This window comes from Meriones unguiculatus, chromosome 6, assembly GCF_030254825.1.
Source record: "Meriones unguiculatus strain TT.TT164.6M chromosome 6, Bangor_MerUng_6.1, whole genome shotgun sequence".
Lineage (NCBI taxonomy): Eukaryota > Metazoa > Chordata > Mammalia > Rodentia > Muridae > Meriones > Meriones unguiculatus.
Window position 1 is genome coordinate 96,164,475 of NC_083354.1, and position 114,356 is coordinate 96,278,830.

Here is a 114,356-nt window from a genome sequence, read left to right on the forward strand (position 1 = left end):
ACATACCTTTAAAGATGTTGATTTTTATAACAATCAGATCCTGAAGACTGGGGGAGGGTCTTAATCTGCAGGAGACTTACATGATACACAGAGTCCTGAAATACTAACAAACATCAGAATGGATAACAGTTGAAGAACTATTTTATGTTATTTACAATGCATCTTCATGTTAGGTAAACCTAGGAGGAAGACGTAACTGCCCAAAGACAGAGACAGCAACTTAACAAAAAAATGATTCCTCCACCTCGGGAAGAATGCAAGCAAAGGCAGTGAGTTACTGTGTGGATGTGCTGTGGATATTTAAGCTTTCTTGTAATTCTTATACCCGTGATAACTGATATCTGTGGCTCTTTGCAGTTTTGCTCACAGTGTTTTCAATGCAGGCATTTGCAATCGGGAGCTCTAATCTTAGCCTAACAACAATATATTCTGTATAACTAAGCTCAAGAATTATTTTCACAAGATTCTGTGTTGAACACTCCCAAGAAGAGAAGAGTTAAGGTCTTGTACCAATGAAATATGCTTTTCAAGGGGAATGTTACTCTGCAGAACTGCAAGGAGAGCTGTCTTAGGATATAATATGGCACAGATATATGTACCTTTCTAGATGGCTTTAATATATTACTGAGTTATAAGTTGCAAAAGACTTGTTTTTAGCATATTATAAAAGGACATCTATGTCTATATGAGTGAGCATATACCGTGGAGATAACCAAGGACCCCTGCACAGATGTAGTTCAGGGTCCAAGTGGGTTCCATAGTAATAGGAACAGGGACTGTCTCTGACATGAACTGATTGGCCTGCTCTTTACCCCTGAGTGGGGAGCAGCATTACCAGGCCACAGAAGAAGACAATGCAGCTACTCCTGATGAGACCTAACTAACTAGGATCCAAAGGAAGGAAAAGAAGACCTCCCCTATCAGTGGACTTGGGGAAGGGTATCGTGCAGAGTGGGGAGGAAGGGAGGGATTGGGATGGGAGGAGAGAGGGAACAAGAGGGGGAATACGAAGTGAATAAAGTGTAATTAATAAATATTTTTTTAAAAAATGTATATTTAGAGTGTAGTTAGAGCTTATGCTGGTTTAGTAAACTAGTTTACTAAATATAATCTAGGTTCTTTATCCAAGAGCCATGATTTCACTTGTTCTAAATAAGTTGACTACGTTTCCAGTGTCAGGAATAATTTATTTCTTGCTGAGATGGTCTTATGTCCAATTTAAGAGCTGTTGGTTACCATCACATTATGTGTACCACCACTGCTCCATCAAGGATTTTACCCTTGCTGGTCATTGTTGTGCTTCATAGGCATCATATCAGGGTAGGATTATTAATGGCTTCCCAATCCCAATGATACATCTATTGTATCTTATTGTAGCCTTAGTGCATCTAAGGCTCAAGGATCATTGACAAAGCATGGGAAGGGAATGTAAGAGCCAGAGGATAAGGGAATTTTCTGTGAGATTATGTCTCCTAGTAATGTTAAAAGCTACATCTATAAAGTCCCACGAATATTATTGCCTAAACATGAGATGAACAAGGACAACAATAATAGACCTTCCAAACTAGACAGGGAAAGACCATAAGGTTCAACCCTACACAAGGAACTTCAGGCAACAAAAGAATACTAAGAGTGAGATTAGTCTTCATGAAAGAGCACCAATTGGTTATACAATACCAAATGTTCAGCCATGAAAATAGACACACAAGCAATATTTTCTAGAATGAACTGGTTGGATTTAAGAATATGTATGTATATATGTATTTATGTATTTCTGTAACAACAGTGAATGAAAAAAGAAGCTATGAATTAGAGAAAAAGCTATGTGGGGTTCAAGAAATTGTGTGGAGGGAGCAAAGGGGAGGGGAAATGGAGTAATTATGTTATAATCTCAAATATTAAACAAACAATTAAAAATAAGTAAATAGAAACCTTTGAAAAATAAAGGAAAAGAAAAGGAAATCTAATTTAACTGGAAAAGCCATGTACATTATGCATTGCAACCAGAGAAACAGAAACGGTAGTTTATAATGTCAAATTTTTTTTTTCTTAATCAAGAGAACTTAGCTTGGGAAGGAGCCATACTGGCTCAACCCTCTGCTCCCCCTTTGTCTGTGCAATCAGTCAAGTGATTTAGATTTTAAAGGAGAGCTCCTACCAATCAGATGAGATGCAGTCACCGTCTACATGAGAACTAAAAGACAACAGCCATCTTCACCTCTGTGTGTTACAGCCCAGTTTGAGTTCTGGTGCAGCATTTTTGCAAAATAACTGCCTTGTTGAGATACATTTGCTTTCTTTATGTTTGTTTTGTTCCTTACAGAAATTACTTACTGTTATTTTCCTAACATTTATGCAAAGGAAAGGAAAGATTTCTTTTTTTAATTTTTGATTTAATTAATTTATTTTTATTCATTTATTACAATTTATTCACTTTGAGATTTTTTTTTTAAAAGGACTCACTGGATTTTGGAGACTGGACATGCCAGGTAGTTGGACCTGGCAATAGATTCAGGAAAAATTCCTTACTCAGAAAAATCTGATAGGAAACCTTTCTTTGTTCAATTGTGGAAAAGTAATTCACTATTACAACAAGGAGAACCATATCAGAGAGATTAATTCGTTTACTCAGAGCCCACCAATTTAAGAGAATCTTATCCACATATACAAAAAAATTCTTTAGAAACATATTTAGCTTATTTTCAAGGATATCTAAAACACTGTGACCTAACAAAATGGACTTGTAAAATTAACCAGCAGAAGCCAAGTATGGTGGTACTCACCTGTGATACCATCTCTTGGAATATGATCCATGAGAATCACCTGCGTCCAGAAGCTCAAGGCATCCTGACCCTCATAGTGAGATCAAGCCTCCAAAAGAAGGAAGGAAAAAAAGAGAAGTAGAAAGAGGAGGATGGAGAGAAAACAAAAAAGAGAAAGAGAAAAGAGGAAGGGGAGGAAAATGTTGAAAGACAAACCATGGACAAATTTGACAGCTACTGCCTGTGAGAAAAACAATAACAGAAACAAAACAAAGCTGCCTGCCTATTTTATGAATAATTGCTTTCTGAGTATGCTAGCAAGATGCTGTCCACTCAGTTATTAGACATCTTTTATATATGTTGTTATATGTAGATTGCAAATATATCTCATTTTAGTCATTTGAGGACATAGTAGTGTGGAATATTTTCAAGCTACATTGGGAGTTTAAGAAAGATCCTCAAAGAAAAATCGAATATGGATTTATAGCAGGGAATAAGGTTGGCTAACTCCAGATTTTCACCTCTCCTTCTGCTCCTCCAACCAAACACTCCATCTCATCTCCAGCCCTGCAGCAGAACACCTCCAGCCTCTCTCCCTGCCCCCATCTCCAATGGATCCCACAGATCTAAACTCCCTCTCAACTACTTGCTTTATGCCAACCCCCACCTCCACCAGGCACTCCCTGATAACCCACAGGCCACTCCTGCCAGGGAAGCAGTTAGGCTAAGTACAGAGCTTCAGCTCTCCCTCCAAGCCCAATATCCCTGTCGCATCCCCAGTTCTTTAGTAAACCTGCTGTGGCCTCTCCCCTTTCTCTGTCTCAATGCTCAGGACACTAACTAAGCAAACCCTGGAGGAACACCTTGTTTTTCTCCCTCTCCTAAAGCACCTAAACTGCCCCAAGCCTCTTTCCTATTCCTAAGTTCCAGGTCTCAATGCCCAGACACACATTTGACCTGAAACTCCCAGTGCCCACACCCATGAGGATACCAGAAGATTGTTCTACAGGTTGCACACAGACAGAACACTCTCCTAACAATCAGAGAGAAAATTAAATTCAAGGCACAAAGCACCCACCCAGCAAAGACAAGATCAGATACAAGCCTCCAGAGTTACAATCTTCGAAAACCCAGATGCCTAGAGGCCAGCATAAAAACACAATCAGTAACAGCCAGGGCAATATTTATCCACTAGAGCCTGGCATCATTATTTTTTGCAGGAGTGAATATTCAATAATAGCTTAATTGCAAATAAAAGTCCTTTTCAAAGCTTATAAAATGAGATGGACTGGTCCATAAAGAGGAAATGAATAGATCTCATAAAGTAATATATGAAAACAGAAAGAGTGGAAGGAAATGAATAAAACTCTTCAACACTGGAGTGCGGATATACAATCAATAAAGAATTCGTAACTGAATGAAATATGAAAAGGAAAAATTTAGAAACTGTAACAAGAACCACAGAGGCAAGCTTCTTCAACAGAATAGATGATGTGAAAGACAGAATCTCAGTCAGTAATGATACAATAGAAAAAAATAATACATGGGCCAGATAAATCTAAGAAACTTCATCCTTAAAAACCTCTATCATTTTCACAAATTTATTTTTAAGTCTTTTTCTTGTGCTTCAGCTATGTGAGGATATCCAGGACTTGCTGTAGTAGGGTAGATGGGCTGTGGTGGTGCCATATTTCCCTGGCTGTTGTTGATTCTGTGTGCCCTGGCATTTAGGCATCAGGGTCTATGGTGACTATGAGCCTACATTCCAATTTCTTGGTTTAGTCTTTATTGGGTGAGTGTTTTGTTCCTTATTTTCTGCTTCCTCTTTAGTCTTCTGGCCCTTGAGGTCTTTGGTTGAGCAAGCACTCTCCACCCAAGTTGGGGTGGGAAATCTAGTAGCCTGTGTGGCCTCCAGTCCAGCAGGTAGTTTCTGCCTGAGTTGGAGGCTGGTATATGGCTTAGAGATTGGGAGGGACTGTTGGAGACAGTGCTCAGGGAAGGAGACATTGAAAGGGTAGAGCAGATCTATCAGCAGGAGGTCTTCCTGGAGATCTGGTGACTTGTGTGGTCTCTGATTCAGCAGGGAATGTCCACCCAAGTTGGAAGTGTTGAAAAGGAGAGGGAGAACTGAGCATAGGGCTTTGGGCTACCTGTTCTGTAAGGCCTGGCCTGTGGTTGGGATACAAGGTGACTGTTTGCCCAAGGAAACCTAAGGGGTAGGGGGCTCTGCAGTTAGCTTGCCTACCTGGTCTTCTAGTTGGCATGGCCTCTACACCATTGTTTAGAAATCACTTCAGCATCCATGAGTTTTGACTTATGGAAGAAAGAGGAAACAAGTGATGTCTTTCAAGCAAACTCTGTCCAGTTTATCACAGTTCCCAATTATTGATTTTGTCCTGATTGTATCCTCCATTTCATTTAATTTTTGTCAGGATGACCATATTAACTATGTTAATCCTAATGATCCAGGAGCATGGGAGAACTTTTCATCTTCTAAAATATTCTTTGATTTCTTTTTTCAAAAAAATTAAATTTTTTTATTATAATTTATTCACTTTGTATTCCACATGTAGCTCCTCCCTCAGCCCCTCCCAATGCTGCCCTCCCTCCTTCTTCTCCTCCCATGCCCCTTCCCCAGTCCACTGATAGGAGAGGTCCTTCTCTCACTCTATTGCCTGCTTTTGGATCACTTTCCCCTGCCAGGCTGCCTTGCTTGGCCTCAGGGGATGAGGATATTCTTAGACATGATGTGACTTGATGTACTGGGTAGGGTTGAAATGGGGAAGCTCACCTTTTTTGTGGGGGACTAAAGGGAGAGGGGAAGGGGGAATTAGAGGAGGGAAACTAAGAGGAGAGGAAGGAGGGGGCATCATTGGGATGTAAAGCAAATAAACTCAAATTTAAAAACATCAATGTACATAAAATAAAATAAAAATAAATTATTAAATATATATAAGGCAGAGCTCTAGGTCTGTCATGTCACATATCAATACTTCTGTTTACAAAACTGACATTCCAGTAGTATTCAACAATAAGAGTGCATCACTTAGTCATGTGTCTGCAAATTAGCTATACTTCAACAGATCAGGGTGAGACTGTTTACACTTGAACTAAGCTTATGGTGGACCCTGGATTCTCATTCTTTCTGTCTCACTGTCTTTTGTTATATTAACTACCTCCCACTCAGGCAATATCTACTGACAATTCTTTTGACAGAGCATGGCACAAGATGAGCCTGAGAAGATTTAGGAAGCAAAAATACCTTTTTAAAAGCAATGTTAATAAAATTGATGAGTATTTACAAATAGGAAAGATGGCTTTACAACCCACTTTTAAAAAATAATTCTGTATTATTTTATGGAAAACAAATATTTAAGTTGGCAATCTCTCTGGATAAAGTTCTGCCTATTGGAGTACCCCAGAGGACAACATTGCCACTTAATTCACATCTTATTGACCTTCAAATTTTCTATGTCAGTTAATTTACTAACTAGAATCTGGCCCCACAATTACTACTATAGATTTTAAATTTCAGTTAAAAGTAACCCAGTGGTGATTAGCATTCTATTGCTACACAGCAAGCAATACAAATAAGGATAGACACCAACTTTTCTCTCACGGAATGTAAGTTGATTAGCCTTTGGCTGACTTACTCTGAGCTATGATTGTCAGGGTTATGTTCCTTATGGCCACACATGTAATCCTCTTACCATAAGAATATATTTTCTTCACTGTATAAATACAAAGGACACAAAAGATCAAATTCAACCATGCAAATAAATTTCAATTCTGATTTTGTAGACTGTATAATATTATGACATGGAACAAAAACTCATGGCCAGTTACTAATGTGATTGAAACAAATTTTCTAAATTCTGCATTTCTACATATCTGAGCCTTTCATTGACTTCTAGCACAACAGCATCATCTTCAGCTAGAAGAATTTCACTGTAGCCTCTTCAGTCTTTTCTAGGCGTCTGTGCCCTATAAATTGATGAGTATTTACAAATAGGAAAGATGGCTTTACAACCCACTTTTAAAAATAATTCTGTATTATTTTATGGAAAACAAATATTTAAGTTGGCAATTTCCCTGGGTAAAGTTCTCCCTTATACACATACATAGCCTTCCAACCAATAAGTGTAAAGTGATACCTGAAAGTTCTCATTGGCTTCATATTTCCATGAACACTGTTGGCATGACTTATTGAATGACATGGAAATTCAAATATCCAGGGGCTAAGTTGACAAGTGATGAAAATAAGAATATTCAAATCAATTGAAAGTAAGTAGAACTTTCATTATCTCTGAGACAGGGTCTTGGTATATAGTCCTGGCTGGCCTGGCACTCAGAGAGATCCACTGGTCTCTGTTTCTGAGAGCTGAAATTGAGGGTGTGTACCACCATCCCTGGCTTGTGTTCCTTTCTTATTCAGCCCTGATTCACCTGCCCAGGGCAGCATTGTTCACAGGGAACTAGATCCTCCTTAGTTAGCAATGGAAAAAACATGCCCCACAGGTGTGCTCGTGGGCCAGTATGAAACAGCAAATTGTTCAACTGGTGGTTCTTGTTTTTGATGTTCAGTTCATAGCCAAGATTACCTCTCACAGCAACAGAATCACCATAGTAAAGACTCTTCAGCCTAGATAGCAGAAGATAAAATTGGGTCTTGAAGGATTAGCTCTCTTGCTCTTTTTCCTAGCCATACATCTGGGATTGGTGAGGTCATTTATCCTGTCTTCCTAATTCCTAGATGCACGCAGCAAGAAATGAAATATCTTCTCTCAATCCAGAATAGACTCCGCCATCATTATGTCTGTGATCTCCCTGTCTCAAGAGGCAGTCTTTCCTATTTACTTCTCAGTATAGTGATAAACACCTTCAAGTTCCATAAAGCATATACTTAACTAAAGTGTCCACACTTGCTCTCTGGAAGCAATCAAGATAATATTATTGAATGCCCTGGGAAAGGCATTATAAAAATCAAAGGCGTATTGGGTTCACAACTCCAAATTAAAGTTTGTTGCAGCAACTTCAAGATTGTAAGATCTTGAAGCAGGGAGTCATATTACATCTATAGACAACATCTGAGAGTAATGAAGTAGTGCATGCATGCTAGTACTCTGATGACCCTGTCTACTTTACAGTTCAAGAGCCTCTGCTCACATCACTGTTCTGCCCAAAAATAAGATGAGTTTTCCCAATTCAATTAACTAAAGACAGTCCCTTGCAGATAGGCTCAGAGACATTATAAACCCCAGCAATCTCTCACAGATATCCCTGGTGACGTACTTCATCTGTTCTATGTTGACTATTAATACTAATTCTAACATATTTTACTGTGTTTGTGTAAATATAAAGACTCCTAAGTGTAACTTGGTCTACATATTCAAGGATATCAGTAAAGAATATCTAAGGAATAATTTCAAGATAAACATAAGTTTTTCTTCTAAATATAAATTACAAAGAACAAATCTTTTCTTGCAGCTACATACCACACTGGGTATCGATTTCAAAATAACTGCTTTGGTTCCTGTTTCCCCACAACCATAACACTGGCATGTCCATTATGCACAGTACCTCTTTTCTCTGCAGATCAGAAGCTGAGATATCCTGAGCACACACACTGGCAGAGCAGGCTCCTTGACCCTGACCATGCTTCACATGGATTCCTGGCCACACTCTCCTCACTGTGTCCTGCTGCTGACCCTGCTGCTTGGACTTACAGGTGAGCATGTTCCAAGAATAGGATCATCTTCCTGCATCTGTGTGACCCCTGCCTTAGAAACTAAAGGACTCCAGTTGGCCACCTGAACTGTCCCAGGAAAGAAGGTCAGAATATTGTCTCAGGTCCTAGAGCCAGAGCTCTGAGTAGTGCTCTGCATGTCCATAAGTTTTAACAGTGGAATAGAAGCATCCTATGAGATGATGCTTAACAAATGTTAGTTTCTAATATTTAAGCTGGAGAAAATATTTTCAGCAGAATCCTAATTAAATCACTCTATCCCTTGAGTCTATCAGAGCCACCGAATAACTTCCAATGCAGCTGGTAGGACCACTTGGCTCTGAGCTCAGCAATCTCTGCTCACTTCTGAGACATAGAAGCTGACATGCAGGCCAGTGGCATGACTCTGGGTGAAGTGTGTCCTGCAGTGCTCAGCCACCATTTCTTCTAAGTTAGGTTCCTTATTTTATCCTCTGATTTCTATTACCTTTCTCATATGACATCAGTTTTCTCATTTCGTGCTGCTTCTTTAAGAGGCTGTTGCTAGGGTTGCCATGAAGGGTGGAGTAAAGGCATCCATTGAGCTGATTTCTTCCAAGTTTCTTGTCCTTTAAACTGCACTGTCTCATTCTCTCTTCATGCATGATGTCACCCCAGCCTATCCCTGTGGATTTTCTCCACTTCCTGAAAGAAAAAGAGTCACTTTGGACTATGATCCACCCAAATATCCCCAATTGACCTTAACTCTTTAGAGACTCTGTACCATATCCAATCACATATGGGGTTATGGCTTTGATAAATAGAATATAAACAATTCATCTATAACAGGTCTCCCCACATCCATGGTATTTTTTTTGTCTTTTGTAATTACTATTATAATTTATTACAAGTTCTTCAATTTGTAACCTGGCTGTGGCCCCCTACCTCATCACCTCCTATTACCTTCCTCCCTCCTCTTCTCCCCCTACGCCCCTCCCCTAGTCCACTGATAGGGGAGGTCCTCCTTTCTTTCCCTTTCACCCTAACCAATCATGTCTCATCAGGACTGGTTGCATTGTCTTATCTGTGGCCTGGCAAAGCTGCTCCTCTCAAGAGGATGTGATCAGAATCTGTCACTGAGTTCATGCCAGAGACAGCTCTTGCTCCCCTTACTAGGGAACACACTTGGAGACAGTCTACAAGCTACATCTGTGTTGGCATTTCAGGACCTAGGTTGGGGTATCATTATCTTCAAGATTCCCAGAGCTCAGATTTTTGGCTCTGTTGGTCTCCTTCAGGAGATCTTGTCCCCTCTAGTTCTTTCTATCCCTGCCGTCTTTCAGAAAATTCTATGCATTCTGCCCAAAGTTTGGCTAAGAGTCTCAGCCTGTGTTTCAATACCTAGACTAGTAGGGTCTTAAAATTTTGTTTCAGTAGTGAGAAGGTGTTTAGCAAAAGTATGCTTTGAGTCTCAAATATACTAAAAATGTTTGTGTTAAAATCTTTTCAACATATGATGGTGCTACTATGAAAGACTGATTATTTGGAAGATAAGGTCTATCAGATTAGAAGGTCATGAGAAATGGGGGGAGGCATGCCTTTGAGGGCAGCATGTAGCCTACATCCATTCTTGCCACTCTATGTTTCTTGTCACCATAAGACGTGCAACCCTCAGGACATGAACAATGAGTCAGAGGAAATATTCAGTCTTTTGAACTTCTGATACCAGATATTTTACAATTTAATAAAATGCTAATTTATAATGCTATAATTATGTTCAGGCCCATGTCTGTATCTAAAGCTAAATTTAGCTGCATGAATTGTTCCCAGCTCTATGAAACTGTATAGATCATCCAGGATATGCAAACAGCTTTTCTTGAAAATGTCATTCACATGGGGAACCTGGTTTCTATGATCTATAGAGAACAGAGGAAATGATAACAGAATAGATTAAATTATGATATTTTAACAAGTTATATGTGGAGATATGTCTAAATACCTAAAGAAATAAGGAGCCTCTGTTGGAGACATAGACATTGAAGATGGGATGGTCTGGATGAGCATCACTGAGACGAAGAAATTCAGTAATAAGATACAGAGATAAAAAGATAAAAAGAAAACATGAACATGGGTCATGTGGCCCAGCCTCCTAGAAGGGCTTCACTGAAGGCAGCTGCATGTGCAAAGGCCTTAAGTAGAGCTTCCTGCCATGTCATGGACAGTCCTTTCACTCCAGGTGAATGGGAGCCATTCCAGGCTTGGAGCAGAGAGGCACTATGAACTAACACGAGTTTTAAATGGTTTTAGCACAGACTCTTCCAGGGCAAATAGAAGGAGGGTGTTGAGTGTGAACAAATGAGACAGAGCTGCTTGCACAGTACAGTAGCAGGAGAGAAACAGGAAAGAGGTCAGATTATTGGATATAGGCTGAAGTGGAGCTTACAGAATTTCCTTAAATATCAGACTTGATGTGAGAGTGCAGACTCTAGGCTTTGGGCCCAGGCATCTGCGGGAAGAAAGGAACTTCATCTAAATCCATAGATCATGGCAGGATCTCCTGATTGGGCATGTTCACTCCGAGATTCTTACTTCACTCCAGAAGCCACTCAAGTGCCCTGCTAGACAGACAGCTTCCGAGTCACAGTGGGTGTGGTTGGACTCCATGTTTTGCTTCTAAGATCATTCCTATTTCTGTGCTAACATCTAAGCTTCTGCCCTCCCATCTTTCCCAGATGTCAAAACTTAAACCATCCAAGAATAGTGGCACACCAGTTTCTGCCCTGTGCTCTCTTGAGGAATGTCACTTTTACAATGTATTGTCCTTGGATCATTGACTCCTTATAACCTTTTTGTAAAATTCTTTGCCAGAAATTTAATCAATATGATGTCCTTCAGGACCTTTGGTTAGAATTACACTGTTCTTTAAAAGACATCATGCTGCCTTGTCATCTTCTGGTTTTCAGTGATCTCTTTCAAGATTCACACATCAGGTCATCTGTTATCTTTGCCACACCAATGAAAAGGCCTTTATAATAAATCCCCCTTCTCTTGAAGATTATCTGTTATGCAGTATTACTTTGTTTCCAGTCTAGCACTGTGGTAAAGAACCTCTGTACATTTCAGCTGAAATTAAAACTTTGCCACAGTTCGTTACATGGTCAAGTCAGTTAACTATGAGTTCACATAGGTGAGGATCACAGTGACTGTACACAGTAGAGGGGATGGGAAGCCCAATGTGTAGGCATCACAGCAGTGAGAATGCTGGTACTAGTAGAATGATATTTCTTTAGTATATAAAGGGTTAAGCTCAGTATCAGAAAAGTGCCTTTGGCATTGCAATCCCTGGGAGAACATGGGGCCTGAAGCTCCTGTCCATAAAACAGGGAATGGCATGAGCCCACACTCAGTACAGACAGAAGCAGCAGAAGAGCCACAGAGTACCTACTCTATTATTGATCAGACCAAGGACATTTCAGAGTACTATGATAGGTCCTAGAGACAGAGTGGAGACAGGTACACCATGTCCACCAGTTCTCAGTCTTAGCATTAATACAACCCACAAGCAGGGCAACAAAGCATTTGACAGAAGAGATACCACATACTTGACTCTTATTCTCCTGTAACATGCTCCATGTTAATATGTAGTAAAACCCTGTTGTCCTGGATTATGAGGCCTCGACAGTCTTAAATGTTGTTGTCACTGTTGTTCTTCTGGGCAAGTCATATAGTGAGGCTGCAACCCCTGTGATAGTGTCCTGGGATTTCTTTGGACTCAAGAATGAGGATGTAAAATTCTGTTTCACCTTTGACAATCAAACCAGTATGAAGTCAGAAACACTTCACCGGTTCATGTATAGCTACTGTAGCTTGGGGTCTTGGGGTGAAAGAGAGAGGGGAAATGGTGTCTCTCCAAAACCCCGCTGCTCTGAAGACTCTAGTTGGTCTCCCTAAATTACCTGAAGCCTGTAATGACTGGATATTCCCAGGACCTATGTTTGCCAACATCCAGGCAAATGCAATTAGCTTAGATTCTCAAATCCACTCTGCAAAGGAAATTTCACAATTGTCACTATACTTATTTTAGTTTTCTGTGCTCTCATCCCAGACCGGCAAGGTGCCAGTCACTCACTTGATGCATTCTTCCCCTTTCCCATGGTGACTTCCCCCAAAATACAGCTGGATAAAACTTTAGGCAGAGTACAGGAAATCTTATCAAGAGGGGAAGGGAGAATTGAAAAGAGTTAGAGAGGTCAAGGTCACCACATGAAAACATACAAAATCAACTATTCTGCACTCTTAGGGGCTCACAGAAACTGTACCACCAATAGATAAAAGAAATGGGACAGATTTAGGCCTCACATACATACCTAACAGAGGTAGAGTTTGGCCCTCATGTGGGACCTCTGAAAGTGGGAACAGGAGCTGCCTCTGACTCTGTTGTCTTCCATGAATCCCTTCCCCATAACTGGTATATCTTGCCTACCCTCAATAGAAGAAGATATACCCAATCCTCTTTGCTATGCCTTGGAGGGTTGATACTCATGGGAGATTTTCCCTTATTTGAGAAGAAAGAGAGGGGAGCAAAGAAAGAGGGGACAGGAGGGGAAAGGGAGAGATTGGGAGGAGAAGAGGCCAGTGAAATTCCTAATTAGATCAAAAGTAAATGAATACATTAATTAATGAAAAATTGAAACTACAACTGGCTAATGATTTAGTTCTTTGTGAGAGATAAAGTGGTCCCTGGCACATGCCATTTACTTTCATATCTCCCTACATTTAACATTTTGCTTTGATAGATTTCAATGTATTATTATTTTTCTTTTCTTCATTTAATTTATTTCATTTTTTCTTTTTTCTGCAGCCCTCTCCCTCATCCCCTTACAATCCTGCCCTAATACCTCCCTTTTCTCCTCCCATGCCCCTCCTCAAATCCACTGATAGGGGAGGCCCTCCTTCCTTTCCATCTGACCCTAGCCTATCAGATCTCATCAGGACTGGCTGCATTGTGTTCCTCTGTAGCCTGATAAGGCACACCTGCCACCTCCACCTCAGGGGGTGATGATCAAAGAGCCAGCCAATGATTTCATGTCAGAAACATTCCCTGTTCGTATTACTAAGGAACCCACATGGACACCAAGCTACCATGGGCTACATCTGTGCATGGGTTCTAGGTTATCTCCGTGCATGTACTTTGCCATCTTTAAGTCTCTTGTGTCAGTTTTACATAGACATAATCAACATCCCCCCCCCCCATGGAAATGTCTGACATTTAAAAGGAAAAGGTAGTTTCCAGAGCAGTGTGACATTATCTTTCTTTACATAAACCTAAAAATGATGTGAATCCAACTTTTAGACCAGTAAAGATATAACATCTATTATTAAGAAGAAAGAATTTACATGGTAACCTTAAGGAAATTTTTGACATTTTGAATCTTAGAGTATCTCTGCAAAGATCTGTCCTCCATCTCCAACTCCTAGCTTTCTTCTTGCCCTTTCTCCACCCACTAATTTCCTGCCCTCTGGCTCCTCCCTTTGCTCAACATCGTGGCTAGTTGCTTTATTTTGGCTTGTTTACACAAGGTGAAAGAGAATGCTTAGAATAAGCATCACAATGCAATATCCAGATTGAAACTAGAGAGTGTGTGTTTGGGGGGAGAAATCAACATTTGAATGAACAGGGTAAAGTGTATACATTTCAAAAGAACATTATACTAACAGTCATCCTTCTTGCTTACCTTCTTTAGGTGTACAGATTTTAGTATGATTATCCTATATTATATATCTAATATCCACTTATGAGTCAGTATATACCCTGTGTGTCTTTCTGCTTCTGGGATATTTCACTCAGGATGATCTTTTCTAGTTCCCACCATTTGCGTGCAAATTTCATGAATTCTTTGTTTTAAATTGCTGAGTAGTATTCCATTGTGTAAATGTACCAAAATTTCTGTATCAGTTCCTCAACTGAGGGGCATCTGGGTTGTTTACTGCTTCTGGCTATTACAAATAAAGCTGCTTCAAACATGGCTGAGCAAATGTCTTTGTATACTTGAGCATCTTTTGTATGTATGCTTTGGAGTGATATAGCTGGATCTTGAGTTAGCACTATTCCTAACTGTCTGAGAAAGCACCAGATTGATTTCCCAAAGTGGTTGTACAAGTTTACAATCCCACCAACAATGGAGGAGGGTTCCCAGTTCTCCACAACCTCTCCAGCATGTGTTGTCACTTGAGTTTTGATTTTAGCCATTGTGATGGATGTAAGATGAAATCTCAGGGTTATTTTGATTTGCATAATCCTGATGACTAAGGACATTGAAATTTCTTTAAGTGTTTCTCTGCCATTTGATATTCCTCTATTGAGAATTCTCTGTTTAGCTCTGTACCAGATTTTTAAAATTTTTATTAATTACACTTTATTCACTTTGTATCCCCCCATAAACCTCTCTCTCTTCCCCTCCCAATCCCACCTTCCCTCCCCCTTCTCCATACATGCCCCTCCCCAAGTTCACTGATAGGGGAGGTCTTCCTTTCCTTCCTTCTGATCCTAGTCTATCAGATCTCATCAGGAGTTGCTGCATTGTCTTCCTCTGTGGCCTGGTAAGACTGCTCCCCTTTCAGGGCAAGGTGATCAAAGAGCAGGCCTATCAGTTCATGTCAGAGGCAGTCCCTGTTCCCATGACTATGGAACCCAATTGGACACTGAACTGCCATGGGCTATATCTATGCAGGGATTCCAGGTTATCTCTATGCATGGTACTTGGTTGGAGTATGAGTCTCAGGAAAGACCCCTATGCTCAGATTTTTTATTTCTGTTGCTCTTCTTGTGGAGCTCCTGTCCTCTCCAGATCTTACTATTTCCCACTTCTTTCATAAGATTCCAGGCACTCTGCCCAACAGTTTGCCATAAGTCTCAGCATCTGCTTTGAAATTGATTTGTAGTTGTTTAAATTCTTGAGTTCTTTATATATACTGGATATTAGTCCTCTGTCGGATTTAGGTTTGGTGAAGATCTTTTCCTAATCTGTAGGCAGTAGTTTTGTTCTGATGACTGTGTCCTTTGCTGTACAGAAGCTTTTCAGTTTCATGAGCTCCCATTTATTTTTTGTTGATCTTACAGCCTGTGCTGTTGGTTCAGGAAGTTGTCTCCTGAGCCAATGAGTTCTAGGCTCTTCCCCAATTTTTCTTCCAATAGGTTTATTGTGTCTGATTTTTTATTGACATCTTTGATCCACTTGGACTTTATTTTTGTGTAGGGTGATAAGTATGCATCTATTTGCATTTTTCTACATATAGACTTCAAGATAGACCAGCACCATTTGTCAGAGATGTTATCTTTTTTTTCCTCCATTTTATGGTTTTGGCATCTTGGTAAAATATCAGGTGTCCATAAGTGTGTGGATTTATTTCAGGGTCTATGATTCAATTCCATTGATCTACCAGTCAGTTTCTATGCCAGTACAATGCAGTTTTTACTACTGTTGCTTTATAGTATAGCTTGAGATCAGAGATGGAGATACCTCTGGAAGACCTTTTATTGTAGAGGATTGTTTTAGCTATTCTGGGTTTCTTGTTATTCCATATGAAGTTGAGAATTTTTTTTCAAGGTCTGTAAAGAATTGTGTTGGTAATTTGATGGAAAGTGCATTGAATCTGTAGATTGCTTTTGGTAAGAAGCAAGTTTTACTATATTAATTCTGCCCAGCCACGAGCATGGGAGATCTTTTCATCTTCTGAGATCTTCTGTTTTCTTTCTTCAGAAACTGGAAGTTTTTTTTACACGTCTTTGACTTGCTTGGTTAGAGTCATACTAAGGTATTTCATGTCCTTTGTGGCTACAGTGAATGCTGGTGTTTCACTAATTTCTTTCTCAGCCCTTTTTTCTTTTGTATACAGGAGGGCTACCAATTCTTTTGAGTAGTTTTTTACCAGCCACTTTGCTGTAGGTGTTTATAAGCTGTAGGTGTTTGTCAGCTGTTGAGTAAATCCTTTCAGATGACCCTCAATAGTAGACTCCCATGCTGTTTCCTCTCTTCCACTCTTTCTGTTGTCTATCCTGTTTGCCATTCTTAGTGAGATTTAAGCATCCTCCTTAGGGTCTTGCTTAGTGTTTAGCTTTTTTAGGTCTGTAGATAGCTGTCTAATATTATACAGCTAATATCTTATTAGTGAATTTATACCATGCCTGCCTTTCTGTTTCTGTGTTACCTCACTCAAGTTGATATCCTCTAGTTGCAACCATTTGCCTGAAAACTTCATGATTTTCTTGTTTTTAATAGCTGAGTAGTATTCCATTCTGATCATCACCAACCCTACATATGATAAAGGACTAATATCCAAAATATGTAAAGAACTCAAGAAATTAGACAACAAATTAAATAATCCAATTAAAAATGAGATACAGAGCTAAACAGAGAATTTTCAACAGAGGAATATCAAAAGGCAGAGAAACACTTAAAGAAATGCTCAACATCCCTAATCATTAGGGAAATGCATAATAAAATGATTCTGAGGTTCCATCTTACACACATCACAATGGCTAAGATCAAAAACTCAAGAGACAACACATGCTTGAGAGAATGCGGAGAAAAGGGGAACCTTCTTCCAATACTGATGGAAGTGCAAACTTGTAAAACCACTTTGGAAAGCAATCTGGTTCTTTCTCAGAAAATTGTGAATAGTACTATCTCAAGATCCAGGTATACCACTCCTGGGCATATACCCAAAATTTGCCCCACCATTCAATAAGGACATTTGCTCAACTATGGTCTTAGAAGCTTTATTTGCAATAGCTAGAATCTGGAAACAATCTAGATATCCCTCAACAGAGGAAAGGATACCGCAACTGTGGTACATCTACACAAAGTTTTAATTTCTTAAAATTCCTTTTGCTTTTGGCTTCAGTTATCTAGGGAAGCTGGGTTTTCCCCTCATATATCCTTGTCTGATAACTAACAGTGACTGAGTGGTCCAAGGACATTCCCCATAATTCTCAGCAGGTTGAAAATTAGAGCCACCATTATCCAAAAATTAAGTAGAAGTGTTGAGCTCAGAAAGAATGCTTTATGAAAATTTAAAATCACTGTGCAGGAAGAAGTTATTTTATCTTTCACTACTCCCCATATTATCTGGCTACTTATATAACAGCCCAAAAGAGAGCATTAGCATTCCCTGCATGGAATGTATTATGGTAATGAATTGAAATATTTAACTTGAATACCATGTTTTCTCCTTTGTGTTGATTCCATACTGTTATCATGTGTAGAATTATTGGTTTTATTTAAATTCTGGATGTATTTTGTCTATCTGATAGATACATCATCTCACTACTCCCTGGATGCTGACATTTCTGAAATGAGCAATGTTCATATAATTTTTGCTCTAGGCTGCTTTCAGTCTTCACTTGCTATACTCGGCTAGCTTTTTTCAGTTGGATTACAAATGTGCTGGAAGGATTCTCTCTGAGTTTATAGCACATTTAATTAGTTCATGTTGACTGCAGTTTTCGTATTTATCAAACTTCCAGGATGTTAGACAACATTTTTTCAACAATCCTTTACCCATACTCCAAAATCTTTAATTTCTTTTCTATTTGCCCACTGCCCCTGCACTACTGACTCAGTAACATTATTGTATCCATTTCTATGTTTGTATTTTGTTATATAAAATGCTTAAGTACTCTGTAGAGCCTGTAAATTGAACTTCTAAGCCACTTTGTATCTTGACTCCTCAATACCATTTGTTTCCTTCTTACCACTTCTCTAGTGTTCTTATCTTGCTATTCAGACTGTTGACTTTCTTTCATACTTTTATTTTCCATACGTTCATAAAATTTTCCATGTTTTCATTTTGCTCCTTTCATATTGAAATGAATTTGTATAGTCTTGGCCCAGTAGTATCTTATGTGAATACAGTACAGCTCAGTCCTTCCAGATCACAAAGTCCAGGCAGAAGGGCTCAGAACTGTCAGAGATTTGGAGTCAGAATTACTGATAAAACAGTGCAGTGATGGAAAGACAGGTGACATGGAGGATACCTCAGATGACCACACCATGTGCAAAGAAAGAAACTGGACCTTCTGGAGACTGGGGATCTGTGACTCCATGTTTATTTCCTTCTCTCGACAATTTTTAACTTCTGAACTCCACAGCATAAAACAATAAATATCTGTTATGTCAAGCCACAAACTTTGTAAAATTCTATTATATCATCATTAATATCCAGCACTCACCTGGTAGAACACAATCATCTATAGCTTCAACTCCAGGGGATCTGAAACCCTCTTCTTGCTTCATTGTGTTTGGTGCACAGACTTCCCTGCAGGCAAACATCCATATCCCCTTATTAGGAATCTTGGCTTGGGTCACCCTCATACATAGAATCCTGGAAGTTTCCATTTGATAGGTTTCTATCCCACCACCATTCCCAAAATTCCCCCTAATTCCTATTGTCTCTCCCAGTACTCTCTCCCTCTATGTACCCCACACCTGATCTCTCCTAATCTCTAACCTACTCACCTAACCCCACCAGTCTGCTCACAATATCTATTCTTTTTCATTTCTCCCAGGAGATCCATGCATGTACCCTTGGGCTCTCCTTGTTACTTAGCTTATTTGGGTCTTTGAATTGCAGCATGATACTATTTTCTTTTAAAGCTAATGTGCTCTTAACAGTGAGTACCTTCTACCTTCTATGTTTGTCTTTCTAGGTCTGGGTTACCTCAGTCAGGATCTTTTTTTTTTTTTTTTTTTTTTTGTAGTTCCATCCATTTCATTTTATCTGTTCATTTCCTATTTAAGAACCACCATGCTCTTTATAAAGTTGGTTTTATGGTCATTTTCTTATGTGTGAGCTGTGTTGTAATCTAGGAGTTGCTGTTGTATATTTGGGCTCTGGTAATTCTGTATTGCCCGTGCTGTTGTTGATCATGTTCTTGCACTGGCATCTAGGCTTCTGCATTTAGGATAAGAAACACTCTAGGAGCCTATTTTTGCATTTCTTTTGTTTGGATGGGTGTTTTGTTCCTTGCTTTCTGATTCCTCTTTGATTTTTGTCTATGTGGCCTGTATTTCTGGCAGCTTGAGCTCTGGTCCAGCAGCAACTTTCAGTCAGAATTGGGAGCTAGACTTCTGGTTGTTATCCTGGCCTGTGGACCAGCAGGGATCTCTGTTTTTCTGACTGGCATGGCCTTTCCTTGAGTAGCAGGTATACACCAGTGCAGGCGTGGGGGCACAGCAGCAGGAGGCAGTTGTCAGAAGCTTGGGTCTTTGGGATCTGAAAGGAGAGAGTAGGAGGGTTCCTATGGCAGATGGAGTTCTTTTCTTTTCTGCCTTGTGTGGCCTGTACCTGAGCAGTGGATGTCTGCCTAAAAAGGGGAAGGTGCAGTGAAGGGGCAGTGGGCCAGGGAAGGTATCATTGACTTCCAAACAGAGAGGGAGTGAGAAGATTCAGACAACAAGTAGGTCACTTAGCTCTTATGGATGGCATGGTCTGCCCCTAAGCAGTCAATGTGCACCAGAGAAGCAGGAGTGTGGAGGTATGTGGAATGGGTGTGTGTGTATATAGATGTGTGTTGGGTGTGAGCAGGTTAGGTCTTTGGAACCAAGGGAAGAAGAGAGAGAGACAGAGAGAGAGAGAGAGAGAGAGAGAGAGAGAGAGAGAGAGAGTTCAAACAGTAAGTGTGGTCTTACCTGTTTTGTTTTGTCTGGGAGTGTTATTTTTTAATTAGGTTACACGATATTATTTTTTGGGATCTGTCTAAGGCATTATTGCCCCATCTGATAAAGCAAACCCCGCCATGAGAAACTTGTAATCAAATGTAGAACTCACTATACACTTATGTTCATATCTCACTGGTCTAAAAGATTCACATAATCACACTGAATATTATTGTAACAGAAGTTCCATATGCTGTGTGCACAGAAAATGAAGCAGGTACTGGATGAAGCATGAGAATTGTAAGGAAAATTAGGGCTTCAATCAGAATCGTGCCAAATTCCCCATCTTTCTATGATTCAGTTTCCTCATCTGTGTTGAGTCACAAGCTAGGGGAATTATGATCACGTGTATGCTGAGTGTTCCTGAGAATAGTATTTGATCACAAACCTGTGGATTCCCATCACGATGAGCACTAACTGATGTTTCCTGCAGGAGCAGATGAGCGGGAGCTGAAGGTGATTCAGCCTGAGAAATTAGTTTCTGTCTCTGCTGGAGACTCAGCCATTCTGAACTGCACTGTGACCTCCCTGATGCCTGTGGGGCCCATGAAGTGGTCGAGGGGTGAAGGACAAAGTCGGCTCATTATATATAGTTTCATAGGAGAGCGGTTCCCCAGAGTCACAAATGTAACCGATGTTACAAAGAGAAACAACCTGGACTTTTCCATCCGCATCAGTAACATCACCCCTGCTGATGCTGGCACCTACTACTGTGTGAAGTTCCAGCCTGACACATCAGAGCTTGGGAAAGAGATTCAGTCTGGGGGAGGCACCATGTTGTATGTGCTTGGTAAGTACTGCATTGTCCTCCTCATCCCTGATTTCTCCAACAAGTAAAAACCGTGTTCAAGATTCTGTGAACAAGTAAGAAACAAGTATGGAAGGAAGCCCTCATGTTCATAGGGTGACTTTCCCCAACTATGGTCCAAGGAAACTGAAGAAAGGAGGTGACATGCTGTTTGCTAGAGGTTCTCCTTTTGTCGAATGGGGTAAATCCATGCCCTTGTATGCCTCTCTCACAGAGCTTACCTTCCTCAATCTGTCCCAGCCTAGTGGCTGATAAAGAAAGACACTGACAGCTGATTGCTTGGACCAGTGATGGGGCCACACCTGTCCTAATGCCTCCAGAGTGTCCTTTTCAGCTGATGAAGTCATCACTTTCTGCCCTAACAACCTGGGGCCTAGTTGTGCCAGGTTCTACTCTAGAAGTCTACTCTAGCTGTCAAGCAGGAGCTCTTTACTCAAAATGTGTGTCTCCTCCTTTCCAATAGAAAGAGCACATCAATACAGAAAATGATGCTAAGGAACGTTGTGATTTCTTCATTTCCTGTCCAATTACAGCACAATGAGATCATTCTGGATATGTCTATATTCTCTGAAGCATCTCTTAGCTCTGGTTTAGCTGTTACCACCAGGTTACCCTTGGTATTGTCAGAAAACATGTTTCAGGGACCAACTCTCACAGGCACTAAAGGTTTGGGCCAGTGTTAGCTTACCTCCTAGAGGTACTTCCATGAGGATTGTCAGTCCCCAGCTGAGGTAGCCAAATGCTTACTTTGAATTTCCTGACAGAAGCCTACATTTCTCTAACTTGGTCTTGATTTCAAGAATTTTGCAACATGAGGGACAGTCACACAATCCAGCCCAAACTTCTTAGAGATGTGAGCTCTGTATGTCTGTGTTCTGTCCATGATCACATATCCAGTCAGTGCTGGGATCTGGCCTATAATCCATGTCTCATCCAGGCCTGCTTCTAATTGTCCAAGCAAGAGACACCTTGTTCACTTAGAAGCCTGATGAATAAGATATGTTGAGTCAGAATTTCTTGAACTCAGCCAACATGTTCACTCACCACCACCTCCAAAGTTTAGAGATTTTCCTCATTCTCAGATTGTATATATAGTAGTGATCAGAAATCTACAAAAATGTCAGGCATACCAATATTCTGTGTGAGAATTCTTCCCCTGAGGGAACAAAGCATAATGGTGCAACACCTAGAGATACCATATTTCAGATCTCAGGCCATGAATGTTTAATTTGTTTCAATTTTTGGCTAAGTAAACAGTGCCACAGTGGATCAACTCTTATGGGAGTTTTCCTGGCCATAAGGCACATGTTCTCTGGAGAAGGCCTGCTGCTTTTGAGGGTGAATTAGAGTATAGAGTTGTTAGTGTTTTGCCACATAGATGTGATGTATCAGGTCTTCTCCCAACCCCTCAACAGAGAGAAACATGGAGAGTGACTTCCTCCTGAATCCATCCATTTCATGTACAAGGACACTGAAGTTCAAGGTAACGCAATGTTTAGGCAATCCCAACCAGCAAGAGACTCGAGTAATATAAAACCCATTAGTTTTCAGTGATGCTAGCTTTATTTTCCATATCATTTGTCCTGAAGATACTGTTGAAGAAGGACACACTTGTAAGGAGATGCATAAAATATCAATGTGTCCTGTGTCTGTTATATAATTTTCAGCTAAGCATTTGTTATATGGGGGAAGTCACATTTCCTTTTAGAAAGGAAGATGCTGGCACTAATAGATGTCACCTGACTTATGTGTAGGTGAAGGGTTGACCAGAGCACACTGCCTCATATGTGCTATTCTTCTTACATAGTTTATTCTTTGAGCAGCAGACAGAGAGTAGAGCTTCTTCCTGCATCCATTCAGGGTCTACAGGACCCTAGAGCCCCTGGAACAAAGGCCTCCTTTTCCCTTGAGCTATCTGGAGCAGTAATCTGTCATAGAATTCCTCAGGTCAGATTCTTAGGAAAGAACTAGAGGGGCAGGGCTCCAGTGTGGGGACAATTGTTTTCTTGAGGGAAAGGAAAGTGAGGGAACAGGAAATGGCCTCTGAGATGCAGCTGAAAAGAGCAGACAGGATCTCTGTTTTCAGTATAGAGTGTCCTCATTTTTGGCATATGATGCTCATAGTTCTTCTGAGAAAAACTTGAGCTCTCTGTATATCACCTGATACAGCTGTATGCAGAAAAACCAGTGGCATATCATGGTTTTCAAACCTTGGATAGCTCATTAAACCTGACCCTTAGTTTCCTCTTCTGTAGAAGGTGGCTCCTATGCCCGATTTTCCAGAGAATTATGACTATCCAGAGAACTTATGAGAGTCTGGCATCTCTGGCATTGTGCCTTGGAGGGGCACAATCTAGCTTTTTATGGAGTCCTCAGTTTTCCATTTTGTGATGATGACAGCCGTGGTCCCTGGTAGGTGTTCCTTGATGAGGGAGAAACCATGCATATATTCTTGGCTGGTGATGTCAGGGTCATTAGGAACATCAGAATTGTTGTATTTTGCAGGAGAGAAGAAAGAATTTAAATGCCTAAACATGAATGCCAGCACAGCTACTCTCTGAGAAGTGCCCAGGACAAGATCTTCTGTAGGGGCCTCATGATACCGTCTTCTTGCTACACAGTATGTAAACTGGTTATATTGAAGGAATGAAGTCAGATAACATACTTAGAGAAACTGCTGACTTCTAGAAAGTATTTCACCAGTGTGAACTACCTTGAAAGAAAAATTCTCAACTTCATATGGAATAACAAGAAACCCAGAACTGCTAAAACAATCCTCTACAATAAAAGATCTTCTGGAGGTAACTCCATCCCTGGTCTTAACCTGTACTATAGAGCAACAGTAATAAAAACTGCATGGTAGTGGCATAGAAACAGAATGGTGGATCAACAGAACCGAACAGAAGATCCAGAAATAAATCCACACACTATGGACATCTGATCTTTGACAAAGATGCCAAAACTATACAATGGAAAAAAGATAGCATCTTCAACAAATGGTGCTGGTCTAACTGGATATCTACATGTAGAAAAATGCAAATAGATCCATACTTCTCACCGTGCACAAAACTGAAGTCTAAGTGGATCAAAGACCTCAACATAAAACCAGACACATTAAATCAGTTAGAAGAAAAATTGGGGAAGACCCTTGAACTCATTGGTATAGGAGACAACTTCCTGAACAGAACACCAACAGCACAGGCTCTAAGAGCAACAATCAATAATGGGACCCCATGAAATTGAAAAACTTCTGTAAAGCAAAGGACACCGTCATCAAAACAAAACGACTTCCTACAGATGGGAAAGAATTTTCACTAACACTGAAATTTATCTGACAGATGGCTAATATCCAGTATATATAAAGAACTAAAGAGGCATGGGGGAGCACGATGGCGGTGCCAGGAGAACACTGTGTCTGAGGAGCAGGACAACATTTTCTGTACAGCAACCAAGAGACTGAACTCTGGGCCCTAAAACAACAGCGATCGTGCTGACTTGGGCTACCTCAGCTTTGTCTGGGGAAGGTCTCGCAGACCCGCGGGTATGAGCCGCCATCACTGAACTGGACTCAAGCCACCAGTATGGAGAGTAGCTGAGCGCCCAGTTCTCAGACACAGATGGAGCTGTGCACCCTTAGCCCAACATAGACTGGTTGTCCCTGTCTGGAGAGGCCTCCACAGGGAAGGAAGGAAACAGTGCTGACTTGGACCACCCAGGCTTTCCCTGGGGAAAGTCTCTTGCAGATCTGCGGGTACGCGCTGTCATCACTGATCTGGGCCCAAGCAGGGAGCACAGAGTTTTTGGGAACTCAACTCCTGAAGACTAGTGGGCAGGCATGCCCGCCACCAGCCCAGAGACCTGCCATGTACCAACTATTCCTCACAGACATAACTGTGCACCCCAGGACACCAGAGTTTAGGAGTCACTGTCTGGAGAAACCCTCAAAGGAGATGGACTTAGGCCACCCAGTATATCCCCAGAAAAGGTCCCACAGACTGGCACAAACCAGGGACCTGCTGTGCCCCAGATAGCATGCTGCTACCAGGAGAGCAGTACGCACCCTCCATAGATTACCCCTTGGGTACTGGGGCACAGAGACCCAACATCATACCTACAAAAGCCTGGGATACCCGAGATTAACCCCCAGATACTGCTCCAAGGGGCAACCAGTTATCCCTAACAAAACTGACCAAACCACCACCGGACATACGATTACAGCACCAGATCAATAAATTTACAGCAAGAAACCCAGAAGCAGGACAGCTGTCTTCAGGACTTCTCCCAGTGAGAGGAGAGCCCTCTCGACTAACAAGGACCACAGTTACCACCCAGGTCTCTATGCCTGAGGTGAGCTGTAGCAACTCCTAAAAAACACCAGACATCCACTGACTATACCCAAAAAGCTGAGAAGGCTTCCTTCAGGAAAAACTATCTTCCTGCCAAAGGGATTCTCTCCACCACAGGATTCCAGGAACCACCAGAAACTAACTTCTAAGATAGAAACTAACACCTAAGATAGCCCAATGTGTAGAGGCCAGCATAAAAGTTCAACCAACACACAGAGGAGGGCTTTGCAGCCAGTCCTAAAGATACCTGATAAAACAGGATCAGATGAATGGGGAGGAGGTCCCCCCTATCAGTGGACTTGGAAAGGGGCACGGTGGAGATGAGGGAGGGAGGGAGGGACTGGGAGGGAATGAGGGATCAGGACACAGCTGGGATACAGAGTTAATAAAATGTAACTGATTAAATAAATAAATAAATAAATAAATAAAAGAAAAAAAAGTTCAACCAACAAAAGCCAGAGCAATATGGCATCTCCAGAACCCAGTTATCTAGGGGCAAGTAGCCCTAGATACCCCAGCATAATTGAAATTCAAGAAGATGACCTACCATCTATGATCATGAAGAAGATAATAGAGGAAACAAATAAAATACGTAAGGAAATAGACCAAGCTGCAGCCAAACAGTTTGTGGCCTGTAGAGAGGAAATGCTTAAATCACTGAATGAAATAAAAGAAACAGAGGATTGTTCAAACAAACCGCTGAAGGAATTGATGGAAAAACAGGAAAATACAGTCAGACAGATGAAGTAAATCAACAAAATGTCTCAAGATCTGAAGATAGAATTGGAAAAATTAAAAAAAAAGCACAAATTGAAGAAATAGTGGAGAGAAAGAAGTTAGGAAAGAAAACAGGAACTACAGAGGTTAGCATAACCAATAGGCTACAAGAAATGGAAGAAAGAATCTCAGGTGTGGAAGATAGAATGGAAGAAATAGATGTAATAGTCAAAGAAAATATTAAATCTAAAAACTTCCTGACACAGACCGTCCAAGAAATTCAAGACAACATAAAAAGACAAAACCTAAGAATAACAGGAATAGAGGAAAAAGAAGATTCCCTGCACCAAGGCCCAGAAAATATTTTCAACAAAATCATTGAAGAAAATTTCCCCAAAATAAAAGAGAGGCCAATAAGAATACAAGAGGCCTACAGAACAGTCAATAAATTAAACCAGAAAAGAAAATTCACCCACCACATAATAATCAAAACAGTAAGTATACAGAACAAAGAAAAGATACTAAAAGCTGCAAGGGAAAAAGGCCAAGTAACATATAATAGCAAACCCATTAAAATCATACCTGACTTTTCAACAGAGACTATGAAAGCCAGAAGGGCCTGGACGGATATCATGCAGACCCTAAGAGAACACAGATGTCAGCCTAGGCTATCATACCCAGCAAAACTTTCAGAGAATAGAAGATAGAATAGAAGATATTCAATGACATATAATAGAGAATAGAAGATATTCAATGACAAAAACAAATTTCAACAATGCCTACACACAAATCCAGTGTTACAGAACACACTAGAAGGAAAAATATAACCCAAGAAAAATAGCTACTTTCAAGAAAACACAGGAAATAACTAACCTCACTACAGTAAAACAAAAAGCAAGCAAGCACAAAACCTTATGACCACAGACATCAAAATCGAAGGATCTAACAGCCACTGGTCATTAATCTCTTTCAACATCAATGGTTCAATTCTCCAATAAAAAGATACAGACTAATAGAATGGATGCTTAAACAAAACCCAGCAATCTGTTGCATAAAAGAAACACACCTAAGTCACAAAGATAGACATTACCTGAGGGTAAAGGGATGGAAGACAGCTTTCCAAACAAATGGACCCAAGAAGCAAGCAGGAGTATCCATTCTAATATCTGATAAAATAGACTTTCAACAAAAATTAATAAAAAGAGATAGGGAAGTAAACTTCATACTCATCAAGGGAAAATTCCACCAAGAAGACATCACAATCCTGAACATCTATGCCCCAAATACAAGGGCACCCACATTTGTAAAAGAAACATTGATAAAATTTAAACCACATATAGATCCCCACATATTAATAGTGGGAGGCTTCAACACCCCATTCTCAACAAAGGACAGGTCAACAAAACAGAAATTCAACAAAGAAACAATGTCTCTAACAGAGGTCATGAATCAAATGGACCTAACAGACATTTACAGAACCTTTCACCCAAACACAAAAGAATTTACCTTCTTCTCAGCACCTCATGGAACCTTGTCCAAAATAGACCATATAGTTGGTCATAAAGCAAGCCTCAACAGATATAAGAAGATTGAAATTATCCCTTATTTCTGTCTGATCACCATGGAATAAAGCTGAATCTCAACAACAACAGAAATAGCAAAAAACCTACACACATGGAAACTGAACAACTTGCTAGTAAATGACAGCTGGGTCAGGGAAGAAATAAAGAAAGAAATTAAAGTCTTCCTAGAACTCAATGAAAATGAAGACACGACATACCCAAAATTGTGGGACACAATGAAAGCAGTGCTAAGAGGAAAGTTCATAGCACTAAGTGCCTTCAAGAAGAAATGTGAGACAGCTCTTTCAAGCAACTTAATGGCTCACTTAAGAACCCTAGACAAAGAAGAAGCAGACACACCAAAGAGGAGTAGACAGCTGGAAATAATCAAACTCAGGGCTGAATTCAATCAAATAGAAACAAATAAAACAATTCAAAGAATCAGTGAAGCTAAACGCTGGTTCTCTGAGAAAATCAACAAGATAGACAAACCCATTGCCAAGCTAACTAAAAGGCCGAGAGACACCATCCAAATCAACAAAAGCAGAAATGAAAAGGAGGACATAACTACAGACAGTGAGGAAATCCAATCATAAGGACTTACTTCAAAAGTCTATATGCCACAAAATTTGAAATGGACAATTTTCTTGATCGATTAAACTTACCAAAGCTGAATCAGGACCAGGTAAATCAATTAAATAGCCCTATATCCTCCAAGGAAATAGAAGCGGTCATCGAAAGTCAACCATCCACAAAAAGCCCAGGACCAGATAGTTTCAGTGCAGAATTCTACCAGACCTTCAAAGAAGAGCTACTTCTAGTTCTCTTCAAACTATTCCACAAAATAGAAACAGAAGGAACATTACCAAACTCATTGTATGAAGCCACAGTCACCTTGGTACCCAAACCTCACAAAGACCCAACAAAAAAAAGATAATTTCAGGCCAATTTCACTTATGAACATTGATGTAAAAATACTGAACAAAATACTCCCAAACTGAATACAAGAACACATCAAAGATAACATCCACTATGACCAAGTAGGCTTCATCCCAGGTATGCAGGGGTGGTTCAATATATGGAAATCCATCAATGTGATCCACCATATTAACAAATTGAAAGAAAAAAAACACATGATAATCTCCCTAGATGCTGAAAAAGCATTTGACAAAATCCAATACCCATTCATATTTAAAGTATTTATTTAAATATTTATTTAATATATATAATATATTTAAAGAGATCAGAGATACAAGACATATTTCTAAACATAGCAAAGGCGATATACAGCAAGCCTATAGCCAACATCAAACTGAACAGAGAGAAACTTAAAGCAATCTCACTGAAATCAGGGACAAGACAAGGCTGCCCACTCTCTCCATATCTCTTCAACATAGTCTGGAAGTCCTTACTAGAGCAATAAGACAGTCGAAGGAAATCAAGGGGATACAAATTGGAAAGGAAGAAGTCAAATTATCACTATTTAAAGATGATATGATAGTATATGTGAGTGACCCCCAAAACTCTACCAGGAAACTCCTACAGCTGATAAACACGTTCAGCAAAGTGTCCAGATACAAAATTAACTCAAAAAAAAAAATCAGTAGCCCTCCTGTATACAAAAGACCAAAGGGCTGAGAAAGAAATTAGGGAAACAACACCCTTCACAATAGCCACAAATGACACAAAGTACCTTGGAGTAACCCTAACCAAGGAAGTCAAAGACTTGTATGAAAAAAATTTCAAGTCTCTGAAGAAAGAATTAGAAGATGATATCAGAAGATGGAAAGATCTCCTATGCTCATGCCTTGGTAGGATTAACATAGTAAAAATGGCCAACTTACCAAATGCAATCTACAGATTCAACACAATTCCCAGTAAATTACCAACACAATTCTTTACAGACCGGGAAAGAAAAACTCTCAACTTCATATGGAATAACAAGAAACCCAGAATTGTTAAAACAATCCTCTACAATAAAAGATCTTCTGTAAGTATCTCCATCCCTGATCTTAAGTTGTACTATAGAGCAACAGTTTTAAAGAATGCCTGGTACTGGATTAGAAACAGAATGGTGGATCAATAGATCTGCACAGAAGACCCAGAAATAAACCCACACACTTATGGACACCTGATCTTTGACAAAGATGCCAAAACTATACAATGGAAAAAACATAGCATCTTTAACAAATGGTGCTGGTCCAACCGGATGTGTACATGTAGAAAAATGAAAATAGATCCATACTTATCACCCAACACAAAACTACAGACCAAGTGGATCAAAGATCTCAACATAAAACCAGGCACATTAAATCGGCTAGAAGAAAAAGTGGGGAATACTCTAGAACTCATTGATACAGGAGACAACTTCCTGAACAGAACACCAACAGCACAGGCGGCTCTAACAGCAAATATCAATAAATGGGACCTCATGAAACTGAAAAGCTTCTGTAAAGCAAACGGCACCATCATCAAAACAAAATGACTGCCTACAGATCAGGAAAGAGTTTTCACTAACCCTTTATTGGACAGAAGACTAATATCCAGTATACATAAAGAAATAAAGAAGCATAAATACATAAATGGTAGGAATATAAACTTGTACAACCACTCTGAAAATCAATCTGGCGCTTTCTGGGGCAACTAGGGATAGCGCTTCCTCAAGATCTAGCCATACCACTACTAGGCATATATCCAAAAGAGGCTCAGGTACACAATAAGGATATTTGCTCAACCATGCTTGTAACATTTTGTTTGTAATATCCAGAAGCTAGAAACAACCCAGATGCCCCTCAACTAAAGAATGGATGCAGAAATTTTGGTACATCTATACAATGGAATATTACTCAACTATAAAAAATAAGGAAATCATGAAATTTGCAGGTAAATGGTAGGAACTGAAAAGGATCATCTTGACTGAGCTGTCCCAGAAGCAGAAAGACATGCACAGTATATACTCACTCATATAGACATATAATACAGGATAAATATACTAAAATCAGTACATCTAAAGAAACTAATCAAGAGAGAGGACTCTGACTAAAATGCTCAATCCCCATCCTGACAGGCAAAGAGGATGGACATAAGAAGAAGAAGAAAACAAGAAACATTTTAGGAACCTGACACAGAGGGTCTCTGAAAGGCTCTGCCCCGCAGACTATCAAAGCAGACACTGAGAGTTATGGCCAACTCTTGACCAGAGTGCATGGAATCTTATGAAAGAAGAGGGAAATAGTAATATCTGGAGAGGACAGGGTCTCCACAAGGAGAGCAACAGAACTAGAAAATTTGAACACAGGGGTCTTTCCAGAGAGTCATACTCCAACCAAGTAGCATGCATGGAGATAACCTAGAACCCCTGTACAAATGTAGCCCGAGGCAGTTCAGTGTCCAAGTAGGTTCCATAGTAATGGGAAGAGGGGCTGCCTCTGACATAAACTGATTGGCCTGATCTTTAATCACATCCCCCTGAGGAGGGTGCAGCCTTACCAGGCCACAGAGATGACAATGCAGCCACTCCTGATGAGATCTGATAGACTAAGATCAGAAGGAAGGAGAGGGGACCTTCCCTATCAGTGGACTTGGGGAGGGTCATATGTGATGAAGGGGGAGAGAAAGTGTGATTAGGAGGGGGGAGGGAGGGATTTATGGGGGGATACAAAGTGAATAAACTGTAATTAATAAAAAAAATAAAGAAAAAATAAAGTTTTATCAAGGCAGACCTTTGTTCAAGTGTAATCTCAGGGCAAATCTTTCATATATTGCACAGGTCTGCATGAAAACTTTCTGGGGACAGAAATTTCTCTTCTTCACTCAGGACTCTGTGCTGATCCCTTCTCATGGTCATCTGATCTCTATAATTAGCCCCTCTGTAGGAAATGTCTGGGTGCCCATTGTCCTCTAAAAGCCACTTGTCCTGCTTAAGCTTGCTAAAGTCTCTTTGAAGGGGACATTGATATATATTAGACAAAGATTAGGATTTAAAACAATCAGCTTTGGATGGTAGATTAACTTTGAACTTTAGACTGTGTAACTTTCCTGCCCACATGCCCTCTGACCTTAATCCTACCAAAGCTTCAGTCACTGGCATCAGCACAGTGAAAGAATGCCTGTAAATTCCTAATAAAAGGCAGGAAGGGCTCTTGCTTTGTGGCACTTCTGGGATGTATTTTATTTCTCAGTTATAATAGATGTCAATCTACAAATAAATACTGTAGTTTGTTTAGGTTTCATGAGGAGGCCAAGAGGAATATACAATATAAAATATAAAATATTTGGTAATTCCCTTTCTTGGCAAGGCTTCGAACTTTAACTTTCCTAGCCCTTCCTCGTTTTCCCCTGGACATCTGTGTTAAACTGTGCAGACACAGAAGAAGGGATACCACAGGAGGATCAGGACAAAAACAGGAAAAAACATTGAGGAGGATGAGCACTTACTGTCTGTAGCTAGTATACAATTGTGACATGGGGGTAGAGCAGGTTCTTTGTGTGGATGAAGCTCTGGTGTTGATCCCAAGCACACAGCAAACCATGGTGATGGTGGTATTATCTAGGAAGGTTATAGACAATGTTATGTCCTCAGTGGAGGACATCGCAGACTCATCTTGTCTCCATTCTCCTTTACAGCAAATTCATCTCCTCCTGTGGTCTCAGGACCTGCAGCCCCAGCTTCATTGATGCAGACAGTGACCTTCACATGCTAGTTTCATGGATTCTTACCTCAGGATATCAAACTGAACTGGTTCAAAAATAGAAAAAAGCTCTATCACTTCGAAAGTACTGTGGACCCCTAAGGAGAAGGAGTCTTCTACAATGTCTGCAGCACAGCCCAGGTGGTGCTGGCACCTTGGGATGTTCATTCTCAGATCATCTGTGAGTTGGCCCATGACTCTTTGGGGGGAAGTCCTCTCCGTGGGATTGCCAGCTTGTCTGACATCATCCTAGGTAGGTGTCTCTGAACCACAGCTCAAGCTCATATCTGGTTAGAATGGTTTGTTCACAGTTCCCAGCAAGTATTCATGTGTACCACATAGGAGGGATAAAAGACTATGATCAGCACATGAAGGAAATTGTACTTTAACAAAAGAAATAAAAGCTATACTATTTATGAGCCACAGAGCTCATGCACAGCATTTTCAAGCATTTATTTCTGTCCTAGTGTACACTGGCATTTTCCTTATTAATTTTGCTTATTAGAATCCACACTCATCACTGCCTGAGATGCTGTTTTAGGAGCTATGCTTAGTGGAAGCTCTACTCTGAAACAAACACTCCTGTCCCATGATTCATTTGTAATGGGGGTGGGTCCTCAGGACTCCAGACTCTTCCCTGTGCCAAAGTTCCATCTGCCCAGAATTCTGCTTGTGCTTTTTCAGTTCCACCCACCCTGGAGGTCAGCCAGCATCCAACAGTGATACTGAATCTGACAAATGTCACCTGTCAAGTGAAGAAATTCTATCCTTCAAACCTCCAGTTGACCTGGATAAAGAATGGGAATATGTCTCAAACAGAAGTGGCTTCTACACTCACAGTAAACAAGGATGGAACCTACACAAGGACCAGCTGGCTCTTTGTGAACATATCTGCCCATGAGGAGGAGATGGTACTCACATGTCAGGTTGAGCATGATGGACAGCCAGCAGTCATGAAATCACACACTGTGGTGGTCAGTGCACATCAGAGGGAGCAAGGTACTGGCATCATGTCTGGTGAGGTCTCCACCCCACCTTCTTGGCTGTGTGAAATATGGCCAAGTAGAACAAATTTCTGATGAGAAATAGCACAAGATAATGTGCCACTATGTCCTCCCACAAATTTGTTCTTATCTCCAGCAGCTGAGATGGTGATCTTGATGGCATTTAGGACTGTGTTAGTTGCATCTGCCTAACTACACAAAACAACTTAGGTCAGGAACAACTATATTTCCCAACAATGATTTCTTTTATTTAACTTTTATTAATTACACTTTATTCATTTTGTATCCCCCCATAAGCCCCTCCCTTCTCCCCTCCCGATCCCACCCTCCCTCCCCTTTCTGCATGCATGCTCCTCCCCAAGTCCACTGATAGGGGAGGTCCTCCTCTCATTCTTTCTGATCTTAGTCTATCAGTTATCATCAGAAGTTGCTGCATTGTCATCTTCTGTGGTCTGGTAAGGCTGTTCCCCACTCAGGGGGAGGTGATCAAAGAGTAGGCCAATCAGATTATGTCAGAGGCAGTCCCTCTTCCCATTACTATGTAACCCATTTGGACACTGAACTGCCGTGGGCTACATCTGTGCAGGGATTCTAGGTTATCTCCATGAATAGTCCTTGGTTGGAGTATGAGTCTCTAGGAAGTTCACTGTGTTCAAATTTTCTCATTCTTTTACTCTCCTTGTGGGGTTCCTGTCCTCTCCAGCTCTTGTTATTTCCCAGTTCTTACATAAAATTCCATTCACTCTGCCCGACAGTTGGCCATCAGGCTCAGCATCTGCTTTGATAGTCTGCAGGGCAGAGGCTTTCAGAGGCCCTCTGTGGCAGGTTCCTAGGTTGTTTCCTGTTTTCTTCTTCTTTCGATGTCCATCCTCCCTGCCTTTCAGGATGGGGATTGAGCATTTTAGTTAGGGTCCTCTCTTTTGCTTAGTTTGTTTAGATGTACAAATTTTGGCGGGTTTATCCTACGTTGTATGTTTGTATGAGTGAGTATATACCATGTGTGTCTTTTTGCTTCTGTGACAACTCATTCAGGATGATCCTTTCCAGGTCCCATCATTTACCTGCAAATTTTATGATTTCCTTATTTTTCATTGCTGAGTAATACTCCATTGTATAGATGTACCACAGTTTCTGCATCCATTCTTCAGTTGAGGGGCATCTGGGCTGTTTCCAGCTTCTGGCTATTACAAATAAAGCTGCTACAAACAGGGTTGAGCAAATGTCTTTTTTGTGTATTTGAGCCTCTTTTAGATATATGCCTAGGAGTGGTATGGCTGGATATTGAGGAAACAGTATTCCTAGTTGTCTGAGAAAGTGCCAGATTGATTTCCAGAGTGGTTGTACAAGCTTCCATGCCCAGCAGCAGTGGAGAAGGGTTTCCCTTTCTCCACAACCTCTCCAGCATGTGTTGTCACTTGAGTTTTTGATCTTGGCCATTCTGCTGGGTGTAAGGTGAAATCTCAGGATTGTTTTGATTTGCATTTCCCTAATGGCTAATGAGGTTGAGCATTTCTTTAAATGCTTCTCTGCCATTTGATATTCCTCTACAGAGAGTTCTCTGTTTAGCTCTGTTCCCCATTTTTTAAGTGGATTACTTGGTTTCCTGCTTTTCAGCTTCATTAATTCTTTACATATACTGGATATGAGTCCTCTGTCAGATAAAGGGTTGGTGAAGATTCTTTCCCAATCTGTAGGTAGTCACTTTGTTTTGATGATGGTGTCCTTTGCTTTACAGGAGCTTTTCAGTTTCATGAGGTCCCATTTATCTTAAAAGTACTGTATTTTAAGTTTTTCAAAATCACTTTTATAGGCTTGTTTTGTGTACCCAAACTAGGTTTTATTTCATCTTTAAATCCTCATCAGCTTTTCTTGATAAAGTCTTTGGACCTGAAGAAATCCATCTCCATGTTTAAAATGAATTCAATTATCTTTAATGTTCATAAAAACACATTAGTCGTATGATATTGGGCATATTGTTGAATGTGGTATGTTTAGGAGTGTTTTTTTAATCCATTCTTATCTGCGTTTTCAAACTTCTGCTACAGGAATTCTCAAAGGATTTTATTGTTCTTCTTTATTCTACGGTCTATAGTGATACTCCTGTCTCAGTGTTGATGTGGAAAACTTGTTATTTCTCTCATATTCCATCAGTCATTAGAGAGACATTATGCACAAATGGTGGGAAACAGAATTCAGAGAAACTGTAGCACAGCCTCTGAAAACAAATAGGAAAAAAAAATAAAAAGAAAAATTGTTTTTTCATGGTCAGGCCTCAGAGATAGCTGAACTTAACTGCAGGCAGGCTAGCAGGAGTAAATTGGGGACACAATCCTGGGAAGGAAAGAGGTAGTATCTTATTAAGGGAATAATTTTTCCACGTATTTATTTGCCATGGCTGAGAGGTAAGTTGCATTCCAGGACATAAGCTAAAGATTTTAATTCTCTTGATGTGAAGTTTTAGTGCTTGGGTGTTTTTTGCTAGTCTGAAAATATCATTTTTTTATTCTGTTTGCTCCTGATTTATTTTGGTCTTTCCTTGAAATGAGAGGCAATCCATTTCAATGCTTGATGCAAAAATAATTACCTTTCTGTGTATAACTATTGTCTGCTGGTTTAAGATAAACACTTAAACCCCGAGGCCTCTGACATTTCATGCTGGGATATCCAATTCCAGGCAGTCTATTAATTAAACCTCAAATTCTTCAATTGAGAGTAGTCTTCAGACCATTCATTCATATTAGAATTAAAAGGAAGTACACTCTAACATAGATGAACAAAGGTAGGCCATTCTGTAGTCCTTCGGATATCAGCACAGGTGCTAAATACCTGGTTTAGCCCAGGAAGACATGTGGTTACAGTATAGGTCCAATAAAAGACATCATAGGTACTCAGAGAGCTGGAGGATGGGACGACCATTAATAATTTTTTTCAGACTGAAGAGATGGGAGGAGGCAATAGAATTCCTGTTTCACATCAGCTGTATAAAGTTGGGTGTCTGCTTATTCCTAAGGCTCCCTCAAGAGCATTTTATTCTTGTTTGCATGTAATTTCTGGAATGTTATAGTTTCATTTCTGTTGTTGTGATAAAATATCCTGACCAATAGAAACATTAGGGATGAAAGCTTTTGTTTAGCTTACAATTCGAACTTATAAAGAAAGTCAGGGAAGAACCCAAACATCACATCACACAGTCAAGAGCAGAGAGAAAAACTGTACCTACAATTTCTGTTTGCTGCCTGATGCTCAACTAGATTTCTTTGCTCATCTTACACATTGTGGGGCCCTGGGTTTAATGAATTAATGCCACCTACATTCAGAGTGGTGATAGCATCTCAATTAGCAATTAAGACAATCCTCCACAGACCCACCAACAGGTCAACTCAATTTAACAAATTCCTTGGCTGTGATGCTCTTCCTAGGCAATTCTAGGTTGTGACAAGTCAGAATTGACAACAACTAATTGACAACAAATCTTACACCAGGCAGTGTAAGAAATTACACTTTTGAGCCTCTCATTTCCACATACCAAGTGTTAGGATTAAAGGTTTGGGTTATCAAATTATCTGTATTGTTGGTGTGGTTGTGCTGGAGAGTGAGTCTAGGGCCTCTCATGTGTTAGCCAAACACCTCATTCAGTGAAATATACACCCAATGTGTTTCTATTCTTAAAAAAATAATGCTTGATTAATTGCAAATTAAAACTAGCTCTTCCTGAATGATGGAAATATTTCTGATGTCATCTGTACTGGAGTGGACATAGGCTACATGGTGGACGAGGAACCAGACAATGTAATCTTGTCTCATAAATTCTTATCTATACATTTATCTCCCTTTACCTGCATGTTTTCCAGCAAGTGGTTTTATTTGGCTGTTTGCCACTTTACCAGACTCCCTTCATCCCCCAGAATCTAGACTGTTTGGGTGACTTTTATCTAAACCAGGAAGAGTGTCAATTCACTTACTCATATGTTTTCTCTTTTATATGTATTTCCTGTTCACAGCTACTCCTGGGCTATTAAGAGACTTATCCTGTCTGTGCAGGGACACTGTCTCAGGGATCATCCTAAACAGCAGCAGTGAGGAACATCTCCTGACCTCACTAACCTGGAAACCCCTCTCCGCACCTGTGTACAGTTATCCCTGCAAAGTGGGAATAATATTTGCTGACAAATATGATTCTGAAAACCAAGCATTTCACAGTTGACAAAAAAAACTATTTTCTCCACAAAGAAAACACAAAATAATTAATTCAGGAACCATATATCAGTTATTGTTTCTCAGGAACACAGGTCCCAGAAACCTAAAATTGCACTGTGGAAATTTATAAAGCTTTTGTAGTAACAGAACTAAGAAAGTCATAGATCAAGACACTTGAAAGTCATTGCTGGGAACCTGAGAGAGGTGTGTTAAGAGCAGGGAAATATCGTAGATGCTTCAGATGTTATGTGGTGACATCCAGCAATAATGTTGGCTGAAACTATGTCTGCTAAGTTAACACATTCCAAAGAAAACATACTCTGTTTCTACATCTCAAATGATTCAGCTAATTGTCACAGAAATGTTAGTTAGGTAAAGAGGATGGCATACATGGATATTAAGACTGAATATGACTCAAGATAATTTGGATCTGGCCTGTAATATGCCAAACTTTCATTCACTGAAGTTTTAAACTGTTAATTGGCTTTGTAGAAGATTCCTTTTGAATGTTCATCTCCTTTTTGAGGACTTTTTCATAAAACCAAGTGCCATTTGACACTGACCACAAATTCTTATACACTTTTTCTTGGAAGAAAAAGTTGAAGACATGAGCTGTGGCCAATGGAGAAATAGAAACCTCATTACCATCTCTTTTGCTTCAAATTTATATTTTGAATTACTAGAGAAAATACATTCAAAATCCTCAAAGCTTTGATGAGCTTAGAGGTCCGTAGATGAGACAAGAGAAGACCAGGGATGATGAGCTCCATGTGACTTTTCTAATAGTTCCTTCTACTTTTTGATTTCAGAATTGAAGACTTCAGATTCTGCTAAAGTCCTTGTAGTTGTGCTCTTTGGAAACAAACTGCTGCTGGCAATTGTGGTTTTTTCTGTGTACAGGTACAAGAAGCAGAAGGCCTGAAGGTAACTTGGAAGGGATGCAGGTGCATTCATTAATTTTCTGTGATAAAACTTTGTGACTACAACAACTTATAGAATAAAAAGGTTTATTTGGCAGTTTACTGTTCCAGAGACATATGAGTCCCTCACGTTGGGGAAAAATGGCAGCCAGGAGAAATGTTATGTGCTCACATTCTTAGAAAAAAGCATGAAGCAGACTGATCAAACTGGAAATGGCAAAAAGGCTTTCATTCCCAAAGCTCACTTTTTGAGACATACTTTCTTTAGCAAGGCTATACCATATAAATCTTCCCAAACACTACCCACAACTGGGAACCAAGGCCCAAATATCCTAGCATATTCAAAGCACCAGATGGATATCAGTGTGTCGATGACCATAGAAATGGCAGGATCAGTAGGAAGGCCATGCCATTTATCTGTGGTAATCTTTCATTTCTGAGGCTCATCAAGAATCTTGTGGAAACCTTTGATACATGCCTAGCTCACAGGAAGTGTGTGCATACTGCAGAATGGTTCAGTCCAAGATGAACATAGGTGCCCAAGATACTGAGAGGATGTGAGGGAAATGGGCCCTGGGTAAGATGTGGTGTATGGGCTTCACTATTCTTCATGGAGGTTTCTACAATAAGTGGAAGACAACGAGTTCATGGGAAACATCAGTCTACATTATGAGACAGAATTTAAACTATTCAGATGGCTGTCATCACGACTGTTTCTGCTTTGGCCTCTCTGTGACCATGAAGAATACACTCAGGACAGGAATGCTAGGTAGAGAGATGTACCACGGACACTGTAGCATGAAGAAAATGTGTAAGTGATGAAGGGAATATTGAGTAAGAGGTGATTTTCCACAGCTCTTCCCTTCATCCTATACAACACTGGAACCCTATCTGCATAGAAGCTAGGTATAGAAGAAGAAGTTGTTGAGAAGCCATGGAAGACTGCTCCTAATTACTCCCTTACAAGAACAACCACAACACAGAATTTCTTATTGTCCTTCTGAATCTGCATTTTTATCCCAGAGCTCTGATGCTGTGTGCATATTGGGTTCTATTCTTGGAGTCCTTTTTGTCATTATCAAAATAATTTAAAAATGGACTTAAAGTTCAAATAATCTACCCTGGTGCAAAGAAAAATTCTCAGTACAGGCAAAGTGTAAATCTCAGCAACCTCATGGAAATGAAGGACAATGGAGGATCAAGGGGAAAAGCAGCCTTGCTGTTTCAGAAAGCATGGATGTCATACCTCAGAAAGGAAGGCTTACCAGCTGAACCTTAGCATAGCATGTAGGGACCGTGCTGCGGTGGGAGAATTCTAGGAAAGATGGGGTAATGTATCAAGTAATGTGAAAATTATTTTGATATCTTTTGTTATTGAGACAGGATCTCACTATGTAGCCTTGACTTTGCTGGAACTCTCTATTTAGAACAGAGCTGCCTTGAACTCATTAAGATTGGCTTGCCTCTGCCTTTTGCATGCTGGGATTGATTGTGGGTTGCATCATTACATCAATTTAAGAAAAATTATTCCAGTTATCCCTTTACTATAGTGTAAGTGTATCGTTTGCCTGATGCACCAATGGAGGACCATGCATGGAGAGGACCTAGACTACCTACTGGCTGATTGGGAGCTCAGTCTCCATGTGGATTTCTGAATCAGAGGATCAGGGGCTGCCTCTATCATGTATTCGTTTGACTGTTCTCTGATCATTGGCCCCTGATGATGCAGTCTTGCCAGTCACTGAGGAAGAGGATTCAGGCAATCCTGATGAGATATGGGCAGATGACAATGGCAGAGATTTCCTTGTTTCAGTGGACTAGGTGATGGAAGGTAGAGGGAGGAAGGGTGGGAGTGGGGGGAGTTGAGGGAGGGAGCTTCAATCAGGATATATAATGAATAAACTGTGAAGAAAAAATTAAAAATAAAAATTATAAAATAGGGTGTCCTTTGCCTAAAGGATTGACCCTGAGGTCTCCACCAAGATCATATTTTTTTTCTTAATCATCAACTTTTCTTTAATGAGCTTTTATTGGTAATCTAACACAACTCTGAAAAGTTAACCTTAAAAATATTTTGGAAACAAAATCATGTAGCAGAGCTTCCAAGCATTTTTGGTCTCCCTGGTCTTTAGCAGAAATAAGGCTGCAAAGAGTCCACAGGACAATTTTGGCTTCTAGATAAGAATACAAAGTGTTTGAGGTCTGTTTATACTAAATCCAGGTCAGTTTCTACCTCTTATTCTTTCGTTTTTGTTTTATCCAGACAGGTTCCACTATGCAGCATTCTTTGTCTCAGGACTCACTGTATAGTCCAGGCTGGCCTCGAATTTACAGAGCTCCCCCTGCCTCTGACTCCCCAATGCAAGGATTAAAGGAGTGCTCCAACATTACAGGTTCTACCTCTTATTCTTATCACATGATCTTTATCACTTATGTGAAAAAGGATCTGAGCCCCAATTCTTTTTTTTTTTTTTTCAATGCAGTTTATTCAGGAACATTGAACAATCCTCGGACCCCGGGGAAAGCCAGCCCACAGCTTAAATAGCCTCTGGGTAGCCAACCCAGGCGTGCCACGGGGGCAATGCAGATAGGTCCACATACATGGAAGCAAGCCAGATCCTCAGCCTTAGCCAAATGTGGAATTGACACCTAAATGAACATCTGTACAAAGACCCAATTTATTTCTAATATCAGAGATCAGACCTCTACTCTTGCCTGATGCGTCTAAAACAAAAAGGGGGAACTGTAGAGACCTGCGGAGCCCCAATTCTTGGCATGAAATTTCCCTTTTTGAATGCATCTGCCTGTTTATCATCCATTCCATTGGAATTGACCATCACTGCTCACTTTAGTTCATGTTCTCTGGTGCTCTTCTGGATCATAAACTCCCAACCTATTGATGTTCTCTGTTGAGCTGTATCATAATTTTAGGAATAAAAATTATTCTCATTTCCATTTTTCTGAAATATACTCAAACAAAATGAATAAGGAAATGCTCTTTAATTATTGAGATGAAAATAGCTTTTTCTGTCTTGTTTGTTGTCCTCATCCCTACTGCTCATGGTGTATATGTTGTGAAAGTTCAATGACTATGGCCACTTTTCTTTCTCTTCCTCTTTGATCTCTCTCTCTCTCTCTCTCTCTCTCTCTCTCTCTCTCTCTCTGTGTGTGTGTGTGTGTGTGTGTAGGCCTGTGTGTGTGTTTCTGTCTCATACCCACTTACAATGAAGACTTTAAAAATGGTGTCACTGCTCCTGAGAGGGTAAATATACAAAATTTGGTTCTGAAAAGAGGAGAAAGTATTGATCTATAGGGCTTTCAACACTCCATTATGTAAACACTATCCTCAAGGTTAGTTTCAATTAGCCAACCTTTAAAACTCTGAATGCTCAGCCATAACATTTTATCTCAGAGTGGTCCAACCTGTGCCTACACATCAATGCACTATTTCTGTGGTTTGAGCATGGCTTAATTCCTCTGCCCGTCTGTACTTGCCACAACATCTCCCAAGACCTCTCTACAGTTTCTACTAGCTCCTATTTTAGCTGCCAGAATGTGTTGAGTAACTAAATTAAATAGATTGACCTGTTTGCTTCTCCCAAATATACATTTCTTTAAAGTTATTTACTTTACATCCTGGTTGTATCTCATCGCTCTTCTTCAGAGACTTGAAGATTTTACATAGCCACAAATAATATAAAGTATCTTGGTGTAACTCTGACACAGTAAGTTATAGACCTTTATGACAAGAACTTTAAGTTTCTATAGAAATAAATTGAAGAAGATATTCAAAGATGGAAAGATGTCCCATGTTCATGGATTGGTAGAATAATCAAAGTAAAAATAGCCATCTATAGATTCACTTCATTTCCCATCAAAATGTGAACACAATTCTTTATAGAACTTGAAAAGACAATTCTCAACTTCATATGGAAAAATGAAAAACCAAGAATATCTAAAACAGTCATGTACAATAAAAGAATTTGTTGTTGAAGTACAACAAAGCAATAGTGGTTAAAATAAACACATGATATTACATGAAATTATACAGTTTAATCAATGGAATTGAATTGAAGAACAAGAAATAATCCCACACACCAATGGACACTTGTTATTTTTTTACAAAAAAACCAAAACCATCCAATGGAAAAAAATTAAGTATCCTTAACAAATGGTGCTGGTCTATCTAGATGGCTGCATGTAGAAGAATGGAAATAGACTTATATTTATATCACCTTACACAAAACTCAAGTCCAAGTAGATCAAAGATCTCAACATAAAGCTGCACACACTAAATTTAATAGAAGTGAAAGTGAGGATTAGTCTTAAATCACTGGCACATGGAAAACTTTCTGAACAGAACAGAGCTTTGAGTTGTTGTACCCCTATAACTACCCCATCTATGAACTGATGGAGCTAGATGAAGGGGCCAGTGTTGCAAAAGCAAAGGTGCAGGATCTTACATGACACAAGGCAACAAGATATCCTATAGGAGCCTTGGTGATGATCAAGTGTTGATAGGGTAGCAGAAGACAGAGGACTCAATCAGGCCAATGACTCATTGCAATTAACATTTGCAAGAAAAAAATGTTCAGCAAAAGGGTATACTGGATTTTATATCTTGACATCTTGAAGTTTCCTCAGCAAGATGCATTTTTATTAATAATTAATTACTATTATTTTTGAGGGAGTTTGCAAGGGCAAAGGGCAGTTTTGGAGGGATGGGATGATGGGGAACTGGGGTGCATGATGTAAAATTCACAAAGAATCAGTGAGAAGTTAAACAGAAAGAAAGAAAGGAGATAGTGAATACAATAGTAATTTTACAACTGCAGAAATTTTTGAAAGCAATTCACTACAGAGAAAATACAGCAAGGGGAGTGATTCAGTGTAAGGAAGTAGGGAACATGTGTTTATTATTGGAGCACTGCACAGGATATTTTATTACAACAAGAAATGAGTAGTGGAGGAGAGTATGAGAAACTTTATCAGCTATAGTGCACAGTTCCATCTATGTGCATAAAATACATGCACAACTGACTAAGACATGGCACAGTGACATATTTGCATAAAGCAGTGTAGATCTACATAAAAAGATTGAATGCTGTTAACAGGGTTCATTAATGGTAGGCTCCTACACCTCTGAACTTGCTTGTATCTGAGGAGCAACAGATACATTCCTATTGATGGAAGATTATTGAAAAAAGAGTGAACAAGGTAACATACATATGCAAAAATGTTTGAACGCAATTCAGCTCAGGTAATTTTACAGCAAGGAGAGTGGGGATTTAGTATAAGAAAGCAGGAAACATAAGTTTACTATTGGAACACTGCACAAAGACATTTTTTATTACTATACTAAACAGATGTGGAGCAGAGTACATGTTTCTTTAATATTTACAGTACACAGTGCCATGAATGTATAGAAAACACAGGCACAACTGATTAAGCATGGCATAGTGGCTTATTTGCAAATAAACAATGAACTTCAATATAGAGAAAACTAAATCCCATCTACAACAGCTAAAAGATTTCTCCATACATGGCTGGAGTTTCTTACATTGGAAGAGCAAAGCATATTTTCCCATGTAAGCTAGATTTTTAGAAATCATGGTGAGAATGTTAATTTCCTTTATAGTTGCAAAATGTATTTAAAGCAACACACAACCAGAGAAATTTCATCAAGGGAAGTGGTAATTTACACTAAGGAAGGAGGCCATACAAGTTTATTTTAGTGGCAGTTAATATGGATATTTGTGCTAGAGTTATGGTTAAAATCAGAACTATAAAGGAATGGTGGAGAAGCATATGAGTATATGAAATGTTCATAGCACACTCAACTCCATGCCACACACACACACACACACACACAAGATCACACACAATACTAAAATATTGCAAAGTGATCTGTCCAAAGAAATGTTCTTCAATCATAGCAAAAACATAATCCCCTTTTACATTTAGAAAGTTTTTCTCTCATGCATGTCTGAGGCTGGTTGAATTGGAAGACTAGATGTCACTTTTATATGTAATGTAAGTTTATCCAAAATGGAGTCAAATCAGAAGTTCTTCCAGAAGAGCACCAACCAATCTGTTATAATAGAGCTCTTATTGAGGAGCAGTTCACAGGACTTGGTAATTATTAACAAGAAAGCAGAGCACACAGAGTTAAGATTCACCACTGCTTAAAGACACTAGAATTGAGATTAGTTTAAATATCATGATTTCCTTGTTTTTGTTTGCTGAGTAGTATTCCATTGTGTAAATGTATCACAATTTCTCTATCCATTCCTCAACTGAGGGACATATGGTTTGTTTCCAGGTTCTGGCTATTACAAATAAAGCTGCTCAACAAACATGGTTGAACAAATACCCTTGCTGTGTACTTGAGCATCTTTTGTATATATGCCTAGGAGTGGTATACTGGATCTTGAGGAAGCACTATTCCTAATTGTCTGAGAAAGCACCAAATATGAAATTTGCAGGCAAATGGTGGGACCTAGAAAAGATCACTCTGAGTGAGGTATCCCAAAAGCAGAAAGACACACATGGTATATACTCACTTATATAGATCTATAAGATAGGAGAAACATACTGAAATCTATACACCTAAAGAAGATAAACAAGAAAGCAGACTCTGGGTAAGATAATCAATCCTCACTTAGAAAGACAAATGGGATGGACATTGGATGTAGGAGAAAACAAGTAACAGGACAGAAGCCTACCATAGAGGGCCTCTGAAAGACTCTACCTAGCATTTTATCAAACCAGATACTAAGACTCATAATCAAACCTTCGACAGAGTGCAGGGAATCATATGAAAGAAGGGGGAGTTAATATGACCTGGATGGACAGGAGCGCCACAAGGGCCAAATATATCTGGGCACAGGGGTCTTTTATGAGACTGTTTGTCCAGCCAAGGCCCACATATGGATATACCCTAGAACCTCTGCTCAGATGTAGCTTATGGTAGCTCATTATCCAAGCAGGTACTCAGGTAAGCGGAACAGGGACTATTTCTGACATGAACTCAATGGTGGGCTCTTTGACCTCCCACCCCCGAGGGAGGAGCAGCCCTGCTAGTCCACAGAAGAGGACTTTGCAGCCAGTCCTGGAGATACCTGATAAACCAGTGTCAGATGGAGGGAAGTAGGTCCTCCACTATGAGTAGGCTTCGAAAGGGGCAGGGAGAAGATGAGTGAGGGAAGGTGGAATTAGGAGGGAATGAGGGAGCTGGATACAGCTGGGATATAAAGTTAATAAACTATAACTTTTATTTAAAAAATCTTTTATTAATGGGAAGAGGGACTGCCTCTGACATGAACTGATTGGCCTGCTCTTTGATCACCTCCCCCTGAAAGAGGAGCAGCCTTTCCAGGCCACAGAGGAAGACAATGCAGCCACTCCTGATGAGATATGATAGACTAGGATCAGAAGGCAGGAGAGGAAGACTTTCCCTATCAGTGGACTTGTGGAGGGGCATGAGTGGAGAAGGAAGAAGGAAGGTGGCATTGGGAGGGGAAGTAGGGGTTGATGGGGGGATACAAGGTGGATAAACTGTTTCTGATAAAAATTAAAATAAAAATTGTAAAAAAATACCTAAATAAAAAAATCTTAAAAAAATTAAAAAAGATTAGTGTAATGGTTGTGGTTTGCACAAGAGAGAAGTATGCAAGAACATTATAAATATCTGAAACATTAACATCACACAGAACCTTTTGCAAAAAATCTCAGGGAAAATTACACCAAGGGAAGTAGTGATTTAGTATAAGAAAACAGGGAACAAGAGATTCTTATTGGAGCACTGCACAAGAACATTTAAGATTACAATAAGAAATAAGTAGGGGTGCAGAGTACAAGAATCTTTAATATTTATAGTCCAAAATATCATCTTTGTATAGAAAACACAAGCAAAAGTGAATAAAGCATTGCACAGTGGCTTTTGTGCAAAAACAAAACAAAAACAAAAAACAAAACCAAAAACAAAAAAAAACTAACAGACTTCTACTCTAGAGAAAACTACTCCTATTTAAAACGGTTGAAAGTTTTGTTCACATATCTCTGGAGTTGCTTCCATTAGAAGAACTGTGGATGTATACCAATGTGATGTGGGCATGCTAGATAGCATAAGTGAAACAGTCTCAGAACATAAAACATGGTCAGCAACACAGCTCAACTGGTAGAGTGGTCAGTTGGCATGCCAGAGTCCTTTGGTTAATCCTTCGAATTTTAATAAAGTGGGCAGGCATGCACCTCTGTCCTGCCAGCACTCAGGAAGCTGGTAGAGGAGCATTAGAAGTTCAAGATCACAGCTACATAAAAAGTTCAATTCCAGCCTACATTACAAAAGACCTATTATTTTTAAAGCCAAGTCAGATAAGAAAACAGCAACACAAGGAGAGATTAAGGAGGAGTGGAAGGAGAAAATTAAAGTCATTGTGTCAACACTGTTTCTCCTCTCTTATGTGTTTCCTCCGGTCAGCGGCTTTTTTGTCCTATTAGAATCTTCAAAATAAGATGAGTGCAGGAGTATTTTTAAGCCATCAGCTCTGAACCTGACAATTCATAAGAGGACACATTCACAAATGTCACCAGACTGGTGTGCTGTGAAGAAGGCTGCACCCTCATCACTGATGGTTATTATTGTACTTGAAAAGGCCCCATGGTCCATGCTACAGTGAATTAAATGATCACAGTGTTAATAACAGCCATTTTTTTTACTAAAATTATTACCATTAAAATGTCTCTGGGTTCATCATGGAAACATCAAAACTACAATATAATTATTTGATTGACTGTAAATCAAAATCAAGCACTCCTCCTCTCACTCTATGGCCTATTTTGGATCACTTCCCCCTGGCAGACTGCCTTGCCTGGCCTCAGGGGATGAGGATATTCTCAGTCTTGATGTACTGGGAGAGTTGATATGGGGAAGATCCCCTTTTTCTGGTGGGAAAGGGGGAGGGAATGGGGGAAGTAAAAAAAAGGGGGAACTGGGAGGAGAGGACAGAGGGAACACCCTTGGGATGTAAGGTAACCAAACTGAAATGTAAAAACAGCAATGTACATAAAATGAACATAAAATAAATTATTAAAAATATGTAAGGCAGAGGTCTAGGTCTGGCATGTCACAGTATCAATACTTCTGTGTGATTCTTGGTTATCAGTTTACAAAACTGACATTCCAGTACCATTCAATAGTAAGAATGCTTTACTTAGTCATGTGTCTGCAATTAGCTATACTTGAACAGATCAGAATGAGACTATTCGCACATATCTCTAAGCTTATGCTGGACCCTGGATTCTCATTCTTTCTGTCTCGTTCTCTTCTGTTATATTAACTACCTTCCACTCAGGCAACATCTGCTGACAGTCCTTTTGACAAAGCATGGCACAAGATGAGCCCGACAAGTTTTAGCAAGCAAAAGCACCTTTTTAAAAATGATGTTAATAAAATTGATGAGTATTTACAAATAGGAAAGATGGCTTTTATAACCCAATTAAAAAAATAATTCTGTATTATTTTATGGAAAACAAATATTTCAGTTGGCAATTTCTCTGGGTAAAGTTCTAGCTTCTGGAGGACCACAGGGGACAACATTTCCACTTAATTCACATCTTAATGAACTTGAAATTTTCTATGTCATTTAATTTGCTGACAAGAATCTAGCCCAGCAGTTACTACTATGGATTTTAAGTTTCAGTTAAAAGTAACCCAGTGGTGATTAGTAATCTGTTACAAGGAATCATGTTACATCCTTAGACAGCAGCTGAGAGCAATGAAGAAGTGCATGCATGCTAGTACTCAGGTGACCCTGTCTATTTTACAGTTCAAGATCCTCTGCTCAGGATCTTGTTCTGCCCCAAAATAAGATGAGTTTTCCCAATTTAACTAAAAACAGTCCCTCACAGATAGGCTCAGAGACATTCTAAACCCCAGCAATCTCTCACAGATATCCCTGGTGGGCTGCTTCATCTGTGCCAGGTTGACAATCAATTCTAATTCTAACATATTTTACTGTGTTTGTGTAAACAAAAAGACTCCTAAGTGTCACTTGCACTACATGTTCCAGGATATCAGTAAAGAATATCTAAGGGATATTTTCTTTTCTTTTTTTTTAAATTTTTTTATTTAACTTTTATTAATTATACTTTATTCCTTTTGTATCCCCCCATAAGCCCCTGCCTCCTCCCCTCTCGGTCCCACCCTCCCCCACTTTCTGCATGCATGCCTCTCCCCAAGTCCACTGATAGGGGAGGTCCTCCTCTCCTTCTTTCTGATTTTTTTTTTTGTTCTTCTCAATGCAGTTTATTCAGGAACCTTGAACAATCTTCTGACCCTGGGGAAAGCCAGCCCATAGCTTAAAATAACCTCTGGGTAGCCAACCCCAGCTTGCCTCATGGGCAATGCAGATAGGTCCACATACACGGAAGCAAGCCAGATCCTCAGTCTTAGCCAAATGTGGAGTTGTTTGTGACAGAGAGCACTCACCATCGGGAAGGTGGAAGGCAGAAACCAGCTCCATCTTTCAGGCATGGCATTACGCAGCTCTCTACAGTTCCCCCTTATTGTTTTGGACACATCAGGCAAGAGTAGAGGTCTGATCTCTGAAAATAGAAATAAATTGGGACTTTGTACCAATGTTCATTTAGGTGTCATCCACCCAAAGAGCATCAGACCTGTCTGATACCTTTTTCTCAGAGGTGTGACCTGGGGCATCAATCCGCATGCAATCAGACATGCTCTTCTCTGGGTCAAAAGCGGCTGACCCTGAGTGCAGTGCTTAGCCTCGCATCCTGAGCTTAACATTTTAGCTTTTTATGGTAGCCAACCATGCTTGGGGAGACTGTCCTGCTTCAATGGCTGTAAAGGCCTGAATGATCATGGCTGCATCACACTGTTGTGAGACTCTAATCTTGCATATATACCACAGGCAAACCAAGGAGACCAACACCAGAAGGCTTGCTAACGCTCCCATGCCCACCCATTCCTTCAGATGATTCATGGCTGCAGCAATCCATGATGATAATCCTGTGGCTAGTCCTGCATCCACTCTGGTAGAATTTGCCGTAACAATGGCCACTCTCAGCTGCTCCATCATAGTATCGAATTCTTCAGTCCAATTACCTAAAATATAGCTAGACAATTGTTTAGACAGATTTGCAGCACGGGAAAAATTCTCATATTGTATGCTAGTGACACAAAGTCCAGCACACTTCCATTGACAGCCAAGATGAGCGATTTGCCATAGGGTATCAATTTGCTCCTGCATGAGGTCAATCCTCTGATTGAACACCATCAAGTCTCCTTTTAGTTGAGCATTAATTCCTTTTTGTACATCTAAAGCATGAGCTACATTGGGTAAAAGATTATTTAGGGTCTGAGCAGTCTGCATAGTATGACTCTTGGCTAATGCCGCGGTGGTAGCTCCAACAGCCACCAATGAGATGGCAGTAACAATGGCGGCTGTAATTCCAAGATCCCTTTTCTGTCTGAAGAGAGTCATAGCGTGAGGGGCATCAATGGGCACAGGCACCCAGCGAGGCATTCGAGTAATCAGGACATACCTAAATTCACTAGCATTCCAGCTTTGGGCAAAAAAGCAAGTGTCATTACCACAATTACTTGGCTCTATCTGGCTAACAATGATTAAAAATGGGGGTTATAAACAAACAGGTGTGGACTTATAGGAAATATTATGAGAAGCCTTAACCCCCTTGTTGGAACATCCTGAATCAGTTCTAGAACTAGCAGTGGTGGTGTCCCAGGTCTGAGTAGGTTCAGGAGACCATTGCCCCCAGGGGTGAGATTTGCTCCATGTAAATTGACTAACTCCATGTTTTCCTCCACTTTTGAAAGTCATTTAAGGTTCTTAAATTATCTTTTCTTTTTTTTTTAATATTTCATCAATTACACTTTATTCATTCTGCATCCCCCCATAAGCCCCTCCCTCCTCCCCTCCCGATCCCACCCTCCCTCTCCTTTCTGCATGCATGCCACTCCCCAAGTCCACTGATATGGGAGGTTCTCCTCTCCTTTCTGATCTTAGTCCATCAGTTCACATCAAAAGTGGCTGCATTGTCCTCTACTATGGCCTGGTAAGGCTGTTCCCCCCCAGGGGGAGGTGATCAAAGAGCAGGCCAGTCAGATTATGTCAGAGGCAGTCCCTCTTCACATTACTATGTAACCTACTTGGAGACTGAGCTGCCATGGGCTACATCTGTGCAGGGGTTCTAGGTTATCTCCATGAATAGTCCTTGGTTGGAGTATGAGACTCTGGGAAGTTCCCTCTGTTCAAATTTTCTTGTTCTGTTGCTCTCTTTGTGGAGGCCCTGTCCTCTCCAGCTCTTACTATTTCCCAGTTCTTACATAAAATTCCATTCACTCTGCCCAACAGTTGCCCATCAGGCTCAGCATCTGCTTTGATAGTCTGAAGGGCAGAGGCTTTCAGAGGCCCTCTGTGGTAGGTTCCTAGGTTGTTTCCTGTTTTCTTCTTTTTCTGATGTCCATCCTCTTTGCTTTTCAGGATGGGGATTGACCGTTTTAGGCAGGGTCCTCTCTCTTGCTTAGTTTCTTTAGATGCACAGGTTTTAGTGGGTTTGTCCTATGTTGTATGTCTATATGAGTGAGTATATACCATGTGTGTCTTTTTGCTTCTGGGACAACTCACTCAGCATGATCCTTTCCAGGTCCCACCATTTTCCTGCAAATTTCATGATTTCCTTATTTTTCATTGCTGAGTAATATTCCATTGTATAGATGTACCACAATTTCTGCATCCATTCTTCAGTTGAGGGGCATCTGGGTTGTTTCCAGCTTCTGGCTAATACAAATAAAGCGGCCACAAACATGGTTGAGCAAATGTCCTTTGTGTGTACTTGAGCCTCTTTTGGATATATGCCCAGGAGTGGTATGGCTGGATCTTGAGGAAGCGCTATTCCTAGTTGTCTGAGAAAGCGCCAGATTGATTTCCAGAGTGGTTGTACAAGTTTACATTCCCACCAGCAGTGGAGAAGGGTTCCCCTTTCTCCACAACCTCTCCAGCATGTGTTGTCACTTGAGTTTTTGATCTTGGCCATTCTGATGGATGTAAGGTGAAATCTCAGGGTGGTTTTGATTTGCATTTCTCTAATGGCTAATGAGGTTGAGCATTTCTTTAAGTGCTTTTCTGCCATTCGATATTCCTCTGTTGAGAATTCTCTGTTTAGTTCTGTTCCCCAGTTTTTAAGTGGATTAATTGGTTTGCTGCTTTCCAGCTTCTTTAGTTCTTTACATATACTGGATATGAGTCCTCTGTCAGATAAAGGGTTGGTGAAGGTTCTTTCCCAATCTGTAGGCAGTGGGTTTGTTTTGATGAAGGTGTCCTTTGCTTTACAGAAGCTTTTCAGTTTCATGAGGTCCCATTTATTGATTGTTGTTCTTAGAGCCTGTGCTATTGGTGTTCTCTTCAGGAAGTTTTCTCCTGTACCAATGAGTTCTAAGGATATTTTCAAGATAAACGTTTTTCTTCTAAACATAAATTATAAAGAACTAATCTTCGCTTGCAGCTACATACCAAAATACACACTGGGTATCGATTTCAAAATAACCAGTGTGGTTCCTCTTTCCCCACAACCACAACACTGGCATACCCATTATGCACAGGACCTCTTCTCTCTGCAGATCAGAAGCTGAGATCTCCTGAGTACAGACACTGGTACAGCAGGCTCCTTGACCCTGACCATGCTTCCCATGGACTCCTGGCCACACTCTTCTCACAGTGTCCTGCTATTGACCCTGCTGCTGGGACTTACAGGTGAGCATGTCCCAGGAATAGCATCATCTTCCTGCATCTGGGCAACCCCTGCATTAGAAACTAAAGACTCCAGGTGACCACCTGAACTGTCCCAGGAAAGAAGGTCAGAATATTGTCTCAGGTTCTAGAACCAAGTCTCTGAGCATGGCTCTGCATATCCATAAGTTTTAACAGTCAAATAGAAGCATCCTATAGAATAATGCTTAACAAATGTTATTGTCTAATATTTAAGCTGAAGAAAATATTTTCAGCAGAATCCTAATTAAATCACTCTATCCCTTGAGTCCTTCAGAGCCACTGAATAACTTCCAATGCAGGTGGTAGGACCACTTGGCTCTGAGCTCAGCAATCTCTGCTCACTTCCTGAGACATAGAAGCTGACATGCAGGCCAATGGCATGGCTCTGGGTGAAGTGTGTCCTGCAGTACTCAGCCACCATTTCTTCTAAGTTAGGTTCCTTATTTTATCCTCTGACTTCTATTAGTTTTCTTATATGATCTCAGTCTTCTCATTTCGTGCTGCTTCTTTAAGAGGCTCTACTCTTGCCTGATGCATCTAAAACAAAAATGGGGAACTGTAGAGAGCTGCGGAATGCTATGCCTTAAAGATGGAGCTGGTTTCCGCCTTCCACCTTCCCGATGGTGAGTGCTCTCTGTCACGAACAACTCCACATTTGGCTAAGGCCGAGGATCTGGCTTGCTTCCATGTATGTGGACCTATCTGCATTGCCCCCGTGGCACGCCTGGGTTGGCTACCCAGAGGCTATTTAAGCTGTGGGCTGGCTTTCCCCGGGGTCCGAGGATTGTTCAATGTTCCTGAATAAACTGCATTGAAAAAAAAAAAAAAGAGGCTGTTGCTATGGTTGCCATGAAGGCTGGAGACCAGAGTCAAGGTGTCCATTGAGCAGATTTCTTCCAAGATGCTTCTCCTTTAAATTGCACTGTCTCCTTCTATCTTCACACATGATCTCACCTCAGCCTATGTCTGTGGATTTTCTCCATTACCAGAAGGAAAAAGAGTCACATTGGACTAAGATCCACCCAAATATCCCCAATTGACCTTAACTCTTTAGAGACTCTATACCATGTACAGTTACATTATGGGTTTATGCTTTGATATGTAAAATATAAACAATTCAGTCCTGTATTCATTTTTCTTTTCTATTATTATAATTTATTCCATGTATATCCTGGCTTTGGTCCAGTCCCTCCTCTCTTCCCAACCCCCTTCTCTCTCCTTTATTCTCCCTATGCCCCTCCCATAGACCACTGATGGAGAGGTCTTCTTCCATTTCCATCTGAACCTAAGCAATCAGGTCTTATCAGGATTGGTTGCATTGTCTTCCTCTGTGACCTGGAAAGACTGCAATCCTCAGGAGAAAGTGATGAGAGAGCCTCTCACTGAGTTCATGCCAAAGATATCCCTGCTCCCCTAATGGGGAATCCACTTGGAGACTGAGTTTATAGGTTACATCTGAGGTGTGGTTTGAGGTCCTTGGTTGGGGTATCATTCTCTTCAGGGACCCCAGGACTCAGATATTTTGGCTCTATTTTTCTCCTTATGGAGATCCTGCCCCCTCTATGTCTTTCCTTCTCTGCTCAAAGTTTGGCTAAGAGTCTCAGCCTCTGCTTTGATACCTCTATCAGTAGAGTTTAAAAATTTTGTTTCAGTACTAAGAAGTGTTTAGCAAAAAATATTACGCTTTGAATCTGAAATACATTAAAAATTTACATGTTAAAATCTTTTCAACAGATAATGGTGCTACTTTGAATGATTGATTATTTAGAAGATAAGGTCTAATGGGAGAAAGTCCTGGGAAATGTCAAAACTTAAACCACCCAAGGATTGTGGTACTTCAGCCCCTGCTCTGTATTCTCTTGAGGAATGTCACTTTTAAAATGTATGTGATTGGATCATCGACTCCTTATAACCTTTTTAAAATTCCTTGCCAGGAATTTAATCAGTATGATGCCCTTCAGGAACTTTTACTAAAATTACATTGTTCTTTAAAAGGGAACTTGCTACCTTGTCATGTTACGGTTTTCAGTGTTCTGCTTCAAGATTCATGCATCTGGTGATTTGTTATCTTTGCTACACTGGTGAAAAGTCCTTTAAGATAAATACCCTTTCTCTTAAAGACTGTCTGTCATGCAATGTTAGTTGTGTTTCCAGTCTGGTGCTGTGGTAAAGACCCTCTGTACATTTCAGCTGAAATTAAAACTTTGCCACAGTTCATTACATGGTCAAGTCAGTAAACCATGAGCTCACATAAGTGAGGGTCACAGTGAGTGTACAAAGCAGAGGGGATGGGAAGCCTAATGTGTAGCCATCACAACAGGGACAGTGCTGGTATTAGTAGAATGGTATTTCTTTAGTATATATAGGGTTAATCTCAGTAACAGGAAAGTGCTTTGACATTGCTATCCCTGGATGAACAGGAGGCGTGAAGCTTCTTTCCTTAAAAGGGCCAATGGCATGAGCCCACAGTCAGTACAGACAGAAGCAGCAGAAGAACCACAGTGTACCTACTGTTATTTGATCAGACCAAGGACATTTCAGCGTACTAAGATAGGGCCTAGGGACAGAGTGTAGACAGGTACTGCATGTCCACCAGTTCTCAGTCTTAGCATTAACACAACTCACAGGGAGGGCCTGTACACAGCCTTTGACAAAAGAGATACAACATACTTGATGCTTATTCTTATGCAACATGCTCCATTCTTCTCTGTGGTGAAACCATGTTCTCGAGGATTATGAGGCACTGGACAGGCTTGAATGTTGCTGTCACTTCTGTTCTGCTGGGCAAGTCGTGCAGTGAGGCCGCAACCCCTGTGCTAGTGTCTTTGGATTTCTGTTGACTCAAGGATGAGGATATCAAAGTCTCTCTCACCTTCCAATACCAAACCAGTATGAAGTCAGAAACACTTTACTGGTTCAGATAAAGTATAGCTACTGTAGCTTGGGGTCTCGGGATGAAAGAGAGAGTGTGGGTGGGGTCTCTCCCACACCCAGCTGCTGTGAAGTCTCTAGCTGGTCTCCATAAATAACCTGAAGCCAGTCAAGACTGGATGTTCCCAGGACCTGTGATAGTGCCAATTCCATCCATCCAGATAGACTTAGCTGAGATTCTCAAATCCTCCCTAAAAGGGAAATTTCACAGTTGTCTGTATACTCATTTCAGTTTTATGTGCTTTCATCCCAGACAGGCAAGGTTCTAGTCACTCCCTTGATGCATTCTTTCCCCCTCCCATGGTGACTTGCCTCAAAAATACAGCTATCTAAAACTTTAGGCAGAGAACAGGAAAGAGAGGAAGGAAGAATTGAAAGAGCTAGAGAGGTCAAGGACAGCACATGAAAATCTACAAAATGGACAGTTAGGAGCTCACAGACACTGAACCACCAACCAGAGGAAAGTCATGATACAGATCTAGACCTCACATACATACCTAATAGATGTACAGCTTGGTCCTCATGTGGGGCCACTAACAGCTTGAGCAGGGGCTGCCTCTGACTCTGTTATCTTCCCATGAATCCCTTCCCCATAACTGGGATGTCTTATCTAGCCTCGATAGAAGTAGATGCACCGAATCCTCTATGATATGCCAAGGGAGGCTGATACCCACAGGAGGTCTCCCCTTATCTGAGAAGAAAGGGAGAGGAGCAAAGGAGGAGGGGACAGGAGGGTAGAGGGAGAGAGTGGGAGTACAGGAGGAAGGTGAAGTTCCTACTTGGATTAAAAGTAAACAAATACATTAATTAATGAAAAATAAAATAATACAGCTGGCTACATTTTAGTTCTTTGTGAGAGATAAAGTGGGTCCTGGGCACACGCAATTGACCTTTACATCTCCCGATATTTTCTATTTTACTTTGATAGAATTCAAAGTATCAAACTACTCTATTATTTTTTTTCTTTTTTACTTTAAAGTATTTCTTTTGTTTTCTTTTTTTCTGAAGCCCTCTTGTTCATCCCCTTACCATCCTGTCCCTTCCCTCCCTCTTCTCTTCCCATGTCCCTCCCCAAGGCCTATGATAGGGGAGGTCCTCCTCCCCTTCCATCTGACCCTAGCCTATCAGGTCTCATCAGGACTGGCTGCATTGTCTTTGTCTGTGGCTTGATAAGGCACACCCCTCACCTCTATCTCATGTGGAGGTGATCAAAGAGCCAGCCACTGAGTTAATGTCAGAGACAGTTCCTCTTCCTCTTACTAGGGTACCCACTTATACACTACATTGCCATGGGCTACATCTGTGCAGAGGTTCTAGGTTATCTCTATGCCTGGTTCTTGGTTGGAGTATCAGTATCAGAAAAGACCTTGGTGCCCATAGTTTTTGGTTCTGTTGTTCTCCTTGTAGAGCTCCTGTCCCTTCCAAGTCTTTCTAACTCCCCCTTCTTTCATAAGATTCCCTTTACTCTGCCCAAAGTTTGGCTATGAGTCTGAGCATCTGCCTTGATACCCTGCTGAGTAGAGTCTCTCAGAGATCTTCTGAAGTAGGCTCTTGTCCTGAACCCAGTTTTCTTGCTCTTCTGGTGTCCTTTCCATTTGCCTTTCTGAATGAGGATTGATCATCTTACCCAGGGTCCTCCTTCTTGCTTAGCTTCTTTAGGTGTACAGATTTTAGTATGTTTATTCCATATTAATTATATGTTTAGTATCCACTTATAAGTGAGTATATGCCGTGTGGCTTTCTGCTTCTGGGATACTTCACTCAGGATGATATTTTCTAGTTCCCACCATTTACTTGCACATTCCATGAATTCCTTGTATTTAATTATTGAGTAGTGTTCCATTGTGTAAATGTACCACAAATTTTGTATCCATTCCTCAACTGAGGGACATCTGGGTTGTTTCCAGCTTATGGTTATTACAAATAAAGCTGCTACAAACAAGGTTGAACAAATGTCCTTATTGTGCACTTCAGCATCTTTTGCATATATGTCTAGGAGTGGTATAGCTGGATCTTGGGGTAGCACTATTCCTAATTTTCTGAGAAAGCACCAGATTGATTTCCAAAGTGGTTGTACAAGTTTACATTCCTACCAGCAATGTAGGAGGTTTCCCTTTCTCCACAACCCCTACAACATGTGTTCTTACTTGAGTTTTTTATCTTAGCCATTCTGATAGTTGTAAGGTGAAATCTCAGGGTTGTTTTGATATGCATCTCCCTAATGACTAAGGACATTGAGCATTTCTTTAAGTGTTTCTCTGCCATTCAATATTCCTGCATTGAGAATTCTCTGTTCAGTTCTGTACTCCATTTTTAATTGGATTACTTGATTTGTTGTTGTTTAATTTCTTGACTCCTTTATATATTCTGGATATTAACCCTCTGTCAGATATAGGGTTCGTAAAGATCCTTTCCCAATCTTTAGGCAGTCGTTTTGTTCTGATGACAGTATCCTTTGCTTTACAAAAACTTTTCAATTTCATGAGGTCCCATTTATTGATTGTTGCTCTTAGAGCCTGTGCTGTTGATGTTATGTTCAGGAAGTTGTCTCCTGTCTCCAATGAGTTCAAGGCTCTTCCCTAATTTTTCTTCTAACAGGTTTAGTGTGTCTGGGTTTATGTTGAGGTCTTTGATCCGCTTGGACTTTAGTTTTGTTCAGGGTGATAAGTGTGGTTATATTTACATTTTTCTACATGGAGACATCCAGTTACACCAGCACAATTTGTTGAAGATGCTATGTTTTCCCCATTGTATGGTTTTGGTATCTTTGTCAATAATCGAGTGTCCCTGTGAGTGGGTTTATTTCAGCATCCTCGATTCAATTTCATTGATCCACCAGTTGGTTTCTATGCCAGTACCATGAAGTTTTTACTAATGTTTCTCTATAGTATAGTTTGAGTTCAGGGATGGAGATACCTCCAGAAGATCTTTTATTGTAGAGTATTGTTTTAGCAATTCTGGGTTTCATGTTATTCCACATGAAATTGAGAATTTTTCTTTCCAGGTCTGTAAAGAATTGTGTTGGCAATTTGATGGGAATTGCATTGAATCTGTAGATTGCTTTTGGTAAGATGGCCATTTTTACTATGTTAATCCTGCCAAGCCATGAGCATGGGAGATCTTTCCATCTTCTCATATCTTCTTCAATTTCTTTCTTCAGAGACTAGAAATTTTTCATACAAGTCTTTGACTGGCTTGGTTAGAGTCACACCAAGGTATTTGATGTCATATGTGGTTATTGTGAAAGGTGTTGTTTCACTAATTTCTTTTTCAGTTCTTATGTCTTGTATACAGGAGGGCTACTGATTTTTTTTTTTTAGTTAATTTTGTATCCAGCCACTTCGCTGTAGGTGTTTATTCGCTGTAGAAATTCCCTGGTAGAATTTTTGAGGTCACTCATGTATACTATCATATTCTCTGCAAATAGTGATACTTTGACTTATTCCTTTCCAATTTGTTTGCCCTTGATCTCTTTTAATTGTCTTATTTCTCTAGCAAGGACATCAAGAACTATGTTGAGGAGACATGGAGAGAGTGGGCAGCCTTACCTTATCCCTGATTTCAGTGGGATTGGTTTAAGTTTCTCTCTGTTTAGTTTGATGTTGGTATAGGCTGGTTGTATATTGCCTTTACTATGTTTATGTAAGTGCATTGTATCCCTGATCTTTCCAGGACTTTAAAACATAAATGGGTGTTGGATTTTATCAAATGCTTTTTCAGCATCTAAAGAGATTATCATGTGTATTTTTTCTTTGAGTTTGTTTATATGGTGGATTACATTTATGGATTTCCATATATTGAACCATGCCTGCATACCTGGGATGAAGCCTACCTCTCCTCTATCTGACCCTTGCTTATTAAGTCTCATTAAGGGCTGGCTGCATCATCTTCCTCTGACATAGCAAGGCTGCATCCCCCACGGGAAGGTGATCAAAGAGCCAGCCACTGAGTTCATGTCAGAGACAGCTGTTATATCCTTTCCTAGGGAACCCAGTTGGAAACTGAGCAGCCAATGGGCTTGCTTAAAACAGGGGGTCTAGGTCATCTCCATGCATGTTCCTAGGTTGGAATATCAGTCTCTGCAGGACCCCGTGGGCCCAGGTATTTTGGTGTTGTTGTCTTCCTTCTGGAGTTCCTGTTCTCTCCAGGTCTTTCTATCTCCCTCTTCTTCCAAAGGATTCCAACACTCTTCCCAAAGTTTGTCTATGAGTCTCAGTAACTCCTTTGATACCTAGTGGGTACAGTCTTTCAGAGGTCCTCTGTGGAAAGCTCCTGTCCTGTTCCTTGTTTTCTCCTACTTACAATATCTATCCTATTTGTTCTTCCGAATGAGGCTTACACATCTTGCCAGGTTCCTCATTGTTTAGATTCTTTCTGGCCCTTCCTCAGAAAATTAGGAGTAGTGCTATCTCAAGATCCAGCTATACTACTCCTGTGCATATACCCAAAAAAATGCCCCACCATTTAATACACCATTTGCTTAACTATATTCATAGCAGCTTTATTTGTAATAGCCAGAATCTGGAAACAACCTAGATGTCCGTTAACAGAGGAATGGATACAGAAAATATGGTATATTTACACAATGAAATACTACTGAGTAATTAAAAACAAGGAAATCATGAAAGTTGCAGGCATATGGTGGGACTAGAAAAGATCATTCCAGAAACTGAAAAACAGGTACTATATTTACTCACTTAAAAGTGGATATTAAAGAGCAGGCCAATCAGTTCATGTCAGAGGCAGTCCCTGTTCCTATTACAATGGAACCGACTTGGAAACTGAACTGCCATGGGCTGCTCTTTAATTACCTCCCCCTGAGGGGGAAGCAGCATTAGGCCACAGAAGAAGACAATGCAGCCACTCCTGATGAGACCTAATTGACTAAGATCAGAAGGAAGGAAAAGAAGACCTCCCATCAGTGGACTTGGGGAGGGGCATGCATGCAGAGGGTGGAGGAAGGGAGGGATCATGATGGGAAGAGGGAGGGAACCACAAGGGGGATACAAAGTGAATAAAGTGTAATTAAAAAAGAATTTTAAAAAATAAGCGGATATTAGCTATCTCCACTTATTAGAGTTTTTTAAAAATTCATTTTACATCCTGATCATAGCCTCCCTCCCTCCTCTCCCACAGGTCCTACCCTTCCTTCTTCTTTCTGATACTCCCTCTATCCTAATGCTTTAAAAGGAGATTACCCTCCCAGCAACCCATATCAAGTTGAATCAGGACTGAGCCCTTCCTCTTTCCCTGTGGCCTGGTGAGGAAGCCAGCAAACAGAAATTGATCCAAAAGCAGGCAACAGAGTCCATGTTAGAGATAGCCCACAGTTACCTTACTAGGGAACTCACAATCTCTATGCTGTTTAGTTAAAAATATTTTAGTCTATAATTTTAGTATATAAATTTAATATTTTCATTTGGGGCAAATTATAGAACTTTGAGAAAATGAGTTATATAATTTGTGCACATACTTATGCCAAAATATAAATTACTATATAGCCTTACACAATGCAATTCATTAATGTTATTTTCATTATATATATTTTTTCTCAGTATCCTAGTACTATCCACACATTTGTTAAATCTGGCATTAGCCGAGTACACAAAGTTTTAAATTCTTTTTTTTTTAATTTTTAGTTTTTCTTCACAGTTTATTCATGGTATATCCCGATTGAAGCCTGCTCCCTCAATTCCCCCAGTCCCACCCTCCCTCTCTCTTCCCCTCCTCCCCTTCCCCTAGTCCACTGAAAGGGGGAGTTCTCTGCTATTGCCTTCTGCCCATAGCTTGTTAAGTCTCATCAAGACTGCTTGGATCCTCTTCTTCTGAGCTTAAGAAGGCAGCATCATCAGGGGTGAGATATCAGAGAGCAGTCAACTAGGTTCATGGTAGAGGCAGCCTCTACTCCCCTCACTCAGAGATCCACATGGAAAGTGAGCTGCAAATTGGCCATATCTCAACAGGGGATCCATGTCCTCTCCATGCATTGTCCTTCCTTGGTGCATCAGTCTCTGAAGTACCACCTGGGCTCAAATCTTTCCTTGTGGGGCTCCTGTCTCCTCTGTGTCTATCTAATTTCACCCTCTCTTCCTCCATAAGACTCACTGTGCTCTGCCCAAACTTTGACCCTGATTCTAGGAATCCACTTTGATCCCCTGTTGGGTAAATCCTTTCAGAGGACCATCTATAGTAACTCCCATCCTGTTTCCTCTAGTCCACCACTTCTGGTGACTATCCTGTTTGCCATTGTGAGTGAGATTTAAGCATCCTCCTCAGGGTCATTGTACATGTTTAGCTTGTTTAGGTCTGTAGATAGCTGTTCTGTATTATTTAGCTAATATCCACTTATTAGGGAATTTATACTATGCCTGTCTATCGGTTTCTGGGATATCTCATTCAGTTTGATCTCCTCTAGATCCATCCATTTGCCTGAAAATTTCATGATTTACTTGTTTTTAATAGCTGAGTAGTATTCTATTGTAATCTTCACCAACCCTACATCTGATAAAGCACTAACATTAAGAATATATAAAGAACTCAAGAAATTAGACAACAAACCACACAATCAAATAGAAAAATGAGGTACAGAGCTAAGCAGAGAATTCTCAACAGAGGAATATCAAATGCAGAGTAACACTTAAAGAAATGTTCAACATCCTTAATCATCAGGGAAATGCAAATCAAAATGACCCTGAGATTCAATCTTAAACCAATAAACTAAGATAAAAAACTCAAGTGAGAACACATGCTGGAGTGGATGTGGAGAAAGGGGAACACTCCTCCATTGGTGGTGGAAGTGCAAACTTGTACAAACACTTAGTACATCAATCTGATACTTTTTCAGAAAATTGGGACTAGTACTTCCTCAAGATGCATCTATACCACACCTGGGCATACATTTAAAAGTCACCTTACCATTCAATAAGGACATTTGCTCAACTATGATCATAACAGCTTTATTTGTAATAGCCAGGATCTTGAAACAATCTAGATGTCCCTCAACAGAGGAAAGGATAAAGAAATTGTGTTACTTCTACACAAAGTTTTAATTTCTTAAAATTCCTTTTGCTTTTGACTCCAGTTTTCTAGGGAAGCTGAGTTTTCCCCTCAGATATCCTTGTCTAAGACTTAACAATGACTGAATGGTCCAAGGCCATTCCTCATATTTTTCAGCAGGATGAAAATTAGAGACATCATTATCCAAAAACTAAGTGGAAGTGCTGAACTCAGAATGAATGTTTTATGAAAATTTAAAAGTCACTATACAGGAAGAAGTTATTTTATCTTTCACTACTCCCCTTATTCTCTGGCTATTTTATGTCAGCCCAAAAAGAACCCATTAGCATTCCCTACAGGGAAGGTATCATTGTAATGAGAGGAGATATTTAACTAGAATACCTTGTTTTCTCCTTTGTGCTTATTCCATAGTGTTATCATGTGTGGAATTCTTGGTTTTATTTAAATTCTGGATGTATTTTCTCTTTCTGATTGATACAACATCTAACTACTTCCTGGGTGTTGACATTTCTGAAATGAGCAATGTTCCTATCATTTTTCAGGAAGTTTAAAGGAAAGAATTATGCTCTAGGCTGCTTTCAGTCTTCTCTTGCTATACTTGGCTTTTGACAGTTGGATTACAAGTATGCTGGCAGGATTCTCTCTGAGTTTATAGTTTAATTAGTTTATGTTGGCTTTACAGTCTTGGTATTTATCAAACTTCCAAGATGTTAGACATTTCTTTCAAAAATCCTTTACCTATACTCCAAAATCTTTAATTTCTTTTCTTTATTTGCCCACTGCCCCTGCACTGCTGACTCAGTGACATAATTGTATCCATTTCTATCTTTGTATGTTTTGTACTTTTATAAAATATGTAAGTACTTTGTAGACTTGAAAATTGAACTTCTAAGCCACCTCGTATCTTGACTCCCCACCACCATGTTTTTTTTTCTTACCACTGCTCACTGCTGTTCTTATCCTGCTAATCAGACTCTTGACTTTCTTTCATACTTTTCATTTTCCATACTTTCTTAAAGTTTTCCATGCTTTCATTTCACTCTCTTTATATTTAAATGAATTTGTATAGTCTTAGCCCAGTAGTATAGCAAGTGAGTGCAGTACAGCACAGTCCTTCCAGATCACAAAGTCCAGGCAGAAGGGCTCCGAATGTCAGAGCTTTGGAGTCAGAATTACTGACAAAATGGTGCAGTGATGGAAAGACAGGTGACATGGAAGAATACCCTCAGCTGACCACATCATGTGCAAAGAAAGAACCAGCTTTGTGGAGACTGGGGATTTATGACTCCATGTTTGTTGCCTTCTCTCAACAAATTTGAACTTCTGATCTCCACAGTATAAATCAAGTATCTGTTGTGTCAAGCCACAACCTTTATAGTAATTTATTATCGCTTCATTAATATCCAGCACTCACATGGTAACTTACAACTCCAGGGGACCTCCCACCCTCTTCTTGCTTCATTAAAATCCATACATGTGTTTGGTGCACAGATTTCGCTGTAGGCCAACATCCATACACATAAAACTATTTAAATAATTAAGGTGATTTTACACATTTTATAATATACAGAATATTAATATATTTTAATTGGTATCTTAAACCAAGGTCTTATTTCTTGGTTTTGATGGCTTTATTCAATCATAAAATTTTAAGCATATTATACATATGTAGCTGGTTCAGGCTCTTTATCCCCTCTTATTAGGAATCTTGGCTAGGGTCACCCTCATAGACTTCTGGAAGTTTCCATTTGATAGGTTTCTACCTCATCCCCTAAAATTCCCCCTAATTCCAGTTGTCTCTCCCAGTACTCTCTCCCTCCATTTACCCCACACCTGATCTCTCCTGTTCCTTTACCTACCCACCCAACCCTGGCAGTCTACTCACAATATCCATTCTATTTCCTTTTCCCCAGGGAGATCCATGCATCTACCATTGAGCCCTCCTTGTTACTTATCCTATCTGGGTCTTTGAATTGCATCACAATTATGTTTTCTTTTACAGCTAATATCCACTTAAAAGTGAGTAAATCAATGTTTGTCTTCCTAGGTATGGGTTACCTCAGTCAGGATATATTTTTTGTAGTTCCATTTATTCCATTTAATCCATTCATTTCCTCTTTAAGGACCACTGTGATCTTTATATAGTTGGTTTTGTGGTCATCATCTTATGTTTCAGCTGTGTTGCAATTTAGGCATTGCTATTGCAGTTGGGCTCTGGTGATTCTGTATTGCCCTTGCTGTTCTTCATAATGTTCTTGCACTGGCATCTAGGCTGCTGCAGTTAGGATAAAGATTATTCTAAGGACCCATTTCTGAGTTTGTTTTTATTGGATGTGTGTTTTGTTCCTTTCTTTCCGATTCCTCTTTGAACTTGTCTTTGTGGTCTGTAGTTCTGGTAGCCAGCTTGACCTCTGGTCCAGAAGCAACTTTCAGTCAGAACTGGGAGCTAGACTTCTGGTTGATAGCCTGACCTGTGGACCAGTGGGGATCTCTGTTTTTCTGACTGTCATGGCCTTTACTTGAGTTGCAGGTATATAGCAGTGTAGGTGTAGGTACATTGCAGCAGGAGGCAGGTGTCAGAAGCTTGGGTCTTTCAGCTCTGAGAGGAGAGAGTAGGAGGGTTCCTATGGCAGATGGAGCCCTTCCCTGTTCTGGCTTGTGTGGCCTGTACATGAGCAGTGGATGTCTGCCTAAGAAGGGGAAGGTGCAGTGAAGGGGTGGGGGCAGTGGGCCAGGGAAGTTATAATCGGCTCCAGTCTGAGGGAGTATGAGGGTTCAGACAGCAAGTAGGTCCCTTAGCTCTTCTGGTTGGCATGGTCTGCCCTAAGCAGTGAATGTGCACCTCAGTAGCAGGAGTGTGGAGGTGTGGGGAATCGGGAATGTAGGTGAGAGTTGGGTGTGAACAGTTTGGTCTTTGATCATTGAACTGAGGGAAAAGAAGGAGAAAGAGTTCAAACAGCAAGTGGGCTCTTACCCTCTTACCTGTTTTATTTCTGAATTAGGTTACATGTTCTTATTTATTGGGATCTATCTACAGCATCATTGCCCCATCTGATAAAGAAAACCCCATCATGACAATCTTGTAACCAAATGTAGACCTCATTATAAACACTTATGTTCATATCTCATTGGTCTAAAAGAGTCAAATAATCACACCCAATACTATTGTAATGACGTTCCATATGCTGTGTGTAGAGAATATGAAAACCAAGCAGATACTGGATGCAGCAGGAGAATTCCAAACAACATTAAGGCTTTAATTTAATCCTACCAGGTTCCCTGTGTCTCTGTAATTCAGTTTCCTCGTCTGTGTTAGCTGAGCGTGCAGGAGAACAGTATTTGATCACAAACCTGTGGGTTCCCATCAGCATGAGCACTAACTGATGTTTCCTGCAGGAGCAGCTATGCGTGAACTGAAGGTGATTCAGCCTGAGAAATCACTTTCTGTCCCTGCTGGAGAGTCAGCCACTCTGAACTGCACTGTGACCTTCATGCTCCCTGTGGGGCCAATAAGGTGGTTCAGGGGTACAGGACAAGGTCGGCATCTTATATACAGTTTCACAGGAGAGTGGTTCCCCAGAGTCATAAATCTCACAGATGCAACAAAGAGAAACAACCTGGACTTTTCCATCCGTATCAGTAACGTCACCCCTGCTGATGCTGGCACCTACTACTGTGTGAAGTTCCAGAAGGACACATCAGAGCTTGGGAAAGAGATTCAGTCTGGGGGAGGCACCACATTGTATGTGCTTGGTAAGTACTGCATTGTCCTCCTCATCCCTGATTTCTCCAACAGGTAAAAACATTGTCCAAAATTCTGTGAACAAGTAAGAAACAAGTGTGGAAGTAAGCCCTCATGTTCAGAGTGACTTTCCCCAACTGTGGTCCAAGGAACCTGAAGAGAGGAGGTGACATGCTATTTGCTAGAGGTTCCCCTTCTGATAAATCCATGCCCTTGTCTGCCTGCCCCACAGAGCTTACCTTTCCCAATATGCCCTAGCCTAGTGGCTGATAAAGACCCTGACAGCTGACTGCCTGGTCTAGTGATGGGGTCACACCTGTCCTACTGCCTCCAGAGGGTCCTTCTTTGCCTGATGAAGTCTTTTCTTTTTTCCCAAACAACCTGGTGCTAGTTATGCCAGGTTCTACTCTAGATGTCAATACAGATGGCAGGAAGCTGCCAAGCAGGAGCTCTTTACTCAAAATGTGTGTTTCTTCCCTCCCAGTAGAAAAAGCACATCAATGCAGAAAATGATGCTAAAGAAGGGTGTGATTTCTTCATTTCCTGTACATCTAAGCACGCTGAGATCATTCTGGATATGTATACATTCTCTGTGGAGTCTCTTAGCCCTGGTTTAGGTGTTGGCACCAGGCTACCCATGGTACTGTCAGAAAACATTTTGTGTCAGGGACCAACTCTCCCAGGCACTAAAGTTCTTGGCCAATGTTAGCTTGCCTCCTAGAGGTCATTCCATAAGTATTGTCAGTCCCCAGCTGAGGTAGCCAGGTTCTCACTTTGAATTTCCTGAGAGAAGCATAAATTCTTATAACTTGCTCTTGATTTCAAGAATTTTGCAGCATGAAGGACACTCACACTATAAAGCCCAATCTTCTTAGTGATGTGAACCCTGTATGCCTGTGTCCTGCCCATGATCACACAGCCAGTTAGTGCTGAGATGTGTAATCTACATCTCATTCCAGGCCTGCTTCTGATTGTCCAAGCAAAAGATACCATGTTCACTTAGAAACCTGATGAATAAGAGATGTTGAGTCAGAATTTCTTGAACTCAGCCAACATGTTTATTCACCACCATCTCCAAGGTTTTGAGATTTTTCTCACTCTCAGATTCTATATACAGTAGTGATGAGAAATCTACACAAGTGTCAACCATACCCTTACCCCATATTCTAGGTGAGAAATTTTCCCCTGTGGAAATAAAGCATAATAGTCCAACAACCAGAGATACCATATTTCAGATCTCAGGCTATGAATGTTTCATTTATTTCATTTTTTGGCTAAGTAAACAGTGGATCACCTCTTATGGTTATCATCTTGGCCATAGGCACATGTTCTCTGGAGAAGGCCTGCTGCTTTTGAGGGTGAATTAGATTATACGGATTGTACTGTTTTCCCACACAGATGTGATGTAGCATGTCTCCTCACAACCCTTCAACAGACCGAAACAGGGAGAGTGGCTTCCTCCTGAATCCATCCATATCGTGAAAAAGGACACTGAAGTTCTAGGTTATGCAATGTTTAGGCAACCATCAAGTGACTCAAGTAAGATAAAACCCATAAGATTTCAGTAATACTAGCTTTATTTTCCATATCATTTGTCCTAAGGATACCATTGATGAAGGACTTGTAAGGAGGGGCATGAAATAGCAATGTGCTATGTGTCATGTCTCTGCTATGCTATTTTCTGTTAAGCACGTGTTATATGAGAGAAGTCACGTTTTTCTTTTAGAGAGGAGAACCCTGACATTCATAGAAGTCAGATGACTTGTGCACAGGTGAGGCAGAGGCAAGGGTTGAATATAGCACACTGCCTCATAGACTGACACAGCATATGTGCTATTCTTCCTTCATATTTTATTCTCTGAGCAGCAGACACTGAGTAGAGCTGCCTCCTGCATCCATACAGGGTCTACAGGAACCTGGGGCCTCTTCTGTCTGGAGATATCTGGAGCAGGCATCTGGCACAGAATTCCTCAAGTCAGATTCTTAGGGAAGAAGTAGAATGCAGGGCTCCATTGTGGGGACAATTGGTTTCTTGTGGGAAAAGAAAGTGAGGACATAAGAAATGGCCTCTGAGTTGCAGCTGGGAAGAGCAGACAGTGTCTAGGTTTTAAGCTTCAGTATCTTCATTTGTAACATGAGGTTAGTCATAGTTCCTTCAGAGAAAAGCCTGTGCCTCTGATTATCACCTGAGAGCAGTATGCAAAAAACAAACAAACAAACAAACAAGAAAAATAACAGTGGCACATCATGGTTTTAAAACCTTGGAAAACTCATTGAACCTGAACATTACTTTCCTCTTCTTTAGAAGGTGGCTCCTGTGCCCACTTTTCCAGAGTGCTATGACTATCCAGAGAACTGGTGAGAGTCTGGCATCAGGAAGCCATGGAGGGTCACAATCTAACTCTTCATGGAGTCCTCAGTTATCCATTTTGTGATGATGACAGCCATGGTCCTGGTAGGTGTTTCTTCATGAAGGAGAAACTATGCACATATTCGTGGCTGGTGATGTCAGAGTCATTAAGAACATCAGAATTGCAGTGGTTTGCAGGAGAGAGGAAAGAATTTAAATGCCTGAACATGCATCCCAGCACAGCTACTCTCTGACAAGTGAACAGGACAAGACCTTCTGCAACAGGCTCACATGACATAGCCTTCCTGCTAGCACAGTATGTAAACTGTCTATACTGAAGGAGTGAAGTCATAAAACATACTTAGAGAAACTGCTGAGTTCTAGAAAATATTTCACCAGTGTGAGCTGTGTTTCTAAGGCACCATGTGACTGGATTTTCACTTTCCTTCTAGGCTTTAGGTGTCAATCATGTCAATCAAGTTAAGGTGAGGTAGGTGGCTCTTTACCTGGCTATTTTTGGAATTCCATGAGAAACAAAAGTAAACCCTAGACCTGCATTCCTTTAACTGTTCACATATGGGGATTGGTTCTGAAATATCAAATACAAGCTTTGAGGCAACAGTACATATGTAATCATTCCCTTGATAGAGCTGTTAGGACACCAGGCTGAGACATTACAAACCCTCATACTTCAGAATAGCAGGACTCAGTCTGCTGTGCTCAACTCTCTAAAGCCAAAGTAATGTGTCAGGGATGCTTCTCAAGGAGAAAACTGAGGGTCCTTAAGGTTTAACCAAGGCAGAGCTTTCTTAAACTGTAATCCCAAGGCAAATCTTTCCTATATTGCACAGGTCTGCATTAAAACTATTTCTGGGGACAAAAATTCTTTTCTGCACTCATAACTCTGTTCCCTTCTCATGTTCATTTGCTCTCTATAATTAGCCCCTGTGGAGGAAGTGTATGGGTGCCCATTGTTCTGTAAAAGCCACTGGCCAAAATAGTGGTCACTAAGAAAACAGAGCATGTCAGAGTATCGAAGCCTCTGCTCCTTAGGGGAGGATTTCATGCTAGTGGTGGCAACAACCCAGAGACACACCATATTGTCTTTGTATACCTTTTCCTGAACCAAAAATATGAAAAAGAATAAGTGATTCTATAACATGTAACAAGGGCAGTGATAAGTAGGATTTGAGTACACATACCTAAGTGAGATTCTAGCATCATTTTCATCTTTCATGGGAGAGGCTTTAATCCAGTTTTTTTTTAATATGGAAGGTTATTATGAAAAGTATCAGCTCAAGTACCAATCCTAGACCAAGTTCTCATCACAAAGGACACAGGGAAGAGAGTAAGACATAAAGGCAGGGAATAAAGATTAAGAAGAAGGGGAATAGAACAAAGGAAAGGTGAGGATGGATATTTGTCCTAAAGAGCAAAGGACTGCCTCTGGATAGAGAGGAGAAGACATGGCTCAGAGGGAAATGGCAGTTTATAAAGGTCAAATAGGAAAGTCTGTGATAGGAAGAGGTGTTCAGTTTTAATTGGGCATGTTACTTCTGGGAGCTAAAGAGGTTTTTGAGTGATGGACTTCAATACTTGGACCTTGGTAGTCAGCTTCAGGAGGAGAGAGTGGCTAGGTTTCTGAATGGAACTTAAGTTATTTAGCAAGGCAAAGTGAGTGGGGGAGAAGGGCAAGGCCTGCCAGAGCCACACTTGTCATGCTCAAGCTGGCCACCTGCTGGTGGACATTGATGTACATTAGATAAAGAGCAGGATTTAAATTAATCAGCTGTTGCATGGTAGATAAAGTTGCACTTTAGACTGTGTAACTTCTCAGCACTCATGCATTCTGATCTTAATCCTTCCAAAGCTTCAGTCACTGGAATCTGCACAGTGAAAGAATGCCTGAAAATTCCTAATAAGTGGCTGCTTGCTCTGGCCCCCTCAAACCTATAGGGTCATCAGGTTTGCTAGAGTTTAGATAGCTTGACTTCACATAACATTTGTTTACATTCCTGGTTGGATGGCATTTGAGAAGGAATTACACATGTACAAGTACCAATAATATTTGTTATACTTTGCTCATAAGACAGGTGAATTATGGCAACCTCAAGAAGAGACATCTACAGGGCAAACTGCATTCATCTCAACAATCCACACAAGCATGTAGGACCAGAGAGTATTTCTGTCTCCTCAGGAGGCTTGCTTCTGTGTCCTTTGAGATTAGACATAATGGCATATACATACAAAGAAAGAAAGTAAAGGGAATGAGGAAGAGTACTAGCTTTGTGGCACTTCTAGAATGTATTTGATTTTCTCAGTTATAATAGATGTCAATTTAGAAATATTTACCATAGGTTGTCTAGGTTTCAAGAGGAGGCCAGCAGGAATATAAAATATAAAATAATTTGGTAATTGCATTTCTTGGCAAGGCCTTGAAATTTAATTTCCCTGGCTCTACCTCATTTTCTCCTGGGAATGTGTGCTAAATTTTACAGACACAGAACAAGGGATACCACATGAGGACTAGGAAAAAAACAAGAAAACACATTGAAGAGAATGAGCACTTACTGTCTGTAGCTAGTATACAACTGTGACATGGGAAAGAGCAGGTTCTTAGTGTGGATGAAACTCTGGTATTGATCCCAAGCACACAGGAAACCATGATGGTGGTGATATTATCTAGGATGGTTCTTCACAATGTTAGTCCTCATTGGAGGACATCACAGTCTCATCCTTGTCTACATACTACTTTACAGCAAAGCCTTCTCCTCCTGTGGTCTCAGGACCTTCACCCTGTACTCTACCTCATCTGAAAGTGAACTTCACATGCAAGTCTCATGGATTCTTCCCTCGGAATATCACACTGAAGTGGTTCAAAAATGGAAAAGAGCTCTCTCACTTCGAAACGTCTGTGGACCCCAAAGGAGAAGGAGTCTTATATAATGTCTCCAGCACAGCCCAGGTGGTGCTGGGACCTGAAGATATTCATTCTCAGATCATCTGCGAGGTGGCCCATGTCACTTTGCAAGGAAGCCCTCTCCGTGGGATTGCCAGCTTGTCTGACATCATCCTAGGTAGGTGTCTCTGAACCACAGCTCAAGCTCATATCTGTTTAGAATGTTTTGTCCACAGTTCCCATCAAGTATTCATGTGTACCACACTGGAGGGATAAAAGACTATGATCAGCACATGAAGGAAATTGTATTTATTTTAACAGAAGAAATGAAAACTGTACTAATTATGAGCCCCACAGTTCATGCACAGCATTTTTAGGCATTTATTTCTGTCCCAGTGTACACTGGAGTTTTTCTGATTAATTTCACTTATTAGGATCCGCACACATCACTGCCTGAGATTGTGTGTTAGGAGCTATGCTTAGTGGTGGCTCTAATCTAGAACAAACACTCCTGTCTCATGATGCATTTGCAATGGGGGTGGGTCCTCAGGACTCCAGACTCTTCCTTGTGCCTCAGTTTCATCTGTCTAGGCTTCTGCTTGTGCTTTTTCAGTTCCACCCACCCTGGAGGTCAGCCAACATCCAACAGTGATATTGAATCTTCTAAATGTCACCTGTCAAGTGAAGAACTTCTATCCTTTGAGCCTTCAGTTGACCTGTATAAAGAATGGAAATATGAGGTTGAGCATTTCTTTTTTTTAACTTTTTTATTTTTTATTAATTACACTTTATTCATTTTGTATCCCCCCATAAGCCCTTCCCTCCTCCTCTTGCAATCCCACCCTCCCTTCCCTTTCTGCATGCATGCCCCTCCCCTAGTCCACTGATAGGGGAGGTTCTCCTCTTTTTCCTGATCTTAGTCTATCAGTTCTCATCAAAAGTGCCCTCTTCTGTGGCCTGGTAAAGCTGCAAAGAGCAGGCATTTCTTAAATGTTTCTCTGCCATTCGATATTCCTCTATCAAGAATTCTCTGTTTAGCTCTGTTCCCCATTTTTTAAGTGGATTACTTGATTCGCTCCTTTTCAACTTCTTTAGTTCTTTATAAATATTGGATATTAGTCCTCTGTCAGATAGAGGGTTGGTGAAGATTCCTTCTCAATCTGTATGCATTCATTTTGTTTTAATGACAGTGTCCTTTGCTTTACAGAAGCTTTTCAGTTTCAAGAGGTCTCATTTATTTATTGTTGCTCTTAGAGCCTGTGTTGTTGGTGTTTTGTTCAGGAAGTTGTCTCCTGTACCAATGAGTTCAACCTCATTAGCCACCAGGGAAATGTAAATCAAAACAACCCTGAAATTTCACCTTACACCCATCAGAATGGTCAAGACCAAAAACTCAAGTGACAACACATGCTGGAGAGGTTGTGGAGAAAGGGGTGCCCTCCTCCACTGCTGGGGGAATATAAACACATTCAACCACTCTGGAAATCCATTTGGCATTTTCTCAGACAACTAGGAATAGCGCTTCCTCAAGATTCAGCTATGCCACTCCTAGGCATTTATCCAAAAGAGGCTCAAGTACACAATAAGGACATTTGCTCAACCATGTTTGTAGCAGCTTTATTTGTAATATCCAGAAGCTGGAAACAACCCAGATGCCTCTCAACTGAAGAATGAATACAGAAATTGTGGTACATCTACACAATGGAATATAAAAAAAAACAAGGAAATCATGAAATTTGCAGGTAAATGGTAGAAATTGGAAAGGATCATCCTCAGTTAGCTATGCCAGAAGCAGAAAGACACACACGGTATATACTCACTCATGTAAACATATAATATAGGATAAACCTACTAAAATCTGTACACCTAAAAAACTAATCAAGAGGGAGGACTCTGGCTAAAATGCTCAATCCCATTTGCCAAGGGCAAAGAGTATGGACATCAGAAGAAAATGAAAACAGGAAACAACTTAGAAGCCTGACACAGAGGGCCTCTGAAATGTTCTGCCCTGCAGACTATCAAAGTAGATGTTGAGACTTATGGCCAAACTTTGGACAGAATACATGGAATCTTATGAAAGAAGTGGGAAATAGTAATATCTGGAGAGGACAGGAGCTCCACAAGGAGAGCTACAAAACCAAAAAATCTGAGCACAGGGGTCCTTCCTGAGACTCATACTCCAACCAATGACCATTCATGGAGATAACCTAGAACCCCTGCACAGATGTAACCCATGGCAGTTCACTGTCCAAGTGGGTTCCATAGTAATGGGAACAGGGACTGCTTCTGACATGAACTGATTGCCCTGTTCTTTGATCACCTACCCCTGAGGGGGGAGCAGCCTTACCAGGCCACAGAGGAAGACAATGCAGCCACTCCTGATGATACCTAACAGATTAGGATCAGAAAGAAGAAAAAGAAACCCCTCCCCTACCAGTGGACTTGGGGAGGGGGATGCGTGGAGAAGGGAGATGAAAGAAGGGATAGGGTGGGGAGGAGGGAGGGAATTAGAGGGAGGGATACAAAGAAAATAAAGTGTAATTAAAAATAAAATAAAATAAAAATAAAAAAAGAATGCAAATGTCTCAGACAGAGGTGGCTTCTACACTCGCTGTAAATAAGGATGGAACCTACACACGGACCAGCTGGCTTTTGGTGAACATACATGCCAATGAGGAGGACATGGTACTCACATGCCATGTTGAGCATGATGGACAGCCAGCAGTCATCAAATCTCATACTGTGGTGGTCAGTGCACATCAGAGGGGGCAAGGTACTGGCATCATGTCTGGTGAGGTTTCCACCTCTCCTCCTGGGCTGTGTGAAATTTTGCCAAGTAGAACAAATTTCTGTTGGGAAATATCACAAGATTTTGTGTGATTGTGTCCCCTAAAAATCTGTTCTTAACTCCAGTAGCTGAGATGGTGATCTTAATAGCATTTAGGACTCTGTTAGTTGCTTTTGCATAGGTGCACACAAAACAACTTAGGTCAGGAACAACTATATTCCCCAACAAGGATCTTAAAAGGACTGTATTTTGAGTTTTTCAAAATCACTTTTATAGGCTTTTGTGTGCACCAAAAATAGGTTTTATGTCATCTTTAAATCCTCATCAACTTTTTTTGATAAAGACTTTGGACCTCAAGAAATCTACCCCAATGTAAAATGATGAATTCAATTTCCTTCAGCATTTATAAAAACACATTAGTCATGTGATACTGGGCATAGTGTTGAATGTTGTATATTTTGGAGAATTTTTATGCATTTTTTTTCCTTTTCTTTTTTTTATTTTTTATTTTATTTTTTTTATCAGTTACATTTTATTAACTCTGTATCCCAGCCGTGTCCCGATCCCTCATTCCCTCCCAGTCCCTCCCTCCCTGCCTCCCTCATCTCCACCGTGCCCCTTTCCAAGTCCACTGATGGGGGGGACCTCCTCCCCATTCATCTGATCCTGTTTTATCAGGTATCTTCAGGACTAGCTGCAAAGCCCTCCTCTGTGGCCTAACAGGACTGCTCCTCCCTTCGGGGGTGGGGAAACCAAAGAGCCAGTCATCGAGTTCCTGTTAGAAATAGTCCCTGTTCCCCTCACTTTGGGAAACCAATTGGTTACTGAGCTACCACAGGCTACATCTGAGTGGAGGTTCTAGGTTATGTCCATACATGGTCCTTGGTTGAATGTCAGTCTCAGAAAAGACCCTGTGCCCAGATATATTTGGTTTTCAAACTGCTGATATAGAAATTCTCAAAGGGTCTTATTGTCGTTTCTAGTCTGTGGTATCTGGTGATATTTCTGTCTCAGTGTTGATGTGGGAAACTTGTTATTTCACTATATTCCATCAGTGATTAGAGAGATATTGTGCACTAATGGTGGGAAAAGGAGTTCAGAGAAACCATAGCACAGCCTCGGAAAAAAAATAGGAAAAAATGAAAAAGAAAAATTGTTTTTTCCTACTCAGGTCTCACATGTAACTGAACTTAACTGCAGCTCAGGTAGTAGGAGCAAAGCTGGGGGCAAATTTCTGGGAAGGAGAGAGGTAGTATCTCATTAAGGGAATATTTATTCCACCTGACTTAGAGTTAAGTTTATTTGGCATGACTTAGACTTAAGTTGCCTTTCTAGGACTTAAGCTAGATATTTTGAGTCTCGTGATGCGAAGTTTTAGTTTTAGCCTTTATTGCCATTCTAAAGATATCATTTTAATTAAATTTTTATTTTTTTAATATTAGTTACAGATAATTAACTTTGTATCCCTGCTGTATCCTGCTCCCTCATTCCCTCCCAATCCCACCCACCCTCCCTCATCTTCTCCTTACCCCTTTCCAAATCCACTGATAGGTGAGGACATCCTCCCCTTTCATCTGCCCCTAGCATACCAGGTATCTTCAGGCCTAGCTACAAAGTCCTCCTCTGTGGCCCAGCAGGGCTGCTTGTCCCTTGGGTGTGTGTGGAGGGGATCAAAGAGCCAGACATTGAGTTCATGTCAGAAATAATCCCTGTTCACCTTACTAGGATACCCACTTGAATACTGAGATACACACATGATATAAACTCACTTTTAAGTGGGTACTACACCTATAAGATAGGATAAACGTACTGAAATCTCTACACCTAAAGAAGATAAAAAAGAAGGAGGACCCTGGGTAAGATGATCAACCCTCACTTAGAAAGACAAATGGAATGGACATTGGATGTAGGAGAAAACAAGTGACATGACAGGAGCCTACCACTCAGGGCCTCTGAAAATCTCTACCTAGCAGTGTATCAAAGCAGATGCTGACACTCATAACCAAACCTTTGGCATAGTACAGGGAATCATATGAAAGAAGGGGGAGTTAGTATGACCTGGAGAGGACAGGAGCTCCACAAGGACCAAATATATCTGGGCACAGGCGTCTTTTGTGAAACTGTATCTCCAATCAAGGACCATGTATGGATATAACCTAGAACCGCTGCTCAGATGCAGCCCAAGCTATCAGTTTTTAAGTTCTGTTTGTTCCTGGTTAATTTTGGGCTTTTTGGTTTCCTTGAAATGGGAGGCAATTGATTTCAATTGCTTGATGTAAAAATGATTACCTTTCTGTGTATAACTATTGACTGCTGGTTTAAGGTAAACAGTTATACCTCAGGGCTTCTGAACTTTCCTGCTGGAATCTTCAATTCCAGCCAGTATATTAATTATATTAAAAAATATTTAATTTGAGAGTAATCTTCAGACCATTCTTCCATATTAGACTTCAAGGAAGTACACACTAAGGTGGATGAAGAAAGGCAGGCCATTCTGTAGTCCTGTGGATACCAATACAGGTGTGATCACATTATTGGTCCAATAAAAGACATCATAGGTTCTCAGAGAGCTTGAGGATGGGATTGCCATTAATAATTCTTTCAGAATGAAGAGATGGGAGGAGGCAATAGAATTCCTGTTTCAAATCAGCTGCATAAAGTTGGGTGTCTGCTTATTCCTAAGGCTCCCTCAAGAGAATTTTATTCTTGTTTGCATGTAATTTCTGGAATGCTATAGTTCCATTTCTGTTGCTGTGATAAAATATCCTGACCAAAAGAAGCATAAGGGATGAAAGCTTTTGTTTAGCTTACAATTCAAACTTACCTAAAGAAAGCCAGGCAGGAAGTCAAACATGAAATCCACAGTCAAGAGCAGAGAGAAAAACTATACCTATAATTTCTGTTTGCAGCTTGATGCTCAACTAACTTTCTTTGCTGATCTTACACACTGTGGGGCCCTGGGTTTAATGAAGTGATGCCACCTACATTCAGAGTGGTGCTACTATCTCAATTAGCAATTAAGACAATCTTCCAGAGCCCCACCAACAGGTCAACTCAAAAGTATTTAACTGCAATGCACTTCCTAGGCAATTCTAGGTTGTGGCAAGTTTGCATTGACAACTAATCACCAAACAGTGTAAGAAATCACACTTTTGATCCTCTCATTTCCACATCTCAAGTGTTAGGATTACAGGTATCAGTTACCAAATGCTTTGTGTTTTTGTTGTGGTTGAAATGGAGAGTGAGTCTAGGGCCTCTCATGTGTTAGGCAAACACCACACTCAGTGAACTATACACCCAGCCTGTTTCTATTCTTAAAAATACTTTTAATGCTTGATTAATTGCAAATTAAAACTAGTTCTTCCTGAACAATGGAAATATTTCAGATGGCATCTGAACTGGAGTGGAAATGGGCTACATGATGGTTGAGGCACCAGACCATGTAATCTTGTCTCATAGATTCTTATCTATACAGTTTTCTCCCTTTATCTGCATGTTTTCCAGCAAGTAGTTTCATCTGGCTGTTTACCACTTTACCAGTCTCACTTCATCCCCCAGAATCTAGAATTTTTTAGGTGACTTTTATGTAAACAAAGAAGAGTGTCAATTCTCTTCATCACAATTTTTCTCTTCTATGTGTATTTCTTGTTCACAGCTATTCTTGGGCTATTGAGAGACTGAACCTGTCTGTGAAGGACACTGTCTCAGTGATCATCCTAAACAGCAGCAGTGAGGAACATCTCTTGATCTCCCTAACCTTGTGACTCCCCAGTCCTGTGTACAGTTATCTCTGCATTGTTGGAATAATAATTCCTGACACATGGGATTCTTAAAATCAGGCATTTGACAGTTGACAAAAAATTATTTTCTCCTCAAAGAAGACACAAAATAGTTCATTCTGGATCCAAATATCAGTGACCGTGTTCCAGGAACACAGGTCAAAGAAACCCAAAATTCCTCTGTGGGAGTTTATAAAGCTGTTGTAGTAACAGAAGAAAGAAGGTCATAGATCAAGACACTTGAAAGTCATTGCTGGGAACATGGGAGAGGTGTAAGAACAGAGAAATATCTTAGATGTTTCAGATGTTTTGTGGTGGCATCCAGCAATAATGTTGGCTGAAACTGTGTCTGCTATGTTAACGCATTCCAAAGAAAACGTACTCTGTACATCCCAAATGATTCAGCTAATTGTCACAGAAATGTTAGTCAGGTATAGAGGACAGCATACATGGATATTAAGACTAAATATGAATCAAGATAATTTGGCTCTGGCCTGTAATATGCCAAACTCTCATTCACTGAAGTTCTAAACAGTTAATCAGCCTTGTAGAAGGTTCATTTTGAATGTTCATCTCCTTTGTGAGAACTTTTGTTCATAAAACCAAGTGCCATGTGGCACTGAGCACAAATTCTTACACACTTTTCTTAGAAGGACAAGTTGGAGACATGAGAAATGGTCAATGAAGAAATAGAAACCTCATTACCATCTCTTTTGCTTTGAAATTATGCTTTGAGCTGGTACAGAAAACACATTCCCAATCCTCAGAGCTTTGATGTGCTTAGAGGTCCACAGATGAGCCAAGAGAAGACCAGTGATGATGAGAACCATGTGACCTTTCTAATGGTTTCTTCCACTTTTTGATTTCAGAATTGAAGACTTCAGATTCTGGTAAAGTCCTTGTAGCTGTGCTCTTTGGACCCAAACTGCTGCTGCTAATTGTGGTCTTTGCCATGTCCAGTTACAAGAAGCAAAAGGCCTGACTGTAAGTTAAAAGGGATGCAGGTGTATTTGTTAGTTTTCTGTGTCTGTGATGAAATTTTATGAGCATAACAACTTATAGAAGAGAAAGTTTTATTTGGTTGTTTACTGTTCCAGAGTCATATGAGTCCCCCATGCTGGGGAGGAATGGCAGCCAGAACAGATATTATGTGCTTATATTCTTAAAAAAAAAAAAAAAAAAGCATGAAGCAGATTGAACAAACTGGAAGTGGCAAAAGCTTTTATTCCTGAGGCTCACTTTCTGAGACATACTTCCTTAAGCAAGGCTATACCACCTAAATATTCCCAAACAGTACCCACAACTAGCAACCAAGATCCAAATATCCTAGAATATAGGGAATGATTCTTTTTTGGCATCAGATGGATATCGGTATACTTATGAAAATAGAAATGGCAGGATCAGTAGGACGGCCATGGTACTTATCTGTGATAATGACTTGTTTCTGAGGCTCATCAAGAATCTTGTGGAAACCTTTGACACATCCCTAGCTCACAAGAAGTGTGTACATACTGCAGAACAGTTCAGTAATGGATCAACAAAGATGCCCAAAGAGACTTAGAGATCTGTTGTATTGGCTTCACTGCTCTTCTTGGAGATTACGACAGTAAGTGGAAGGCAAGAAGTTCATGGGAGACATCAGTCTACATTATGGGACAGAATTAAGACATTTAAAATGGCTTTAAAAATGACTGTTTCTGCTTTGGCCTCTCTGCGACCAAAAAGAATAAACTCAGAAGACTGCATGACTCAGGAGCTAGGCTGAGATGACACTTTTATGACATGGGAATGTCATCCATTCAGGACAGGAATGCTAGGGGGAGAGATGTACCATGGACACTTTAGCACTAATATAATGTATAAGTGATGAAGGGAATATTGAGTGAGAGGTGATTCTTCTCAGCTCTTCTCTTCATTTTCTACAATACTGGAACACTGACTATCTGCCATCATCTTTCTTATAGAGGATTGGTGTAGAAGAAGAAGCTGGTGAGATGCCATGGAAGACTACTCCTAATGACTCCCTTACAAGAACAACCCTAACACAGAATTTCTTGTTGTCCCTCTGCATCTGCATTGTTAACCCAAAGCTCTGATGCTGTGTGCATATTGGGTTTTACTCTTGGAGTCCTCATTGTCATTATTAAAATAATTTAAAGATGAATTTAAAGTCCAAGGATAATCTACCCTGGTGCAAAGAAAAATTCTCAGTACAGGCATAGAGTAAATCTCAGAAACTTCATGGAAAAGGACAATGGGGGATCAAGGGGGAAAGCAGCATTGCTTTTTGAGAAGGCATGGATGCCAGACCTCAGAAAGGAAGGCTAACCCAGCTGAACCTTTGCGTAGCATGTAGGGACAGTGCTGGGGTGGGAGAATTCTAGGAAGGATGGGGTAGTGTATCAAGTAATGGGAAAAATTATTTTGATTTCTTTTGCCATTGATTAAGAATCTCACTATGTAGCCTTGACTATTTTGGAACATACAACTTAGACCAGACTTGCCTTGAACTCATTAAGGTTGGTTTGCCTCTGCCTTTTGCATTCTGGGATTAATTGTGGGTTGCACCATTACATTTATTTAGGAAGAATTATTCAATGTATCCCTTTACTGTAGTGTAAGAATGTCCTTTGCCTGATGCACCAATGGACGACCATGCATGGAGAGGACCTAGACTCCCTGCTGGCTGATTGGCAGCTCAGTCTCCATGTGGATTTCTGAATGAGAGAATCAGTGGCTGCCTCTATCATGAACTCGGTTGACTCTTCTGATTGCTGGCCTCTGATGATACAGCCTTGCCAGGCCACAGGGGCAGAGGATTCAGGCATTCCTGGTGAGATATGAGAAGATGGCAATGGTGGATAACTCCTCCTTTCAGTGGACCAAAGAAAGGTTGATGGGAGGAAGAGAGAGGAAGGGAGGGACGGGGGGATTTGAAGGAGGTGGCTTCAATCAGGATATATAAAAAATAAATTGTGAAGAAATAATTAGAATAAAAATTATAAAATAGAATGAATGTCCTTTGTCTGAGGGATTGACTCTGAGGTTTCCATCAAGGTCATAGGTTTCCTTTTCTTAATCATCAAATTTTCTTTAATGAGCTTTTATTGATAATCTAACACCACTCTGAAAAGAGAAACCTAAAATCATTTGGAAACAAAATCATGGATCACAGCCTCCAAACACTTTTTGTCCCCTTGGCCCTTAGCAAGAACAAGGCTGCAAAGATGCCAGAGGACATTTTTGGCTTTTATACAAAACTACAAGCTCTTTGAGGTCTGTTTACACTAAATCTTGTTCAGTTTCTACCTCTTATTCTTTTGTTTTTGTTTTTTTCAAGACAGCTTCTACTGTGCAGCATTGTCTGTCTCAGGACTCATTGTATAGACCAGGTTGGCTTTGAATTTACAGAGATCCACTTGCCTCTGACTTCCCAGTGGGGGGATTAAAGGTTGGTACCACCATTCCAGGCTCCACATCTTATTGTTATCACAAGATCTTTATCAACTGTGTGAAAAGGGATGTGAGACTCTCTTCTTGGTATGAAATTTCCCTTTTTGTATACATCTGCCTGTTTATAATCCATTCCCTTGGAGTTGACCATCACTGCTCACTTTAGTTCATGTTCTCTGGTGCTATTCTGGCTCATAAACTCCCAACCTATTGATGTTCTCTGTTGAGGTGTATTATGTCTTTAGGAATAAAAACTCTTCTTGTTTTTATTTTTCTGAAAGATCCTCAACCAAAATAAATTAGGAAATACTCTTTAATTATTGAGATGAGAATGTAGCTTTTTCTGTCTTTAAAGTCTTTCTTGTTCTCATCCCAACTGCTCATGATGTAAATTTTGTGAAATTTCACTGAATATGGCCATTTTGCTTTCTCTTTTTCCTGTCTCTCTCTCCCTTTCTCTTTTTCTGTGTGTGTGTTTCTCTCTTTCATACACATACAATAAAGACTATAAAATGGGTATCACTACTCTTGAGACTGTAAATATACAAAATTTGGTTCTAAAAAGAGGAGAAAGTACTGATCTGTATTGCTTTTGACATTCCATCTTGTAAACACTATTCTCAATGTCATTTTTTTTTTATTTCATGCATTTTCATGTTTCTTTTTTCAAATGGGATATTCTTTATTAGCTCTGTATTTTTCGTATTTATTTTTTTATTTTTATTAGTTATATTTTATTAACTCTGTATCCCAACTGTATCCCACTCCCTCATTCCCTCCCAAACCTTCCCTCCCTCCTACATCTCCTCCCTGCCCCTTTCCAAGTTCACTGATTGGGGAGCACCTCCTCCACTTTCATCTGACCCTGTTTTATCAGGTATCTTCAGGACTGGCTGCAAAGTCCTCCTCTATGGCCTAGCAGGACTGCTCCTCCCTTGAGGGGTGGGGAGGATAAAGAGCCTGCCATTGAGTTTCTGTCAGAAATAGTCCCTGTTCCCCTTACTATGGGAAACCAGTTGGTTACTGAGCTACCACGTGCTTCATCTGAGCAGAGGTTCTAGGTTATATACATACATGGTCCTTGGTGGAGTGTCAGTCTCAAAAAGACCCCTGTGCCCAGATATATTTGTTTCAAGGTCAGTTTCAATTAACCAACCCTGAATGCCCAGCCATGACAATTTGTCACAGAGTGATCCAACCCATGAGTACACATCACTGCACTGTGTCTAAGGTCTGGTCATGGCTTAACTCCTCTGCCTGTCTCTACTTGCCACAGTATCTCCCCAGAACTCTCTCTACAGCTCCTACTAGCTCCCATTTTAGCTACCAGAATGTGTTGAGAAACTAAGGTAAATAAATAGATTGACCTCTGGGCTTCTTCCAAATATATCTTTCTTTATAATTATTTACTTTACAGCCTGGTTGTATCTCATTCCTATTTCTTCAGAGACTTGAAGTTTTTACATAGCCACAAATCATATAAAGTATCTTGGTGTAACTCTGCCCCAGCAAGTTAAAGACCTTTATGACAAAAACTTCAAGTTTCTAAAGATGAAATTGAAGAAGATATCAGAAGTTGGAAAGATCTCCCATGTTCATGGATTGGTAAAATTATCATAGTAAAAATGGTAATTTTTACCTAAGACAATCTACAGATTCAATGCATTTCCCATCAAAATGTCAACACAATTCTTTATAGACCTTGAGAAAATAATTCTCAAATCTATATGGAAAAATGAATAACCAAGAAAAACAAAAACAGTCCTATACAATAAAAGAATTTGTTGTTCAAGTAGAACAAAGCAATAATGATTAAAATAAATACATGATATTACCATAAAATCAAACAATTCAATCAATGGAATGGAATTGAAGAACCAGAAATAATCCCACACACCAGTGGACCCTTGTTTTTTAACAAAGAAGCCAAAACGATTCAATGGAAAGAAAGAAAGCATCTTTGACAAATGATGCTGTAGAAGAATGGGAATAGACCCATAATTTTTACACTTTATTTTATTTTATTAATTACATTTTATTCATTTTGTATCCCCCCATAAGCCCCTCCCTCCTCCCCTCCCGATCCCACCCTCCCTCCCCTTTCTGCATGCATGCCCCTCCCCAAGTCCACTGATAGGGGAGGTTCTCCTCTCCTTTCTGATCTTAGTCTATCAGTTCACATCAAAAGTGGCTGCATTGCATGATCATTCAGGCCTTTACAGCCATTGAAGCAGGACATTCTCCCCAAGCATGGTTGGATACCATAAAAAGCTAAAATGATACGCTCAGGATGCGAGGCTAAGCACTGCACTCAGGGTCAGCCGCTTTGGACCCAGAGAAGAGCATGTCTGATTGCATGCGGGTTGATGCCCCAGGTCCCGCCTCTGAGAAAAAGGTATCGGACGGGTCTGATGCTCTTTGGGTGGATGACACCTAAATGAACATCTGTACAAAGTCTCAATTTATTTCTAATATCAGAGATCAGACCTCTACTCTTGCCTGATGCGTCTAAAACAAAAAGGGGGAACTGTAGAGAGCTGCGGAATGCTATGCCTTAAAGATGGAGCTGGTTTCCGCCTTCCACCTTCCCGATGGTGAGTGCTCTCTGTCACGAACAACTCCACATTTGGCTAAGGCCGAGGATCTGGCTTGCTTCCATGTATGTGGACCTATCTGCATTGCCCATGAGGCACGCCTGGGTTGGCTACCCAGAGGCTATTTAAGCTGTGGGCTGGCTTTCCCCGGGGTCCGAGGATTGTTCAATGTTCCTGAATAAACTGCATTGAAAAAAAAAAAAAGGTGGCTGCATTGTCCTCTACTGTGGCCTGGTAAGGCTGTTCCCCCCTCACGGGGAGGTGATCAAAGAGCAGGCCAATCAGATTATGTCAGAGGCAGTCCCTCTTCCCATTACTATGTAACACACTTGGACACTGAACTGCCATGGGCTACATCTGTGCAGGGGTTCTAGGTTATCTCCATGAATAGTCCTTGGTTGGAGTATGAGTCTCTGGGAAGTTCCCTGTGTTCAAATTTTCTTGTTCTGTTGCTCTCCTTGTGGAGACCCTGTTCTCTCCAGCGCTTACTATTTCCCACTTCTTACATAAAATTCCCTTCACTCTGCCCAACAGTTGACCATCAGGCTCAGCATCTGCTTTGATAGTCTGTAGGGCAGAGGCTTTCAGAGGCCCTCTGTGGTAGGTTCCTAGTTTGTTTCCTGTTTTCTTCTTCTTCAGATGTCCATCCTCCCTGCCTTTCAGGATGGGGCTTGACCATTTTAGTTAGGATCCTCTCTCTTGCTTAGTTTCTTTAGATGCACAGATTTTAGTGGGTTTGTCCTGTGTTGTATGTCTATATGAGTGAGTATATACTGTGTGTGTCTTTTTGCTTCTGGGACAACTCACTCAGGATGATCCTTTCAAGGTCCCACCATTTACCTGCAAATTTCATGATTTCCTTATTTTTCATTGCTGAGTAATACTCCATTGTATAGATGTACCACAATTTCTGCATCCATTCTTCAGTTGAGGGGCATCTGGGCTGTTTCCAGCTTCTGGATATTACAAATAAAGCTGCTACAAACATAGTTGAGCAAATGTCCTTTTTGTGTACTTTAGCCTCTTTTGGATATATGCCCAGGAGTGGTATGGCTGGATCTTGGGGAAGCGCTATTCCTAGTTGTCTGAGAAAGCGCCAGATTGATTTCCAGAGTGGTTGTACAAGTTTACATTCCCACCAGCAGTGGAGAAGGGTTCCCCTTTCTCCACAACCTCTCCAGCATGTGTTGTCACTTGAGTTTTTGATCTTGGCCATTCTCATGGGTGTAAGGTGAAATCTCAGAGTTGTTTTGATTTGCATTTCCCTAATGGCTAATGAGGTTGAGCATTTCTTTAAGTGCTTCTCTGCCATTTGATATTCCTCTACAGAGAGTGCTCTGTTTAGCTCTGTTCCCCATTTTTTAAGTGGATTACTAGGTTTGCTGCTTTTCAGCTTCTTTAGTTCTTTATATATACTGGATATGAGTCCTCTATCAGATAAAGGGTTGGTGAAGATTCTTTTCCAATCTGTAGGCAGTCACTTTGTTTTGATGACGGTGTCCTTTGCTTTGCAGAAGCTTTTCAGTTTCATGAGGTTCCATTTATTGATTGTTGCTCTTAGAGCCTGTGCTGTTGGTGTTCTGTTCAGGAAGTTTTCTCCTGTACCAATGAGTTCTAGGGTATTCCCCACTTTTTTTTCAGGGAAACTTCCTGAACAGAACAGAGCTTTGAGTTGTTTTACCCCTACAACTACCCCCTGTATGAACTGCTGGAGCCAGAAGAAGGGGCCAGTCTTGCAAAACCAAAGCTCCAGGATATTTTCTGACGTAAGGCAGCAAGTTATCATATAGGAGCCTTGGTGAGGATCAAGTGTTGATAGGGTAGCAGAAGCCAGAGGCCTCAAAGAGGCCAAAGAGTCATTGCAATTAACATTTACAAGAAAAGATGTTGAGCAAAAGGGTATACTGAGATTTACATCTTGACAACTTGAAGCTTCTTCAGCAAGATGCATTTTTATTAATAATTAATTAATATAATTTTTAATTTTGAGAGAGTTTGCAAGGGCAAAGGGCAGATATGGCAGGATGCAGGGAGGAGTGAACTTGGTGCATGATGTAAAATTCACAAAGAATCAGTGATACCTTAAAAAGTTAAAACAAAAAGGGGGAACTGTAGAGAGCTGCGGAATGCTATGCCTTAAAGATGGAGCTGGTTTCTGCCTTCCACCTTCCCGATGGTGAGTGCTCTCTGTCATGAACAATTCCACATTTGGCTAAGGCTGAGGATCTGGCTTGCTTCCATGTATGTGGACCTATCTGCATTGCACACGTGGCATGCCTGGGTTGGCTACCCAGAGGCTATTTAAGCTGTGGGCTGGCTTTCCCCAGGGTCAGATGATTGTTCAAGGTTCCTGAATAAACTGCATTGAAAAAAAAAAAAAAGAAAAAAAAAAGAAGATAGTGAATACATTAGTACTTTTAAAACTGCAGAAAATTTGAAAACAATTCACTACAGGGAAAATACTGCAAGGGGAGTTATTCAGTATAAGAAAGTAGGGAACATGAGTTAATTTTTGGAGCACTGCACCAGGACATTTTTTATTACAACAAGAAATCAGTAGTAGAGCAAAATATAACAATTATAGTACGCAGAACCATCTATGTGCATAAAACCCATGCACAATTCACTAAGACATTGCACAGTGACATATTTGCATAAACCAGTGTAGCTCTACATAGGAATACTGAATGTTGTTAACAGGGCTCATTAAGGGTGGTCTGCTACACCTCTGAACTTGCTTGCCTCAGAAGAGCAGTTGATATATTCCTATTGATAGTGGATTGTTGGAAAACAATGTGAACAGGTAATATACATCTGCAAAAAAATGTTTGAGAGCAATTCAGTTCAGGGAGTTTTAAAGCAAGGGGAGTGGGGATTTAGTAAAGAAAGCAGGAAACATAACTTTATTATTGAAGTACTGCACAAGGACATTTTTTATCACAACAAGAAACAAATGGGGGAGCAGAGTATGTGTTTAATCTTTATAGCACACAGTGTCATGAATATATAGAAAACAGGCGCAACTGATTAAGCATTCTTTACTTGCAAATAAACAATGATCTTCAACTATAGAGAAAACTAAATCCCATCTGCAACAGCTAAAAGATTTCTTCATACATCACTGGAGTTTCTTACATTGGAAGAGCAGAGCATATATTCCCATGTAGGTTGGATTTTTAGAAAACATGGTGAGAATAGTAATTTCCTTTTCAGTTGCAAAATGCCTTTAAAGCAATGCACAACAGGGGAAATTTCATCAAGGGAAGTGGTAATTTACACTAAGGAAGCAGGCCATATAAGTTTATTTTAGTAGCAGTTAATAAGGATATTTGTGCTAGAGTTATGATTAAAATTAGAGCTAGAAAGGAATGGTGGAGAAGCATGAGTATCTGAAATGTTCATAGCACACTTGACTCCGTGCCACACACACACACACACACACACACACACACACGCACACACACACTACTAAAATATTGCAAAGTGATCTATCTGTCCACAGCAAATGCATAATGCCTTTTTATATTTAGAAAGGTTTTCTCTCATACATCTCTGAGGCTGCTTGAATTGGAAGACAAGATGTCACTTTTAAATATGATGCAAGTTTATACAAAATGGGGTTAAATCAGTAGTACTTCCAGAAGAGCACCACCCACTCTGTTATAATAGAGCCCCTTACAGAGGAGCAGTTCACCAGAGGAGCCATTCACAGGACATGGTAATTAGTTACAAGAAAGCAGAGCACACCAGTTAAGATTCACCCATTGTATAAGGATATCAGATTTAAGGATAGTGTAAAGGTTGTGGTTTAACAAGAGAGAAGTATGCTATATTATTATAAATATGTGAAACGTTAGTGTAACAGAGATCCTTTTGGAAAAAATTACAGGGTAAAAATTACAGCAAGGGGAGTGGTGATTTTGTATAAGAAAGTAGAGAATATGAGTTTATTATTGGAGCACTGCACAAGAATATTTTATATTATAACAAAAAATGAGTAGGGGAGCAGCATACAAGTGTCTTTAATATTTATAGTCCACAGATTTCTCTATGTACAGAAAATACAAACACAAGTGACTAGATCATTGCACAGTGGCTTATATGCAAAAACAAAACAAAACAAAAACAGACTTCTACGACAGAGAAAAGTACTCCCATTTACAATGGTTGAAAGTTTGGTATATAGATCTCTGGAGTTGCTTCCATTAGAAGAACAGTGGATGTATACCAATGTGATGTGGGCATGCGAGATAGCCTAAGTGAAGCAGTCTCAGAACATAAAACATGGTCAGCAACACAGCTCAGCTGGTAGAGTGTTTAGTGGGCATGCCAGAGTCCTTTGGTTAATCCTTTGAATCATTATAAAGTGGGTAGGCATGCACACCTGTCCTGCCAGCACTCAGGAAGTTGATAGAGGAGCAGTGGAAGTTCAAGATCACACAGCTACATACAAAGTTCAATTCCAGCCTACATTACAAAAGATCCATTTTTTTTTTTAAAGACAAGACAGATAAGAAAACAGCAACACAAGGAGAGATTAGGGAGGAGTGGAAGGAGAAAAATACACTCATTTTGTCTCCACTGTTTCTCCTCAATTCTGTGTTTCCTTCTGTCAGCAGCTTTTTTGTTTTATTAGAATCTTCAAAGTAAGATGAGTGCAGGAGTATTTTTAAGCCATCAGCTCTGAACATGACAGTTCAAAAGAAGACACATTCACAGATGTCACCAGACTGGTATGCTGTGAAGAGGCTGCACCCTCATCACTGATGGTTATTTTGCACTTGAAAAGGCCCTGTGGTGGATGTTACAGGTGAATTAAATGATAAGTGATAAGTGAGAATAACAGCCATTTAACATTAAAATATCAGTGGGATCATCATGGAAACACCAAAACTACAACACAACTATTTGATTGACTGTAAATCAAAGAGCAAGTAATTTTAGTTAATATCTTCTTTAAAATAGACTCATATTTTGTCAACAGAGCCTCATTGTGAAGTGCAGATGTTTTTATCTGACCAACTTAAAGACTTTCAAACATTGTGTAGTCACTGCAATCAGGCCATTCCTGATACAGAATTAAAGACTAACTCATTTTCTTCTTCTTCAGTATATTCTCTGCTTGCTTTTCCCCACAGAGAATATGAAACACACATTGTTAAAGCCAGGACAACATCAACAATTAGGAACTGTGATGAACTGGACAGAGGTTGCTCAAATGACATCACTTGTTCCATCTTTGTCCCATATGTGAAAATGCCTGGATGCTGAAGTGCTTTCTAAACAATTGCATATAGGCCACCCTGCCAGAAGACCAGGTAGGCAAGCCAACTGCAGAGCCCCCTACTCTCTAGGTTTCCTTGGGCAAACAGTAATCCCCTCCCCCAACCACAGGCCAGGCCTTACAGGAAGAACAGGTAGGCCCTATTCTCAGTTCTCTCTCCTCTTCTCAACACCATATACCAGCCCTCAATTTATGAAGATATTCCCTGCTGAACCAGAGAACACACAAGTCACCAGAACTCCAGGAAGACCCCTGGCTGATAGATCTGCTCCACCCTTTTAATGTCTTCTTCCCTGAGCTCTGTCTCCAGCAGTCCCTTAACCATGTACCAGCCTCAAACTCAGGCAGAAACTTCCTGCTGCATCAGAGGCCACACAGGCCACCAGAACTCCCACCCCAACTCAGGTGGAGAGTGCTTGTTAAACAAAGGCCTCCTGGTCCAGAAGACTAAAGAGGAAGCAGAAACCAAGGAACAAAACACTCACCCAACAAAGACTAAACCAAGAAATTGGAATGTAGGCCCATAGTCACCACAAACCCAGATGCCTAAATGCCAGGGGAAGAACATGATCAACAAGAGCAAGGGTGAAATGGCACCAGCCCAGCCCAGCTACCCTAATACAGCAAGTCCTGGATATCCTCACATAGCTGAAGTGCAAGGAAAAGACCTTAAAATAACTTTGTGAAGATAACAGAGGTTTGTAAGGATGAAGTTTCTTAGACTTACATTTTCTTTGGCCAACGTATAAATATTTTTCTATTGTGTCTTTACTAACTGAGATTCTGTCTTCCATATCTACTGTTCTGTAGGAGAAGCTTGCCTCTGTGGTTCTTATTTCGGTTTCTAATTTTTCATTTTCGTATTTCATTCAGTTTGGCATTCTTTATTGATTTTATATCCACATTCATGTCTTGAGGAGTTCTATTCACTTTCTTCCACTCTATGTGTTTTGATAAATTACTTTGAGATCTATTCATTTCTTCTTTATGGTCTGGTCTCACCTTTTTAGAGGCTTGAGGGGCCTTTTATTTGCAATTGAGCTATTATTGAATATTAAGTTCCTAAGGAAATAAGGATACCTGGCTCTAGTGGATAAATATTGTCCTTGTGTTGCTGATTTTGTGTTTATGCACACAATGCCTCTTGGCATTTGGGATTGGGAAGGTTGTAACTCTGAGTGTTCATATCTGATTTTGTCTTGGCTGTGTGGGTGTATTGTGCCTTGAATTTTGTTTTCTCTCTGATTCTTAGGAGAGTGTTCTGGCTGTGTGCAGCCTGTAGAGCAATCTCCAGGTATCTTCATGGGCGTGAGCACTGGGGGCTTCAGGTCAAATGTGTTTCTGGCCACTAAGATCTGAGTCTTAGGAATGGGAAAGAGGCTTGGGGCCATTTAGGAGCTTCATGAGAGGGAGAAAAACAAGGTGTTCCTCCACAGTCTGCTTAGTCAGTCTCCTGAGTATTGAGACAGAGAAAGGGGAGAGGCCACACCAGGTTTACTAAAGACCTGGAGATGAGACTTGGATATTGGACTTGGAGGGAGTTAAGCTCTGTAGTTAGCCTAACTGCTTCCTGGCAGGGTGGCCTGTGGGTTTCCAGGGAATGTCTGGTGGAGCTGGGGTTGGCATAAAGCAAGTAGTTGAGAGGGAGTTTAGAAGAAGATCTGTGGGATCCACTAGAGTTGGGGGCAGGGAGAGAGGTGAGGCGGCTGGAGGTGTTCTGTTGCAGGGCTGGGGATGAGATGGTGTGTTTGGTTGGAGGAGCAGAAGGAGAGGTGAGAATCTGGAGTTAGCCAACATTATTCCCTGCTATAACTCCATATTCATTTTTCTTTGAGTATCTTTTTAAACTCCCAGTGTACCTTGAAAAAATACTACACTACTATGTCCATAATTGACTAAAATGAGATACATTTGAAATCTACATATAACAACATATATAATACATGTCTAATAACTGAGTGGACAGCATCCTACTAGTCAAATTCAGAAAGTAATTATTCATAAAATAGGCAGGATATTTTGTTTTCTTTTGTTTTTTTCACAGGTAATAGCTTTTAAATTTTTGTATGGTTAGTTTTTCAACCATTTTCCTCACCTTCTTCTTCCTCTTTTTTTGTCGTCTCCCTGTCCTCCTCCTCCTCTTTCGACTTCTCTTTTTTTTTTTTTTTTTCTTTTCTTCTTTTGGAGACAAGGTCTCACTATGAGGGTTAGAATGCCTTGAGCTTCTGGACTCAGGCGATTCTCCTGTATCAGCTTCCAAGAGTTGGGACCACAGGTGAGTACCACCTTGCCTGGCTTCTGATGGTTAATTTTACAAGTCCATTTGATTAGGTCAGAGTGTTCTAGATATTTTGGAAAATAACCTGAATATTTTTCTAACGATTTTGCTTGGGTATGTGGATGAGGTTATCTCAAATAGCTAGTCTTTGAGTAAACAAGTTCCACTCTCCTGTATAGTGGGCCTTGTTGGAATAGTGAATTATTTGCCAGTATTGAAGAAAGAAAGGTTGCCTACCTGATCTACCTAATTAGGGATTTTCCAAGATCTATAGCGAGGTCCTACTAGCTGGCATTTCCTTTCTCCAAAATTCATTGAGTTATTTTTGTTAAAGAAATCTCAAAGAGAATAATCTGTAATAAAAAGAAATGATTAAATTTATTAAATTTAAAATATAAAAAGTAATCTATTTCCTTTGTAGAAATTTTAAGAAAAAAATAATAATTTCTGTAAGGTAACAAAGAAACATAAAGAAAACAAATGTATCTCAACAAGGCATTTATTTTGCAAAAATGCTGCACCAGAACTCAAACTGGGCTGTAATACACAGAGCTGAAGATGGCTGTTGTCTTTTAGTTCTCATATAGATGGCTTTTCCACTTAAATTAGATTTCCTTGTATTTTATGCTATAGATAAGTCTTTTGCTACATATAACTCTAATTTGATCAGTAATACTTTAAAGTCTTTTGGAAAGGCAAATATATCTGTGCCATTTTCTTTCTGAAGACAGCTCTCCTTGAAGGTCTGCAGGGCAACATTCCCCTTATTTGAAAACCCCATTTCATTGGAACAAGACCTTAACTCTCCTCTTCTTGGGAGTATTCAACACTGAATATTGTGAAAATAATTCTTGAACTTAGTTATACAGATTTCATTGTTGTAGACTAAGGTTAGAACTCCCAATTGTAAATGCCTGCATTGAAAACGTAAGTGAAAAGAAACACAGATATCATCAGTGTAAGAATTACAAGAAAGCTTAAATATCCACAGCACATCCACACAGTAACTCACCATCTTTGCTTGCATTTTTCCTGAGGTGGAGGAATAATTTTTTGCTTAAGTTGCTGTCTCTATCTTTGGGCAGTTATATCTTCCTCCTAGATTTACTTAACATAAAGATGTAGTGTAAATAACATAATAGTTCTTCAACTGTTATCCATTCTGATGTTTGTTAGTATTTCAGGGCTCTGGGTGTCTTCTAAGTATCCTACAGATTAAAACCTAGCCCAGTTTTCAGGATCTTATTGTTGTAAAAATCAACATCTTTAAAGGTATATCTATAAATCATGACATCTTTAGAAATATGCTCTGACTCTCTGGGGGTTGAGGAAGCTACCATTTGCCTTCTTCAAAATATCATTTCAGTCATTATGTTGACACTACTGTATACCCATTCCCGAGTCTTCAAATTAGAGTGAATGCTGTGCTACTGCAGAAACATGGGATAAGGAAGTGATTCTAAAGGCAAATTATGTTTGAGAAGAGTGAGACTACAGTACATTTGTCAAGCACAGCATTCTAGAAGCTGTTCCTTAAGAACGACAGAAGCAAAAATGTCCTGGAAACTGGTTCTCATGCAGTAAACAATCAGCAATGAGCAATGTTCCTATTCTGATGAAATCATGTAAAACCCTTCTTTATCTGGGCTCTGTCTTGGTGCAAGCTTTCTAAGTACCCACTTGTGTTTGATGAAAAAAATTATGTAAAGAAACAGAAGAAAAATTTGTGAATGTTTTCAAGATTTTCAGGCACATTGATTGAGGTAACAAATTGTGTAAAAAAAAATAGTCAACATTTACAACTTTCATGGAATTGTAGAGTTTTCTTTAAAAAAAAAGTTATGCTTTAACTGACTTACCAGAAGTTACTTGAAGATCTTAACTAGAAAGCTTTAGGTGAATCTCTAGTCTTGAGGCCTGGGCTAGGAATAGGTCGAAACTTGTGAGGCATAGGCATTATCACCCTATGCCAATGTAAACCACTAGGAAAGATAGTCATGATGCCTTAAGATATAAGGAATTGAGTCTGTAGGTGGCTTTTGGCAGGATGGCCATTTTAACTGTGTTAATCCTAGTGATCCAGGAGCATGGGAGATCTTTTCATCTTCTACAATATTCTTTGTTTTCTTGTTTTTAAATTTATAAAAATTTTTAAAATTTATTATAATTTATTCACTTTGTATCCCAGGTGTAGCACCTTCCTTGGCTCCTCCCAATCCCACTCTCCCTTCTTCTTCTCCCCCCATGCTCTTTTCCCAGACAACTGATGGGGGGGTCTTCCTCTCACTCTATTGCCTGCTTTTGGATCACTTCCCCCTGCAGGATGCCTTGCATGACCTCAGGAAATGAGGATATTCTCAGTCTGGATGTGACTTGATTTACTGGGTAGGGTTGATATACGGAAGCTGTCCTATTTTTTTTTGGGGGGGGGGCAGGGATGAAGTCGAGAGGGAAAGGAGGAAGTATAGGAAGGGGGAACTAGGAGGAGAGGAGGGAGGTAGCACACTTGGGATGTAAAGTAAATAAACTGAAATTTAAAAACACCAATGTGCATAAAATAAAAATAATATAAATTAGTAAAAAATATGTAAGGCAGAGCTCAATGCCTAATATGTCACATATCAATACTTCTGTTTACAAAACTGACATTGTAATAGCATTCAATAGTAAGCATGCATCACTTAGTCATGAGTCTGCAAATTAGCTATACTTCAACAGATCAGAGTGAGACTGTTCGCACATGACTCTAAGCTTATGCTGGACCCTGGATTCTCATTCTTTCTGTCTCCTTGTTTTTTGTTATATTAACTACCTCCGACTCAGGTAATATCTACTGACAATCCTTTTGAAAAAGCATGGCACAAGATGAGTCTGCCAAGATTTAACAAGCAAAAACACCTTTAACAAAAAAACAAACAATATTAGAAAAATTGATGAGTATTTACAAATAGGAAAGATGGCTTATATAACCCACTTTTTTAATTTTTATTTTTCTTTATTAGTTACACTTTACTAATAAACCACCACCCCACCCATGGTTCCCTCCCTCCTCCTGTCCCAATCCCTCCCCTCCTCCACCCTCTGCCTGCATGCCCCTCCCCAAGTCCACTGATAGGGGAGTTCTTCTTTTCCTTCCTTCTGATCCTAGTCAATTAGGTCTCATCAGAAGTGGCTGCCTTGTCTTCTTCTGTGGCCTGGTAATGCTTCCCCTCAAGGGGAAGTAATTAAAGAGTAGGCCAACCAGTTCATGTCAGAGACAGTCCCTGTTCTTATCACAATGGAACCCACTTGGATACTGAACTGCCATGGGCTACATCTGTGCAGGGGTCTTAGGTTATCTCCATGCATAGTTCTTGGTTGGAATAGCAGTCTCAGGAAAGACTCCTGCGATATTTTTGGTTCTGTTGCTCTCGTTATGGAGTTCCTGTCCTCTCCAGATCTTACTGTTTCCCACTTCTTTCCTAAGATTCCCTGCACTCTGCCCAAAGGTTGCCCATAAGTCTCAGTATATACATTGATAGTCTGCAGGGCAGAGCTTTTCAGAGGTCCTCTGTGTCAGGCTCCTGACTTGTTCCCTCTTTTCTCCTTCTTCTGACATCCAGCCTCATTGCCTTTCTGGATAGGAATTGAGCATTTTAGAAAGAGTCCTCCTTCTTGATTAGTATCTTTAGGTGTACAGATTTTAGTAGGTTTATCCTGTATTATATGTCTATATGAGTGAGTATATACCCTATGCATCTTTCTGCTTCTGGGATAGCTTACTCAGGATGATCTTTTCCAGATCCCACCATTTACCTGCAAATTTCATGATTTCCTTGTTTTTTATTGCTGAGTAATATTCCATTGTGTATATATACCACAATTTGTGCATCTATTCCTCCATTGAGGGGCATCTGGGCTGTTTCTAGCTTCTGGCTATTACAAATCAGGCTGCTACAAACATGGTTGAGCAAATGTCCTTATTGTGTACTTGAGAATCTTTTGGATATATGTCTAGGAGTGGTATATCTGAATCTTGAGGAAGCGCTTTTCCTAGTTGTCTGAGAAAGCACCAGATTGCTTTCCAGAGTGGTTGTACAAGTTTACATTCCCACCAGCAGTGGAGGAGCATTCCCCTTTCTCCACAACCTCTCCAGCATGTGTTGTCTCTTGAGTTTTTGATCTTAGCCATTCTGATGGGTGTAAGGTGAAATCTTAAGGTTGTTTTGATTTGCATTTCCCTGATGGCTAATGAGGTTGAGCATTTCTTTAAGTGTTTCTCTGCCATTCAATATTCCTCTGCAGAGAATTCTCTGTTTAGATCTGTACCCCATTTTTTAACTGGATTACTTGATTTTTTGCTGTTTAACTTCTTTAGTTCTTTATATATACTGGATATTAGCCCTCTGTCAGATATAGGTTTGGTGTGATCTTTTCCCAATCTGTAGACTGTCGTTTTGTTCTCAGGACAGTATCCTTTGCTTTACAGAAGCTTTTCAGTTTCATGAGGTCCCATTTGTTGATTGTTGCTCTTAGAGCCTGTGCTGTTGGTGTTCTGTTCAGGAAGTTGTCTCCTGTGCCAATGAGTTCAAGGGTATTCCCCACTTTTCCTTAGTGGTTTAGTGTGTCTAGTTTTATCTTTGATCCACTTGGACTTTAGTTTTGTGTAGGGTGATAAGTATGGATCTATTTGCATTTTTCTACTGTAGACTTCCAGTTAGACCAGCGCCATTTGTTGAAGATGCTGTCTTTTTTCCAATGAATGGATTTGGCACCTTTGTCAAAAATCAGGTGTCCATAAGTGTGTGGATTTATGTCAGGGTCTTCTATTCGATTCCATTGATACACCAGTCTGTTTCTATGCCAGTACCATGCAGTTTTTAGTATTGTTGCTCTATAGTACAGCTTGAGATCAAAGATGGAGATACCTCTTGAAGATCTTTTACTGTAGAGAATTGTTTTAGCAATTCTGGGTTTCTTGTTGTTCCATATTAAAGTGAGAATTTTTCTTTCAAGTTCTGTAAAGAATTGTGTTGGTAATTTGATGGGAATTGCATTGAATCTGTAGATTGCTTTTGGTAAGATGGCCATTTTTATTATATTAATCCTGCCAAGCCATGAGCATGGGAGATATTTCCATTTTCTGATATCTTCTTCTAATTCTTCCTCAGAGACTTGAAATTTTTTTCATACAAGTCTTTGACTTGCTTGGTTAGGTTCACACCAAGGTATTTTATGTCCTTTGTGGCTATTGTGAAGGGTGTTGTTTCCGTAATTTCTTTTTTTTTTTTTTTGTCCTTTGTATACAGGAAGACTACTAATTTTTTTGAATTCTGCTTCAAGATTCATGCATCTGGTGATCTGTTATCTTTGCTACACTGATGAAAAGTCCTTTATAATAAATAACCCTTCTCATGAAGATTGTCTGTAGTGCAGTGTTAGTTTTCTTTTCTGTCTGGCACTGTGGTAAAGACCCTGTGTATAGTTTAGCTGAAATTAAAACTTTGCCACAGTTCATTACATGGTCAAATCAGAGCTCCATGAGCTCACATAGGTGAGGATCACAGTGACTGAACACAGCAGAGGGGATGGGAAGCCCAATGTGTAGGCATCACAACAGTGAGAGTGCTGGCACTAGTAGAATGGTATTTCTTTAGTATATAAAGGGTTAAGCTCAGTAGCAGGAAAGTGCCTTTGGCATTGCAATCTCTGAGACAACAGGGGGCCTGAAGCTCCTGTCCACAAAACAGGGAATAGCATGAGCCCACAGTCAGTACAGACAGAAGCAGCAGAAGAGCCACAGTGTTCCTACTCTATTATTGATCAGGCCATGGATCTAAGATAGGGCCTAGAGGCAGAGTGGAGACAGGTACTTCATGTCCACCGGTTCTCAATCCTAGCATTAACACAACCCACAGGGAGAACAACACAGCATTTGACAAAAGAGATACAATATACTTGACTCTTATTCTTATGCAACATGATCTATTTTCCTCCATAGTGAAACCATTTTCTACTGGATTATGAGGTACTGGAAAGACTTAAATGTTGTTGTCACTGTTGCTCTGCTTGTCAATTTGTAGAGTGAGGCTGCAGTCCCTGTGCTAGTGTCCTGGGATTTCTGTAGACTCAAGGATGAGGATGGAAAAGACTATCTGACTTTCCACAACCCAACCAGAATGAAGTCAGAAACACTTCACTGGTTCAGATAATGTATAGCTGATATAGTTTGGGGTCTTGGGATGAACAAGATAGTATTGATGGGGTCTCTTTCAAGCCCAGCTGCTGTGAAGACTCTAGCTTGTCTCCCTAAATATCCTGAAGCCAGTCATGACTGGATGTTCCCATGATCACCCGTTTGTTCTCCCATATCCATGAATATGGACTTAGCTGAGAATCTCAAATCTTCTCTGAAAAGGAAATTTCACAATTGTCACTATACTTATTTCAGTGTTCTGTGCTCTCATCCCAGACAGGCAAGGTTCTAGTCACTCCCTTGATGCATTCTTTCCCTCTCCCATGGTGGCTTGCCTCAAGGTACAGCTGGATAAAACATGAGGCAGAGTACAGGAAATCTTATCAAGAGGAGGAGGAAGGATTGAAAGAACTGGAGAGGTCAAGGACAGCACATGAAAACCTACAAAATCAATTATCCTGGACCCTTAGGGGCTCACAGAGACTGTACCACCAACCAGAGAAAAGCCATGACACAGATTTAACCTCGCATACATACCTAACAGATGTACAGCTTGGTCCTCATGTGGGACCTCTGACAGCAGGCATAGTGGCTGTCTCCGGCTCAAAGAATCCCTGCCCCCAAAATGGGATGTCTTGTCTAGCCTCAGTAGAAGAAGATGCACCCAATTCTCCTTTGTATGCCTAGGAGTGCTGATACCCATGGGAGCTTTCCCCTTATCAGAGAAGAATGGGAGGGCAGCAAAGGAGAAGGGGACTGGAAGGGAGAGGAAAGGACTGGGAGGAGAACAGGCAGTTTAATTTCCTACTGGGATGAAAAGTAAATAACTACATTAATTAATGAAAATTTTAAAAAATACAGCTTTCAACAGATTTAGTTCTTTGTGAGAGATGAAGTGGGTCATGGGCACATGCCATTGACCTTCATATCTCCCCACATTTACCATTTTACCTTTATAGAATTCAATGTATCAAACTCTTATTATTTTTTCTTTTTTTTCCATGCTTTTCTTTTTCTGTAGCGCTCTATAGTCCCCTCCAATTTCACCCTCCCTCCCTTATCCTACCCCACTCCAGTGATAGAGGTGGTCCTCTTCCCTTTCCATCTCACCCTACCCTATCAGATCTCATCAAGAATGCCTGCATTGTCTTCCTCTGTGGCCTGGTAAGGCTGCCCCACCCTACAGGTGGAGGTCTTCAAAGAGCCAGCCACTGAGTTCATGTCAGAGACAGTCCCTGTTCCCCTTACTAGGGAAACTCACTTAGACACTGAGCTGCCATGGGCAATATCTGTGCTGGGGTTCTAGGTTATCTCCATGCATGGTCCTTGGTTGGAGTTTCAGTCTCATAAAAGAGCCAGATACCCATATTTCTTGGTCGTGTTGCCAATCTGTAGGCTGTCGTTTTCATCTGAGGACAGTCACCTTTGCTTTACAGAAGCTTTTCAGTTTCATGAGGTCCCATTTATTGATTGTTGCTCTTAGAGCCTGTGCTGTTGGTATTCTGTTCAGGAAATTGTCTCCTGTGCCAATGAGTTCAAGGGCATTCCCCACTTTTTTTTCTAAGCGATTTAGTGTATCTAGTTTTATGTTGAGGTCTTTGATTCACTTGGACTTTAGTTTTGTGTAAGGTTAAGCACTTTGGCCTAATGTGGGTTTTAAATAGATTTTTCTAATGATGCGGGACAACTCTTTCAGGACAGATAGAAGGAGGTTGTTGAATGTGAACTAATGAGACAGAGCTGCTTGCACAGTACAGTAGCAGAAGAGAAACAGGAAAGAGGTCAAATTTTTGGATATAGGCTGAAGTGGAGCCTATAGGATTTCTTGAAATATCAGACTTGATGTGGGAGTGCAGACCCTAGGCTTGGGGCCTAGGGATCTTCGAGAAGATAGGAACTTCATCTAAATCCATTGATCATGGCAGGATCTCCTGATTGGTCATGTTGTCCATGAGATCCTCATTTCACTCCAGAAGACACTCAAGTGTACTTCTAGACAGACAACTTCAGAGTCACAGTGGGTGGGAATGGGCTCCAGGTTTTCTTTCTAAGATCGTTCATATTTCTGCACTAACAACTCAGCTTCTGCCCTCCCATCTTTTCCAGATGTCAAAACTTAAACCACCCAAAGATTGTGGCACATCAGCCCCATTCTTGTGCTGTCTTTAGGAATATCACTTTTACAATCTATGTTCTTGAATCATTGACTCCTTACAACCTTTTTATAAAATTTCTTGCCAGGATTTTAATCAATATGATGTCCTCCAGGAACTTTGGCTAGCATTACACTGTTCTTTAAAAGGCATCGTGCTACCTTGTCATCTTCTGGTTTTCAGTGTTCTCAACAGAGGAAAGGATACAGAAATTATGGAACTTCTACACAAAATTTTAGTTTCTTAAAATTTATTTTCTTTTTGGCTTCATTTATCTAGGGAAGCTGAGTCTTGCCCTCAGATATCCTTGTCTGAGACCTAACAGTGACTGAGTTTTCCATGGCCATCCCCCATACTTCTCAGCAGGTTGAAAATTAGAGCCACCATTATCCAAAAACTAAGTGGAAGTGCTGAGCTCAGAATGAATGCTTTATGAAAATTTAAAAGTCGCTATACTTTTAGCGACTTAGGAAGAAGTTATTTTTTCTTTCACTACTCCCTCATTCTCTGGCTACTTTTATGTCATCCCTAAAGAGCCCATTAGCATTTCCTGCAGGGAAGGTACCATTGTAATGAGAGGAGATATTTAACTTGAATACCATGTTTTCTCCTTTATGTTGATTCCATAGTGTTATCATGTATGGAATTCTTGGTTTTATTTAAATTATGGATGTATTTTCTCTTTCTGATAGATACATCATCTCACTGCTTCCTGGATGTTGATATTTCTGAAATGAGCAATGTTCCTATCATTTTTCAGGATGTTTAAAGAAATGAATTATGCTCTAGGCTGCTTTCAGTCTTTTACTACCCTTGGCTTTTGTCAGTTGGATTACAAATGTGCTGGCGGGATTCTCTCTGAGTTTGTAGCACATTCATGTAGGCTTTACTGTTTTTGTATTTATCAACGTTATAAGATGTTAAGCAATTTTTTTGCACAATCCTTCACATTTACTCAAAAATCATTAATTTCTTCTTTTTATTTGCCCACTGCCCCTGCACTGCTGATTCAATAACAATATTGTATCCATTTCTATGTTTGTATGTATTTTTTATAAAATGTGTAAGTACTTTGGAGACCTGTAAATTGAACTTCTAAGTCACCTTGTATCTTAACTCCTCATCTCTATTTCTCTTCTTCTTACTTCTTCTCTGGTGTTATCTTGGTAATCACACTCTTGACTTTCATTCTTTTCATTTTCTATAATTTCATAAAGTTTTCCATGCTTTCATTTTGCTCTTTTCATATTGAAATGAATATAGTCTTTACCCAGTAGTATATTAGGTGAGTACAGTAGGGTGCAATCCTTCCAGATCACAAAGTCCAGGTAGAAGGGCTCTGAATGTCAGAGCTTTGGAGTCAGAATTACTGACAAAATGGTGCAGTGATGGAAAGACAGATGACATGGAGGATACCCTTAGGTGACCACAGCATGTGCAAAGAAAGAAACTTGGCCTCGTGGAGATTAGGGTTCTGTGACTCCATGTTTGTTGCCTTCTCTCAACAAATGTGAACTTCTGAACTCCGCAGCATAAAACAAAAAAAAATATCTGTTGTGTCAAGCCAAAACATTTATAGAAATCTATTATCTCATAATTTATATCCAGCACCCACATGGTAGAACACAACCATCTATAGCTGCAAATCCAGGAGACCTGACATCCTCTTCCTGCTTCGTTAAAAACCATGCATACATTTGGTGCACAGACTTCCCTGCAGGCAAACATCCATACACATAAAACTATTTAAATAATTAAGGAGATTTTACACATTTTATAATAACAAGAATATTAATATATTTTAATTGGTAATGTAAGCCAAGGTTGTATTTCCTTATTTTGATGAGTTATTCAATCATAAAATTTTAAGCATATTATACACATGTGGCTGGTTCAGGCTCCATATCCTCTTATTAGGAATCATAGCTAGGGTCACCCTCATAGAATCCTGGAAGTTTACATTTGATAGGTTTCTATCTCTCCCATCCCCCCAATTCACCCTAATTCCAGTTGTCTCTCCCAGTGTTCTCTCCCTCCATTTATGCCACACCTGATCTCTCCTGTTTTCTTACCTACCCACTCAGTCCTGGCAGTCTACTCACAATATCTATTCTATTAACTTTTCCTAGGGAGATCCATGCATCTACACTTGAGCCCTTCTTGTTACTCAGCCTATCTGGGTCTTTGAATTGCAGCATGATTATATTTTTTTACAGCAAATATTCATATAAAAGTGAGTACATTCTATTTTTGTCTTTCTAGATCTGGGTTAACTGAGTCAGGAAAAGTTTTTTTTTTTTTTTTTGTAGTTCCATCCATTCCATTTCATCCATTCATTTCCTCTGTAAGGACCACTGTGCTCTTTATAAAGTTGGTTTGATGGGCATTTTCTTATGTTTCAGCTCTGTTGCAATCTAGGCATTGCTGTTTTAGGATAGCTGGCTCTGGTGAGTCTGTATTGCCCTTGCTGTTGTTGATCATGTTCTTGTACTGGTATCTAGGCTTCTGCATTTAGGATAAGGATCACTCTAGGAGCCTGTTTCAGAGTTTGTTTTTGTTGGATGGGTGTTTTGTTCCTTGCTTTCTGGTTATAATTTGGTCTTGTCTTTGTGGTTTGTATTTCTGGTAGCCAGCTGGATCTCTGGTCCAGCAGCAACTTTCAGTCAGAATTGGGAGCTAGACTTCTAGTTGTTATCCTGGGCTGTGGACCAGCAGGGATCTCTGTTTTTCTGACTGGCATGGCCTTTCCTTGAGTAGCAGGTATACACCAGTGCAGGCGTGGGGGCATGGCAGCAGGAGGCAGGTGTCAGAAGCTTGGGTCTTTAGGCTCTGAGAGGAGAAAGTGGAGGGTTCCTATGGTACCTGGAGCCTTTCCCTGTTCTGGCTTGTGTGGCCTGTACCTGAGCAGTGGATGTCTGTCTAAGAAGGGGAAGGTGCAGTGAAGGAATTGGGGGCAGTGGCCAGGGAAGGTATCATTAGCTCCAGTCTGAGGGAGTAGGAGGGTTCAGACAGCAAGTAGGTCTCTTACCTCTTCTGGTTGGCATGGGCTGCCCCTAAGTCGTGAATGTGCACCTGAATAGAAGAAGTGTGGAGTTGTGGGGAATGGGTAGTGTAGGTAAGTGTTGGGTGTGAGCAGGTTGGGTCTTTGGGCATTGAACTGAGTGAAAAGAGGAAGAGAGAGTTCACACAGCAAGTGGGCTCTTACTTGTTTTTTGTCTGTGAGTTTTATTTCTTAATTAGGTTACATGATATTATTTTTGGGGATCTGTCTAAGGGATTATTATCCCATCTGATAAAGCAAACCCCACCATGAGAAACTTGTAATCAAATGTAGAACTCACTATACACTTATGTTCATGTCTCATTGGTCTAAAAGATTCTCATGATCCCACCCAATATTATTGTAACAGAAGTTCCATATGCTGTGTGCACAGAAAATGAATCAGGTACTGGATGAAGTAAGAGAATTGTAAACAAAATTAGGGCTTCAATCAGAATCGTGCCAAGTTCTCCATCTTTCTGTGATTCAGTTTCCTCATCTGTGTTGAGTCACAAGCAAGGGGAACTGTGATCACGTGCAGGCTGAGCCTTCCTGAGAACAGAATTTGATCACAAACCTGTGGGTTCCCATCAGGATTAGCACTAACTGATGTTTCCTGCAGGAGCAGCTATGTGGGAGCTGAAGGTGATTCAGCCTGAGAAAATAGTTTCTGTCTCTGCTGGAGATTCAGCCACTCTGAATTGCACTATGACCTCCCTGTTCCCTGTGGGGCCAATACGGTGGTTCAAAGGTCCAGGACAAGGTCGGCATCTTATATATAGTTTCCCAGGAGAGCAGTTCCCCAGAGTCACAAATGTAACCGATGTCACAAAGAGAAACAACCTGGACTTTTCCATCCGTATCAGTAACGTCACCCCTGCTGATGCTGGCACCTACTACTGTGTGAAGTTCAAGAAGGACACATCAGAGCTTGGGAAAGAGCTTCAGTCAGGGGGAGGCACCACGTTGTATGTGCTTGGTAAGTACTGCATTGTCCTACCCATCCCTGGTTTCTCCAACTGGTAAAAACAGTGTCCAAGATACTGTGAACAAGTAAGAAACAAGTGTGGAAGGGAGCCCTCATGTTCATAGAGTGACTTTCCCCAACTGTGGTCCAGGGATCCTGAAGAGAGGAGGTGACATGCTCTTTACCAGAGGTTCCCCTTCTGATGAATGGGGTAAATCCATGCCCTTGTATGCCTGCCCCACAGAGCTTACCTTCCTCAATTTGTCCCAGCCTAGTGGCTGATAAAGACCCTGACAGCTGACTGCCTGGTCCAGTGATGGGGTCACACCTGTCCTACTGCATCCAGAGTGTCTTCTTCACCCGATGAAGTCTTCACTTTCTGCCCTAACATCCTGGAACCCAGTTGTGCCAGGTTCTACTCTAGATGTCTACTCTAGCTGTCAAGCAGGAGCTCTGTACTCAAAATGTGTGTCTCCTCCTTTCCAACAAAAAAAGCATATCAAAGCAGAAAATGATGCTAAGGAAGGGTGTGATTTCTTCATTTCCTGTCCAGTTACAGCACACTGAGAACATTTTGGGTATGTCTATATTCTCTGTGGAATCTCTTAGCTCTGGTTTAGGTGTTGGCACCAGGCTACCCTTGGTACTGTCAGAAAACATTTTGTGTCAGGGACCAACTCTCCCATACACTAAAGGTCTGGGCCAGTGTCAGCTTGCCTCCTAGAGGCTGTTCAATGAGGATTGTCTGTGCCCAACTGAGGTAGCCAGGTGCACACTTTGAATTTCCTGACAGAAGCATAAATTCTTCTAACTTGGTCTTGATTTCAGGAACTTTGCAACATGAGGGACAGTCACACAATCCAGCCCAAACTTGTTAGAGATGTGATCCCTGTATGTCTGTGTCCTGTCCATGATCACATATCCAGTCAGTGCTGGGATCTGGCCTATAATCCATGTCTCATTCCACGCCTGCTTCTGATTGTCCAAGCAAGAGACACCTTGTTCACTTAGAAGCTTGGTGAAGAAGAGATGTTGAGTCAGAATTTCTTGAACTCAGCCAACATGTTCATTCAGCACCAGCTCCAAGGTTTTGAGATTATTCTCACTCTCAGATTCTATATATAGTAGTGATCAGAAATATATGAAAATGTCAACCATACTGATATTCTGTGTGAGAATTCTTCCCCTGTGGAAACAAAGCATAATAGTCAAACAGCTAGAGATACCATATTTCAGATCTCAGGCTATGAGTTTTTCATTTGTTTCAATTTTTGGCCACAGTGGATCAACTCTTATGGTTATCATCTTGGCCATAAGGCACATGTTCTCTGGAGAAGGCCTGCTGCTTTGAGGGTAAATTAGATTATAAGGATGTTAGTGCTTTACCACATAAATTTTATGTGGCAAGTCTTCTCACAACCCCTCAACAGAGAGAAACAGGAAGAGTGACTTCCTCCTGAATCATTCCATATCATGAACAAGGACACTGAAGTTCTAAGTAATGCAATGTTTAAGCAACCCCAACTATCAGGAGACTCAAGTAATATAAAACCCATAAGTTTTCAGTGATGCTAGCTTTATTTTCCATATCATTTTTCCTAAGGTTACTGTTGAAGAAGGACATATTTGTATGGAGAGGCATAAAATACCAAAGTGTTATATCTTTGTTATATCATTTTCAGCTAAGCAGGGGTTATATGGGGGAAGTCACGTTTTCTTTTAGAGAAGAGGACCCTGACATTCATAGAGGTCACCTGACTTATGTGCAGGTGAAGCAGAGGCAAGGATTGACTACAGCACACTGCCTCATATGTGCTATTTTTCCTACAGTTTATTCTCTGAGCAGCAGACACAGAGTAGACCTGCCTCCTGCATCCATTCAGGGTCTACAGGAGACTGGAGCCCCTGGAACAAAGGCCTCCTTCTCCCTGGAGCTATCTGGAGCAGGAATCTGGCACAAAATTCCTCAGGTCAGAATCTTAGGGACAAAGTAGAGTAGCGAGTAGCAGGGCTCCAGTCTGGTGACAGTTGGTTTCTTGAGGGAAAGAGAAGTGAGGGCACAGGAAATGGCCTCTGAGCTGTACCTGGGAAGAGCAGACAGGATCTCTGTTTTCAGCATCAGTGTTCTCATTTGTGGCATGATGATGGACATAGTTCTTCTGAGAAAAGCTTGAGCCCTCTGTATATCACCTGATACAGCTGTATGCAGAAAAACCAGTGGCATATCATGGTTTTCAAACCTTGGATAACTCATTAAACCTGACCCTTAGTTTCCTCTTCTGTAGAATGAGGCTCTTCTGTGCCCACTTTTCCAGAGTGCTATGACTACCCAGAGAACTGCTGAGAGTCTGGCATCAGGTTGCCATGGAGTGGCACAATCTTACTCTTTATGGAGTCCACAGTTTTCCATTTTGTGATGCTGACAGCCATGGTCCCTGGTAGGTGTTTCTTGATGAAGGAGAAACCATGCACATAATCTTGGCTGGTAATGTCAGAATCATTAGGAACATCAGAATTATAATGGTTTGCAGGAGAGAGGAAAGAATGTAAATGCCTGAACATGCATCCCAGCACAGCTACTCTCTGACAAGTGAACAGGACAAGACCTTCTGCAGGGGCCTCATGATACAGTCTTCCTGCTACACAGTATGTTAACTGGTTATAATGAAGGAATGAAGTCATATAACATACTTAGAGAAACTGCTGTCTTCTAGAATGTATTTCACCAATGTGAGCTGTGTTACTAAGAGGGCACATGACCTTGGATTTTCACTTTCCCTCTAGGCTTTAGGTGTCAATCGGGTTATCCTGAGGTAGGTGTCTCTTTACCTAGCTATTTTTGGAATTCCCTGGAAAACAAAAGTAAACCCTAGATCCACATTCCTTTAGTTGTTCACATACTACTATCAGCTTATGAAATATCAAATACAAGCTTTGAGGCAACAGTACATATTTAATCATTCACTTGATAGAGCTGTTAGGACACCAAGTTGAGGCATTACAAATCCTCATGCTTCAGAGTAGCAGGGTTCAGCCTGCTATGCTCACCTCTCTTAAGCCAAAGGAATGTACCAGGGATGCTTCTCAAGGCGAAGACAGAGGTTTTAACCAAGGTTTAAACTAAGGTTTTACCGAGGTAGACCTTTGTTCAACTGTAATCTCAGGGCAAATCTTTCCTATATTGCACAGGTTTGCATTAGAACTATTTCTGGGGACAGAAATTTCTTTTTTTCACTAAGAACTCTGTGCTGCTCCGTTCTCATGGTCATCTGTTCTCTATATTTAGCGCCCCCCCCAGAGGAAATCCTCCCCCATTGTCCTGTAAAAACCACTGGCCAACATAGTTGCCACTAAGAAAGCAGAGCATGTCTGGGTATAGAAGCCTCTACTCCCTAGGCAGGATTTTCATGCTAGTGGTGGCAACTACCCAGAGACATACCATATTGTATTTGTATACCTTTTCCTTAATCAAAATGGTAAAAAAAGTATAAGTGACTCTAAAACTTGTAAGAAGGGCAGTGATAAGTAGTATTTGATAAATGGGATTCTAGAATCATTTTCATCTTTCTAGGGAGATGTTTTAATCCAGTTTGTTTATGGAAGGGTAGTAGGGAAAGTATCAGCTCAAGTACCACTATAAGACCAAGTTCTCATCACAAAGGACCCAGGGAAGAGAGTAAGTCATAAAGGCAGGAAATAAAGGTTAGCAAGAAGGGGATGGAACAGAGGAAAGAAGAGGAAGGATATTTGTTCTAAAGAACAAAGGACTGCCGCATATAGAGAGGAGAAATACATGGTAAATGGCAGTTTATAAGGACCAAATAGGAAAGCCTGTGCTAGGATGAGGTGTTCAGTTTTAATTGAGCATGATAGTTAGGTGAGCTAAAGGGGGTTTTTGAGTGTTGGACTTCAATATTTGGACCTTGGCAGTCAGCTTCAGGAAGAGAAAGTGACTACATTTAGGAATGTAATTTAAGGTATTTAGCAAGGCAAAGTGAGTGGGAGAGAATGGCAAGGCCTGCCAGAGCCACAGTTGTCATGCTCAAGCTGGTCAAAGTCTTGCAAAATGGACACTGATTTACATTAGACAAAGATAAGGATTTAAATTAATCAGCTGTTGCATATTAGATAAACCTTTTACTTTAAACTGTGTAACTTCTCTACTCACATGCACTCTGATCTTAATCCTTCAAAGCTTCAGTCACTGGAATCTGCACAGTGAAAGAATGCCTGGAAATTTCTAATAAATGGCAGCTTGCTCTGGCCCCCTCAAACCTGTAAGGTCATCAGGTTTGCTAGAGGTTAGATAGCTTGCCTTCACATAACATTTGTTTACATTCCCGGTGGGATGGCCATTTGAGAAGAAATTACACATGTACAAGTACCAATGTGTAATATTTCTAATACTTTGCTCATAAGACAGGTGAATTATGGGAAACTCAACAGGAGACATCTACAGGTATACCACATTCATCTCAATTGTCCACACATATGCATGCATGAAGGACCAGAGAGTATTTCTGTCTGCTCAGCAGGCTTGCTTCTATGTCCCTTTAGGTTAACAGCTAGGAAATGAACTAACCTCTGGCTTTATCCACAGAAGGTAATCTGTTTGACATTGGACTAAGTTCACCTGAAGCCCGCCTATGGAGAGGCAGACTCTTGAGCTCTCAGTTTGAAATTCAGGACTTGGCACAGATTAGGCATAATGGCATATACATACAAAGAAGGAAAGTAAATGGAATGAGGAATGGTACCAGGTTTGCGCCACTTCTGGGATGTATTTTATTTTTATTTTCTCAGTTATAGTATCTTAATAAGGGAATAATTTTTTCACCTATTTATTTGCCATGACTGAGAGTTAAATTGCATTCCTAGGACTTAAGCTAATAATTTTAAATTCTCTTGGTGAGAAGTTTTAGTGCTTGGGTGATTTTTGCTAGTCTGAAGATATCACTTTTTTTTTTCATTCTGTTTGTTCCTGGTTTATTTTGGTCTTGTTGGTTTCCTTGAAATGAGAGGCAATCCATTTCAATGCTTGATGCAAAAATGATTGCCTTTCTGTGTGAACTATTGTCCGTGGTTTAAGATAAACACTTATACACTGGGACCTCTGATATTTCATGCTGGGATCTCCAAGTCCATGCAGTCTATTAATTAAACTTCAAATTCTTCAATTTGAGAGTACTCTTCAGACCATTAATTCATATTAGAATTACAAGGGAGTACACTCTAACGTAGATGAAGAAAGGCAGGCCATTCTGTAGTCCTGTGGATATCAGCACAGGTGTGAAACAGCTGGTTTAGCCCAGGAAGACATGTGGTTTCAGTATAGGTCCAATAAAAGACATCATAGGTACTCAGAGAGCTGGAGAATGGGATGGCCATTAAAAATTTTTCAGACTGAGGAGATGGGAGGAGGCAATAGAATTCCTATTTCAAATCAGCTGTATAAAATTGGGTGTCTGCTTATTACTAAAACTCCCTCAAAAGAATTTTATTCTTGTTTGCTTGTAATTCTGGAATGTTATAGTTTCATTTCTGTTGCTGTGATAAAATATCATGACCAAAAGAAGCATAAGGGATGAAAGCTTTTGTTTAGCTTACAATTCAAACTTACCTAAAGAAAGCCAGGCAGGAAGTCAAACATCACATCCACAGTCAAGATCAGAGAGAAAAACTGTACCTATATTTTCCATTTGCTGCCTGATGCTCAACTAGCTTTCTTTGCTGATCTTACACACTGGGGGGCCCTGGGTTTAATGAATTGATGCCACGCACATTCAGAGTGCTGCTATAATCTCAATTAGCAGTTAAGATAATCTTCCACAGACCCACCAACAGGTCAACTCAATTTAACAAATTCCTTAGCTGTAATGCTCTTCCTAGGCAATTCTAGGTTGTGGCAAGTCGGCATTGACAACTAATCAGTAGACAGTGTAAGAAATCACACTTTTGATCCTCTTGTTTCCACATTCCAAGTGTTAGGATTATAGGTATCAGCTACCAAATTATCTGTATTGATGGTGTGGTTGTGCTAGAGAGTGAGTCTAGGGCCTCTCATGTGTTAGGCAAACACCACACTCAGTGAAATATACACCCAGTCTGTTTCTATTCTTAAAAAATAATTAATGCTTGATTAATTGCAAATTAAATCTAGCTCTTCCTGAATGATGGAAACATTTCATATGGCATCTGTACTGGCATGGACATGGGCTACATGATGGTCAAGGAACCCTACCATGTAGTCTTGTCTCATAGATTCTTATCTATACATTTATCTCCCTTTACCTCATGTTTTCCAGCAAGTGGTTTTATATGGCTGTTTGCCACTTTACCAGGCTGTCTTCATTCCCCAGAATCTAGACTTTTAGGGTGACTTTTATCTAAATGAGGAAGAGTGTCAATTCACTTACTCATATGTTTTCTCTTTTATATGTATTTTTTGTTTACAGCAATTCCTGGCCTATTAAGAGACTTATCCTGTCTGTTCAGGGACACTGTCTCAGATATCATCCTAAATAGCAGCAGCGAGGAACATCTCTTGATCTCACTAACCTGGCAACCCCTCCTCCACCTGTGTACAGTTATCCCTGCAAAGTGGGAATAATAATCCCTGAAAAATATGATTCTGAAAACCAAGAATTTCACAGTTGACAAAAAAACTATTTTCTGTACAAAGAAGACACAAAATAATTCATTCTGGAACCAATTATCAGTTCTCATTTCCCAGGAACACAGGTGCCAGAAACCTAAAAGTGCACTGTGGAAGTTAATAAAGCTGTTGTAGTAACAGAAGAAAGAAAGTCATAGATCAAGACACTTGAAAGTCATTCCTGAGAACATGGGAGAGGTGTATTAAGAGCAGGGAAATATCTCAGATGCTTCAGATGTTATGTGGTGACATCCAGCAATAATGTTGGCTGAAACTGTGTCTGCTATGTTAACGCATTCCAAAGAAAATGTACTCTGTACATCCCAAATGATTCAACTAATTGTCACAGAAATGTTAGTCAGGTATAGAAGATGGCATACATGGACATTAAGACTAAATATGACTCAAGATAATTTGGATCTGGCCTGTAATATGCCAAACTCTCATTCACTGAAATTCTAAACTATTAATAGGCCTTGTAGAAGGTTCATTTTGAATGTTCATCTCCTTTGTGAGGACATTTTTCGTAAAACCAAGTGCCATGTGTCACTGGCCACAAATTCTTACACACTTTTTCTTAGAAGGAAAAATTGAAGACATGAGCTGTGGCCAATGGAGAAATAGAAACCTCATTACCATCTCTTTTGTTTCAAAAGTATGCTTTGAATTAGTAGAGAAAACACATTCAAACTCCTCAGAGATTTGATGAGCTTAGAGGTCCACAGATGAGACAAGAGAAGACCCTGTGTCCTTTCCAATAGTTCCTTCTACTTTTTAATTTCAGAATTGAAGACTAAAGATTATGCTAAAGTTCTTATAACTGTGTTCTGTGGACCCAAACTGCTGCTGGTAATTGTGGTCTTTGCTGTGTACAGGTACAAGAAGCAGAAGGCCTGACTGTAAGTTAGAAGGGATGCAGGTGCATTCGTTAATTTTATGTTTCTGTGATAAAACTTTATGACTACAACAACCTATAGAAGAAAAGGGTTTATTTGGCAGTTTACTGTTCCAGAGACATATGAGTCCCTCACGCTGGGGAAAAATGGCAGCCAGGACAGATGTTAAGTGTTTACATTCTTAAAAAATATCATGAAGCAGATTGAACAAACTGGAAGTGGCAAAAAGCTTTCAATCCCAAGGCTCACTTTCTGAGACATACTTCCTTTAGCATGGCTAGACCACCTAAATCTTTCCAAAGACTACCCACAACTACCAAGATCCAAATATCCTAGCATATTGAGAATGGTTCTTATTCAAAGCACCAGATGGATATCAGTGTGTCGATGAACATAGAAAAGGCAGGATCAGTAGGAGGGCCATACCATTATCTGTGATGATGGCTTATTTCTGAGACTCATCAAAAATCTTGTGGAAACCTTTGATACATGCCTAGCTCACAGGAAGCATGTGAATACTGCAGAATGGTTCAGTTCAAGATTAACATAGGTGCCCAAAGAGACTGATGTGAAGGAAATGAGCCCTGGTTAGGATGTGGTATATTGGCTTCACTATTCTTTATGGAGGATTCTATAATAAGTGGAAGAAAAGGAGTTCATGGGAAATATCAGTCTACATTACGGGACAGAATTTAGACTTTTGAGATGGCTGTTTCTGCTTTGGCCTCTCCGTGACCATGGAGAAGAGACTCAGGACAGGAATGCTAGGGGGAGAGATGTACCAGGGACACTGTAGCAGTAAAATAATGCGTAAGTGAAGAAGGGAATATTGAGTAAGAGGTGATTCTCTACAGCTCTTCCCTTCATCCTCTACAACACTCGTACCCTGACTATCTGCATAGAGGCTCCGTTTAGAAGAAGAAGCTGGTGAGAAGCCATGGAAGACTGCTCCTAATGACTCCCTCACAAGAACAACCGCAACACAGAATATCTTATTGTCCTTCTGCATCCGCATTTTTATCCCAGAGCTCTGATGCTGTGTGCATATTGGGTTCTATTCTTGGAGTCCTTTTTGTCATTATCAAAATAATTTAAAGATGGGCTTAAAGTTCAAGGATAATCTACCCTGGTGCAAAGAAAAATTCTCATTACAGGAAAAGTGTAAATCTCAGCAACCTCATAGAAATGAAGGACAATGGAGGATCAAGGGGGAAATCAGCCATGCTGTTTTAGAAGGCATGGATGTCTGACCTCAGAAAGGAAGGCTTACACAGCTGAACCTTAGCATAGCATATAGGGGCCGTGCTGGGGTGGGAGAATTCTAGGAAAGATGGGGTGGTGTATCAACTAATGGGAAATTTTATTTTGATTTCTTTTGTTATTGAGACAGGACTTCACTATGTAGCCTTGACTTTGCTGCAACTCTTTATTTAGAACAGACATGCCTGAACTCATTAAGATTGGCTTGCCTGGTCACTAGCATACAACATGAGAATTTTCCCTGTGCTGCAAATCTGTCTAAACAATTGTCTAGCTATATTTTAGGTAGTTGGACTGGAGAATTCGATACTATGATGGAGCAGCTGAGAGTGGCCATTGTCACGGTGAATTCTACCAGAGTGGACGCAGGACTAGCCACAGGATTATCATCATGGATTGCTGCAGCCAGGAATCATCTGAAGGAATGGGCGGGCATGGGAGCGTTAGCAGGCCTTCTGGTGTTGGTCTCCTTGGTTTGCCTGTGGTATATATGCAAGATTAGAGTCTCACAACAGCATAATGCAGCCATGACCATTCAGGCCTTTACAGCCATTGAAGCAGGACAGTCTCCCCAAGCATGGTTGGCTACCATAAAAAGCTAAAATGTTATGCTCAGGATGTGAGGCTAAGCACTGCACTCAGGGTCAGCTGCTTTGGACCCAGAGAAGAGCATGTCTGATTGCATGCGGGTTGATGCCCCAGGTCCTGCCTCTGAGAAAAGGGTATCGGAAGGGTCTGATGCTCTTTGGATGGATGACACCTAAATGAACATCAGTACAAAGTTCCAATTTATTTCTAATATCAGAGATCAGACCACTACTCTTGCCTGATGCGTCTAAAACAAAAAGGGGGGACTGTAGAGAGCTGCATAATGCCGCGCCTGAAAGATGGAGCTGGTTTCTGCCTTCCACCTTCCCGATGGTGAGTGCTCTCTGTCACGAACAACTCCACATTTGGCTAAGGCTGAGGATCTGGCTTGCTTCCATGTATGTGGACCTATCTGCATTGCCCACGTGGCATGCTGGGGCTGGCTACCCAGAGGCTATTTAAGCTGTGGGCTGGCTTTCCCCAGGGTCAGATGATTGTTCAAGGTTCCTGAATAAACTGCATTGAAAAAAAAAAAAAAAGATTGGCTTGCCTGTGCCTTTTGCATGCTGAGATAGATTGTGGGTTGCAGCATTACATCTATTTAGAAAAAATTTATTCTATTTATCCGTTCACTGTAGTGTAAGTATATACTTTATCTGATGCACCAATGGAGGACCATGCATGGAGAGGACCTAGACTACCTACTGGCTGATTGGGAGCTCAGTCTCCATGTGGCACTCTGAATGAGGATATCAAGACCTGCCTCCATCATACACTCAGTTGACTGCTCTTTGATAATTGGCCCCTGATGATACAGCCTTGCCAGTCCACTGAGAAAGAGGATTCAGGCAGTCTTGATGAGACATGATAAGCTATGGGCAGGTGGCAATGGCAGAGAATTCCTTGTATCAGTTCACTAGGGGAAGGCGATGGGAGGAAAAGGGAGGAAGTATGGGACTGGGAGGAATTGAGGGAGGGGGCTTCAATTAGGATATATAATGAATAAACTGTGAAGAAAAAACTAAAACTAAAAATTATAAAAAAGAGTGTCCTTTGCCTGAGGAATTGACCCTGACGTTTCCACCAAGATTATGATCTTGTTTTGTTTTGTTTTGTTTTCTTAATCATCAACTTTTCATTAATGGGCTTTTATTGATATTCTAACACCATTCTGAGAAGTTAACCCTAAAAACATTCTGGAAACAAAATCATGGAGCTGAGCCTCCAAAATTATTGGTCTCTCTGGTCTTTGGCAGGAACAAGGC

At 40.5% G+C, this 114,356-nt stretch overlaps 2 protein-coding genes and 1 pseudogene across 2 annotated transcripts; all 3 read left to right on the forward strand.

The window, feature by feature from the left end:
- The first annotated feature begins 20,603 nt into the window (after window positions 1-20,603).
- On the forward strand, window positions 20,604-38,430 carry LOC132654884 (signal-regulatory protein beta-1-like; annotated as a pseudogene).
- A 13,684-nt stretch (window positions 38,431-52,114) lies between these two features.
- Window positions 52,115-80,700, forward strand: LOC110558026 (signal-regulatory protein beta-1-like). The gene is made up of 7 exons (XM_060385749.1): window positions 52,115-52,224; window positions 65,587-65,943; window positions 71,042-71,359; window positions 71,795-71,921; window positions 73,755-73,972; window positions 78,618-78,732; window positions 79,713-80,700. The coding sequence occupies exons 1-6, from the start codon at window positions 52,152-52,154 to the stop codon at window positions 78,728-78,730; spliced, it is 1,206 nt and encodes a 401-aa protein (XP_060241732.1). The 5' UTR covers window positions 52,115-52,151; the 3' UTR covers window positions 78,731-78,732; window positions 79,713-80,700.
- A 22,655-nt stretch (window positions 80,701-103,355) lies between these two features.
- On the forward strand, window positions 103,356-111,244 carry LOC110553179 (tyrosine-protein phosphatase non-receptor type substrate 1-like). The gene is made up of 2 exons (XM_021644965.1): window positions 103,356-103,704; window positions 111,132-111,244. The coding sequence occupies exons 1-2, from the start codon at window positions 103,356-103,358 to the stop codon at window positions 111,242-111,244; spliced, it is 462 nt and encodes a 153-aa protein (XP_021500640.1).
- Window positions 111,245-114,356: the final 3,112 nt, after the last annotated feature.

What these genes read in the sequence shown, in the direction of transcription:
- LOC110553179 (XM_021644965.1), top strand. Translation starts at nt 103,356, where the DNA reads ATGTGGGAGCTGAAGGTGATTCAGCCTGAGAAAATAGTTTCTGTCTCT. An exon ending in CACCACGTTGTATGTGCTTG is followed by an intron (nt 103,705 to 111,131) that starts GTAAGTACTGCA and finishes TTTTAATTTCAG; the next exon opens with AATTGAAGACTAAAGATTAT.
- LOC110558026 (XM_060385749.1), top strand. Translation starts at nt 52,152, where the DNA reads ATGCTTCCCATGGACTCCTGGCCACACTCTTCTCACAGTGTCCTGCTA. An exon ending in CTTGTCTGACATCATCCTAG is followed by an intron (nt 71,360 to 71,794) that starts GTAGGTGTCTCT and finishes GTGCTTTTTCAG; the next exon opens with TTCCACCCACCCTGGAGGTC. An exon ending in ATAAAGAATGGAAATATGAG is followed by an intron (nt 71,922 to 73,754) that starts GTTGAGCATTTC and finishes AAATAAAAAAAG; the next exon opens with AATGCAAATGTCTCAGACAG.